The sequence below is a fragment of the Macaca mulatta genome, chromosome 1 (assembly GCF_049350105.2).
Source record: "Macaca mulatta isolate MMU2019108-1 chromosome 1, T2T-MMU8v2.0, whole genome shotgun sequence".
Lineage (NCBI taxonomy): Eukaryota > Metazoa > Chordata > Mammalia > Primates > Cercopithecidae > Macaca > Macaca mulatta.
Genome location: NC_133406.1, coordinates 146220292 through 146364470, shown reverse-complemented (window position 1 = coordinate 146364470; position 144179 = coordinate 146220292). Strand labels below are relative to the sequence as shown.

Genomic DNA, 144179 nt, shown 5'->3' with positions numbered 1-144179 from the left:
CCTAAATCCCTTGAAAATAATACAGCTGTCATGACCTGTTACCATCTTAAGGATTTGGAGGAACAGAACCATGATTTGGAATAGAACATGAACAAGTGCAAAGGAGTGGAAATTGCCACAGTTTGTTCTGAAGACTGGATAGAGCGGCACCTTTCTGGAGCAGTGGCACCCCTTAAAGGTGAAGGGAACGTGTGTGTGGCAACAGAGGACCATTATCAAGAAGACTTTTTTGGGTTTGGTCTGAGAGGCGCTGGGAAACCTCTTAAGCTTGAGTAAGGTAGAGTCTTGACTCAAAGTAATCCATTGGCAAAAAAACTCCATGCCCCTGTGTTTTAAATTGCTATTCATTTACTCAATAGATATTTCTCCAGTGTCTAATACTTAAGGTACTGAGCTAGGCACTGCAAATTCATAGTGAGCAAACACATTGTTCCTGTTCTTATGTAATTTACAGTCTAGTGGTAGAGGAAGATTTTAATCATATAATTACAATAAATGTAAAATTACACTGTGGTGGTTATTATGAAGAAGGAGTACAAATATAATAAATCAGCAAGTAGTATGTAAAATTGCAGTGAAGAATGACTCAATGCTAAGAGACCAGTGAGAAGACTCTGGTTAGTGAGAACATGACCCACACTGAATGCAGGCTGTGAATATGAATCAGGGCAGAGCCCAGGTGCCTTTGTTTTGCCCTAGTTAGTGGGAAGGAGGGAATCAGGTTACCATGATGGAATCACAAAGTGGGAAGATTTACTGAGACAAAGCAAAATAGTTTGTTTTCTCAATAGGGAGCCATGGGAGAATGTCCCAGTGGGAATATCAGGGTTGGGGTTGAGCAATAAAATTTGTTAAAATTCTCATATGTTCAAGTACAATAGAAATCATTCCATTGATAATATGAATCCCAAATATCCAATACTGTTATGTAAGATTGCCTGGATGGCTGCTGTATCTGCATCTGTTTGCCTGTGACATCATCATCATCATCTGCTAAGTAAAAATGATGTAATTCCTACTCCTTCTCATTTGCTGATGGAAGAGGTTTTTGGCAGTAACTAAAATTTGTATAGTGATGAAAAATACAAGTAGATATTTAAAGAATCAATTAATATTTGGGTCTAAATGTATGTATCACATTGAAAATTCTTTTTTTTTTGAGATGGAATCTCACTCTGTTGCTTGGGCTGGAGTGCAGTGGCTCAATCTTGGCTCACTGCAACCTCCACCTCCCGAGTTTGAGAGATTCTCTTGCCTCAGCCTCCCAAGTAGCTGGGACTATAGGCATGCACCACTATGCCTGGCTGATTTTTGTATCTTTAGTAGAGATGAGGTTTCACCATGTTGACCAGGCTGGTTTTGAACTCCTGACCTCAGGTGATCCGCCCGCCTTAGCCTCCCAAAATGCTGGGATTACAGTTCGTGAGCCACTGTGCCTGGCCCACACTGAAAATTCTATGATTGGCCAGGTGCGGTGGCTCACGCCTGTAATCCCAGCACTTTGGGAGGCCAAGACGGGCAGATCACAAGGTCAGGAGATCGAGACCATCCTGGCTAACACTGTGAAACCCCGTCTACTAAAAAATACGAAAAACTAGCCAGGCAAGGTGGCGGGTGCCTGTAGTCCCAGCTACTCGGGAGGCTGAGGCAGGAGAATGGCGTGAACCCAGGAGGCGGAGCTTGCAATGAGCCGGGATCACACCACTGTACTCCAGCCTGGGCGACAGAGTGAGACTCCATCTCAAAAAAAAAAAACAAAAAAACAAAAAAAAAAAAACTATGATTGACCATGTGATGAAGGGTGCTACTAGTACAGATATCATTCAGAAGTAATGTAACTTGGGGATGAGTGTCTTTTTTTTTTTTTTTTTTTAAGAAAATCACAACCAGGTGCAGTGACTCATACCTGTAAGTGAGCACTTTGGAAGGCTGAGGCAGGAGGATCACTTGAGCCCAGGAGTTGGAGACTAGCCTGGGCAACATAGTGAGACCTCCTCTCTACAAAAATTTTTTAAAAAGACAATCACGTTATTTCAACTAACTCACAAACAATAACACCACAATGGCAGGTTTAAGGAGGCCACACAAACATTTGCCCAGCCCGAGATTCTATACCATCTCAGTGAACTTGTATACAGTAAGAACACTCTTTTCCATTGCAATTCTGAAGCAAGGAAGCTATTAATGAAAGAGAAGTTTAACTGATGGTTTTACACTTTATACTTTATTGTCAACTATATTTTTCATGCTAAATTAACTTGGTCAGGTGAGCCGATTTTTCATTTCTTCAATCTGAATTTTTTGACTAGGCTAATTCATCTGCAAGTCTGCACTGTTTCAACACCTTACTGAAACCCTCCTCACAGAGCTTTATGTCACTCTGATTCTGGGCACACTCCAAAAACTGTTTATCTCATAGAAGCAAGGGCCAAACTGCTGCTGCTGTTGCTGCTGCTGTGCCAGCTGGGTTTCTGAGGGCCCTACTTAGAGACATTAGGCTTTGACGGCTCAGCATTACTTACTCTTCTGAAGCTCCCAGTGATGACCTGACCCAGTGTGTGCCTGACAGCCATGCCAGCTGCAGCAGTTGTCATTTGGATCATCAGACCTGGCGGTGGGGTACAGCAGCAGGTGAGCCAACTACAGATGGTGGGGCTGCTGCTAGTGCTGGCCTGGGTGCACTTCTTATCGGGGGTACCTGCTAGAGATGCCCAGCTGGCCCAGGCAACCATGAGGAAGGTGCTTTGGCTTCTGCAAGCATTGTAGGTGTGTGGTAACTTCGCCTCTAGAAGTGTGGACCTCTGTCTGACTGTCAGTTTTAAGATTTGAATAGTCATCCAATGTCAGTTTGAAATAGTTATTTCTTGGCCTGAATAGATAAATATTAGGATTGGAATTAGGCTCGTAGCAAAAGCATATGAAATAGTTTTCTTGAAGTGAGGATAAGAGGTATCTTAGGAAATGTTAGTAATTAAGATGGTAAGTGAAATTATGATAGAAGAAGAGAATAAATTTATTGCTTTTATTTGGAGTTACACTCATTTTTTTTAGCTCCTAACACCAATGCACTACTTCTATGCTTTAAAAATTGAAAAACAATATTATTCTACATGGAGGCATGAGTTAGTAATTTTTGCATACTTTCTGAGTAAATAAGGAGTTTTAGGCTTCTGTTATCTTAGTCACAATATAATGTTTTGTTTAACGATATTTACAATATATGGGTACTAGAATAATTTGGGGGTTGTGATAGGAGTGATAGGAGAAGAAATACATAAGTATTAGAATATTTTTCTCATGTGAATGATGGTTTAATGTTTTTTGTTTTGTTTTGTTTGTTTTTTTGAGGAGTCTCTCTGTGACGCCCAGGCTGGAGTGCAATGGTGCAATCTCGACTCACTGCAACCTCCGCCTCCTGGGCTCAAGCGATTCTCCTGCCTCAGCCTCCTGAATAGCTGGGGTTACAGGCGTTTGCCACCACACCTGGCTGATTTTTGTATTTTTAGTAGACACAGTGTTTCATCGTGTTGGCCAGGCTGGTCTGGAACTTCTGACCTCAGGTGATCCACTTGCCTTGGCCTCCCAAAGTGCTGGGATTACAGGCATGAGCCACCGTTCCTGGCTGGCTTAATGTTATTAATGTGGTGTGTATATTTTCCTCATCGTATTATGTTTAATATGTAGAGTGAATATAGGGCTGTAATTAGTATATTAAGTCCTATTAGGATAGTGGTAAAACTAGATCACAAAAATAATGCTATAACCACAAGTAATTTTCCAATTAGGTTCATAGTGGTGGTAGGGCTAGATAAGTTAGCTAGCCAGTACTCATGTTGTATTAAAGGAAGTATTACATGTAGTTTGAGAGCTAATAGTATAGTTCAACTGTGGATTCCTTCATAGATTGAGTTTTTGAGGCATAGCAACATTGATGACATGAGGCCATGGACAATTATTAGGGCTGTGGCTCCTGTAACACTTCATGGCATTAGAATAAAAATGACTAGTTTTACTAGTGCTACAAGACTTATGGATGAATAGGCAATGAGTGATTTTAAGTCTTGTTTGGTGTAAACAAATAGAGCTGTTACAATAGTTCCTCCTAGGGATAATATAAGAAATGAATAGGTTATGTATTCTGTTAGTGGATTTAAAATTGTAAAATTTCATTTTATACTACAGCCTCCTAGTTTTAGTAATTGGCTGCGATTGGGGCTTCTACATGCGCTTTTGGTAGTCAGAGGTGGAGGAGGTAAAGGGGTATTTTTGCTAGGAATGCTATTATGTATGCTAATCATGGGAGACATTAGATCAGGGTTTGGTCATGTTTGAATTCAATAGTGGTTCTTTAAGAATTTAGTGAGTCTGAGGAATTTTGGATATAGATTAATGCTATGAGTAGGGTTGAACAGCCAATCAGTGTGTAGGACAGGAAATAAAGTCTTGCACTGAATTGTTCTCTTCAGCTTCCTCATCAAGTGACAGTGATTACAGTTGGGATTAGAGCTGCTGCAAAGATAATATCGAATAGAATTAGTTCTGTAGCAGTAAATGTCATGATTAAGAATATTTGTAGAAAAATTAATATTGGCCAGGCGTGGCGGCTCAAGCCTGTAAACCCAGCACCTTGGGATGCCTGAAGCTGGAGAATCGCTTGAGGAGTTAGAGACCAACCTCGGCAACATGGCAAAACCCTGTATCTACAAAAAATGCAAAAAAGTAGCCAGCCGTGGTGGTGCACACCTGTGGTCTCAGCTGTTCAGGTGGTTGAGGTGGAAGGATTGCTCGGGTGGCGAAGGCTGCTGTGAGCTGTGATCACATCACTGCACTCTAACCTGGGTGACAGAGTGAGACCCTGTCTCAAAAAAAAAAAAAAAATTAATACTGAGAAATATAGCTTTTTCATGTATCTGATTTTTTTTAGGGAGATGGTGTTTATTTGTTATACTTATTAGGGAAAGTAGTTAAGTTGGACTTGGATGGAGTGGGATAAGGTAAATATTTAAAATTATGGCCAGATGCAGTGGCATGTATCTGTAAATTCCAGCTACACAGGGGGCTGAGCTGAGAGGATAGGTTTGAGTCCAGCCTGGGCAACATAGTGAGGCTCTGTCTGAAACAAAACAAAACAAAACAAAAAACAAACAAAATTTATAATGAAACAAAAAATAAAAAATTATAATTTTACAATAAATAATCATAACATTATGCCTTCTAAACATAATAATGAAAATACGTGTGATTGGTATACTGAGAGCTGTATTAAGTATGCAATATAAGCTAGAATAATGTTAATATAAATGAAGGTATGTTGGTAATTATGAAATATAATTTAATGGGTTGAAATTGTTTGTTTTAATTTAAACTAAAAACCATATTTAATTAATTCTAGTCCTTTTTGGATCCATTCATAAACTAGGCCTAAGGATAGGATAAGGATTAAAATTAGTGCCATAACGAGTATGAGTTTCGAGTTGTTTATTTGAGATACTCATGGTAATGGTAATTGGAAGGTGATTTCTAGATTGAATAATCAGAACACTGTAGCTACTAAGAAAAATTTTATGGCAAATCATAGCTGGGAAGATGCTGTTGGATCAAATCTGCATTTGTATACCCTTGATTTTTCTGTATGGATATTTAATTGTGGTAATCAGAATGCAATGATGATAAGCAGTAATGCTAGTAATGTATTAGTTAATAAGGTTAATGTAAGATTGATTATTCTTTTTCAGGTTGATACCAAAGCTAATTGATTGGAAGTCACTTGTGCTGATTAATACTAAAATAGGATCCTCATCAATAAATAGAGATGTATACAAATAGTCAGACTACATTTACAAAATGTCACTCTCAGGCAGCAGCATCACATCTGAAAGGGTGATTAGATGTGAAATGAAATTGCAATTAGCTGAGCAATATAGGGAGACCTCGTCCCTACAAAAAATACAAAAATTAGCTGGCCACAGTGGTCCACGGGGGGCTCATGTGGGAGGATCACTTGAGCCCCGGAGGTCAAGGCTGCAGTAAGCTGAGATCACGCCACTGCACTCCAACCTGGAAGACAGAGTGAGACTCTGTCTTAAAAAAAAGAAAAGGAATTGCCATTGACATAAGAAACAAAGGATAAAAATGGTGACACCAATAATTACATTGATACAATAAAGAGAATCATTTTGTATTATAGGCCTTTTTGAACAATTAATGTGTGGTGGCCTTGAAATGTGTTTTCTTTGACTGCATTTTGTTATCATTGATATACGTTTAATGTATCAGTTAGTACAACTAAGGATAGTAAAATAATTGAATTAAAGTGAAATCATATTACCAAATGCTATGAGCAGAACTGGGAAGTGATCAAGAGCTAGGGGCAATTGTACGGTAGATGTGGGTCTGGTGGGTGACTAAGCATTATCATCTAGGTAAAGCCTAACTAGAAGTGTGAAGATGTTAGCCTGAATTAGGGCAACCATAAATTCAGGAGTGATAAGTAATGAGAAATGTACTTAAGGCTGTTGCTGGGCAAATGGATATTAGGATTAAGGTGGCTCCACCGATTAAGCATATGGTAGATGACCACTGTAATGTTGACTGTTAATTGTACTGCTAGGGCCGTGGGTTGAATAAAAAGGCTAATATTATAGTTTCAATAATTACTAGCATGGGGATAAGTGGAACAGGTGTTCCTTGTGGTAGGAAGTGAGCCATTAATAATGCTCTGTTTTGTGGTGAAAGCAGGTAATTACTGCTCCTACTGATAGTGGGATAGTTATACCTAGATTTTCTGATAATTGGGTGGCTGGTGGGAGTGAGTGGGGTAATAATCCTAGTAAATTTGTTTAACTGATAAATAAGTGAAATTAATATTAGAGATCAAATGTGCTCTTTAATATTATGTATGGTTATTTGTTTTAGTATGAGTTGCACGAATCATTGTTGAACAGAGACTAATAGATTATTGATTAGGTGATTGGGGGCAGGAAACATGATGTTTAGAAATGAAATGATTAGGATAACAATAGATAGTCCCATTATTGTAGGGGTAATGAAAGAAGTGAATAAATTTTTGTTCACTTTTTTTCTCAAGGTATCTGGTGTTTTGATGCTTTGATGTTCTTTGGTGATGGATTTAAAGAATTAATATAGTTCAAAATTTGTAATCGAGATAGAATATATAGTACTAGAAATATTGAAACAATAGTGATAAATCGGCAGGGCACAGTAGCTCATGCCTGTAAACCTAGCACTTTGGGAGACTGAGGCAGGAGGACCACTTCAGCTTAGGAGTTTGAGATCAGCCTGGGCAACATAGTGAGATGCCCATCTCTACAAAATATTTAAAAACTAGCTAGGCATGGTGGCACACGCCTATAGTCCCAGCCACTCAGCTGACTGAAATGGGAGGATCTCTTGAGCCCAGGACATTGAGGCTGCAGTGAGTCCTGATTGTGCCACTGCTCTCCAGCCTGGGCAACAGAGAAAGACCCCGTCTAAAAAAGAAAAGAAAATAACTGATAAACCATGTTGATGTGTCTAGTCATAGCGTTTCATTTTGAAGACATTAATACTTTCAGTCTTGAACTTAAAAGATTAAGGTTATTTAGCCTCACACAGTGGCATTATAACAGATGATTAGTTTTCAAAGTGTTTTAGTGGAACTAATTCAAGTACAATAGGTATAAAGCTGTGATTTGATCCACAAATTTCTGAGCATTGTCCATAATACAGGTCTGGTTTTGTGGGTGTTAGGGTTGCTTGATTTAAACATCCTGAAATTGTATCTGTTTTTAGTCCTAATGATGGAACAGCTCATGAGTGTAGGATATTTTTAGAGAAGATTGGTATATGAGTTGATATTTCTATAGGCAGGACTACTCAATTATCAACATTGAGTAGTGGTACTTGTCCTGGTTTAGATTTGTTAGAGGGATTATGTAGGAATCAAAATTAGGTCTTTGTAATGTGTGTATTCATAACTTCAGTATCATTGATGGCCTATAGTTTTTATAGTTAGGAAGGAGTTACTAATTACATCCATTATGTATAGTAATACAATTCGTAAAGATGATAAAGCAATTAGGATTAAAATAATAGTGGGTAAAATAGGCCATGTCAGCTGAGCACAGTGGCTCATGCTTGTAATCCCAGCACTTTGGGAGGCTGAGGTGGGTAGATCACCTGAGGTCAGGAGTTCAAGACCAGCCTGGTCAACATGGCAAAACCCCATCTCTACTAAAAATACAAAAATTAGCAGGTGCCTGAAATCCCAGCTACTTGGTAGGCTGAGACAGGAGAATCACTTGAACCTGGAGGTGGAGGTTGCAGTGAGCTGAGATTGCACTCCAGCCTGGGCAACCAAGAGTGAAACTCTGTCTCAAAAAAAAAAAAAAAAAAAGAAAAGAAAAAAAAAGAAAGAATAGTTCATATCGTGTCTACTTCTTAAACATCCATAGTACTTGTGTGGGATAGTTTAATTGTTAATAAAATAATGTAAAGAACTGAAGGGATAACTAAAAATATAATTATTAAAGCATGATCATGGAAATGCAAAACTTCTTCTGTAATAGGTAATGCTGCATCTTGAAGCCTAACTGGAATGGGTATGCCATAAGGATATAAAGCATTTTAACCTATAAGTTAGCTTCAACTAAGTTATTTAATATTTTTACTAATATCTCACTTGTTGAGAAAGGCCTAGTGGTTATGGGACTGGCTTGAAATTGGAAGCTAACTTCAACTAAGTTATTTAATATTTTTACTAACATCTCACTTGTTGAGAAAGTCCTATTGGTTATGGGACTGGCTTGAAATTGTTTATGTGATTTTGATTCCTTCCTTTCTTAAGCTTTTACATAAGCAGGCTCTTCAAATGCATGATATGGGGGTGGGCAGCCATAAGGTCATTCAAAGTCTGTAATGAAAGCACCACTACTGAGGCTTCTCATTTTGAAGTAAAGTCTTCTCAAATTATGAGAATTATTAATATTTTGTTAGTGAAATAGAGGAGCCTATTGATAAGATGATTTTTCATGTTGTATGTGCATCAGGATAATTAGAGTATTGTTATGGTATGCCTGATAAACCAAGGAAATGTTGCAGAAAGTCAGGTTTATGCCCACAAATATAATTGTAAAATGAATTTTGTCTCAGATTAAGTTGAGTGTGTAACCTAAAAATTGTGAGAATCAGACAACAAACCCTCCTGTCATCATGAAAACTTCTCCTGTTGATAGAACATAGTAGAAATGTGCTACAACATAATATGTGCTGCAAAGAACGATGTCTAGTGATGAGTTAACTAGTACAATTCTTATTAGGCCCTCAACTGTAAATAGAGAAATACAGCCTAAGGCTCAAAATACAGCTGGGAATTATTTAATATTACCTCCATGTAGTGTTGCTAGTCAACTAGATACTTTAACTCCTGTGGAAATAGTGATATGGTTTGGATTTGTGTCCCTACCCAAATCTCATGTTGAATTGTAATCTCCAGTGTTAGAATGGGCCTAGTGGGAGGTGATTGGATTATGGGAGTGGATCCTTCGTGAATGGTTTAGCACCATCCCTTTGATGCTATTCTTGTGATAGAGTTCTTATGAGACCTGGTTGTTTAAAAGTGTGCAGCACCTCCTACTTACCCTCCCTTCCTCCTGCTCTGGCTGTGTGAGGACGTGCCTGCTTTCCCTTTGCCTTTCATCATGATTGTAAGTTTCCTGAGGCCTCCCCAGAAGCTGAGCATAAGCTGCTATGCTTCTCGTACAGCCTGAGGAACTACAAGAAAAAAGAATAAGAAAATATGAACAAAGTCTCCAAGAAGTCTGGGATTATGTTAAATGACCAAACCTAAGGATAATCAGCATTCCCGAGGAAGAAGAGAAATCTAAAAGTTTGGAAAACATATTTGGGGGAATAATCAAGGAAAACTTGCCTGTCCTTGCTAGAGACCTAGACATCCAAATAGAAGAAGCACAAAGAACACCTGGGAAATTCATCACAAAAAGATCATCACCTAGGCACGTTGTCATCAGGATAGCTAAAGTTAAGATGAAAGAAAGAATCTTAAGAACTGTGAGACGAAAGCACCGAGTAACCTATAAAGGAAAACCTATCAGATTAACAGCAGATTTCTCAGCAGAAACCCTACAATCTAGAAGAGATTGGGGCCCTATCTTCAGCCTTTTCAAACAAAACAATTATCAGCTAAGAATTTTGTATCCAGTGAAACTAAGCATCATCTATAAGGAAAGACATGGTCTTTTTCAGACAAACAAATACTGAGAGAATTCACCACTGCCAAGCCACCACTATGAGAACTGCTAAAAGGAACTCCAAATCTTGAAAGAAATCCTGGAAAAACATCAAAATGAACTTCTTTAAATCATAAATGTCACAGGACCTAAAAGAAAAATACAATTTGAAAAGCAACAACAAAAACAGAAAACCAAGGTATGCAGGCAACAGATAGCACAATGGATGGAATGGTACCTCACATCTCAGTACTAACATTCAATGTAAACAGCCTAAATGCTGCACTTAAAAGACACAGAACTGCAGAATGGATAAGAATTCAACGTACTATCTGGGGCCTTCAAGAGACTCACCTAACACGTAAGGACTCACATAAACTTAAAGGTAAGGGGTGGAAAAAGGCATTTCATGCAAATGGACACCAAAAGCAAGCAGGAGTAGCTATTCTTACATCAGACAAAGCAAACTTTAAAGCAACAGCAGTTAAAAAAGATAAAGAGGGACATTATATAATGGTAAAAGGCCTTGACCAACAGGAAAATATCACAGTCCTAAACATATATGCACCTAACACTGGAGTTCCCAAATTTATGAAACAATTACTAATAGATCTAAGAAATGAGATAGACAGCAACACAATAATAGTGGGGGACTTCAATGCTCCACTGACAGCACTAGACAGGTCATCAATTCAGAAAGTCAACAAAGAAACAATGGATTTAAACTATACCTTGGAACAAATGGACTTGAAGGATATATGTAGAGTATTCCATCCAACAACCGCAGAATACACAATCTATTCAACAGTGCATAGAACATTCTCCAGGATAGACTATATGATAGGTCACAAAACGAGCCTCAATCAATTTAAGAAAATTGAAATGATATCAAGCACTCTGTCAGACCGCAGTGGAATAAAACTGGAAATCAACTCCAAAAGGAACCATCAAAACCATGCAAATGCATGGAAATTAATAACCTGCTCCTGAATGATCACTGGGTCAAAAGCAAAATCAAGATAGAAATTAAAATGTTCTCTGAACTGAATGATGATGGTGACACAACCAATCATAACCTCTGGGATACAGCAAAGGCAGTTCTAAGAGCAAAGTTCATAGCCCTAAATGCGTACATCAAAAAGACTGAAAAAGCACAAACTGACATTCTAAGGTCACACTTCAAGGAACTAGAGAAACAAGAACAAACCAAACCCAAACCCAGCAGAAGAAAGGAAATAACCAAGATCAGAGCAGAACTAAATGAAATTGAAACCACAACAAAAAAATGCAAAAGATAAATGAAACAAAAAGCTGGTTCTTTGAAAAGAAAAATAAAATCGATAGACCATTAGCAAGATTAACCAAGAAAAAAGGAGAGAAAATACAAATAACCACAGTAAGAAATGAAACAGGAGATATTTCACCTAATACCACAGAAATACAAAAGATCATTCAATGCTACTACGAGCACCTTTAAGTGCATAAACTAGAAAACCTAGAAGAGATTGATAAATTCCTGGAAAAATACAGCCCTCCTAGCTTAAGTCAGGAAGATTTAGATACCCTGAACAGACCAATAACAAGCAGCGAGATTGAAATGGTAATTAAAAAAAAAAAAAAGTCCAAAGCTAGATGGATTCACAGCAGAATTCTACCAGACATTCAAAGAAGAATTGGTACCAATCCTATTGACAGTACTCCACAAGATAGAAAAAGAGGGAACCTTCCTTAATTCATTCTATGAAGCCAGCATTACCCTAACACCAAAACCAGGAAAGTACATACCAAAAAAGAAAGCTACAGACCAATATGAACATAGATGCTAAAATGAACATAGATGCTAAAATGAACATAGACGCTAAAATCTTTAACAAAATACTAGCTAACTGAATCCAACAACATATCAAAAAGATAATCCACCATGATCAAGTGGGTTTCATACCAGGGATGCAGGGATGGTTTAACATACACAAGTCAATAAATGTGAAACACCACATAAACAGAATTAAAAACAAAAAATCACATGATCATCTCAATAGATACAGAAAAAGCATCTGACAAAATCCAGCATCCCTTTATGATTAAAACTCTCAGCAAAATTGGCATACCAGGGACATACCTCATGAGAAACCAACAGCTAACATAATACTGAATGGGGAAAAATGAAAAAGCATTCCCTCTGAGAACTGGAACAAGATAAGGATGCCCACTGTCACCACTCCTCTTCAACATAGTAATGGAAGTCCTAGCCAGAGCAATCAGACAAGAACAAGAAATAAAGGGCATCCAGAATGGTAAAGAGAAAGTCAAAATATCACTGTTTCCTGACGATATGATCATTTACCTCAAAAACCATAAAGACTCCTCCAGAAAGCTCCTAGAACTGATAAAAGAATTCAGCAAAGTTTCTGGATACAAGATTAATGTACACAAATCAGTAGCTCTTCTATATACCGACAGTGACCAAGCAGAGAATCAAATCAAGAACTCAAACCTTTTTACAATAACTGCAAAAAATAAAATAAAATACTGACGAATATACCTAACCAAGGAGATAAAAGACTTCTACAAGGAAAACTACAAAACATTGCTGAAAAAAATTGTAGATGACACAAACAAATGGAAACACATCCCATGCTTGTAAATGAGTAGACTCAATATTGTAAAAATGATCATACTCCCAAAAGCAATCTACAAATTCAATGCAATCCCCATCAAAATACTACCATCATTCTTGACATAATTAGAAAAAACAATTCTAAAATTCATATGGAACCAAAAAAGAGCCTGCATAACCAAAGCAAGACTAAGCAAGAACAACAAATCTGGAGGGATCATACTACCTGATTTCAAACTATACTATAAGGCCATAGTCACCAAAACAGAATGGTACTGGTATAAAAAATAGGCACATAGACCAATGGAACAGAATAGAGAATCTGGAAATACACCCAAATAATTACAGCCAACTAATCTTTGACAAAGCAAACAAAAACATAAGGTGGGGAAAGGACTCTCTTTTCAACAAACGGTACTGGGATAATTGGCTAGTCACATGTAGGAGAATGAAACAGGATCCTTATCCCTCACCTTATACAAAAATCAACTCAAGATGGATTAAGGACTTAAATCTAAGACATGAAACGGTAAAAAAAATAGAAGATAACCTTGGAAAAACCCTTGTAGACCTTGGCTTAGGCAACGATTTCATGACCAAGAACCCAAAAGCAAATGCAATAAAAACAAAGATAAATAGCTGGGACTTAATTAAACTGAAGAGCTTTTGCATGGCAAAAGAAACAGTAGAATAAACAGACAACCCACAGAGTGGGAGAAAAATCTTTGCAATCTATGCATCTGACAAAGGACTAATATCCAAAATCTACAACAAACTCAAACAAATTGTCAAGAAAAAAAAACCCATCAAAAAGTGGGCTAATGACCCGAATAGAAAATTCTCAAAAGAAGATATGCAAATGGCCAACAAACATATGAAAAGATGCTCAACATCACCAGTGATCTGGGAAATGCAAATCAAAACTACAATGCGGTACTACCTTACTCCTGCAAGAATAGCCATAATCAAAAAATAAAAAAACAGCAGATGTTGGCATGGATGCAGTAATCAGGGGACACTTATACACTGTTGGTGGGAATGTAAACTTGTACAGCCACTATGGAAAACAGTGTGGAGATTCCCTAAAGAACTAAAAGTAGAACTAGCATTTGATCCAGCAATCCCACTACTGGGTATATACCCAAAGGAAAAGAAGTCATTATACAAAAAAGATGCACACACGTTTATAGCAGCACAGTTTACAATTGCAAAATCGTGGAACCAACTCAAATGCCCATCAATCAATAATGAGTGGATAAAGAAACTGTGATATATATAAACTGTGCTCTCTCTCTCTCTCTCTCTATATATATATATATATATATATATGTGATATATATATATACATATATATATATATGATGGAATACTACTCAGCCATAAAAAGGAATGAATTAATGGCATTCCCAGTGACCTGGATAAGATTGGAGATTATCATTCTAAATGAAGTAACTCAGGAATGGAAAACCAAACATCATATGTTCTCACTGATATGTAGGAGCTAAGCTATGAGATGCAAAGGCATAAGAATGATACAATCGACTTTGGGGACTTGGGAGTAAGAGTGGGAGGGGGGCAAGGGAAAAAAGACTACAAATAGGGTGCAGTGTATACTACTCAGATGATGGGTGCACCAAAATCTCACAAATCACCACTAAAGAACTTACTCATGTAACCTGCTGGATGTGGTGGCTCACACCTGTAATCTCAGCACTTTGGGAGGCCAAGGTGGATGAATCACCTGAGGTCAGGAGTTTGAGACCAACTTAGCCAACGTGATGAAACCCCAACTCTACTAAAAATACAAAAATTATCCAGGCGTGATAGCACATCCCTGTAATCCCAGCTACTTGGGAGGCTGAGGCAGGAGAATCACTTGAACCTGGGAGGCAGAAGTTGCAGTGAGCTGAGATCACGCCATTGCACTCCAGCCTGAGTGACGAGAGCAAAACTCCGTGTCAAAAATAAAATAAAATAAAATAAAATAAAATAAAGCTTACTGATGTAACCAAACACCACCTGTACCCTAATAACCTATGGAAAAATAATAAAAATAAATAAATAAAAAACATTATTACCAGCGCATAGGCAATGATGATGACATTACAAAATTTGTGAAGTGAAGGAACTGGTTTGGATGGTACTATTTCCCAATGGCTGGCTCACTTGTCAAAAAGAAGAACTTCCCTGAATAACTGGCAACTGAGAAAGCAAAGTTGTAAAAGGTTTATTATGATAACAGTTTTAATTCAGATATGACAGTGTTATAATAGAAATACAGGCCAGATAGAGTGGCTCACACCTGTAATCCCAGCACTTTGGGACGTCAAGGTGGGCAGATCCCTTGAGCCCAGGAGTTTGAAACCAACCTGGGCAACATAGCAAGACCCTGTCTCTACAAAGAATTAAAAAATTAGCCAGGCATGGTGGTGCATGCCTATAGTCCCAGCTATATGCACGTTATAGGCTGAAGTGGGAGGATCGCTTCAGCCCAGAAGGTCGAGGCTGCAGTGAGCTGTGATTGCGTCACTGCACTCTAGCCTGGGTAGTGGAGAAAGACCCTGTCTCAAAAAAAAAAAAAAAAAAAGAAAAAAAAAAAAAGAAACACAATGAGAAAATTGTCTGTATTAGAAGATATTAAGTTGAGATATTCATATTTGCCTATATTCAGATATTGCATTCTCAAATACAGTTTTTGTATAGTAAGAATTAAAGACTGGCAACTGTGTATGGCTAGGTGGATTATCTTGGTTTTGGGGCCTGGGGACCAGAAGTTTACTTTTTAAACAGTTTTTTTTTTTTTTTTTAATTTAGACACTTTGGCTGGGTGCGATGGCTCATGCCTGTAATTCCAGCACTTTGGGAGGCTGAGGTGGGTGAACCACCTGAGCTCAAGAGTTTAAGATCAGCCTGGCCAACATGGCAAAACTCCTACTCTATTAAAAATACAAAAATTAGCCAGGTGTGGTGGCGTGCACCTGTAAATACAGCTATTCGGGAGGCTGAGGCAGGAGGATCATTTGAACCCAGGAAGTCGAGGCTGCAGAGCTGAGATGGCACCACTGCACTCTAGCCTGGGTGACAGAGGGAGACCCCTTCAAAAGAAACCCCTTACCCATTAGTTGTCATTCACATTTTTCCCCAACTCCCTAGTCTTAAGCAAAAACAAACCTTTCTGTTTCTATAGATTGCATACGTTGGACATTTTATGTAAGTTAGAAATATACAATAATATAACACAAATATTTCCCCCTGTTTTCCTCTAGTATTTTAAAAATTGCTTTTAAAAATGTATTATGTTTAATTAACACATTGTAATTGTACATATTTAAGGGGCAAAATTTGATGTTTCCATAAATGTATATGTGGTATTGCAATCAAACCAGGGCATTTAACGTATCCATCACCTCAGGCATTTATCATTTCTTTGTGGTGAGAACATTCAAAAGCCTGTCTTCTGGCTATTTTGTAATATACAATACCTTACCATTCACCATAGGCACTCTACTGTGTAATAGAACACCAGAACTCATTTCTTCCATCTAATTGTCACTTTGTTTCTGTTGACCAACCTCTTTGGCTTCTCCCCCTTCACCTCCCTTCCCTAGGCTATGGTAACCACTGTTCTACTCTCTGCTTCTATGATAGCAACTCTTTCATTTTTCAGATTTCACCTGAGTGAGGTCATGAGGTATTTGTCTTTCTGTGTCTGGCTTGTTTCACTTAACATGATGCCCTCTAGGCTCATCCATGCTGTCCCAAATGGCAGGATTTCATTCTATTTTACAACTGAAAGTTCTTTGTTGTGTATATATACCACATTTTCTTCTTCTTCTTCTTTTTTTTTTTTTGAAACGGAGTCTTGCTCTGTCGCCCAGGCTGGAGTGCAGTGGCCGGATCTCAGCTCACTGCAAGCTCCGCCTCCCGGGTTTATGCCATTCTCCTGCCTCAGCCTCCCGAGTAGCTGGGATTACAGGCGCCCGCCGCCTCGCCCGGCTAGTTTTTTTGTATTTTTTAGTAGAGACGGGGTTTCACCGTGTTAGCCAGGATAGTCTCGATCTCCTGACCTCGTGATCCGCCCGTCTCGGCCTCCCAAAGTGCTGGGATTACAGGCTTGAGCCACTGCGCCCGGCCATATGCCACATTTTCTTAATCCATGCCTCTATTGTTGGACACTTGGGTTCATCTCATAACTTGGCTATTGTATATAGTGCTGCAATAAACATGGTAGTGCAGATATCTCTTTGATATACAGATTCCATTTCTTTTGGATACACACCCAGTAGCAGGAGTGCTGGATTGCATTGTAGTTCTATTTTTAATTTTCTTTTCTTTTTGAGACAAGGTCTCACTCTGTTGCCCAGGTTAGAATTCAGTGGTGTGATCACGGCTCACTGAAGAGAGACAGAGCGAAACTCCGTCTCAAAAATAAATAAATAAATAAATATAAAAAAAGAAATGTCTATTAAAGTTTTCTAATTTTTCATTGGTTTAATTTTTACACTAAATATTTATCCCATTTGGCATCTGTTTTGAAAAAGGACATGAGTAGGCATGTATAATTAATATACATGCTTAAATCTGTTTCTAGTCTTTCTGTTCTCTTCATTGATGTGTCCTCTATCCAGTAGCACTATAGTATAATTTGTTTTATTTCGTTTGATTTAGTCTCACAGTATAATTTCATTTATATAGATAAAACTATGCTAAGGCATTGAAGGACGTGCACACATATGTTAAAAGTGGAAATTAATGGAAGAAAATATTAATCACAAAATTCAGGACAGTAGTCACTTCTTTTTTTTTTTTTTTTTGAGACGGAGTCTGGCTTTGTCACCCAGGCTGGAGTGCAGTGGCATGATCTCCTATCACTGCAAGCTCCACCTCACGGGTTCACACCATTTTCCTGCCTCAGCCTCCCCAGTAGCTGGGACCACAGGCGCCTGCCACCACACCCGGCTAATTTTTTTTGTTTGTGTATTTTTAGTAGAGATAGGGTTTCACCGTGTTAGCCAGGATGGTCTCGATTTCCTGACCTTGTGATCTGCCCGCTTTGGCCTCCCAAAATGCTGGGATTACAGGCGTGAGCCACCGCACCCGGTGAACAGTACTCACTTCTTAGAGTGATAGTGAGGTTGTAAATTAGGAGGTGCCATGGTTTGCTACTAGGGTGCTACTAATGTTTTATTCCTTGACCTGGGGGAGTTTACTTAGAGGCTCACCTTAAAACAGCTTTTTACACTCCACATGTTTTTCTAAAAAAATTCTTAATATATAATATAATATTTGTCCATTTTTATGGGGTACATGTAGTATTTTGTTATATGTATAAAATGTGTAATGATCAAGTTAGGGTATTTAGGGTATCCATCATCCATAGAAATTTATCATTTCTATGTGTTGGGAGCATTTCAAGTCTTCCATTTCAGCTATTTTGAAATATCCGACACATGTTGTTAACTATAGTCACCCTACACTGCTATGAGATATTGGAACTTACTCCTTCTGTCTAACTGAGTGTTTGTACCCATTAACCAACCTCTCTTCATTCCACCCCCCCACCCCACACCATTCTCTGCCTCTGGTAACTTTCTTTTCTTTTCTTTTTTTTTTTTTTTGAGATGGAGTCTCACTCTGTTGCCCAGGCTGGAGTGCAGTGGCACCATTTCGGTTCACTGCAATCTCCGCCTCCCAGGTTCAGGCAATTCCTCTGCCTCAACCTCCTGAGTAACTGGGACGACAGGCACCTGCCACCACGCCAGCTAATTTGTGTGTGTGTGTGTGTGTGTGTGTGTGTGTGTGTGTGTGTGTGTGTGTGTGTTTAGTAGAGACGGGGTTTCACCATATTGGCCAGACTGGTCTTGAACTCCTGACCTTGTGATTTGCCCACCTTAGCCTCCCAAAGTGTTGGGATTACAGATGTGAGCCACTGCGCCTGGCCTCTGATAACTATTATTCAATACTCTGGTAACTATTATTCTACTCTCTACTTCCATGAGATCAACTCTTTTAGCTCCCACATGAGTGAGAACATGCAATATTTGTTTTTCTGTGTCTGGCTTATTTCACTTATCATAATGACCTTTAGTCCCATCCATGTTGTTACTGCCAATGACAAGATTTCATTCTTTTTTAACTTCTGCAATAAACATGGGGGTGCAGGTAACTCTTTGATATACTGATTTCCTTTCCTTTGGATAAATGCCCAGTAGTGGGATTGCTGAATTGTATTGTATGGTAGTTCTGTTTCTGGTTTTTTGAGAAATCTCCATACTGTTTTCCATAATGGCTGTACTAATTTACATTCCCACTAACACTGTACAGTAGTTCCTTTTCCCCACATTCTTGCCAGCATCTGTTATTTTTTGTTTTTAAAATAATAGCCATTCTAACTGGGGTGAGATAATATCTCAGTATGGTTTTGATTTGCATTTCCTTGATGATTAGTGGAATTGTGCATTTTCATATACTTCCTAGCCATTTCAAAGATTTCTGTTCATGTACTTTGCCTGCTTTTTAATGGTATTATTAGGGGTTTTTGTTGTTGTTGTTATTTTGCTGTTGAGTCATTTGTGTTCATTGTTTATTTTTGATATCAGTTCCTTATCAAATATTAGTACCAGTAGTGTGCAAATATTTTCTCCCATTTTCGGTGTCTTTACTCTGTTGATTGTTTCCTTTGCTGTAAGAAGCTTTTTACCTTACTATAGCCCCATTTATCTGTTTTTAGTTTTGTTGCATGCCTTTTGAGGACTTAGCCATAAAATCTTTGCCTAGACCCATGTTCTGTAGGGTTTCCCTTATGTTTTCTTACGGTAGTTTCATAATTTTGGGTCTTACATTTAGGTCTTTAATTCACTTTGAGTTGATTTTTGCATATGGTGAGAGGTAGAGGTCTAGTTTAATTCTTCTGCATATAAATGCTCCATTTTCCCAGCACAATTTATTGAAGAGGGTGTCCATTCCTTAATGTGTAGTCTTGGTGCTTTGTGAAAAATCCGTTGGCTATAAATATGTGGATTTACATCTGGTTCTCCATTCTGTTCCACTGGTCTATGTGTCTATTTTTATACCAATACCGTGCTTTGTGTTTACTATAGCATTGTAATATATTTTGAACTCAGGTAGTGTGATGCCTTCAACTTTGTTATTTTTGCTCAGGATTGCTTTGGCTATTCAGGCTCTTTTTTTGGTTCCATACAAATTTTGGAATTGTTTTTTTCTATTTCTGTGAAAAATTACTTTGGTATTTTGATAGAGATTGCATTAAATCTGTAGATTGCCTTGGGTAGTATGGTTATTTTAACCGTATTAACTCTTCTGATCCATGATCATGGGATATCTTTCCATTTGTCTATGTCATTGTCAATTTATTTCATCGGTGTTTTGTAGAGTTTTTTCACTTCTTTGGTTAAATGTATGCCTAGCTATTTTTTTTCATAGCTACTGTAAATGGGATTGTTTTCTTGTTTTCTTTTTCAGCTATTTCATTATTGGTGTATAGGAACAATACTGATTTTTGTCTGTTGATTTTGTATCTTTTCTATAACTTTACTGAATTTGTTTATCAGATCCAAGAGTTTTTTGGTGGAGTCCTTAGGGCTTTTTAGACATAAGATTATGTTATTTGTAAAGAGGGGCAGTTTGACTTCTTCTTTTCCGATTTGGATGCCACTTATTTCTTTCTCTTGCCCAGTTGCCCTGGCTAGCACTTCTAATACTATTTTAAATAGGAACAGTGAAAGTGGGCATCCTTGTCATGTTTCAGTTCTTAGAGGACGGTCTCTCAACTTTTCCTCATTTACTGTTATATTAGCTGTGAATTTCTCATTTATTATTGTATTAGTCCATTTTCACACTGCTATAAAGAATACCTGAGACTGGGTAATTTATAAAGAAAAGAGGTTTAATTGACTCAAAGTTCTGCATGGCCAGGGATGTCTCAGGAGACTTACAATCATGGTGAAAGGTGAAGGGAAAGCAAGGCACGTCTTACATGGTGGCAGAGGAGGGAGAGAGCAAGGGGTGAATTGCCAAACACTTTTAAACCAAAAGATAGTGATAACTCACTCACTATCATGAGAACTGCATGGGGGAAACTACACCCATGATCCAATCAGTTCTCACCAAGTCCCTCCCGTGATACACGGGGATTACAATTTGAGATGAGATTTGAGTGGGGGCACAAAGCCAAACCATATCATTCTGCTCCAGACCTCTCCCAAATATCATGTCCTTCTCACATTTCAAAACATAATCATGCCTTCCCAACAGTCTCCCAAAGTCTTAACTGATTCCAGCATTAACCCAAAAGTCCAAGTCCAAAGTCTCATCTGAGACAAGGCAATTCCCTTCTGCCTATGAGCCTGTAAAATAAAAAACAAGTTTTTCCTTCCAAGATACAATGGGGGTACAGGCATTGGGTAAATGTTCCTGTTCTAAATGAGAGAAATTGGCCAAAACAAAGGGGCCACATCCCATGCAAGTCCAAAACCGGACAGGGTGCTCATTAAATCTTAAAGCTATAATCTCCTTTCACTCCATGTCTTACACCCAGGGCACATTGATGCAATAGGTGGGTTCCTAAGGCCTTGGGCAACCCCACCCTTGTGGTTCTGCAGGGTACAGCTCCCATGGATACTTTCAGGGGCTGGTATTGTGTGCCTGAGGTTTTTCCAGGTACATGGGTGAGCTGTCAGGTCTACCATTCTGGGGTCTGGAGGATGGTGGCCCTCTCCTCACAGTTCCACTAGGCAGTACCCCAGTGGGGACTCTGTGTGGGGACTCCAACCACACATTTCTCCTGTGCATTGCCCTATTAGATGTTCTTCATGAGGGCTCTGCCCCAGCAGCAGACTTCTGCCTGGACATCCAGGCATTTCCATACATTCTTTGAAATCTAGGTGGAGGCTGGCATGCCTCAACTCTTGTCTTCTGTGCACCTGCAGGAACAACACCATGTGAAAGCCATCAAGACTTGGAGATTGTACCCTCAGAAGCCACGGCCTGAGTTGTACCTTGGCCCCTTTTAGCCATGGCTGGACCTGAAGTGGTTAGGACTCAGGGCACTAAGTCCCAAGTCTTCACAGAGCAGTTGGGCCCTGGGCCCAGACCACAAAACCATTTTTCCCTCCTAGGTCTCCAGGCCTATGGTGGGAAGGGCTGCCATGAAGATCTCTGACATTCTCTGGAGACATTTTCCCCGTTGTCTTAGCTATTAACATTCAGCTCCTCATTACTTATGCAAATTTCTTCAGCTACCTTGAATTCCTTCCTAGAAAATGGGTTTTTCTTTTCTACCTCATGGTCAGGTTGCAAATTTACCAAACTTTTATGCTTTGTGTCCCTTTTAAGTAAAAGTTCCAGTTTCAGATAATATCTTCATAAACACATATGACTGAACACTTTCAGAATCAGCCAGGTCACCTCTTGAATGCTTTGCTCCTTATAAATTTCTTCTGCCAGATACCCTAAATCATCTCTCTCAAGTTCAAAGTTCTATAGATCTCTAGGGCAGGGGCAAAATGCCACCAATCTCTTTGCTAAAGCATAGCAAGGTGACCTTTACTCCCATTCCCAATAAGTTTCCTCATCTTCATCTGAGACCACCTCAGCCTGGACTTCATTGTCCATATCACCATCAGCATTTTGGTCAAAACCATTCAACAAGTCCCTAGGAAGTCCCAAACTTTCCCACATCTTCCTGTCTTCTTCTGAGCCCTCCAAACTGCTCCAACCTCTACCCATTACCTAGTTCCAAAGTCATTTCCACATTTTCAGTTCTCTTTATTTCTGTACCCAACTATCAGTACCAATTTTCTGTATTAGTTTGTTTTCACACTGCTACAAAGAATAGCTGAGACTGGGTAATTTCTAAAGAAAAGAAGTTTAATTGGCTCACAGTTCTGCATGGCTGGGGAGGCCTCAGGAAACTTACAATCATGGGGGAAGGTGAAGGGGAAGCAAGGCACATCTTACATGGTGGCAGGAGAGAGAGAGAGAGAGCAAGGGGGGAAATACCAAACACTTTTAAACCATCAGATCTCATGATAACTCATTCATTATCCTGAGAACAGCATGGGGGAAATTGCCCCCATGATCCAATCACCTCCTACCGGGTACCTCCTTTGATACATGAGGATTACAATTTGAGATGAGATTTGAGTGGGGACACAAGGCCAAACCATATCATTAATGTTGAAGTATATTCCTTCTATGCCTAGTTTGTTGAGAGTTTTTATCATGAAGGGATGTTGGATTTTATCAAGTGCTCTCTTCTTTTTGCATCTGTTGAGACAGTCATACAGTTTTTTGTCCTTCATTCTGTTGATATGATGTGATTACATTTATTGATTTGCATGTATTGTACTATTCTTGCATCCCGGGGATAAATCCCACTTGACTATGGGGTATAATATCTGTTTGATGTACAATTTGCTAGTATGTTTTTGAAGAATTTTGATCAATGTTCATTAGGGATATTGGCCTATAGTTTTCTTTTTTTGTTGTGTTTTTGTCCGGTTTTGATATCAGGTTGATGCTGGCCATACTCTTTCTGGAAAGATGATATGTTTAATAATTTAAGAATGTTTTTAGAAGTTCTTACTGTCCTATGAGTACCCTTTAAGTATGTATATAGGGAAAATTTCTTAAAAAGACAAAGGTATGGATCCCTAAACTTGGAAAGGTTCAGTGCCATCAATATAAATGTTATGCTGTGCTGAACATTCACAGTTCACAGAAGCAGAAGGTCTATGAAGGTGTTTGTTCAAAATCTTGAAGCCATAGCTTGCAACTTCCCCTCCTCTGTTATACCAGATGGGCAAATATCAACATGAGGACACAGGAAACATGAAGAAAACAAGGAAACATGGCACCACTACAACACATTCAGTCTTTCAGGTCAGGCCCTCACAATGTCCCTTCCATACTTCCTTCCTGCTGTTTCTAATGCCCACATTCCAATTTAGGTAAGCACTGCCTTGTGCTTGAATCTTGCCATCCCTTCTGCCCGGCCCAAGAAGCTTTTTCTGACCTGTCTTGACCATGCTTACTACCAAATTTAAATGCTGTGAATACTGCAAATGTTTAGTAGTAGAGCTATCATCAAATGTTTCTAAAAACAGCTTCTGATCTAGCAAGTCACTTTTAAGGAGTCTCACTACCTGTTGGGTAAAGTCCGAATTCTTGGTAGCCCCGCACTCATGGCCCCAGCCCGCCTTTCTTCCTCACCTCCTCTGACTCCTGACTCATGCCCTACATTTAAGGCAATTGGACCTTGTGCCTTTGCCCCTTCTGTGCCACATTTTCCAGGCTCTATGACTTTGCTCTCCGATCTCAACATCCAAAGCAGCCCAAACTTCAAGGCCTGTCTAAAATGCTCTCTTCCTCATGAAGCCACCCTTGCCTCTGTTCTGCTCTGCCCCTCTCATGACCTGATTCTTTTCTGCCCTGGCTTATGATTAGTTGGCAGTCCTGTCTAGCAGTTTGTCTTGACTCCCACCCTTCCTATGCTCCATGTCTTTTCCTGCTCAGAATCCCTTCTGGGATTGCCCCCATGACCTCAGATAAAGTCCAACAGGGGGAAGGCCCTCAGACCCCTCCAGTCTGGTCTCAAGTCATCCCCATGTGTAAACTCTGTGCTCCATGCAAAGGCTTCTCTTCTTTGTGTTGTGAAAATCTCAGTGGTTTCCATGACCATGTCTTGAGTCCATTCTCTGTCTTCCTCTTTGCTGGCCTCTCCTTTATTTGCTTATAGAAACCTAGCTCTCCCTTTTACGCTAAATTTAGATGGCAGCACTCCTTCGTGAAATGTTTCTTTATTATCCTGGTTAAACATTATATATCCCACCTCTGTACTTTTGTGATGTTTAGCTTCTGTTGACATTTGTCACATATTTCTGTAAATTGTCATTATTTTTGTATTTTGCTTACCTAATCAATTAGTAATCTGCTCCTGGAGTTGATGTGCTATTTCTTAGACTTATATTTTTAACATCTGTTTTTGAGTGTTATGTTTCAGTGCCATGGATTACTTGGCGAAGATGTGTTGATTGAATTCAATTGTGAATAATCACAGGATACCCTGGCTTAGGCAGCTGTACATTTACCTTCTTCATATCTTACTTTTTTTGCTTGCAAAATTGTGCTAATTTTATTCTGTAAAAGAATGGCATGGAACTAAATTGGACAGATGCTCTATATTTTTTTCAGTGTTGTGTATTTTTATTGTTGCTTAAAATAAATTTGCTTCCTAGCTTAGATGCAATAAAGGAAGCCAGTTTCTCGGGTGTTGCTGCAATCCCCAGCTAACTTGTGGGAAAAGCTGATAGGGTTTGGATTCTACTTAGATAGACCCGAGAAAAAGAAAACAACAAACACACAGTTTCAGTACATTCTACTTAGCAAAGCCCTCAGAATAGAAGCCTAAAACAAGCTCTGTACGCAACAGGGGAATCAGGCTGAGGCTTTTCCTTGGGAAGTTAAAGCTATGACACAGACCCAGCCCTGTGCTGCCGGACATCTCCACCTGGAGCTCCCACTAGCACCTTGAACTCTTAACAGCTAAGAAGGGTTCCTTATTTTCCCTCCCAAACTGGTTTTTTGTTTTGTTTTGTTTTGGTTGGTGATACCACCTTCTGGCAGTTTCTGGGAGCCATGGGAGTGAGGGAAGGCTTTATCCCTCCTGCTCCCCATGCTGATTTTCCTTCTGAAAACCACCATTTTCAACCATTGCAGAAGACTCCTCATGCTGTGGATTTCTAGAGTGCCACCTTGGTGATCTCTTTAAACTGCAAATGAATATCCTTTGTCTCTGTTTGAAACCTGTTTCTGTTTTCTACGAACAAGATGCCCCACTTCCCCTGTCTTCTTGGTGACAAGCTCATCCTTGGAAACCCTACATAGATGTCTTTTCTTCTGGACTGTTTGATTCTCCCAGTGACTCAATCTCTCTCCCTCCTCCATTTGGTTGCATAGCTACCCTGAAGGTCCAGACTGCTGTCTCATATCATGTTTGCTCTAGTTAAGGGCTTCCCATCTGTCTTCTGTACTGGGTGGTGAATGCTGCGATAGTGGTGGTAGTGGGTTGGCGTTTGCTAACTCTGTCCAGCACACTGCCTAGCAGCTGATAGTAGAAACTGAGTTAATACCTGTTGACTTGAGTATGCAAACAAATCATTGCATCCTAGTAATCCAGAGGAAGATGGGATATGCTGTCTTCTAAGTAGGCATCTTAGAGCCCCCCAGACAGCCACAGATTGAGTATCCCTAATCTGAAAACCTGAAATCCCAAATGCTTTAAAATCTGAAATTTTTTGAGTGCTGACATGACTCTCAAAGGAAATGCTCATTGGAGCACTTAGAATTCTGCATTTTTGGATTAGGGATGCTCAACTGGTAAGCGTAATGCACACATTCCAAAATCTTAAAAAGTCTGAAATCTGGAACATTAATGATCCCAAGCATTTAGAAGAAGGGATACTCAACCTGTAATAGCCACTGCATGACTTTGTCCTGCCCTGTTTCTCTGTGTATTCAACAGGGTGACCCTCTTCCTCTCATGTCCCATCCACTTTCTATCATCCACCCCTTCCACATCAGTAAGTATATTTCTCATATCATCTGCATGTCATTGAATTTGGGGTAAGTAGACCTAGGAACTTATCCTGGCTCTATTAGCAATTAGTTGTGTGACCTTGGAGAAGTCATCTATTTTTTCTCAGCTTCAGGTTTTCCATCTATAAAAGGGAAAAGAGGTTATTAGACTAAAATTAGTAGTTTTAGATATGTTCTGGGGTTAGGAGACAACAATATTGGGGCCTAGTCCCTGCCTTCAACCAGAATAGTTTTGTCATGGTGTGTTTTATTTACATATCTTGGTAATATTTAGTTTGAACAAAACTTTCAAAAGGTGTTTGAAAATCCCTGACTTTGATGAATTATAAAATCCCTTTCCTCCTATTATCTCAGGAACCACAGTTCCTCATTCATTAATAAAGAACAGGCTTTGCTAGTCTTCTGAAAAGGATTATTGCTTGCTTGGAAAATTTCTCCCCCTTTAGTTTTCTTAAAATCGAAATTTAATCGTAGGTCCCACTGCTTCTCTGAACTGACTTGTCATGTAAAACCTGACTTGCTTGTTTGTTTGTTTTTGGAGACAGGGTCTTGCTCTGTCACCCAGGCTGGAGTGACATGGTGTGATACTAGCTCACCACAGCCTTGAACTCCTGGGCTCAAGAGGTACTCCCACCTCAGTCTCCCCAAGTACTGGCATTGCAGGTGTGAGCCACCATGCTTGGCCTCGTTTCTATTTTTATTGTCTTTCCAACCTTTGCTCTCAGTTTATGCTGTGATTTGATAGCTGATCATAAAACTCAGCTCTGTGGGGATGTCATCTTGGAGATAAGCTGCTACTCTAAGAGGCTGGAGGCAGGCCCAGGCTTGCCTTTTGTGAGGTGAGTGGGAAGAGAAGTGCTGGGCATTGGCAAGATTCATTTAAACATACACCATTTCAAAAGCATGTGTTAAAAAACTGGTGTGCAAACTAAAATGCAGTGCATTTGAGTATAAAAGGAAAAAGAATTTATTGGGTGCCTCCCACAAGCAATGTGCTGTGGTAAGGAGTAAAAAACAAAGACTACACTGTGTTTTCTCTTCCAGAGTCCTCAGACCAAACATCTTCTAAGAAGCCATTAAATTAACCTAACATTTGGAGGTTCATAAATGTTTGTTTCCTATTGAAAATAAAAAGAGAACTGTGAGCCATTTTGATCTTGCTGGTAGAACCTTAAAAGATGGATTTAGTTCAGACTTGTTCTCTGTGACCTGAATCTGCATTCTTTGCAGTTTGTATACTAATAGTTCAAGGATAGAAGGCACATTAAAAACTTTGTAATAACTGTTATTAGTGACTGAATTGCTGTTTGTTTTTTTTAACGAAGCAAACTTATCAAAGAAAGCATGGACTCTTGCCTTCATGGTTTTGCAAGTGCTGTTCTTTCAACCTGGAACATTCTTCTTCCTGTCCTTGCATCCCCTTCGGATGGTTAACTGATTTCTAAAGTCCCTGTTTAGAGTGCGAATCCTTTGGGAAGCCCTCCCAAGTCTGAGTTATGCACCCCTCTTGTGGTCTCCTAAAACATCTTGTACTTACCCTTGTACATAGAACTTACTGAGTACTAACCATAGATGTACTTTACCTATTTGGATTCATTTAATCCTCTCATCACGATAAGGTGGCCCTGTTATTATCACCATTAGACAGAGTGGAAACGAAGATACACAGAAGTTAAGCGACTTGCCTAGGATCGCTTAGCTAGCCAGTGTTAGAGCAGGAGAGTCTAGCTCCAGAACGCATACTCATCAATGTTCACATACTCTTGGCATCCTGGCATTTCCAGTACCAGAACAGCCTTGCTGGCAGTGTTTTCCAGGCCTAACAATTTGCTTGGCACTTAGAAGGCATTAATGTATACTTGTTGGAAGAGTAGATGAAGCATGACCCTCACCTCCAGGAATGAAATTGTGGCTTGGTCACAGAAAGTTATGATACGAGGTCAAAGGCAGAGATTTCAGGAGGTCTGAGCACCTGGGAGGAGGGAGAGACCCATGCTGCCTGGGAGTTGGGGGCTGACTCCAGTGTGCTTAACTTTCCCCAACAAGGAGCTGGTGTCTCAGCTGGACAGTGGCCAGCCTCTCTGGTTGTGTCAGGACAACCTGGAATGTCTCTTGAACTAGTCACCAAGATAACCTCAATTTTAAGAGAAATATTAAATATTTGATTTGTAGAAGCCTATTAGAAACAAAAACAACCTTTTTTTGTCAGTGCCAGAGAGAGAAGAAGTTAAACTTGCCATCTGAGCAATGGAATTCCCAAAGCACAAATAAAGAGCAACTTCTTTTTAAAAAGGATTTTGAGTCTAAAGAACTTGTCTAGAGGAAGCCATCATGAGCCACCCACGTTTGCAATGCCCCTGGTCTGGAAGGAAATAGAATGTCAGCAGAGGTTGGCTGAGATAGTCACAGGGAGGACACCATGCCTCCCTGAGGATGGCAGCTTGAGTGCTGGTCATGAGGCATTGATGAGAGCTGCTACAATTCACAGGTGTCTTTAACAGCACTCATTCATACATGTTCAGATAGGCTTTAGTTTAGAAAATAGATACATTACAGCAGGGATGTCAGCACATTTTGCTCTAACCAAGTCTGTGCTTGGTCTTTTGCTGTTTCCTGAACATGCCAGACTCCTTAACTGCACATGGGTTTCTTGCCTCTTCCCCTTCCCCTTTCCCTGGGTCCCTCCAAATCCTTCTCCCTCTCCCATTGAGCCTTCCCAAGTAACTCCACTGCTCACTAATCTCCCAATTTTTGGAAATGCCACAGTCTTCCTAACTTGTACTAAAATGGTAAAGGCGGTGTTATCTGATATCAGGTTGTGGAGTTTAAGATCTGCTTCTGACAATTTCTTGGGCAATGCCACTTAACCTCTCTGAGCTACCCGTTTCCCATAGGTAAAGGGGACATGAATAACAGTTTCTGCGGCATGGGGTTGTTGTAAGGATTAACTGAAGAAATGCAGGTAAAGTGGTATGCACAGTGCCAAGCATACACCAAGCCCTGTGGGCCTGTCCCACAGAACAGGGCCCCACCTCCCTTTGCTCTGGGTCCTGATGGTGTCTCAGCAGTGGCTTTGGAGTTGGAGGTGGGCTTGCCACCCACCACATGCAGCAGACCCAAACAAAGTGATGTTGGACTGGGGCTGAGGTTAGTAATCTAGTATTTATGTGCCTGGGTAATGGGGAGGAACCTCTCTGGGCTACAGAATAGAATGTGCTTAATCACTGGCTTATTTGTTAACCCGGTCAGGAAAACTTTGGCTAAGGACCCTAGCTTACATTTGGGGTGGTAGTCTTTACTCGCCCTATTGCCCGCCTCATCTGAATCCTTTAGTTTTGTAAAATGCCAGAAACCGAAGCCAACCCAAACAGAACAGTAGGGTTTATTGGCCCCAAACTGGCGGGGGGACCCGGGACTCCCCTCCAACAGGTGACATCTATTATCACGCATCCTGAAGGTGCTCCCAGATTCCTGGTACTCACTCCTCCCACTGCTGGCTGCAGAGAGTTTTCTTTCTTTCCTTTTTTTTTTTTTTTTTTTAACAAGATTAAAAAGTAACCCTTCTCACTGTGAATAAGCAAAAACACTGAGGCAGAGGTATTGCAGGCTCAAAGTGAGTAACTTGAATTTCAGCTGCCGGATTTCAGAGCTTACTGCCAGGGCAGAAAGAAACAGCAGATCTGAGCTGTGGGGACGCTTGGGCTTTGTGTTTGCCACTGCGGTCTGAGACAGGCCAGTCTTTGCTTGTGGATTTTCATTTGTACACTTCTGAGCTCTCAGTTGTTTAATCCAAAGTAGCTGGAACTATGGGGTAGTAGGTGGGGTGACACGAAAAGACATGAATTCTGTGTGTGGGATTAGGATTTGATCTTGATATAAGCTCAATTACAATGGTTCATGGGGAAATTAAAAATAAAAAACATAAGCCCTATTGTTCTGGGCCCAGAATTTCCCGGCTGTAGACAGTTTGCTAAGCTCTTACTGTGCACTAGGCAGGTGCCATGCTGCATGTATGACAGGCATTGCTTCATTTAGTCCTCATAGCAACCCTTCAAGGCAGCTGTTAGTCATAGCTCCACTCTGTAGATTCAAAACTGAGATGCAGAGAGGTTGGTGACTGGCCCAAAGTCAAATAATTAGAAAGTGGCAGAGCTGGGACTTGAACCCAGGTCTGACTGATGCCAAAGCCTATGCATTTAATAGAATAGAGGAAAAATATCAACAAACTCTCACCTTTCCCACTACCTCAGTTAGCTCAGTGGGAATAGATTGCTCCCATCTTCCTTATAACATAGTTGGCAGCCTCTCAACTCCAGCATCTTAGGAAAAGGGCATGGGTTTGCCTCCAAGTTCAAGTGCTGGGGAGGGAGGCTGAGGCTGGTGACACAGCACAGCACCACGGGGCTGGTTATTGCCTGGTCTTGGCAAAAATAAGGTCCAGACAAGATCTGTACTGTGGGAAATGAGGTGGGGAGGCATGTCTCTTTCCTGTCAAAGAAAAGTAGCTAGCTGTCCAACATAGATTTGCTTGTTTGTAAAAAGCACCAACCACAAGGGGCTTCGGGGGATTTTTGCCCTGTGACTCACAATATGAATGTACGATGCGAGGCGAGTTTGTTTTAGTTGGGAGGATTTAGGTTGGGCTGTCTCCAGAGCTGAGGTCAAGGTTGGGTGTAGCCCAGCCTTTGTGCTTTTCAGATTGGCCAGCTTCTCTCTTACCTTCCTACTCCCAGGATCATAGCCAGCACCAAACCCAGACCTTTACAGGCTCTGGGGACCTGAGAGGTAGCGAGATTTGCCCAGTCACAGTGGTTTGGGATGGAGTCAGAGCTAGAACTCCCATTTCTGGTGCATCATCCTCTCCTCTGCCAGGCCTTAGGGCTCCTGTTTGCTCCTGGTGAATCAACACATTGAGAACTCTGGGTGAGGGCTCTGTGGCCTCAGTGACCTCCGTTGGCATTTTACTCTCTTTGTGTGTTGAGGTTTCTCTTCCAGGAAGAGATATTTGGGCAAGTGCAGCTATTTGTTGGAGTTTTGCCACCATCTGTCCCCTAGAACTATGTGGAGCTTACAGGTGAGCAAGTGAGAGCCCAGCCCAGAATGCTCTGTGCCTGACATGAGAGTGTCTGAAAGGATAGGCCAGACCAGCAGCTTTCTCATTCAGCAAATGTTTATTGAACCTTTTGCCCAGAACCAGAGGTAACTGTGACAAATGCTACTGCCCATGCTGGCAAAAATGCGCACAGTCTGGTAGGTGCTATAGACACATAATGGGTCAACATTCCACAAAGTGGTAATGTTTCCTCAGATGATCCTGGGTGGTCCAGGAGCAGAGCTGATGGTGTCTAACCCACAGGTGTTCAGGGAGGACACTTACACCAGGCACACGCTATTCCCCAAACTGTCACCTCTCTAATCTGGATCCCCTCCCACCACATCAGCCCCTTGGCTCATTCTTCTGTTCCCAGTTGTATTATTGTCCTCTGCAAAGAATCACAGAGGGTGGGACATGAGGCTGGAGAGGAAAGCAGGGCCAGGTCACATAGGTCTCAGTGGAGACATGGGACATTTTCATGGGAGCAGTAGGGTGTGAGACTTCAGTTCCATCTCTCTCCTGTAACCTAAGCATTTATGAGAGAGAAACCCTTTTTATTCCATGGTGTTGGCCCACAAAAGAAGGTGTTTCTCTAAGAGCTCTGGAGGCAGAACAAGTTCAGGGGCTCTATGCCAGAAGTAATCGGTAACCCTGGCACTCCACGCTGGCCACCCAGCCAGCTTTTGACCTTGGTCATGATTCTGTTCTGGAAACTGGGCCCAGGGAAGCTCCTTTGCCTCCTGCGGCTCTGCGCTTTATTCCCTGTCACAGGTATTGGCATGCACTAGATGATGTCATTGTGGACTCATATTGTCACAAGCAACACTGAGGAGAAGGGCTCAATCCTTGAAAGCCAATGCTGTATCCTGTGTATTTTTTTCTAAGTGGGACTATCTTATTGTAAGTTGTTTTTACTAAAGTTTTATATACATATGTATTCCTTATAAAAAAGAAACATTCCAGAATTGCATACAATAGAAAGGGAATTTCCTGCCTCCCCTTATAATCCTATCCCTCCCAACCATTATCCTTCCAAACTTTAAAAGAAATGCATACATATGTATGTCCAGACATTTCCTGTTGCAGTATCCTTCACCCAAGCAAAAACAAGCCCTCAGGACCCTCAAAATGTCCCCCAGTTCTTTCCAGAAGTCCCCCAAAGGGTGCCTTACATGTGTCCATAAGCCCATCTGGTGCTTGTAGTCCATATGACAACCTCTCTGTTTCTCTTCTCCCACGTTTGCTCCCACCCTTTTGTGTCTGCTGCTCACAGAACCTTGGAGAAGTTCATGGGAGCCAGACACCAAAGTCCGTGTCATAGCTGCTGTCTCCAGGTGCCTCCTGAGTCTCCAGTCCTTGGTTGGCATAGATGGGATGATGGCATCCAGGCAGAGTTGGGAGAGGACCATCTGCTCAATGTGTGTCAGTGCCCTTTGTCATCTGGGTCCCCAGTCTGCTCTGCTCAGATCCTGCATCTCATGAGTTCTCGACTGAGTAGTCCCCACCAGCTTCTGCTGCTAATGCCTCTTGTAGGTGGCCTCAAAATCAGCCTGGGGATCGAGTGCAAGGGAAGAGGCTCTCATTGTTCTTTTCCCCTTTCTTTGCCTCTGTCCACTCTTTCAAATAAAATTCTCTTCTCTCCTGTCCTTCATCTTCAAAGACTTTAATCTGTAGAAGCCTTTTATGTATTATGATGATTAACCTTCTGTTTATCTATATTGAAGACACTTGTATCCGTTTGTCTTTGACATTGTTAGTGGCAACTTTTGTTCTTAAACATTTTCAAAATTTTAGTCAAATAGGCCTAAATTTCCCTTTATAACCTTTGTGTTTTGTATTCTGTTTAGAATGGCCTCTTCTATTCCAGATTACAATAATATTATCTTCTAGTAATATGGGAGCTTCACATTTACATTAATGTCTTTCATCCATTTGGAATTTGTTCTTGTGGATGTTGTGTGATAAGTGGAATTTCTTTAAAATTCCCTATGGTGTTAGATGGAAAAGCTCAAAGCCACAGATGGACTGAGCTGGCTTTTAGCTGTGGATACCCTGGCAGTAGGTAGGGGAAGGAGGGCTCATTTGCTGAAAACACAGATGACTGCACTCTTGGCCAGCTCTGCTTCCTGCTGAAAATAACTCTTGTACCTTGTGTTGTCAGGGCCGGTCTTTCCCTTGCAATTTAGTTCAGGCTTCAGAAGTTCAGAGGTATGTGTTCGGGGTTACATTATTGCTGCATGCAGGGAGAGGCTGAAGGATGCCTGTGAACCATGAAGACTGAGTTTCAAAGAGGGCCAGGACTCTCCTGTCTGCAAGGCCCTGTCCGGCACTGGTGGGGTAGGTAAGGAACCCTGGAGTTCTGAGCTGCACTAAGCTCCATGGCATCAGGTGGCATCCTCCATGCCTCCTGGCTACCTTCCTTACTGATGGTACCTCAGTGCCTGGCATCAAAAATACATATTTGATGCCTGCATGGGCATCAAAAATACTTATTTGTTGAGTTGCCAGGAAACCATTAGGAAAGAAGTAGGGTGTCCAGAAGATGATGATCAGAATGAGAACTTTAATGGCAGTCTGTAGGGGAGGTGACATCCATCCATTCATCCAGCAAATATTAGTTGAGTGCCTACTGTGTACTAGGCACTTTTCTAGGAGGATCTGTTGTTTTTCCAGCAACAACTAATTTGATTCTCTGACACCAACCAGGTGTCCTGGAATTCTACTCGATTTTGACACTACCTGGAGTTAGTGCAGACCACACAGGTTAAGGCTCAGTCCTACAAGAATGCATTCCCACCCCCCACTTTAGATGCCAGCTGCAAATGGTGCCTACAGGCTACCCACACTTCTGCCTGGAAGTCTACAAATCTAGAGTTCCCACAACCTCCCCAGCACCAGGTTCAATAATTGGTTAGAACAACTTACAGGACTCAGGAACATAGGATCCTAGTTTACTATAAAGGATATAATATAAATGAACAACCAGATGAAGAGGTACATAGACTGAGGTCTGGAAGGGTCTGGAGTGCAGGGGCCTCTGTCCTGGTGAAACTGGGGTGCATTCTCATCATATGAAAGTGTTAAATCTGGAAGCTCCCTAAGCCCCATTGTTTAGGGTTTTTATATGGCGTTTCATTACATAAGCGTTATTAATTAAATCACTGGCTATTGGTGATTGAACTCAATTTCCAGCTCTTCTTCTGTCTCAGAGGTTGGGAGAAGGGCTGAAAGTTCCAGCCCTCTAATAACATGGTTGGCTTCTTTGGCAACCAGCCCCCATCCTCAAGCTATTTGGGGGTCCACCATGAGTCACCTCATTAACAAAAAGTCAGGTTTGTTCAAAAGAGGTTTACTAGGAATAACAAAAAGACACTTCCATCACTCAGAAAATTCCAAGGATTTTAGCAACTCTGTGCCAGGATGCAGGGAGAAATACCAAATATGTATTTTTTATTATACCACAATAAGATATCTGTCCTTGTGGAGCCTACAGTCTGGTGGGAGAAAGCTCCCAATAAAAAATAGACATGAGTTCTTTGACATATTGGAAGGTGATAAGTGCTATGGGGAAAAAGTGGAGCAGAGTAAAGGGGCTGTGGGATAGGTGGGCAGGAATGGCAAATGTGTAGCAATTGTAAATGTGTTTCAGGTGAGAGCTAATTTAGTTTCAGGCAAAACCTCAAGTATAGTTGTGTGCCACATAACTACGTTTCCATCAACAGCCTTAGGCAGGTCCTTCAGGAGGAATTCCAGGAGAAGGCATTGCTGTGATAAGAAATGACAGCTCCATGAGTGTGATTGCCTCTGGAGACTTTCCAGTAGGACAAGATGTGGAGGTGGAAGAAGGTGACATTGATGACCCTGACCCTGTGTTTGCCTAGGTTAATATGTGTGTTTGTGTCTTAGTTTTTAACCAAAAAATTTAAAGAGAGAAAAAATAAAGAATTCAAAAAGTAGTAAAAAGCTTGTAGAATAAGGATATAAAGAAAGAGAATAATTTTGTTATTGCTGTACAATTTGTTTGTGTTTGAAGCTAAGTGTTATTACAAGAGAGCCAAAAAGTTTAAAAAATGTTGAAGTTTATAAAGTTAAAAAGTTAATTTGTTATTAAAGAAAGAAAAATAGTTTCTGAAGAAATTTAGTGTCACCTAAGTGTACAGTGCTTATAAAGTCTATAGTATTATTCAGTAATGTCCTAGGCCTTCACATTCACTCACCACTCACTCACTAACTTACCCAGAGCAACTTCCAGTCCTGCAAGCTCCATTCATGGTAAGTGCCCTATACAAACATATCATTTTAAAATGTATTTTTGCTGTTTAGATATGTAAGTCTTTACCACTGTGTTACAATTTTCTACACAGTATTCAGTACAGTAACGTGCTAAACAGGTTTGTAGCCTAGGAGTAATAGGCTATACCAAACAACCTAGGAGTGTAGTAGGCTATTCCATTTAGGTTTGGGTAAGTGCACTCTATGATGTTCTCATGACAACAAAATCGCCTAACAATGCGTTTTGCAGAATATATCCCCATCGTTAAGTAATGCATGATTGTACTGTGCTTGGTGCAGAATAGAATCATTAATATGAAATATACAAAGGATATGAGAAGAAATTAAGTGTATGGTTGAAACAAATTGCTTTGATTCATTATTCCTATTCTAATAATGAGTGGGCTCTATTTTGGTTGATTGCCATCAAGAAAATACCAGCAGTACCTCTGAATCAGGTTCAGAGTTATCTTGAGGCAGGATAAAAATAAAGAACTGACCACGAATCCAGAATAGCCATATGATGTTGTGGTCATTTCATGTGCTAGGTGAGCTGAGGACAAACAGAACTTTAGATAGGTGTTTGGGCTACTATAACAGAATTCCATAGACTGAGTGACTTATATACAACATACATTTATTACTCACAGTTCTAGAGGCTGGGAAGTTCAAGATCAAGGTGCTAACAGATTTGATGTCTGGTGAGGGCTCGCTTTCTGGTTCATGAACAGCCATCCTACCACTGAGTCCTTACATGGTAAAAGGAGTGAGGGAACTCTCCAGGGTCTTTTTTATAAGGGCACTAGTCCCAGATTAGCCCTAATAACCTAATCACCCACCAAAGGTCCTACCTCTTAATAGTATCATACTGGGGATGGAATTTCAACATGTGAATTTGGGAGTTGGGGGAGGGGACACAAACATTCAGTCTACACAGTAATAGGCATAGAAGAAATCCCATTAGAAATGGGATCAGTGAGGCTAGCCCTGAAGACATTTAGTTTTTCTTCCTCCTTTCATAGAGCTGGATGTTTACCTTTTTGAGACACTGCACTCATTTATTTCTGAGAAAAAAGCTTCAAACAGATCCTTGAGCTCATCAAAACATGTACATTCTTCAGATAGCTGTGCTAAAGTCATCTTGAAGTGAATAGTACAATAGCATCTAGAAGGCCTTAGAACTGAGGGTGACTTTAGAAGACATTTGATCATTTACTTCAACTCCTACTTTTACAGATGAAGGAATTGCTCAAGGTCAGTGCAGAGGATTCACGAGAATCAGATCTTCTGACTTCTTACATGGCGTTTTACCCACTATGCTATGCTGCTCATACTATAATCTTATACTTAGAATTTGGAATTACCATATATTTTTGTGAATGGATATTTAGGGGTGACTGATTATTTTCTCCTTGCTGAGAACCGTACTTCTCAGATAGGTCCTGGCACCCTACTCCCACTATAACTGATTGGTTTAATTGGACCCATCGGATTCTCATTCTGAGATTTTGGACTGAGTCCAGGAACTGGGAATGGAGTCGTGTAAGCTTTCAAAGCTGTAGAAGAAAGGTCTTCAAATTTCTTTACTGAGGTCTTACAAGTTGTCTTGTCCTGTTTCTTGGATTTCATTCTTCCAATAAAACCCTTGTTTTATTGATGCTAACTCAGACTGGTTTCTGTTATTTGCATTCAAGAAAGTCTTAAACAGAAACCAAAGAAGCCAATGATAAGGCACACATCAGTTGCTTCCAGATCTGAGTTTTTAAAAATAATGCATTTTAAAAATTGTGGTAAAACACACACGACACTTACATATAAACCTTTTTTTTTTTTTTTTTTTTTTTTTTTAAACTGTCTCACTCTGTCTCCCAGGCTGCAGTGCAGTGGCATGATCTTGGCTCACTGTAACTTCTGTCTCCCGGGTTCAAGCGATTCTCCTGCCTCAGTCTCCTAAATAGCTGGGATTACAGGTGCACACCACGCCCATTTTTATATTTTTAGTAGAGATGAGGTTTCACCATGTTGGTCAGGTTGGTCTTGAATTCCTGACCTCAGATGATCCGCCCGCCTTGGCCTCCCAAAGTGCTGGGATTACAGGTGTGAACCACTGCGCCCGGACTCCATGTCTTCTTTTAGTTCTTTGAGCATGTTTAAGATGGTTGTTTTAAGGTCTTTGTCTAACAAGTCTATGATTTGGTCTTTCTCAGGGATAGCTTTTGTTGGTTTATTTTTTCCTTTGAAGAAGTCATACTTTCCTGTTTCTTTGTATGCCTTGTGATTTTTCTGTTGTTGTTATTGAAACTGAACATTTGAATCTAATATCGCAGTAACGCTGGAAATCAGATTCTAACTCTTCCCCAAGGTTTACTGACTTTCATTTTTGGTTTTTGATTGTTGTGGGCTGTCTCTATGCCAAGGATCAGCCTGAAGTGCAAACCTAAGAAGGTCTTTTCAGGTCTTTCTTAAGCCCGCGCCTTGCCCTGGGAATGCACAATCATTTTCTTTATTTCTTTTTGTTTGTTTGTTTGTTTTTGTTTTTTGTTTTTTATTTTTGTTTTTTTATTTTTTGAGACGGAGTCTCGCTCTGTCACCCAGGCTGGAGTGCAGTGGCGTGATCTCTGCCCACTGCAAGCTCTTCCTCCCGGATTCCCGCCATTCTCCTGCCTCAGCCTCCTGAGTAGCTGGGACTACAGGCACCCGCCACCATGCCCGGCTAGTTTTTTGTATTTTTAGTAGAGACGGGGTTTCACTGTGTTAGCCAGGATGGTCTCGATCTCCTGACTTCATGATCCACCTGCCTCGGCCTCCCAAAGTGCTGGGATTACAGGCGTGAGCCACCGCGCCCGGCCCACAATCATTTTCTAAACCCCCTGCGTGTGTGGTTGCTCTTGAACGCACCAGACTTTACATGTTTGGCTCCCAAAAGGGGAAAAAGAGAAAAATGAAGGGGTAGAGCAGGGAGAAAAAGGACACAGCCCTTTAAATCCCCTAGAAGTTGCTTCCACTTGAGGAGGAAGGACTTGCGATAATAGGGTAAAGGGAGCAATAATGGCTGCCTGCCTGTGCCTGCATCTTCAAGATCAGAAGCAACAATCAATAATCAGAACACAGATCCCCAATTTTTGGAGCACAGAGTCCTTATTGTCTATCCTGCCTCCCACTAGTTGCCAGCAAGCTGCTCCAGGAACACATGCACAGCTGCCTGCCCTGGGAACGGGTGATGGATAGCTGCTATGAGCTGAAGTTGACTAAAATTAACCACATTTTACCATGCAAGCCTTCCCCTGGAAATTGGAAGCCTTTTAATAGACTCGAGTTCCAAAATAGTCACATCAGACAGATCCTGCCACTGTAATTGTTGTGTAGGTGGGGAGATAGATTCCTGGTGCTTCCTACTCTGCTATCTTCCGAGAATCCTCTCTTCAGACCTGAGTTTTATTTCAGATCTTGATTTGGAGGTCTTGGTTCGTTTGGGGTGGCTCATTACATCACTACGTAGGTAAAGGTTGTACCATTAAAACATGAGGGCTATACATAGTTCCCTGGAACTGTGAAACGATTGAGTGCTTATTGTGAGAGGTTTGTTCTCAAGAGTTTATACTGTGTTGTATTCTGTTAGGAGTCTTGATTTGTGTTTTAATAATGGTTTTGTAAGACTGTGAAAAGTGCTTAAGTTGAGTGTCCCAGAGGGCAAACCCTTTTCATAAGCAGCCTCGGTTTCTTTGCCTGTAAAGGAGGGGTAATAATACTGTCATCATAATATTAAGAATAGTAAATTAAATTAAATTAAATGAGATAATATATTGATGTTAAGAGAGACAAATCTAGCTGGGCATGGTGGTGCACACTTGCAGTCTTAGCTACTCAGGAGTCTGAGACAGGAGGATTGCTTGAGATGAGGAGTTCAAGGCTGCAGTGAGCTATGCTCATACCACTGCACTCCAGCCTGGGCAACATAGTGAGACACTGTCTCTTAAAAAGAGAGAGAGAGAGAGAGAAAGAGACAAACCTGGATTCAAATCCCAGCTCTACCTCTCATTACCTGGATGAGTTTGGCAGATCACTCAACCTCCCAAAGCTTGAGTGGCCTCAGCTAAAAAGTGAGGGTAAGAATAACTACTTCATGGGATTATTTTGAAAGCTTCTGGTTCATAATAGAAACCTGAAAAATATTAGTGTTCCTCCCATTGCTGTTATGTCTTTTAAGCCTTCTCTGTTTTGCCATGAGTAGGTTACACAGCCACAGCTTTGCAACCTAATTGTTACAGCTTGGGGCAGTCATAATTTATAAATTGAGATGACAAATTGAGAATAGGAAGGACTCAACTGACCCACCTGAAATATAATATCTGAAAGGAACCAACCAAATACATAGAAAATACTGGGTGTGCCTAAGATGAAGAGCAACCCAGCTGTCTGTGTGCCTTTGTGTGTGTGAAAATATTGATCTCCTGAAACTCACTGTAGCAGTCCATTCTTGAATTGCTATAAAGAAATACTTCGGACTGGGTAATTTATAAAGAAAAGAGGTTTAATTGACTCACAGTTTTGCAGCCTGAGCAGGAAGCATGGTGGCATCAGCTTCTGGGGAGGCCTTAGGAAGCTTCCAATCACGGGAAAAGGCAGAGGGGGAGCACACACGTCACATGGCCAGAGCAGGAGAAAGCCAGGGGGAGGGGAGGTGCCACACACCTTTACATGACCAGATCTTGGCTAGGCGCGGTGGCTTATGCCTGTAATCCTAGCACTTTGGGATGCTGAAGTGGGTGGATCACTTGAGGTCAGGAGTTTGACACCAGCCTGGCCAACATGGTGAAACCCCATCTCTATTAAAAATATAAAAATTAGCCAGGGATGGTGGCGCATGCCTGTAGTCCCAGCTACTTGGGAGGCTAAGGCAGGAGAATCGCTTGAACCCGGGAGATGGAGGTTGCAGTGAGCTGATATCATGCCACTGCACTCCAGCCTGGGTGACAGAGCGAGACTCCATCTCAAAAAACAAAAACAAAACAAAAACAACCAAACAAAAAAAACGTATCTTGCAAAAACGAAATCACTACCATGAGGAAAATACCAAGAGGGATGGTGCTAAAGCATTCAGGAGAAACTGCCCCCATGAACCAATCATCTCCCACCAGACCTCACTTCCAACACTGGGGATTACGATTCAACATGGGATTTGCACAGGAATGCAGATCCAAACCATATCACTCACTTTGCCATTTGGTGTCTGAAAATTTATTCTGTGTTTCTGAGTTGGGTCCCCAAGCTGAGAATACTTGGGAAGGGTGAAGGCATGGCAGTGGGGGCCCCCTGATCTTTGATTTTGGCCTTGATGGTATTGGGGGCACTCCTACGCTGGCAGGCCAGACATGACCAATAATTTGAGTTTTTTGTTGTAATCTTTGTTTACCCCAGATGGAAATTCTTGACTGTAAGACTGAGAAGCAGCCATGTCTCTTGAACAAGACAGTAAACCCAGGTGTCATAGATATGGTGTGCTGGAAAGAAAGTGTAGTAGAAACAAGATGGGGGTGGGGACAGACCATTCTGGGTGAATTCCAACTCTACCACTTACCAGTTACATGATCTTGAATCTCTCTGAGCCTCAGTTTAATCCTCATAGTTAATGCTGAGGTAATAATGTCTAGAATTAATTGACATGAATGAGTTTCCTGTATGTAGACATGTCTGACTTACATGTCCCACTTTTGACAAAATAGCTATAAAATGTATAAATATATCATTTTGGAGACTACTTGAAGGCTTATTCTTATTTAAACTAATTCCTAGATCTTAAAGTTATCTTGGGACTTCAGGTATCTTTATTCCAGATCCGAATGGATGGTGACTGCACCCCGTAGTTGGGCCACTTTTAAATCCCTGTCTCTAGGTGTCATGGGTGTCATGAGCAACACTCATTTAGGATGATCATCACTGAATTGTCCTGACCCACCTGCCTCTTGGTCTCTGCACCAAGATGCTCAGGTGCTTTGGTTGGGTCTTACTAAACCCAGCCACTCAATTCCTCATGTTAACAAGTTGTAATGATTTTATTGCTTTAGTTCTTTAGAGTAGAATAGTATCCTTGATAGCCATCTCAAGCTTTGATCTTGGTTTGTTTTTGTTTTGAGACAAAGTCTCAGCTCTATCACCAGGCTGGAGTGCAGTGGCTCAATCTCCACCTCGGCTCACTGCAACCTCCACCTCCCAGATTCAAGTGACTCTCCTGCTTCAGCCTCCTGAGTAGTGGGATTACAAGCACGTGCCACCACACCCGGCTAATTTTTGTATTTTTAGTAGAGATGGGTTTTCGCCATGTTGGCCAGGCTGGTCTCCAACTCCTGACCTCAAATGATCCATCTGGCTTGGCCTCCCAAAGTGATAGGATTACATGTATGAGCCACTGCACCTGGCCTGATCATGGTGTTGAAAGTAGATTCCAAACGATCAACTCTCTAGAAGCTCCTTATTAATTATAAATACGTTTGATACCTGGGTGAAACTTATCCTTCAATTAGTGACATAAGGTTGATGTTTCTTAAATATTTTAGGTATCAACTACACACAAATATCATTAGACCACACACGCACAAATATGACGTTTAAATGTCTATGGCCTATAAATTGACAGGCAGTTTGACATGGAAAAGCCAAAATGTTTAATTTAGGTCCCTGTCTCTACCTAAAATTGAGCCATCTCCTTATGGCTGTTTAAAGCACCTGAATATGATGATTTTTTCTGTTTTCTTCTACAGATATTTAGTGCTGTTCCACCAGATAGTCAATGGGGGCACAATACCAGCAAGTTCCAGTCAGGATTCAGCTGGTGAAAGGGCAATTATGTTAAGCGTAGGCCACAAAGTGATCTGGGAAGTGTTTAATCAACAAGTGGTCCCAGTATAATAACTGGTGACTGGGTGGCCTTGGAACTGAGTTTTTAGCACATTGGCTGGGGGACTGAAAGTGAGTCCCAGTTCACCCCACCCATACAGAGATCTCTTGCTCATTTCAGACCTGCTCATTGGAGTAGCTGCTTGCTACCAAGAGCCAGAAAAAAGAAGCCCAAGACTTGTTTCTTGCCCTCTTGATCTCTGACATCATGCTCTAAAATTATGAAGCAAAATGATACTTTCTGTAGCATTGTCTAACTTTGGGAGAGATGAGACTCTTGCTATGGAGGAAGCATGGGAAGATGAGAAAGATGGTGGATGCTGATAGGGCCTGGAATTTGGTGTGGGCAGGTTTTGAGTAACAAGAAGGGATAACATCACCTAGCCTTCTGTGCTGTCAGCCAGCCTGGGTTTCTGACCATTCCCAGTATCCCCAGGTTATAAGAAGGCAGTCGCTACAAAAACCCATGTAAAAATATTTATCAATGTATTTATCAGTATTGGCTGCAGGAAACTAGACTACATTAATCAGGGTGAATTCAGCTCTAGGAGATGCTTTCATTGACATTTCAGGGATAAATAGCTGACATGGCCGGAACCCAAATTCCCCTGGGGCCTTTGTTAACCAAATGAGCACAGGTTCTGTCCTGTCAGGAGCTTCTGCAGCCTTGGCTAGACCAGACAGGGATCCATTCCAGGCTCTAGCCCCTAGCTGTGTCCTCCAGAATCCATAGCCTGTCAGTGGACCTGGGGCCCCAGCACTTTCATGCTTTCACAACCAGCACCCCTCTTTGCCTTGGGTTTTGGGCTACAAAACAGCCAAAACTAAACAGTCCAGGACCACTCAGACATGGCCTTCCCAGTGGCCTCTCTTCTCAGGAAACTGTCACTCTCAGAGCCCACTCTGAGCTTTGCAGCCCCTGGGCAACAGAAGGTTACAGGAGGATTATCAAAGGATTAGGGGGCTCTGCTGAGTGAGCATGTATAGGGTGTTTCTGCCAGAGTGATTTTTCTGAAACAGTCCTGATCATGCCACCCCTCTATAACTCCGTGTCTCCTACAGCTGTGTTTGAAAAGTGTCACCCAACCATCCCCTGCATCAAACTCACCCTGGGAAGGGAGGGATTATTAACATGCAGACTCCTGGGTCCACTCTCTGGCCATTGAATCTGAATTTCTGCACGTAGGGTTCAGGAGCCTACAGTTAAAACAAGCTCTCCTTGTGATTTTATGTTCATGAAAGTGTAAGAGCCAAGGTACACCACAGGATAAAGTCCAAATGGCTTAACATGGTGTACAAGGTGCACCAGCACATAGCTTAACCTGTTTCTATCTTCCCTGGAAGCACCTACCAAACCCACATCTCCCCACTTCTAGCCATACTGATACATCTTGGAGAACTTGCCAGGATCTCTCTATCACTCCCATGCTACCCCCATTCTTAGTGTACTCTCTCTACCATTTCCCCCTACCCTTACTCTTCCCCCTTGTTATTCTTTTAGTCTTCTTAACAATGAGTTTAGTGATCATCTCCTTTGGATCAGGCATGCCTCTACTTCCTCCCTCTTAGTGAAACTCACCCTGAATCATAACACTGGGTATCTGCCTTTCTCCCTATTGGACATTGAGCCCTGCAAGACTGGGAACTGTGTCTTGTCCTTGGTTTCTCCGTGCTTACTATGCTTCTTGACCCATAGTAGGGGCTCAGAAACAGTTGAGAGCTAACAAAGGTCTTCAGTTAGAGATACCAGAGCTTTGAGTCTATTTGGGTTGAGCACGTCTTCTTAACAAAACCTGAATATTGATGGTTTTTAAATTCTGGTCTCTAAAGGACAATAAGATTAATAAAGAAGAAATAAACCCAAGATATGAGATTAACTGTGTACATTTAACTAAAGATTAAGTTAGGTATAACATACGGAACAAATTACAAATAGAGGTACCACCACAGTGTGGCCCTGTTCTAACTCTGCAGAGCCACCCACCTGAGGCTGGGGTTGGACTGGTGAGAGTGGCAGATGGGTGGGCTACCACTGGGAGTGGGGGAACCCAGGACCTGAAACTAAAACATGTACCTCACCCCAGGACTTTCAAGGAGAAAGGAGAGAGGTCTGAGTGGGCATTTGTCGGTGTACTAAGGGTCAGTGCTCCTAAGATCAAGTAACAACCATACTAAGTCTTAAAGGTAGGAATTAGAGTAGAGGCCACAAACAACACCATCAGTGAGGGTCAGGGGTCAGACAAAAACTGGGCCAAGCATGGGGAAGAGTTTGGGAAAGGTATAGCTGGTATGCTCCCATCAGCTCTTGGGAGGCTTGGCAGGCTCTGCCATGAGGCTTTATAATGAAGGCCTTGTTTTGGGCTGTCAACCAGAGGGAAGTTGTGGGTGCTGGTGAGTGTTCATGGCAATAGGTACCTGTGGAAGGGTGGCACGTGGGCATGGTAGGCAGGAAGTCCTTGATAAGATTCTTCCCAGCCTCCTCTCTCTGCTATTAAACAAGGCTTTTGTGGCTTAACAACAGGCCAGCACCCCTCCCTCTGCTCGGTCAACCATATGTAGCCCCCTTTTCATCTGTTGCTCTCCCAAAATGAACTCAGATCATGAAATGGTGCACCCATGAGTTCGCACGTTTGAAACTTTATTAACACCCCTGAAGTTCTTTCTTTTTGCAGAGGCCTCTGACAGAAGATGCAATTTCCCTAAACAGCCAGCTCCTGTTACTTTGGCAGACCTTCCAACCTTAGCCTGACAAGAAGCTTGTGTCCGCCTCCCTGCATTAACTGAGTCTTTTTCCAGAATCCCAGGGTGTGTCAGCAGCAGTGTGTGTATTCCAAATGGCTCACTGTGCATGTTTCTTTAGCTTTCTTACATCCTTTTGTTTTATTATTTCCAGCTTGGCCCGTATTTGCCATATTTTTCCACTTAATCAAAAGGTCGAATGAAAGAATGTCTATTCATCAGATTTCCATGGAACCATGCCAATAGGGAGTATCATGAAGGCGAGTTGTCCTGGCTCCCCACCTCCATCCTGGCCCTGCTGCTCTCTGCTTCGCTGTGTATGCACAACCCCACAGGTGCCTGTCTCCAGGTAGGAATGGCCACTCTCCGGCTCTCCGCATATGGCTTCAGCATTGTTTCAACCCCCTTCTCCATCCTACCTTGCTGTTACAGTTCCAAGATTTGTTTCTCACTAGTGTTTTAGGCCCTGCAACCACACTGTGTTTTTGAGAGAGAGTCTGACATGTATATGCAGTACATGCCATTTGGCCTTTGCTTGATACATGTCTGCTTCTCTGCTGTTCTTTTTAATTAAAAGGGAGAGAGGTATGTATACGAGCTGGAGCAGGACTGGGGCCGTTAAGACTTGAGCCTGGTCCTGGCTCTGGCATTGAGTTTCCCGCTGACCTCAGGCAAGTTCCCTAAACCTTGGCTTTTTTACTGGCTTTAATGAGTAGCCCGGCTGTTTCTTGGAAAACATGTTAAATATGTTGAAAATGCTAAATATTGAAAATACTTTCTCAGCTGCATCCTTTGGCAAATTCCAGATTCCTTTCTATCCCTCTTTGGTTTTGCAAGGTCCAAGGTCAGATATCCTAGTTTCCCTCTGCCTAAGCCTCTTCAGTTAGCTGGCTCAGTTTTCATGGAAATAGGAATATGAGGCATAGACATTCATTAACTGTAGCTGTTAAAATTCCCAAGCAAATCCAAGTAGAATGTGGTTATGAAAGCCAAGGCCTGTTGCCAAAGATGTATGTGTGTGTATGTGTGCGTGTGTGTGTGTGCACGTGTGCGCGTGCGTGCATTGTGGGATATGTGCTTGTTATATAACTTCTGATCCTTGATCCCTGGATGTTATCCAGTGAGTAGCTGGTTGGATTTGGGGCTTAACATGGCTTGGGAGCTGTTTGGAGCCTTGGTGGGAACTAGATGACTCTGTGTTGTCTCAATCCTGCTGTGTAAATAGTCTCTTCTCCTGATTCATCTGCCACAGCCCAGCTGCTTTTCGGCTCCAGTGATCCTGCTTACTGAGTCTCCCAGAGACAGAGATCTGAATGGTCGGTGAGGAGCCCGTCCCAGGCTGGCAGGAAGGATTCTGGGCACTCTGGGGACATCTTTCATGTCCTGTACCGTAAGATATTTTCCGTGTGGGACTTCCAAGCTTGCTCTGTCAAGGAAATTTAACATCCTCTGCAGCTGCTTGAGTTTCTCTGGAGAGAGCTGTGTGTCCCACCTGAGCTGAGTTCACTTCCCTATCTAAGCTAAGCTCCTTCCTCAGAGCTGGCCCAGGGCCCATTGCTGCCACCAGCGACAGGGGCCTGCAGGCCTGTTACAGCATTGACTTAGTCTGGAAGGTCATATATCTGGCTGTTGGATGAATAAAAAATAATATTTTCATCCTATCGCTTAAGTTACCCAAGCTCAGCTGCTGTAGCCAGAGACCCTCACTAACTTGGGCCACCTAGTGGTCTGAGGGGAGTGTGCTGCAGTCCTGCTCCACACAAACGCTCAGGGACCCAGAGTCCTTCCATCTTGTGGCTCTGCCATCCTGAGTCCTTGAGGCTGTTTTCGTGGTTGAAACTGGGTTACCATAAATCCACATTTCAGATGGCAGAGTTGGGGAAGAGAGCGTGGAGGGGCACTCCTTCTTGGACTTTGCACACATCCTTTCTACTTTGTTCTGCCGGAGAAAACTTAGTGACAAGGCCACACCTTACTATGAGCTTGAGAAATGTAGCTCTTACCTGGGCGACACCACCCACAGAGTTATTACTCTGTTACTGTGGAAGAAGAAAATAATGAATTTGGATGCATAGCTAGCAGCCTCCCTACATTCCATCCTTTTAAATCATTCAGATACTCTGTGAATTGTGAATTCAAAGCCTGTTGTCAGCCAGCTTCGTGGGTGTGTGGCCTGTTTAGTTGCACAGGATTCTACACTCATAGGGCTCTGCATTTGATTTAATGCTCTGTTACTGCCTTCTTGAAAGTCTAATTTTTTTAACAAGGTGACCACATTTTCATTTTGCACTGGGCCCCACGAATTATGTAGCCTGTTCTGTCTGCTTTTTCCCAAATTAACATTTTTATTCTACCCAATTCAGCATTTAATGAAAATACATTTTGTAGCAAGATACCATGAAAGATCATGTGAGGGATGCAAAGATGAGTAAAATTCAGTATCAGAGATTTTGCAGTGCATTAGGGAGATGGGAGAAGTGAAGTAAGTTGTCATTTAGAAGAGTTGTGCACATATGGTTGTGAATATTCATGGAAACGAAGGCAGCTTCTGCTTGATGGTGATGTTGGCAGGGGTGGTGGCTGGTGGTGTAAGATATTTGCTCTGGGTAGAATATTTTAATTTTTATTTATATTTATTTAATATATTGTAAAATATTTGTAGAGATGGTATCTTGCCATGTTGCCCAGGCTGGTCTCAAACTTCTGGGCTCAGGTGATTCTCTCAAAGTGCTGGGATTACAGGCATGAGCCACAATGCCCAGCAGGGATATAATATTTTTAAAGGAACCATTTCAGGCATATAAAAATATAGAGAACAATCTTAAAAATACCTGTGTGCCCACTACTTTTTTTGTCAATTCTTAAGGTATTGCTATGTTTGTGTCATGTATTTTTAAGAAATTTAAATATTACAGATACAGTTGAGCCTCCTTTGTAACTCTCTCTGATCTCATCCCCTTCTTTCCCCACCTAGGAATAGACCATCACTTCCTGAATTTGGTGTTTATAATCCTCATGCATGTCACAATATTTTTTTGTTTACTATATACACATGTATCTATAATATTTAGTATTTTACATGTTTTAAATTTTATAAAAATTGCACCATACTTCACTTACTAATTCAGAAAATAGCTTATTTTTAAAATAATTTCAACCTCTATTTTACATTTAAAAAGTTTATATGCAGGTTTATTACATGGGTGTATTGTGTGATGCTGAGGCTTAGGGTATGATTGATCACATCACCCACGTGGTGAGCATAGTATCCAATAGTTAGTTTTTCAACCCTTTCTCCCTTCCCTCCCTGCCCCCTGTAGTAGTCCTCAGTGTCTATTATTATTATTGTCATCTTTATGTCCGTGAGTACCCAATGTTTAGCTCCCACTTATAAGTGAGAACATGTGGTATTTGGTTTTCTGTTCCTTTTTAATTTTCTTAGGATATTGGCCTTCAGCTGCATTCATGTTGCTGCAGAGGACATGATTTTGTTCTTTTTTACGGCTTCATAGTATTCCATGGTGTATGTGTGTGTGTGTGTGTGTGTGTGTGTGTATATATATATATCTCACATTTTCTTTATCCAGTCTACTGTTGATGGGCATCTAGGTTGATTCCATGTCTTTGCTATTATAAATAGTGCTGCAGTGAACATATGTGTGCATGTGTCTTTTTGGTACAATGACTCATTTTCTTTTGAGAAATAAATCATTCTGGATGATTTATTGGGATTGCTGGGTCAAATGGTAGTTCCAAGTTCTTTGAGAAATCCACAGTTGCTGAACTAACTTACACTCCCACCAATGGTGTACAAGCATTCCCTTTTTTCCTGTCTCGACAGCATTTATTGTTTTTTGACTTTGTAATGATAGCCTTTCTGACTGGTGCAAGATGGCATCTACTTGTGATTTTGATTTGCATTTCTCTGATGATTAGGGATATTGAACATTCTTCACGTGTTTGTTGGCTGCTTGTATGTCTTGAGAAATCTGTTCATGTCTTTTGCTCACTTTTTAATGGAATTGTTTTTTGCTTGCTGAATTAAGTTCCTTATAAGTTCTGTGTATTAGACTTTTGTCAGATGCATAGTTTGTGAATTTTTTCTCCCATTCTGTAGGTTGTCTGTTTACTCTGTTGACAGTTTCTTTTGCTGTATAGATGTTCTTTAATTTAATTAGACCTCACTTGCCAATTTTTGTTTTTGTTGCAATTGCTTTTGAGGACTTAGTTATAAGTTATTTCCCAAGGCCAAAGTCCAGAATGGTGTTTCCCAGGTAGGAAGTACTTTATTGAGTAATTGCTATGGCCAAATACTGTTTTAGACATTGGAGATACAGCCATAAAAAAATAAATGAAAATTTCTCCTCTGTATTCCAGAGGGGCAGAGAGACAATAAGCAAGATAAATAAGTAAAAACATGTGGTATGTGACAAAATGACAACTACTAACAATGTAAGAAAAAGCAGAGAAGGGAATGTAACATGAGGATGGCAGTAGAGGAAATCAAAATTTTCCTCAGAGTGACCATGGAAGATCTTGCTGCCATTATATATTTTTAGTAACATTATGTTTTGAGACTTACCCATCTGTAGTTCATTTTCGTTACTACATAGCATCCATTGCATGAACAGGTCATACTTTATTTACTCATTTTCTCTTGATTAGCATTCAGATTGTTTTTAATATTTTGCTTTTATAAACAAGGCTGCAAGAAACACACCTGAGCATATCCTCCTGTGCACATGTCCAGTTTCTCTAAGACAGAGTAGACCTAGGAGAAAGGTTTAGGTTGGTGGACATGTACATCTTTAACTTTACTAGATGTTGTCAAATCCTGTCCAAACTGGTCCTATCCATGGACACTCTGCAGTAAATAGTTGTCATAGCAGACCCAAAGCTGCTGTTTTCAGAAGGGCCTGCTTGCAAGGCTAACCCTTAGCTGGCATCTGGGAACTTGGGTTTCTGGAGTGTTCTTATTGTTCTTTAATGGATAAGCATGGCTTACTGTGCCTAGACTGTGGAAACAATGTGGTTCATGCTGAGCCCTTCCTTTCCTTCTGGGAGTCTGGAATTTTGAAACATGCTAGTTAAAGTGTGCTTATGTGACACAATAAAAACCTTGGGTGCCAAGTCTCTAATGGACTTCCCTGGGCAGAAGCATCACACACCCGTTGCCGCATTTTCACCACTGGGAAATGAATGTACTCTATGTGATCCCTCATGGGAGGGGAAAGCATACAGGAGCCTGTGCATGGATCCCACCAGATCTTTTCCATGTTTTCTTCCCTTATGATCTGGCTGTGTATTCTTACTCCATTGCTGTAATACATCTTAGCCATGAGTACACTTATATGCTGAATCTTCTAAGTCCCTCTAGCATATCTCTGAACATGTCTTGTGAGTCCCTCTACTATATGCATCTCTGAACATAAGGGTGGTCATGGGGACCCTCTTCACACATGCCCACTAGTAGTGAGAGTTCCCAATTCTCCATGATGATGACAGATTTGGTAGCATTCATCTTTCTGATTTTTGCCAACCTAATAGGTGTGAAATAGTATCCCATTGTTATTTGGATTTTTATTTCCTTGATTACTAGTGAGGCTGTGCATCTTTTCACATGCTTAGTGACTATTTGAGTTTCCCCTTCTGTGAAGTGTCTATTTGTATTCTTTGCTAATTTGTCTTTTGGGTTATTTGTCTTTTTTACATCTATCAGAATACTAATTATTTGTTCATTATGTACACTGAAAATAATTTCTTCCTGTCTGCAGTCTGTCTTTATTTTTTAGAGTGTGGTTTGTTCTGTGGAGGTTTTTCATTTTAATGTACTCAAATTAATGAATCTTTTCCCCTACAGGGTGTGTGTGTGTGTGTATGTGTGTGCGCACACGCGCATGTTTTATTATGTGTCTTTGGAGAGGCTGTATGGAGTAGTGAGTAAGAATATAAGCTCTGGAGCCAGACCATGTGGGTTTAAATCCCAGCCCCATGGCTTACTGTGCAGTTTCGGTCAAGTTTACCTCTTTGGGTTTCCATTCATTCATCTGTTAAATGGAGATAATCATAGTTCCTGCCTATTAGGTAGCTATAAGGATTATGTAATTAAATATATAAAGTGCTTAAAACAGTCCCTGGCACATAGTTGACTCACGAGTGCCATGAGTCCCTGGCACTCATTAGGTGTTAGCAACCAACATTATTAAGAAAACTTTTCTTATCTCAACATGATGAAAACAGTATCTTATATTTTCTTCTAATGATTTTCCACTTTGGTTTTCAAAAGTGGTCTTGGGTACTCTTCCTTTCCCTCTTCTGTTTCCTTTCTTTCTGAGTAAATCATTCTTAAGGCTTTTAGGTGTTAGGGAGCTGGGTAGGTACCCAGGTAGGGCTCAGGGGAGCCTCAGGGGCTATGAGCAGGTGTAAGAGCCCAGGCGAGGCAAGGAGGGCATCCATGTAGGAAGGTGGAAACCAGACCCCAGGCAGGGTGAGGAGGGTATCTGTGTGCTGGAGTGGCCCAGGGTGGGGAGTCAGAGCCTGAGCAGGGGGAGGAAAGTGTGGGTGTCAGAACCCTGGTAGTGTCAGGTGAGATTCTTGTTGGGGAAGGTAGGCAGGATCACAGTGGTGGAGATGGGAGATGTGTTATATCCAGAGGGATCGATCATATAAGTAATGTGTGTATAAATATATTAAAGATATTGGGACCCAATTTTTCAGGGAAGGGAGCTGCAAATGTGGAAGGAAAAAATGAAAGTAAATGCTGTGATGTTGTATTGGAATCGGAGGTATCATCATAACCTCATGATTGTTGATGTATACATTAATATATAGAGAAATAAATATAGATATGACTGCATGTATATCTATATCTATGCATATGTACATACATACATACATATTCTCTAATTGTCCTCTAAGAGAGCCTAGATGTTGGTTTCTGAATAGTATGTTCCCTAAAAAGAACCAGGGCCCTTGGGGAAATGGGTGAGATAAACCTGGAATATCTTGTTGTGCCAGAAAGCAGGTAAGTGCTCAAAGAATGATGTGAAACACATCAAAAGGACACAAGAGCCATCTGATGGATTTCTACTAGCTAAATAAGGGACAAATTGGACATTAAGCTAAATAGTAAAGAATTAAACCCACTGAATATAATAGGAAGCCATGAATTCATAAATAGATACATGTAAATAAAATACTTGTAAATTACAAAGGGAAAGAGAATCATCTTGTGGACGAGAAGCCTGCAGACACCTCCATAATCAAGTGATTAAAGTGAACATCATTAGTAATGGGTCAAGTTGAAATTGCACACCATCTAATAGGATGCAATGGAAAGAACACAGTATTGCTTCTGAGATATTCCTGCCAAAGATACACAACATAAATCTCATTATGAGGAAACATCAGACAGGCCCACATTGAGGAACACTACAAAATAACTGACCTGTCATCGTTAAAAGACTGAGAAGCTGTTCCAAACTAAAGGAGATCAAAAAGACATGCCAACTCAATGCAATGTGTGATTCTGAACTGGATCCTTTTGCTATAAAGGAGGACATTATTGGGATGATTGTTGAGACTTGAATGGGGTCTGAGGATTAGATGGTAGGGATGTTAATTTACTGCTGTTGGTGGCTGTATTGTGATCATGTAGGAGAATGTACTTGTTTGTAGGAAATATACAAACTATACAAACTATGAGGCTTCAGGTTGGCAGTTTTTTGTCAAACGATTGAAAAATTATATTATACTTGCAACTTTCTTGTAAATTTGTGATTGTTCCACAATTTAAAAATTATTACATAAAATGACTTCTTATTTTTTAAAAAGAATACTTTAATCCACTTGGAGCTTATCTTTGTGTATGTTGTGAGATAGAACTAACTTAATTTTTTAAATACTTTCATGTAAATAACTAGTTGTTAACACTGAATACAAATTTGAAAAGTGATATTCTAGAGAGAGGAGAGAGAATAGTTAAAGACAGGGACAGGAAAATGAGGGTTGAATTTAGGGGTTTTGTTTGGCTAGACTATAACTCATATGTGGACTGGTAAGGGGTCAAATTGGAAGGGTAAGTTGGGGCCAAATCATAAAAGGCCTTTAATGTCAAAGTGAGGATTTTGCACTTAACTCTGCAGTTTATGGGAACCATTGAGAACTTCAGTGAACGATCCTTTTGGGAGGTCTTCCCTACTCCCTCCCACTTCCTGCTAGTTGAGTGTGCTTCTTTTGGGCTCCTATAATGCATTCTTTTGTATTTTCTCAATCTCTGTCTCCTCCTCTTTCCTTCTCCTTCTCCCATCCCCTCTCCCTCCCTTTCCCTACTGCATTGACCTCATCTATTTCTGAGACAGCTTCCCAACCAGAGTGGTGTTAGGGACTCTTATTGTATGTGGCAGTTAGCACAGTGCCTGGCTAATAGTAAGTATTCAATCGTGGTTACCAAACAGACCTCAGGAGATGAATTTTAAGAAGCAGACTGGTATCAGTGGATGTGGGAGAGGCCAGGCCAGGCTTGGAGCTGGAACATCACCCAGACAGGAAGTAGTAATAAAGGCCTCTATCAGAGAAAGGACAGTGGTAAAAGTAAGGCAAAAGGGGTATTTGGGAATGACCTTGTGGTGTTGGAAGCTGTATTTTGGCAAGTGGTAGAATACAGGGGGTGAAGAATGTGGTAGAGAAGGAGTCTGAGGTTTTTTTAAGCCTCTCAGGACAGGAGACGAGTCATGCCTACAACTGAAACAGGAAAATTAATCAGTTCAGGATCTCAGAAAGTGAGGACACTTAAAATAACAAAAAGTATAACATTACCTTATAATTGCTTACCATCCTGTAGTTTTCAAAGTTCATCATCTACACCTTTATAGCGATAAATACCATTGAACACTCCAAAATAGGGAATCCTCTCCAAAGCGGGGACTACAAATAAATTGGGACTTCCTGGCTCTTCCCTGACATTTTTGCCCAAGAGCCCTCATTTTAAAAGTGATCAACCTACTGACCTTGCTGTTTTGTTTCTATAGAGCTCCGTAGACATTTAGCTGAGGGAACGACCATGAATGTTTGGAGCTGAGCCCTCAGGCTCCTGTTGGGTTAGGTGGGACTTGATGCTGTACCTATAAGACATCTTGTTACATGAAGTGCGGCTGATGGGAGAAGCAGGTAAAAATCCAGGCTCGTTACACCTTCCTGCAGGCTGGCTGCTGTCAGCTGTTGATTTAGTTCAATGAAGATCTAAAATTATAATTTCTGAGCTTAAAATTGTCCCCATTCTCTGACCTTCAACTTATCTTTCAACATCTGCTGTCCCAGCTAAACTAGAGTTACTTGCAGTTCCTACTATAAAACAGAAAATGTAACAAGTGGTAATTGGGGGGGGGGGCTCCCTAAAAGGCACCTGAAGCTGTCTCTGATGTCCCTTTACATTAATCTGTTTACTTCCTAGAACAGGGGTGGGCACAGTATGGCTTATGAGCCAAACCCAGCCTTGCCCATTCCTTACATGTTGTCTGTAGCTGCTTCCGTGAACCACAGCCAAGCTGAGTAGTTGCAACCAGAGGCTGTATGACTTGCAAAGTCTGAAATAGTCACCATCCAGCCCTTTACAGAAAAAAAAAATGTGCTGACTGCTGCATTAGAATGTTAACACCGTGAAAGCAGAGCCTGGGTCTTGTTCTCTGCTTTGTCCCCAGAATATGGAGTAGTGGATGCTTTTTCACCTTCTTCTGCACTGTTTCCTCTCTCCCCTCCTTTCCCCCTTACTCCTTTGCTTCTTTGGCAGCTGTAAGAGGATGAACATGGCAATCAGTATTGTTCAAGACTAAAGAGGCTGCCTAGCTCTGGTGGAAAACAAGAATTGCACCAGGGCTAGGCTGTGTGCCTGGAATGCTGTCTGACCAGGTGCTATGCAGTGTCTTATGAATGAAATGTGCCCCCTGAAACTCACCATGACTCAAAACTGTGGGATCTGGCTACAATAATCTGTGGTCTCTTATGAAATGTACTAAAGTATAAAACCAAGAAGAAGGCTTGGGTCTGGGCAAAGCATGTCTCATGAGATGTGCACATCTGAGCCTGGACATCAGGCAGCTGCTCAGGAAGCTGAGTGTGTGTCATGGTAAGCTGCAGGAAGGGCCCTGAGTAGAGTGCCTTGGGGGTCCTCATGCCATTTGTGTCTCATGCTTAAAGTTACAAATGAAGCTAACAAACTGCTAAATAACCACCTTCATAATGCCCTGGGTTCAAATGTCATCTTCTTGGCCTCCTTGGAGTTCCACACTGGCCTGTGGTGGTGCACAGCCCACTCTCCCATGGCTCATTCCCCTTTTCTTCCTTCCCCTGTTTTCCCAAGTGGCCTCGTGTGCCATGGGTGGACACTAGCCAGCACAATCCGGGACCAGCCTTGACTCAGCTCACACAGGCCCTAGAAGTGGGCTTTAGCTCATTTGGACAGGGAATTGCAGAGTTCTGGGTCCAGTGGGCATGTCCCCTGGGACCTGTGGATGCTTAGCCCTGGGAGAATGAAGCCACTTAAGGAGGACGGCAGTGGAGTGGGGCTGCAGGGAAGGCTGGATGGCCTACCAAGCCATTGAATTTTTCTGGAATGTGCTTTTCCTTTTCTATTAAAACAGTGGAAACAAAACAATCCCACAAAGGCTTAATTTGTGAATATTGAGGTATTTTCCAACTCTACAAGCCTATGGCTTTATGAATCTGAAAATTCCAGTACTTATGCTTTCCCCAACTTGACAATCACCTTGGACAAAATGTGGAGCAATCCTCCCCTGTTATCATCAGGAGTCATGAACTGTTAAGCTCAGGGCACCTGCTCAGGCATTGAAATGCTGCATTGAGGAAACCAAGCCCCAGGTCGCTGGGGCCCACGGGCTGAGTCCTTCTGGTGCCTGAAACAGCTACCCCACAAGGGTGAGGCTGCTTTATTTCTAGAGGAAAAGCTCCTCCCTTGCCCCATAATCCCCGCAGGCCTGCTGGTGCAGAACTTCCTCCTCACTGGCCACAGTGAAGGTGCCCAGGCTGCCACAGAGACCCTGTGCTCCAAGCCCAGAGCTTTGCTGATGGGTTCTCTGCCCCATTTTTCTCTTGCCATCTCTTCAGGAGAGCTAGAGTGGGCTTTTCACTCAGGTTGAAAGAGATTTCTCTTTTTATCCCAGCTATTCCAAAATCTTGAGCTTCCCAAAGAAACTTAGAAATTCTGGCAGCACATCATACGCCTGGAGCATCTCTTGACTGGCCATGTTTTCTGAACTGACTCTTCCATTTCCTCCTCCTTTTCCTCATAAATTTCCCTTATTAACAGACTGGGGCATCTTTCAGTAGAGTCACACATTCTCAGGAGATCTGGGCCTAGCTTCCAGCTTTAACCCTTTTCAAACCTAAGCAAGCTGTGGCTTTGCTGCCTCCTCCTTGCTTTGTGGCTTTTTGTTGTTATCGTTGTTGTTTTTGTTTTTGTTTTTGTTTCTGAATGGAGTCTCACTCTGTTGCCAGGCTGGAGTGCAGTGGCATGATCTCAGCTCATTACAACCTCTGCCTCCTGGGTTCAAGCAATTTTCCTGCTTCAGCCTCCTGAGTAGCTGAGATTATAGGCACCCACCACCACACCTGGTTAATTTTTTTTTTTTTTTGTATTTTAGTAGAGACAGGGTTTCACCATGTTGACCAGCTGGTCTCAAACTCCTGAGCTCAGGCAATTCACCTACCTCAGCCTCCCAAAGTGCTAGGATTAGACGTGAGCCACTGTGTCCAGCCTGTGGGTATTTTTAAAGCACGGCATCCTCCTGCTCCACTTGCCCTTTGCTGCTTTTTGGAGGCATCATTTTCTTGGACCCACTTATTTTCTGTCTATTTTTCTTGCTGGGTTTTCATAGTTTGCTAGGTTTTCAGTTTGGTGGGTATTAGTTGAACATATTCTGTGTGCCAGGAGCTGGAAAAAGCAGGATGAAAAGACACAGACCTCAGGTGTAGTGGAGATAAACGGTACACTGAGATTTTTCCTTAAGGGGATGTGCAGATTTTACCTGCATCCAACTATATCCACTTCATGATGCCTTTCCGAAACTCTCACAGCCAAACAGAATGGCTGCTAAACCACCTCCCCTACCCTACGTAGTCTTTTTTTTTTCTTTTCTTTTCCTAAGCAGCCCCAAAGAGTGTAGTCTTCTTTCCTGTGATATTGTAGTTGCTAATTTAAATTCTGAGACCAGCCAGGGTGCAGCAGTGTGATGCAAGCAGTGTGACGCAAGCAGTGTGCTGGGCTTTCCCAACCTCTATCTTAGCCCTAGCTAAAATGGTCTTACAGTTTTGGTCATTGGTAAGTTAAAAGAAAAAGTCAAAACCAGATGAAGCTGTGGGGCTACCAAATTAGTTGTATAGTCTCTATGGGCAGTTATTTGCCTAGCATCTAGTAGGTGCAAAGTGGCAAGTCAGGAGGTGTGCAGGACTTAAAGTTGTGTAGCCCTTGCTCTCTGTCTGCCTCTAAACGAGCACAGGACCCTTCTTGCTGAAATAAAAATTTTAGCACCTTGTGCTCACTTTCTTCCTCATCCTCTTCTCAGCCACAGTTCCTGGGCCTCAGCATCTCTCCCCTTTCCCTCTTCCTTCACCCCGACTCTGGAGTCTATCCTCAGTATAATGAAAGCATATTTACGAAGAAGCCCATCTCTAGGTCATGGAGGGAGACTGCCCTGGCAAGGAAACCCACTTGTTCTCCTCATCCACAAGTCTTTGGAAACGTTTGGTTAAAAATAATTATTTTCTGAATCTTGGTGAGCATTTATGTGAACTAGATGTCCATCCTCATTCCTTTCTTTTGTTTTTTTCCAGAAGGAGTCTGGCTCTGTCACCCAAGCTAGAGTGCAGTGGCGCGATCTCGGCTCACTGCAACCTCCGCCTCCTGGTTCAAGCGATTCTCCTGCCTCAGCCTCCTGAGTAGCTGGGACTACAGGCATGTGCCACCACGCTCGGCTAATTTTTGTATTTTTAGAGACAAGGGGTCTCACTGTGTTAGTCAGGATGGTCTCGATCTTCTGACCTCGTGATCTGCCCGCCTCAGCCTCCCTGTGTGCCGGGATTACAGGTGTGAGCCACCACGCCCGGCCTTCATTCCCTTCTAACACCACTGCAGAAGATGCACATGGTAGCATTGCGGAAATGGCACAGCAGCACGTGAATGAGGTCCTGAACGCTTCAAATGGTTACAAAGTCCTGTCGGATCTCAGGTCCAACCAAGGATCAACTCTCGCCTGTCCATGCCTCTTTGTCTCCTGTCCTAATTACATCTGTGAGGTAAACACTCAAATAAGTTGGGCAAACAGGCATGAAACTTAAAGTCGGTAATACTCAGCTGACAATGGATAATGTTTATAGGCATTACTAGTTGGGTGTTTTCTTCAAACTCTACAAAGACTTGACATGGAACATTAAGACTAGTCCATTCACTTCCAACCTAGTGTTGCAGAATCTTGCCAGAATGAGCAGTCCTGAGGCAATAACACTCACAGAAGTGCATGGGACTGACAAAGAGCTATGCACCCACCTAAAAAATGTCTAAAACTATACTAGGTGGTGCACACCAGGGAGACTGTGGATTAGGACAATTTGTGATGAGTGCATTTGCATTTTATTTTTCCATGAAAATCACACACATGCAGACACACAGACAAACACAGAGAAAAGCAGATCCGCTTGAAATGAGAGCAATATGGAGGCCAAAGCTGCTAGTGGGATGGCCCGGGGTTTCTAACTCTGTGGTCTGGAGAAGAAGGATTTTGTATTTGTTTGGTTTCACCATCAAGTGTTCCGGGTGAGCAAGTCAGTTTCAGTTTCCTTCTGAAAGAGCCTCTTTCTGAATTCGCTGCACGCTCCTCGTGTGTTTGTTTTCTGCTGCAGTGGGGTCATTTATGCTGGCCAGTCCATTTGGATGACCATATGGGCACAGGCTCCTGCACCTCCAGCTGCCCAGAGTTCCTCTCTGGCTGCAGGAACGAGCAGTGTGAAAGATCAGTCCTGTGGAATGAGATCACATGGACTCGCGTCATCTTGGTTTTCTGAGATGGTGTGACTACTTTTAGATTTCAAAAGCTAAACAGTTGTCAATCAGTCTCTGAAGGGCACTCAGCTGAGGGCACTGTGATTCCGTCAGATCACCTGGGTTATGGGCCATCTTTCTCTCTTTCTCTATGAAATCTATGAATCAGGTCACCCTGGTTCTAAGATCCAGGCATTTATTACAAAGACTCACACATATGAGATGTGTGCATACATGCTTACATCCTGGAGGGAAGCTACATCCATGGTGCTGTTTCCAAGGGCTCTTATGGGGTCTTTGGGGGCTTTTTTTAGCTTAAGAAAGTTACCATTATCTTAAAAGCCAAGAAATCCTGATTTAGGTCAGCCCTGAGGTACAGAATTCCCTTGACCACTTCCTGTAGGGGTGGCTCTGGGAAGCAGGAAAATGTGACTGGGGGAGGGGAGAGATGAGAGCTGGAAGGCAGGATATTAGGCTCCAGATCAAAGCTTGCGCTTTGATTAACAAAAGTGTCCATGTTCCTTGAGAAGTGGACACCAAGGTGACCTTTTTAACTGGAGACACACTGTCTCCAGCTACAAAGTGTGGGTTGAATTCCTGAACCAATGCCTGCTGTGGGGTTGGGGTAGTGTGGGTGAGGAGGGGATTGGACAAAGGCCTGATCAGTCTAGATGAAATGTGGTTTATCCCGTTATCTGATTTAAAATCACCTATCCCCTTAAGAGGATGACTAATACAGTACTTAGGGCTGAGAACAGGATTTGAGGTGGTGCGAGGATCCCCATCAAGGCTGAGGGTACTTCAGAAACTTCTGAAACTAATAGAAAGATACAAATTATATGGGGGAACTGGAACAGTGTAACAATAAGGATTAGAAATTGATCTGAGTTGTTCCTAATTTGGGAATGCACATGCGATGGTCACACAATTTAACCTATTTAGGATGTTTCTAAGTTGTCTGATCATCTGTCACCTATTTAATTTATTAAAACCTTGACCCTCACCAGTTTTAACAACAGAGTGTAAGATTGCGTAAGACCTTATCCCAAAACATGTTTTCCAAGACGGAGTCCTTTGTAGAGTAAAAATGTTCTTGATAATCTAACATGCTGATTTCTAGATAAATATCCGTGTGGTCCTGGCTCACAATTTGGAGTTGTCAAGCCAACAGCCGGATTAACTTCCTGAAGTTCTCGCATTTGCTTAGGAGCAAGTAGTAAATTCTCTCTAGAACTTCTTGAGAGAAATTACCTTTTTCTTGTTTGAAGGGTACTTTAAAGGAAATTATTTTGAGGTGGTATAATGTAAACAATAATATAATTACTATTTATTTCATGACAGACATATACAATGCTATATGAAAGAATTTTCGCAAACCTTTGTAAAGATAGTATGTTGTAAAGTCAGAATTAGGTTTTGGATGAAAATTATCATAAAAATATGCCAATAAGTGTGTTGCAGGTTTTCTAATCTTTGTGAACAAAAATGTAAAAAACACAATAGAAAAATGATCTCACCCAATAAGGGGTAAAAGTTTGGAATTAACTGTTGTAGATCATAGAACATTAGCACCCCTGATGTTCTGCCTGGCCCAGAGGTGATGTGGGATTAGTCCTTTAAGAGGGAACATGCAGGAAGGGGTGGGGAGACCACTGGGTAATTCTGGGAAACAATTTTGCTACCCAATTTTATATTCTGAGTTATAGAGTTATAAAAAGGATTCATGACTGCAAGTGGTTTTCAAAAATAATTTTCAACTGATGTCAACATCAATCACCAGATCTATAAATGGGAATCAGTGGCTGGAAGATCTCAGTAAAAGCAACCTTTCCCTATCTAAAGGAGCCTTTACTTAGGCATTTCTGGGCCCTCTGGAGGGTAAAGGGTGGGAAGACAAAGTCAATTTTGCCAAGTAGCCATTAGGTCTCTGCTGGTCAAGAGGAAGCGAAAAAATTCATCACAAGCACTGCTTTGGACAGCAGTGTTTCAATAATTAGCTGTATTTGGTTTTTCTTGCAATCAAGAAACTGGGCAGAATAAAAACTTTATGGGGAAATAAGGCTTTTGCATATCCTTGCTTATTGATTTGATTTGATTTACTCTCCAGGTAAGTCAGAAGAGAGTGGCTAATTCATCCCTCTAGAGTCCCAGGCTTAAGCCAAGGCATTGGGATGCTGGTACCTCCTCTAGTACTTACTCTAGCTCTCTCCTTCTTTGGTGGTGTGCTCTTTACATGGGCACTGTGTCAGGGCAGGAACCTGCAAGCACCTATTCCAAGAGTTGTCACAAGCCAGGAGACATACCTCTTATTGCTTCTTTCTCCATCTTCTTGATTTTTTGTAAAGAGCTAAGAGGCTCTTTCCTACAACAGGTGCTATTCCTTGATCTAACCAAATGTGTCTGCCACTGAAATGATATGCCAATTAAGCCTCTTCCTTTGAAACTCAAACACATGTCCAGACATAGATGTTAAGCAGCCAAAACATTCTAATATTCTCTATTACCTTCTCTGCTCCTTATTCCCCAAATCCAAGCTTTTCTGCTGTAAGCAAAAACATGGGAAAGTTCTTTTCAAAAATGCTCTCCCATACTATCCAAATGGTTTCCTGATTACAACAAGAACCCCTACAGCTACTGAATGAAAAGTTCTTCAGCACAGAACAGGGGGACAGTGGCAGGGACTTAGGAAGGATGTGATGAGGATGTGGTGTGGACTTGGTAGGGACCATGGTATGGGTGGGACTCTCTGTAGGAGGCATATCTGAGGCCTTGAAGCAACTCAAGCCCAATGAACCAGCTGGGCTCTGAGCCGAGGAGCTGCCTCAAGCTGTGGACTGCGTAAGCAGCAGGGGTACCTGGGCTTGTCGGCTGGCTCCAGCAGCTCGAGGGTGCAAAGGGAGGTCATGAATTTCATTCTGCTGTTTAGCAAAATTTACAAATACCTGGAGGTAAGAGAAGAGCAAGATTAGGTAGATATTTCCAGGAAAACAGCACCCTACACCCATCTACCCAGTTTGCTCTCTATTTTCCACAGTTCACATACAGCCCAGCTGGTATGGCTTGTGTCCTTCCCGGGGGAGGCTGGCCCACCCACGGAAGCCTGGCCACCAGTGCCCTGGTCAGAGCTATCTTCTTAGACTAGACTCCCGAGTGATGCCACAGGAGTTCCTGCTGGAGGACTCAAGGGACTTGGGCACCAGACATTGGGGTAATCAAGGCAAGGCAGATTCTCAGCTAGCAGCATCCTAATCCTCTAACTAAAAAAAGAAAAAAAAAAAAAAGTCATTGATCCCTGTTTGGCTCCTCGTTGAGTGTGCATGTGGCCCAGACTCCTGCTCGTGCCTTCCCCTGCTTAATGCTGATGAGAAGGTGTGGGTGAGCCAGCTCCTCAGGGGTTAAATGGAGACTTCCCTGTTTCCATTTTCCTTGCTTTACTTAACTTTCTTTAAAGATGTTTATTTTAAAACAAACATATATAAAAACACAAAACCCAGAAACAACCCAAATGTCCATCAATGAATGAACAGATGGATGAACAAAATGTAGCACATATACATACAAAGGAATATTATTCAGCCTGGAAAAGGAAGGAAATTCTGGCATATGATATAACACGGATGAACCTTGAGGATATTATGCTAAGTCCTCACATAATAAGCCAGACACAGAAGGACAAATACTGTATGATTCCACTTATATGAGGTATCTATAGTAGTCAGAGCCTTAGAGACAGAAAGTAGCACAGTAGTTGCCAAGGGCGAGGGGGGCAGGAAGTGGCGAGTTAGTGTTTAACGGGCACAGATTTTCACTGAAGCAAGATGAAAGAGTTCTATCAGGGATGGTGGTAATGGTTGCACAACAATGTAAATGTACTTAATACCACTGCACTGTGCACTTAAACATGGTTGACATGGTCAATTTTATGTTATATTTTACCGCAATAAAAAATGTGATTACGTCTTAAAAAACCACACACGGAATGCACATTTATCAAAACTCACTAAACTGTACGTTTAAAATTGGTGTTTTTGTTTTGTTTTGCTTTTTTGAGACAGGGGCTTGCTCTGTCACTCAGACTAGAGTGCAGTGGTATGAACACAGTTCATGTCAGCCTTGACCTCCTGGGCTCCAGCAATATTTCTGCCTCAACCTCCCAAGTAGCTGGGACCACAGGCATGCAACACCATGCCTGGCTAATTTTCTGATTTTTTTTGTAGAGACGAGGTCTCACTTTGTTGCATGGGCCCGTCTTAAACTCCTGGGCTCAAGTGATCCTCCTGCCTTGGCCTCCCAAGAGCCTGTGTTTCATCGTATGTTAATTACATATCAATAAAGCTGAGTTAAAAGAAAAACCACCACCACAAACCAGCAAGAATGAAATAACACACCATAGGATCACAGGGAAGGATAATGTGAAAAAAAAAAAAAATCAATGAAGTTTCCTGATGACTAAAAAATATTGTTAGAAAACAATTTCTGATATACCACCTTTTACCCCAATAAACAGAGGGCAAGAGTTTGTTAAAAATCGGGAATATTATGCCTCCCTCTTATGGCAATTCCAACCCACATTGGATGTTCTGGGCCAGTCTTTGCTCAGCTCTTGGTACTCCGGGGCCAACTTGCCTGGTCCAGGGTGGTCTGTGTGACTGAGTACTCCTCGATGAGCAGGCTGTCCTTGTGGGAGAGGAGGAGCTGGAAGATCCTCGCCAGGGAGGAGGAGGAGACCTGGAACTGGAGCATGTTGTAGTGCCTCTCCCTCTGCACGCTGCCTGGGAAGTTCCCCTGGAAGAACTGCTCCACAGGGTTCAGGTCAGGAAGCAGGTCGTCCTTCGGGGATTTGATCTTCATTGTGACGATATAGCCATCTCCAAATCTAGGGGATGCACACAGTGCAGGACAGGCCTCTGTTAGTGGTTGGGCCTAAGGTAATCCCAAAATAAGGAGTAGACTCATCAAAAATTTTGGGGATTAAGCCCGGCTTGGTGGCTCACACCTGTAATCCCAGCAATTTGGGAGGTAGAGGCGGGAGGATCACTTGAGCTCAGGAGTGTAAGATAAGCCTGGGCAACAAGACCATGTCTCTACAAAAATTAGCAGGCCGTGGTGGCACATGCCTGTGGTCCCAGCTACTTGGGAGGCTGAGGTGTGAGGATCACCTGAGCACAGGAGGTCAAGGCTACAGTGAGCCACAATCATGACACTGCACTCCAGCCTGGGTGACAGAGTGAGACGCTGTCTCAAAAAAACCTGAAAAACGAGAAACAAACCGCAAACAAGAACAACAAAAAAAGAAATACTGGAGATTAAAGGCCCATACCATAGACCTGGGTACATAGGAAAACTAGGAGAGAAAAACCATGGTAGTCCCTGGAGAAATCATTTGATACCAGTTTTTAGAGGTCAAATGTCTGCATGGTAATGTGGGACAATCGTACTTGCTGAAGTCAAAGGTAGTTTTATTTTATTTTTTTAATTAATTAATTTATTTATTTATTTGAGACAGAGTCTCACTGTTGCCCAGGTTGGAGTACAGTGGCGTGATCTTGGCTCACTACAACCTCCGCCTCCTGGGTTCAAGCGATTGTCCTGCCTCAGCTTCCTGAGTAGCTGGGATTACAGGCGCCCGCCACGACACTCAGTTTTTGTTTGTTTGTTTGTTTGTTTTGTATTTTTAGTAGAGACAGAGTTTCACCATGTTGGCCAGGCTGGTCTTAAACTCCTAACCTCAAGTGATCCGCCTGCCTTGGCTTCCCAAAGTGCTGGGATTACAGGCATGAGCCACCACACCCAGCCTATTTTATTTTTTGAGACAGAGTCTTGCCCTGTCGCCCAGGCTGGAGTGCAGTGGTGTGATCTCGATTCACTGCAACCTCCAACTCCTGGGTTCAAGCAATTCTTGTGCCTCAGTTTCTCGAGTAGGTGGGATTACAGGTGCACACCACCATGCCCAGCTAATTTTTGTCTTTTTAGTAGACAGGGTTTCAGCATGTTGGCCAGGTTGGTCTCGAACTCCTGACCTCAAGTGATCCGCTGGCCTCAGCTTCCCAAAGTGATGGGATTACAGGTGTGAGCCACTGCACCCAGCCATCAAAGGTAGTTTTAGCCCAGTATGGGGATCCCAAGACCGCCCATAAAGACACATGAACCAGTGCATACTGAGTGGTGGTAAGGGCTGATGGGCCAGGTGGGAGCAAAGGCTCGGGAAGGCAGCACTTCCCTGAGGAAGCTTCCCGAAGCAAATGGAGCTGCTAGGGCCCGGGCCATTGGTACTTTCTTCCTCCCTCAGCAGGATGGCTGGTTACCCTCACTTGGATGAGGGATGGTCCACCAGAGAGTGTGTGCACAGCTAGCGGGTGTCAGTACCCTATGCCTTGGTATCCTGTGTCAGTCATAACTGACTCCAAAGCTCCCTCCATGGTCTAGGGCTGTTCTCCTCTGCAGTAAGATGCTGTTCACCTTTCAGCTCCAGAAAACTCGCCATCCCTCCACACAGGCAACACTCCTCTCTCACCTCCTCTATCATGCAGATATTGAGGAGTTAGAGGGAAAGGAATAGGAGAACTTCCCTTTCTCCAGCAGCTGGACACAGGAAGTTGCTGACACAGGTCTGGTGACCTGACATGCTGCTATTTCTATAGATATCTATGCAGTGTCCAAGCTGTAGTTGCTCAATAAATCATGGGTCAAATGTCCACTTGCCACAAGCAGCTAATCTATTAGACCTTTCTCTCAGTCATTTATCTGCTCTGACACATATGAAAGGATGACATTTTCTGTGCAACACCCTCCCGTGGGTGCATCGGGATTACGCACCTCAGCATAGATAAGGTGGGTTATGTGCTGTTCCTCCACCAACCAGCTTAGTGACTTATATGCTGAGCTCTTAATAAGTGTTTGTTAAATAATTGTAACTCTGCTCTTTTCTAGGTTATAAAGCTTATCAGAATGTGAATGAGCATGGCAATATGCTGATAATCTTAAACTGTTAGCTTTGGCATGCAAACTCTTAATAATAAGGAATTATCTACAATAGTTTACAATGTGTGGGTACGGAGTAAGGATAATCCTACTGAAGATTACTGGCGTTGTTGGTTTGTCGTATAACATATGGTCTTTTTTCAAACTCAAAAGCATACAACATTCTAAAAACAAAAACAAAAACAGGTCCTCAAGCCAGTTGGTCTCCTAACCATTCCTACATTGGAGTGGACTCTTAGTAAATAAGCCACAGGTCCTGGATCTGTTGGGATAAGTGGTGGAATACTGAGGCAGTGGTAGTAGCCCTCCCTCGTCCCAGCCAGGCTCTGCATGTGTCCTGATCAGACACCCCATCCAGAGAATTGGGTGAGTCTTCACCACAGGAAATTAGGCCAATATAGAGGAGTTTCTTATCAGCATAATGGACTTCTCCATCTGCTGCTGGAGAATGAGGCCCAGCCACCACCTGCCTCTGCCCCAGGGGATGACAGGGCAGCAGGACTCTTCCAAGTGTCAATGGAGAACACAGGATCCGGTTGGATCCACAGAGGCAACAAGGCGCACGCCCCACCATCTGCTTACTTGGACTTGAGATGCTGAATGGTGCCCATACATCGAAAGGCGCCCTTTACCATGATGGCCAGCCGGGTACACAGCGCCTCACATTCTTCCATGCTGTGGAGCAGGAGAGAGGAGGTGAGCAGGAGAGGACTCCCACCCACCTTCCCCAGCCCTGGGAATCTCTTGCCTGTGGGATGTGAGGACCACAGCCCTCCCTTCTCTGATGATGCTCACGATGACATTCCACAGCATGCGGCGTGCCTGGGGGTCCATCCCTGTGGTGGGCTCGTCCTGGGGGGTGGAGAGAAGGTTAGGGAGCACAGGCTGGGAGCTGGCCCTTCCGATTACTGCTTCCCCCTGGCCTGGCTCCCCTGAGGAGGATGAGCTGACAGACGGCGCACACAGTCACTCCCCTCACTTGAGCAAGACAGGGGTACCCTCGTGTAGGGTACAGAAGGCAGGAGGTGGATCAAAGAATAAAGAAGCATGGTGTCCACCCTGGGCCCATTTCAGCCCACGAGGGGATTAAAGTGGATTAAGGCAATGACAGAATTCTCCTCAAAAAAAGAAAATCCTGCAAATACATTTGTTGGGAGGCAGGGAGATCACTCAGGTCACTTTCCTGGTTCCTGCTATGTCCTGTGCCCTGTGCCCTCATGATCCTTGGACTGCGTGGGCATGGCCTCAGGCCTGGCCCGGCTCAAGAGCCTTTGACCCAGCTCAGTGTCTCTGTTTGGGGACCAGACACCGACACGCCACCGAACCGGCTAAACTTCCCGGCTGTGAGCCCATGGCCCACAGGAGACATCCCGGGAACGCAGGATGTGCACAGTCCCAAGTCAAGGCTGTGCCATGACTTGTTTTTCTCCAGAGCTGTGTGAACCAAACACTGGGCTAAGTGCTCAAAATGAGCAACACAGGAAACAGTCCAGACTAAAGCCCAATTGCTGCAGTTTCTAAATCTGCCGACCCAGAACCTATTTCCCCAACCCGAGAGACGCAGCACTTGGTTTAAGCCCTTGGGGCGGCCCAAGCCCGCAGTTACCAGCAGCACCAGGGGCGGGCAGCCAATGAGCGCGATGGCTGTGGAGAGTTTCCGCTTGTTGCCCCCACTGTATGTGCCAGCCAAGCAGTCGGCGTAGACAGTCAGACCCAGGCTCTTAATACTCCAGTTTGCAACCTAGGGAAGAGAAAGAAATGCCATTTGGAGAATACAAGCAAACACCCCAAACCTCCCCCAGTTCAAAGCCTTGGGCTCCCAGATCTCATGCCTCCAGAATGAAAGCCCTAGCTAGGCTGAAACAGGCTCCTGCTGGCTCCTGTCCTCTGGCATGTGCTTCAGGCACCAGACAGGGTCTCCTTCACTCTGTGTCTTGGATCCCAGGGTGGCCCGGTCAGCTCAGCACCTGTTGGGTGTAGCCCCCTGAGAAATGGCCTTCAGCCTTACAAACAGCAAGACAGTGGGTCTCGCCCAGTGTCCTGGACCACGGCTAGGAGTGGAGGAGGAAGGGTCTGTTTGAGAAGATGGTGAGTCCCAGACCTGTTGATCCCACCCCTCAAGAGGGTCACACCCAAAGCCTTGTGCATCCGACACATACCTATGGAGCACTGACCATACACCGGGTACTGAACCAGGCACTGGAGAACAATGTGAACACAGCCATTGCCGCTGTCCTCAGACTGCGGGGAGGTGACAGTCAAAATAAACAGAATACTGGCAGATCGTGACTGCGAGGGAACGATGACAGACACCAGGTGTGTGTGCACATGCGCAGGAAAGGATCTAGGGAAGCCACTGGAGACAAGCTCACCATGCTTCTGCCTTCTGTATTAGTCCCCTGTGCCTGGAATGTTCCTCCCTAGGTGTGCACGTGGCTCCCTCTCTCACCTCTAGTTCCTCACTCAGGTCCTCTCCTCTGCAGGCTCTCTCGGGGCCACCCTACCTCAAAGTGCAAACCCTGCCCCAACACTCCCTGCATTACTGTTCTCTGAGGACTTTTCACTCTCTAATGCACTGGATATTTTACCTATTTATCTATAGATTGTCTATCCCTCCCACTAGACTGTAAGCTCCATTTTTAACTTTTTATTTGGAAATAGTTTCAAACTCACACGAACATGTAAGAATAAAAATAGTTCATAGAATTATTAACTAATAAACCCTTCTCTCTCACACACACACAATCTTTTGTGACCCATTTGAGGGAAAGTTACTCATCACAGCCCTTCATTCCTAAATACTTCAGGGCATATTTCCTAAGAATAGGGATCTTCCTTTACATAACCACAGTACATTATCAATGTCAGTAAACTTAATGTTATGATACATTTACCTAATCTACTGTTCAGAGTTCAGTTTTGTCAGTTGGTCCAATAACATCCTTCTATCATTTTTTTTTCTCTTCTGCACAAGATGTAGTCTATTGTCTGTTATTCAGTCATTGTGTCTAGTTAGCCTCCTGCAATCAGAGATATTTCCATAGCTCTTTCCTTGTCTTTTAGGACTCTCATATTTTTGAAGAATACAGTCTCCTTTTTTATTTTTAAAGAAAAGGAATATTCCTTCTTTGGAGCTTGTCAGATGTTTCCTTATGATAAGATTCAGGTTACATGTCTCCAATCTGGATTCTACATAAGTGAAACTATGTCCTTCACAGGATATCACATCTCTGGGCATGAGATGTCCATCTGCCCCTTATGGTTAATTTTGATCACCCAGTTAAGGTGCTGTCTAATTTCTCCATTGTAGAAGTTAATTTTTCATCACCCAGTTAAGGTGCTGTCTAATTTCTCCATTGTAGAGGTTAATTTTGATCACCCAGTTAAAGTGCTATCTAATTTCTCCATTGTAAAATTACTATGTTTCTCCCTTGTAACCAATAAGCAATCTGTACAGAGATACGTTTATTTCTTTAAAATTACATTATCATTATTTTTTTAAGAGACAGAGTCTTGCTCTGTTTGCCAGGCTGGAGAGCAGCAGCTTGATCACAGCTCACTGCAACCTCAACCTCCTGGACTCAAGCATTCCTCCCACCTCAGCCACCTGAGTAGCTGGGACTATAGGTGTACACCAACAGGCCCAGCTAATTTGTTTGTTAGTTTTTTGCAGAGACAGGGTCTCCCTATATTGCACAGGCTAATCTGGAACTCCTGGGCTCAAGCGATCTTCCCACCTTAGCCTCCCAAAGTGCTGTGATTGCAGGTGTGAGCTACCATGCCCAACCTGTTATTTATTTTGTTAAAGCACTTCCTTACTTTCTGGCATAAGATATTCCAGGTTCATTTTATACCTATGCCATTCCAGCCCTGGAATGTGTCATTTATTGAAGGAATCAGGTTTACTTTTAGTGGGGAATGTTATTAAGACAAAAGTCTGAGCACTCAGTGTGCTCATGGCTGCTGGGTGTTTTTGCTTCTTGACCCTTTCAGAAGACAGATATACACAGGCAAATATACGTGTATATATACACACCTGTGTGCATGAAACATGAACACACCTGCATGCACCCACAAACACAAGCATATAAATATTCCGGAATTCCCAGTGCTATTTCCAGTTCTAATCCATGACCTCACAGTTCTTTCTTGCTTTTCCCTTTTCCATATTTGTAAGTCCCTTCTTCCACAGTGAGAATTCTGGGTTCCAATAACATCAAAACATTTATTAATTTACTTAATCCTGTAACACATCTAACATTTTCAGAATCACTTTGCCTATACCACTATAAAATACAAACTAAAAAGAACTCAGAAATTATTTGTAGTTCTTCTCCCCGACTCCACCCTGCCCAAGAATGAGGATATAGAGTCAAACACTGTGTTCATCAGTTGTTTGTATTAGCTCTATCTCCCTTTTGCAGGATTATGATATTTATTTGAAATAAAATTGGGTTACTTTATTTAGTTTGCTGTCAGTGTTAGGTTTTCTTTTTGTTTTCATTTTTGCCTCCTTCGCATCCTTACTAATTTTTAAAAAAATATGTGGAACATTGACATGCTTCCAAAAGTTAAAACTATACAAAAATATATCCCCAGAAGTACTATTCTTTCCCATTTTTCTTTCTTCCCATTTTCTTCTTGTTGATCACCAAATTCATTGTTTTCTGGTTTATCCTTTCTATGTTCTATTTGCAAAGGTAAGCAGACATACGTCTACTTTCTTGTTTTTCCTTCTTTCTTACATAAAAAGTAGCATTGTTTTCCACTTTGCTTTTTTTCATTTAACAGTATTTACTGGAAATATCTCCATATCAGTTCACTGAGATTTTTCTTTTTCTTTTTTATAGTTGCATAAGACTTTATTGTGTGCCTGTACCATAAATTATTCAGCCAATCTACAATGACTAAACATTTAGGTAACTTCCAGCATTTTGCAATTACAAATGCAACGGATCACCTTGTATATATTCATTTTGTACTGTGGGAGATGTAACTTCAGGATAAACTCTTAGAATTGTGATTGCTGAGTCAAAGGATAAATGCATACATCATTTTGTTAGATATGAGAGTGGGGATTTTTTTTGTCTGTCTTGTTCACTGCTATACCCCTGGTTTCTAGAATAGTACTTGGCACACAGTAGACACATAGTAAACATTTGTTGGAATGAATGAATGAATAGCATGCTTCAGTTTCTTATCTCCAAGAGAATGCACTCTCATGAAACAGGCTTGTAATTAACCAGACTCCTATGTGGCCACAACAAACCATTTTTTACCTTTTCGATTTCCTCTGCTGGTACACCTCGAAGCCGGGCATAAAGGTAAAGATGTTCTCGTCCTGTGAGCAGCTCATCAATTGCATCAAACTGAGGACAGTAGCCCATATTTTGATGGACTTCAGAAATATTGGTTAAAATACTGCAAGAAAAAAAGCAATTAGTGAGTATCCTTCAAGGAGGTGGAGGGATGATCATAGAGCTATGGCTGGAGAAGCTTCTGCCAATGGGAAAAGGAAGCTGCTGCTTCTCTTCTATTTGGTTTCAGAAATGCATGCAATATTTGGGAATCAAAACAGGGGCCCTTCGGTTAGAAACTGAATCCTGTCAGATTCTTCCGTGTTTCCATGTCTAGGATTAATTGAATCCCGGTTATTATGCCATAAGTCAGCTTTCATTTTGGATCAGATCACCTCACATGTGAGTTTAAAAACAGAAGGAAGATCAGGTTTAAGAAAATGATTCATGATTTTTCAATACTTTTCAGACATTTGGGAAGTAATTAGAAAAGATGGATCTGTCCCGTTGGAAGTAAACTTCTCTATCTGTATTTATTGGCAAAGATAGCAATGAAAGAGGAGCCAGTCAGATAACTACCCTCAGCCAGGGGCCTGCAGGGAGAAGGGGTAGAGTGAGTTGGGTTCCACCAACTCCCTTTGGCTAAAATATTCACCCTCACTAAAAAATATATTGCCATGATGGAAAATAACCTATACATAGACATTTAGTCTAATCTCATCCTTTTCTTCTTAAAGCTTAGGGTCTATGAATAAACGATGGATGATACATGATGGTACAGAGAGAGACTACTGCAGTTCCCCACAATGACAAAAGCCTCCAAAGGCATGGGCTGGGCCAATTAAAACTACTTAGGGAAACAAGTAGGGTACGTCTCCAAATTAGCAGGCACTACCCTACCAGATAATCCCAATTCTGTGTCTTAAACCTATCGTTTCTTTCTAGCGTCCAGCTCAGTTTTACCTTCTGGAAGTCAGATTGTGCCTTACTTGGACACAGTTGTAACTTTATGTCTCATAAATGTGCTCATGGAAAATTCTATGATATCTTTCCCCTCCTCCACCCTGCCATGACTCCTTTTGTCACCATCAGGAAGTCACCTGCATGGTCACTTGCAGGTGAAGCTGGATCTGTTGAGATAGACTCAGCCATGACCTGGCTTCACCCCTGCCTGTCCCTTTTCTATAAACCCAGTAGGGCTGGCTGTAGAGGCCAAAGAACCAGATTCATCCTATCTGAGCCAGTGACACATACTCAGGACTCCTCCTGCCCACTGGGCATTGGGCCATGCTGAGGATGGCTTTCAGGGAAGAGAAAGAGGCCCCAGTCAAGCAGATGCTGGACAGATGTCAGCAGCACCTAACTCCACTTATAAACCAGGGCAGAGGCTTCCTCTGGGCACCTCTACCGTGTGTGCTGAAGTTTTACTGTTCAAGCTTTTCCTGCAACCAGGAAAGAGGCAAACAAGAGAGAGCTCATCCTCTCTGTCCTGCCCATAGAGGACCAGTCTCTTTAAACACATTTTATTACAGAGAGCAGCAGTCACCCTCCAGAATCCAAGGACACATGCCAGTTTTCCCTGTGTGCTCCTTGGTCTGGCAAAGCCAAGTATCAGCCTACAAATAGCCAATGCAGGTTAAGCTACCGCAAGGGCGCATGAATGAGCCCCTATCTAGAAACTCAACCCAGAAGAAGGATGCTTCATCACAGGGGTTCTTAACCTGGGATCCAAGAGCTCCTGCAGGATCATAAATGTGACCCAGGGCTGAGTAAATTCCCTGAAACTTTTTCAAAAATGTGTGGAGGGAGGTAATGGGAAGCAATGGTGTGTTTTTATAGGAATAGGCTACAAATGTTCATTGGATGCTTAAAAGGTTCCATGACCTCTAAGCGATTAAGAACCACACACTTAGTGCTTCCTTGGTCTTTCCAAGAATCCATCCCAACAGAGGAATCTCTTAACCATCACAATTCAGTTCAATTTTTCAGTGGGTCTATTTGTTGGGCTTTTTGGGCCACGCTCTCTGGGAGGCCTCCTTCTCTGTACACATCTTTCAGGGCCTCAGAGCCACCCTAGTATAGGGTCTGATGATCACCCTTCCTATTCTGTGAGAGGGACAATGCCCAGGACCTGTGAGAGACTCCCTGAGACAGGAGGAGCAGGACACTCACCTTTTACCTGCTACAGTGGCATCCCCTGAGGTCACTGTGGTGTCCCCAGTAAGCATCTTGAATGTGGTTGTTTTACCAGCACCATTCACTCCCAGGAGGCCAAAGCACTAGGAAAAAACACAGAGCTAGCCTGGCCCTAGAGACCAAGAAGGTCTAAAATGTCAGACCCTAGGGTAAGTGTGTGAGCTGGGGGAGGCATTTTAGACCTGGGCTGCATCAGAGGCCACGAGCCACGTGTGGCTACTGAGCACTTGAAACACATCTAAGTCCCAATTGACATGGGCCCTGAGTGTGAAGATTCAAAGACTTAAAAACAACAAAAACTTGTCAAATATCTCATTAATAAGGTTTTCTATTACATGTCGAAATGATAATATTTTGGATATATTGAGTAAAATAAAAAATACTGGTAAAATTAATTTTACCTATTTTCTTTTTACTTTTCTCATGTGGCTAGTGGAAGATTTAAAATTATATATGTGACTTGCATTATGGCATTATGTTCCTACTGAATATCTCTGCCTTACGGGGAGGAGAGGCAGGCACAAGAGCTGATGTTCAGAAGCCTTTCACCCGTGGTCTGCAGAGTACCCACCTCTCCAGGGCGAACTCCGACACACAGCCTGTCCACTGCCGGGCTGGAGGTGCCTGGATAAATCTGCAAGATATGAAGAAACCAGACTTAGAACTGAGACAGGGTTAGAGCAAGGAGGGGAAGAGGGAACAAAGAGCAAAGATGGTTTAGGAGAAAACTGCCAGCACTAAGAGGTTACATATTGACATGGGCAGGCACAGAGGTGCAGTGAGTACTGAGACATCTCGAAGCTGACCCATGCTCTGTAGAAACGGAACACAGAAAAGCGAACAATGCTCAGCTGGAGTGATTCTCACTGAGGCCCTGTGTCAGTGCCTGAGATGAATAGCAGGGAACACACATTGGAATTAGATGTTCTTCGAAGACAAGCTATAACACAGAGATGATGACCCCACATAAAATTAGGAAACCAAATTGCTTGCATAAGCATATCAATTGATCTATAGAAGGAAAACAGCAACATCATGCCAACTGTGGATCTAACCAGCACCTCCAAACTCATACCCATTCCCTTACCTTGGTTAGTTCATGTAGCCTTAAGATGTCAGTTTTATTTCCACCAGTAATAATTCTTTGTCTTTCTTCAGCCACATCATCATCTTCATCAACAATGGGCCCCTTAGTGGGCTCAGCAATCCTAGATGAGGAAAAGGAGTCAGGATTGGGCTGGCTGTACAGTATCCTTGGCACTGTCCTTTCCATTGGACCTCTCTTTCATTTCCTTGCTTTTGCTTCCTTCTGGGCTTCCATCCTTTAAGACTTAAATTCTAAAAAGGGCTCCCAGCAGGAGAGACATTAGGCATTAGGTAGAGAGGTCAAGTGCTCATGTCCAGAGTCAGCCGTGGGTTCCAGTCCTGGCCCCCTCATGTGTGATCTTGGGCATTGGACCTCTGAACCTTGCCTCCTTCAACCATGTGATGAGGAGGGGGGTGACAATACCTGTCTCACAGGATTGTGCTGAAGATAAACTCAGCACAGTGCCTGGCACAGAGTAAAGACTCAGGGTCTGGGAGCACCGTCAGGACTAAAACCCTTCCTCTACAGCAAGCACTCAGTAAGGGGTAGTTACTAACCTCCGAGCCTTCCACTTCCTCCAGTCTGCCCTGCCAACTCCACCTCTCCAAAACAGAGTTGTCATCAGGCTACCTCATGCCTCAAAACCTGTGGTTCTCCATCAGCTGGAGGTTGAAGCCCTCCCTCTGCAGCTGTAGTTACAGCCCTGCAATCCAGCCCCACCTACCCTTCTCACTTACCTCTTGCACTAACTCGTCTGTCTGCAATTGGCATCTCCCCCTTGTTCCCAGTCCTATTGGTCATTCCCGTCTCCCAGCCTCCGCATGTGTTTCCAGTCCCTCAATGTCCTCCTCCTCCTGCCCCACCAAATGGAATCTTCCCCATCCTTAAAGACACAGCCTCTTCTTTGAAACTCTCCCTGACCTTCTGGAAGCCAGGGACTATGATGTACTTCTCTGGTCCTCTTTAGGTCCTAAAGCAGGCAGGACTCATTCAAATGTGTTGACATCAGAGTTTGAAGCTAATGAGTCAATTTGGGTAGTCAACCTCCTGACCCGCTCTCTCCCACACAAAGGCCTCTAAAAGGTGTGGCCAAGGCTGCAGAGAGGGTCTGCAAGGGCTGAGGGTGCCAAGGACAACAATTCCTGACACTGTCTCCCATAACTAGAACTGCTTGTGTATCCTGTTTCATCAGAATGTGTTGACACCTGTGATCTCATTCACCTCTCACAGTCCTGTGAGTAGGGAGGCAGATTCATTTCCAATAAATCAATTCCCTGTGGATCAAAACATAAAACCAAGTCCTTGGAATCTATTTACAGGTGACCACACTCAGCCCGAGAGGAGGAAAAGTTAAGAAACAAAACACTATCGGGGAAAGCTTGCTAGGAAGGGCTGCTGCTTGGCAATTCAGGTCCCTGGGTAAGGACAATAAAGGTAGGCCGGGATTGCAGAGGGGAGTGAGGCAGGGGCCCACCCAGCTTCAGGAAGAGCCTGCGGAAGAATGGCAATTGCCAGCTAACCTGGCATTTGAGAAGCCCTGGTCAAGAGTCAGGGTTGGCGGCTACCCACCTTCCTCCAGGGGTGGGAGGGCATGATCACTGCCTGCACCCCTCCACATGGCTCCCATGTTACTCCCATGCTCCCAAATCTCTAATTAGCAAAGGGGCCTGCTATGTCCGTTCTCTCATAAATACATTAGTCTATTTCCTAGTACTTTGGATATCCCATAACCATTGTTATTTGCAATACTATCATCTAATCAAAATACACATTTGGTAATTAAATGAGAAGGATTAAATATCAGCAATTGAAATTAATAGCACTGCATTTTAAATATTTTAAAGAGGATGCTCTTCACGTATTTGAATGTGCCATTTTAACCCGATTCCCTACTTGTATTATTAGAGAAAAGCCAGGCTTTGAGAATGTAAAAAAAACATCGTGGAGTGGGGCTCCTGAGGAAAGAGATAACTGTGTGGGTGTAAGGTCCAGTCCTGGGTGGCCTGAGCTGCCCACTGACCCCAGGGTGTGGCATGGACGTACCACTGGGAGAGGAAGAAGTGGCGCTGGACCAGGAGAGTCAGGAGGAAGTACACCACCCCTTCCACCACCATGGCAAACAGGTTCTTCCCAATCAGGTCCCAGTGGAACGGATTTGCAGAGTGCTCCTCACCTGGGCATCAACAAGAATTGAGTCCACTTCAGCTGCCCCGGCTCACCCCACAGACCTGGCCACTGCACACAGCCCACTAGACCAGGCCTTGTGTGGGAACTGAGCAAGAGCCAAACACCTGCCTCATCTGGGCTGCCCTCCATCCCTCCTGTGGCTCCCTAGCCATGGAAACAGAGGCACCCTAATCCCCTCTAGCTGGCAGGACTCTTCCAGCCCAACAAGGTCCCCTCCCAGCACCAGCCCCTGCCGCAGTCTGATGCAGAAGCCCCCCCGGGTAGCCCACCCAGCTTTGGACCCAGGGCCCATCCTCCACAGGCCTTGGCTACCACCCACCAAACCGGGCATAGACATCTGTCACAGCCTGGCTCAGTGCAAGGTCAATGAGGCCCCGGCCCAGGCAGAAGTGGGGGAAGATAATGAGCAGCTTCCTCAGCACGGCGTTGAACCTGAGCAGCGTCTGAAACAGAGAATTAGGACTGTTGGAAATGGGGCAAAGCCCACCCACCCCTCTCTTCAGCAGGGTGGGGCCCAGATACTCTCACAGGACAGCACAGGGGAAGGCCTGCAGACGGACAGTCCTTGCAGCCAGACTGGCCACTGGAGGGATTTGTCCAGCAGAGCATAATGGGTTTGCTGTGGACGTCATGAAGTACATATAAGCAGTGCCTCAGGCCAGGCCAAGGAACTAATCAATTAAATGGCCAATCAAGGACTGAGGCTCCCTGCAAGTGTCTAGTGGGCAGGAGCTGCCCCTTCATCTAGCCAGGCAGCATCTTCTAAACATTTACTATGCTCAGTACCATGTGGGCACCGAAGCTAACTGTGAGGACCTGCATTACTGTCCTTACCCCTCCCCTAGGTGACTGGGGGGGTGACAGCAGGAATGTGCAGAGAAGCTGCAGCTCTCCTGCTGTCCACTTAGGGAGCTCTCCCTGCAGACTCACTTTGAAACAACAGGAGCCCTCCAAGGCGTTTGTTAACAACAGCTGCAGGGGGACAGCAGGCCCTGAGCCATCTCCAGTTCAGCTTTTCAGCCCCTCATGGGGCAATTACCATTGTCTAGGGAGAGGAGGGCTGGAGACTCTCTCTGGGGTCTGTGTTAAGCCAGGGACTTGTTTTCAAGTGGTCAGACTTGGCATGTTGGGCAGAGCCTCCCCTGAGAAAATAGAAGGGACACTGAGGGGTACAAGGACAGCATAGCTCCTGGCTGGGCCACTGCTGTCCATTCCATCTGGCTCATCCCTGTCCCACAACCTCCTCTCTCTCCAGCTTCCACACCTGTGCCCACATTACCTCATCCTTCCCCGCCTACCCCCTGTCTGCCCACTCTTTCTGGAATCACTGCTCTTTGGCCTCTAGGCTAGGGCATGTGCAGGCTGTTACCTATTGCTCCAAGCAGGAAAGAATGCTCTTTTTTCTTCTGCTTTCTGAAAGATTCCTGTTCTTCTTTAGATAGCTGGCTCAGAGAGTGCCTTCTCCTATAAGCCTTCCCAGATTCCCATGAGAAAGTATCCATTCCTCTCTCCCAGCACTTATCACATTCCCATGATTAATTTTTTAAAAATCTGCCTACTTTCTCTGCTAGTCAGGGGGCCCCTGGAGGGTGGGCATTGAGTCCTAATTATTTTTGTGTTCTTCCTAAATACCTGCAGAATGATTAGCTCTGAGTAGGCACTTCATTATTTATTAAATGGGCTAACAGAAATCTACAGGCTGGCCGGGCGCGGTGGCTCAAGCCTGTAATCCCAGCACTTTGGGAGGCCGAGACGGGTGGATCACGAGGTCAGGAGATCGAGACCATCCTGGTTAACACGGTGAAACACCGTCTCTACTAAAAAAAAATACAAAAAAACTAGCCGGGCGAGGTGGCGGGCGCCTGTAGTCCCAGCTACTTAGGAGGCTGAGGCAGGAGAATGGCGTGAACCCGGGAGGCGGAGCTTGCAGTGAGCTGAGATCTGGCCACTGCACTCCAGCCTGGGCGACAGAGCGAGACTCCGTCTCAAAAAATAAAATAAAATAAAATAAAATAAAGAAATCTACAGGCTGAAATTGGACTTCCTCCACCACGGCTCCCCCAGCCCCTGCAGCCTGGCTCTTCCCACTGCCTCTGGCCTGCAGCGTGTTATCCGCCTCGCTCCTCTGATGCTCTGTCACACACTGTATTATGGAGGATCATACACTGTGGCTTATATCAGTTGCAAACTTGGTGGGCAGGTCCTTTCCGGACTGGAACGGGAGCCTCTGGAGGGCAGGATGAGTGGTCCATGCTTGTTTATATCAGCACACCCAGCACATGGTGTTCAGCTGGTAAAGACCTCCTGACTGTGCAGGGGCGGCAGCTGCTGGGAGCTGGGGAGCCTCCTGTGGGATACTGGGGGTTTCCGCAGCAGCTGTGTATCTGATAATTTACATGAAAATACCAGCTTTTTGGAGGCGGGTGCTTAGCAAATGTTGGCTAAATGGGTGCAGCCGCAGAGGGGAAAATGTTCTAAGTTGCTTTAAGCTGCTATTTAATTATTCTGAAGGAACACTCTCTTAAGACTTAGTGGGCTGTGACAAACACAGCTCCGCAAAGCAGCGTTTTCAATCACCTGGGGGCTCTGGCCATCTGCTGGGGTTGTGTTCTTATCCCCCGGCTTTCCGGAGTCTGACTCCGACATGCTGAATTTCATAGGACAGATGAGGCTTCATTACTTGCCTAGCGGCCACAGAAACTCTAACAAGATCTGGAAAGAGTCAGTCTCAGGGGCCACAGGTCTGGGCGGTTTACGGTGGAGACTCTGCACAGATTTGTCCTGTGTTCCCCAGCGGGGCCCAGAGGCGGGTGGAGGTGGGCGCCGCAGGGCAGCAGTGCAGATGTGCTGGCTGGTCCCACCCTCTGAACTGGGAAGAGCTTATGAGGAGAAGAAAGGTTGAGGCGCCTGGGGACACAGACACGTGGGGAGGCAAATGTTCCAAGGACAGCCACAGCCAGGACTCAGACACAGTGGTGGGGACTGGGAGTGTGGAGTGTAAAGACAGCCCTGCAGCGACTGCCTTCTTTTTTCCTGCCTCTTTTTATGATTCCGTTTGGCCATCTGTCTCTGGACAGGGGGAGGTCAGATGGAAGGGACAACTGGGCTTGGCAGCTCATAAAAGTGAGGCATTCAGCATGGAGAATCCCCAATCTCTTCCTCAAGATAACTTGCCCAAGGAATAGTATATGTCAGAGTGTTACAATTTCCATAAGAAAGTGGGAGAAAGGACGTATGGGGATTTGCTGATGTGTCTCCAGAGCACACAGGAAGCTCAAATAAGAGTTTGCCTCTGGAGAAGGGAACTGGGTGAGTGGGAAACAGGGGTAGGAAGGAGACTTTTTTATTGTATGCCTCTTTATTCTTTTTAGATTTTGAAATCACCCAAATGTATTGTGTGTGTGTGTAAAACCCAACACCCAAAGTCCCTAAGGAAACCTTTCTGAAAGAGTAAGCAAAGCTTAAAGTTTATTGCAAGAATAAAGTTTTGCTTGCAGAATAAACACAGAAAACAATTTCACTCAGAGCACAGAAATGAAAAAGGAGTTTATAGGAGGAAAGAAGGCAGAAGGAAGGAAGGAGGGAGGGAGGGATGGAGGGAGGAAGAAAGGAAAATAGGAGAGAGGGCAGAAGGAAAGAGAAAGGGAAGGAGGGAAGAAGGAAGGAAGGAAGAACTGAAGAGTGAAGGAAGGAATGGGGAAGGAGGGAGGAGGGAGGAGAAGAAGGAAAGAGGAAGGAAGGATGGGAGGGAGGGAGGAAGGAAGGAGGGAAGGAAGGAAGGAAGGAAGGAAGGAAGGAAGGAAGGCAGGGGGGTCAAGGGTGGGGAGGAAGAAAGTGGCACTCATCTGCATTCAGCTGCTACATGTATGACACTTGCCCCTGGCTCTGCTTGACCAACACATATTCTGCTATCCTACTGATCAAACACAAAAGCCAAGAAAGTGATGCTCACCCGGTTATTCTCAAATAATTCCAAGATGAAGGTAATAGCACTGCTGTTGATGCCGATGAACAGATTAGCACAAGATAAAGCCACATAGGCTGTGCTGGGGACATCAAACAGGAAGGATGCTGGGTACATCATGGGAATGACCGCCCATCTGTGTGAAATGAGACAACTCAGAGCAATGGAGTTCTACTTTCCATTCCATCTGCAATACATCTAAATATAATGCACTACCCTTACACCTGAGGTGATATGTGTGAACTGGCCAGAGTCCCAGGGGACCAGAGAGATACTCTATTTGTTGGTCTCTGTGCCTCAACTTTAAATGGAGATAATGATGCCTGCCCTGACCACTTCACGGGGTTTTGTGAGGAGCAAATGGGCTGCTAGCTGTGTATGTACTCTGTAAACTACAAAGCCCTGTACAACTCACAGGTGGGTTCTCCACCCTGCAACACCTCCCACTCTAGCCTGGGTCAGCAAAGCCCAGCCAAGGGTCCCAGCGAGCTCATCTTCACAGCTTACAGTCAGGTTGGTTCCCAAATTCTCTATTTCCAAGAGAGATATGTGGAGACCAGTGCTCTGGCAAGGCTCTACTGGCCCACAGAGGAAGGACCAGGATCACTATTTTCATTTTACAGATGAGGAAACTGAGGCCCAGATGGATGTATTACTCATTCAAAGTTACACATGTGGGAAAGAAAGTTGCATGCTGGGCCCTGTAACTCTGCTGATGTAACCCCTGTGTCATCCTCTGTCCCTGACCCAGGAGGAGCTTTTTGGTCAGAGTCTTCTACTGTGTGCGGTAACTCTTGGCCAGTTCACATGGGGACGCTGAGGTGGACAGATTGGCCACAGATGAGTGAGAGTCAGAGCTGGGTGAGGAGCTGGGGAATGGCTGACCCCCAGGTTTTGGTCAAGGCCTCAGTTTGAGTAGAAGATTCAGACCATGTGGGACTTCTCTCATTGTTGCTGACCGGACCAGGCCTCAGAGATACCTCTGTCGGTGGAGTCAGAAACAGAAGCTAGACAGATCCCTGGTTATCAGCCTCAGACCCTACCTGGGGCTGGAAGCTAAACTTGCGGGTGCCACCACCACAGGACAGCCCAGGTTTTCTGTCAGGAGATGATCCCCCACCCCCACCACTGGGTTTCTCTTCAGAGGCATTAGCTAATGGCCCAAACGGCTTACCCATACAACAGGAGCAGTGCCACAAGGGCAGGAAGGTTTTCTGGAGAAGTGTAGGCTTTCTTCTGAAACCCGATGAAGATGCCCACCACCAGCCCAGCACTCACGGAATAATTCATCTCAGAAAGAGAAGAGGAGAGAAAATCACTTAACCTCTCAGACCTGCTTCCAGCTCTGCAAAATGAGGGGTGGGGCCAGGCTTCTCCAGTTCGTAGGGTCTGGGATTCTGATTCGACTTGCTTGTTAAACAGTTCTTGGTTGGCAAACATATGTTAAGCTGTCACTAGTCCTCCTACCGCAGCCCGCGCCCTACCTCCCTGCCAAGGGAACCTTCAGTTTGTATCTTTTGAAAGGTTCAGTTACAAAATTCTGCCTGGTCTCTCACTCTCTAACTGGTCATAAAGTTTTGTTGATTCTTCTAAGCATGTCTTCAGAATTCAGAAAAACTTAAAGCCTAGTTCCTAGCTTCACAAAACTCAAATAAATAATGATACCCTTTTAAAACAATTTAGTCCTACAGCCATTACACTGGGCACAGAAAGGGGACAGCAACAGTGGGGTTAGGGGAGGAGCCACAGTTGTCAGGAGCAGGACAAGAACCAGAGAAGGGCTTCCTCAGAAGGCAACCTGGTGTGGGGTGTGGGGGCCTCAATGGGATGAGAAAGATATCCTTATAGGAGGCTGATCTGGTGCAGGGTATCAGAGCCAGAGCAGAACGAGGAGGACCTACACGCAGCAGAGGCAGCTGGAGGAGGGGCATCCACATGGGGAAGGGATGGTGGCAGAGTTGAGCACTGTTGATGTTCAGGTGTATAGCTCCGGTAGATAAATGAGTTGGGAGTAAGAGAAGCCAGCGTCTCACTATTGAAGGGAGTTACAGATGTGGAAAGATAAAAAACTAGAACGAGCCCTGTAGAGTTGGTTTTGGTGAGCTCATAGCGTTCAATGTGTAGGTAGATAGAGAACTACAGATAGAGGTGTGTGCATACCTGTGTGTGTACATCCATATCTTCCCTAGTTCTATCACTGAGAAGGCCTGGGACCAATAGTGCTCCAGAGGCAATGAACATATCTAGCACACAGATCTTGGTTTCTGAGGGCCACTTCCCACTGGCAGGAACCAGGGCTTCTTGGGGAGAGGGTAGGCCTGGGGATAATGGAAGGATGAGCCTGGAATATCTTGCTGTGCCATTGAGCACGGAGGAGCTCTAGGGCAATGAGGACCTGAGTCAAGACGATACAGAAGCCAGCTTCAAGGGGCCCCCACTGACCACACTGAGGATAATGTGAATATCAAAATAAATAATGATAGTCTCGGATCATAGTCCATTGATTAACACAGGAACCATGACTGCATACAGAGATAAATAAATGGATGAATAAATGGAAAGTTGTATAATTAATAGGATATTTATATATCTTTGAAGTGCCTCTACCAGAAATTTGTATTTATTATAGAGGGGAAAAGAGTAGTTTTACAGTAAAGAAGCTCAGCAGACACCTTTTTAAGTGAGCAAATTGCACATCATCAGTAACAGAACAGATGGAAATCAGAAGCTACCTGATAGGATGCAGTGAGAACATAGCATCTGCTCGGTGATACTGCTGCCAAGAAGCACACCCTCAACCCGGGCAAGAGGAAACCTCAGACAAGCTCAGACCAAGGGACATTCTGCAAAATAACCAGCCCGCAATCCTCAACAGTGTCAAGACCATGAGTGTTAATGAAAGACTGTGGAACTCTTCCAGGCTGAACAAGACTAAAGAAACAGCACAATCAAATGCTACGCATGATTCTGAGCTAGATCCTTTTCTCTGAAAGACATCACTGGGGCAATGGGCGAAAAAGGAGTGGGGTGTGAGGATTAGGTGGTGGTGACACATCAGAGCTGGTTTCCTCATGTTGACAGTTTGTGTTGCGGTTGTATGGGGTGTGTCCTCATTTCTAGGAAGTACATATCGGAGGTGCTGAGGGGTGAGAGAGAGAGACAGGAAGAGAGAAACAAATGAGAAGGGGCATCTTCTTGAGAAGTTACTTTCAAATGACTCAGGAAAAAAAGGTTTGAACTGTACTTGCGACTTTTCCATAAGTCTGTAACTGTTTCAAAATTTTAAAGTAAAGAAAAATAGATGACACATATAAGAATTTAAAACATCATATATGTGCTAAGTGAATGACATAAGCAATAATTTTTTTTCTTCATTCAACTTTTTTTGCCACTGGCTAAAGGCAGTACTAAGTTCCAAAATGATAGGTCACAGAGGTCAGATTCCAGGCCAGCTTTAAAATTCTGGAGCATCCGAAAATCTGCTAACATGGTGCCTGCCATCTTCTACCCCTTCATTGCCCTGCCAGCTAGTATCACCTCCCACCTCAGATGTCCACTCTATCCTAGCTACATCTCTCTCCGAAGGCTCAGAGATCCCTGTAACCGCACGTGCACGCACACACACATAAACATGGGCCAGCCCCAAGTGTAAATTCTATTTCTCATCTTTAAAAAAAAAGTAAAATTAAAAGCCCCAGCACTTTTCTAAGTACCTTTTCAGTGCTGGTTGGCCTAGCTCCTTTTATATTAGAATCACAGGGCCAATGTGGCACCTGCAATTGATGCTCTTATCCAAAGAGAGGCTTTCAGGCTCTGACCTCCTCCCCATGGATTTATGAGTGTTTCCTCGTGTAGACAGAAGAGAGAGGAAATAATTTAGTTGCTACTGATAATTTCTGGTTTTGTATTGTTAAATGATAGCTGCTTACTAAGCTGAGTAAGACAGAAATCATATCTTCAGGAATTCTAATATTCACCATCATTTTTAAAAGCCATGGAAGAGAAGGTCATTGGTGTTGGTCTCCATCAGTAGGTATATCTTATCATCACATGAAGTGGAGGCTCATGTTGGTCTTAAAATGTTAAGATTTCACTACTCAAGACATCTAGAATAGACTGGGGTTGATGTCATAATCATCCCTGCTACATTATAACTAGGTCTTTACTACCAATTCCTTTGACCCTGCAGCCTGTAATAAGGTACCCTATCCTGACCCCTCCCTACCCCCACCAACCTTGGTTGTATGGAAGGCGATAGTGTGCTATTGATTTGATAAATATTTTTTCTTCATTTTTCACTGTAGTGGTGGTTAATATGATATAGTGAAGGTCTGATTACTTTGGCCACTGGCTGGGGTTGCCAGATTTGGCAAATTAAAATCTAGGATGCCTAGTGAAATTTGAGTTTCAGATAAACAACCATTTTTTTTTGTTTCGTTTTGTTTTGTTTTTAGTGTAAATATGTCCTGTGCAATATTTGAAGTAGGGTATGGGTATGCTTATACTACAAATTATTCATCGTCTGAAAATAAATTTTACTGGGTGTCCTGTATTTATCTGGTGACCCTACCACAGGGGAAGTTTTACCCTTACCCTTTTGAAGGTGGGGCAGGATTTGAGAAGGGGATTTGGGGTGAAAGACCCCTTTGTATTACCTTCTCAGAGCCAGACTGATTCCAGGAAGGCCAGGCTCATGCCTGCAGTGCGGCGATTATTTGACAGGTCAGAGGCCCCTTGGTGCAGGACACAGAGAGCCCCCATCCACCAGTTGTTAAGCTGCACCCCACAGCCTTTCCTAGCTTTGGGCTCCTAGTTCTGTGCCTTTCTAAGAAGATGTCAAGGGACAACAGATACACAAGGCCCTTGGCCCAGTGCCTTTCAGCAGCCCTGGCACGGTGAGAACCCCTCCCCACTCGGTCTGGTCCTTCAGAGCACACACAAGCTCCACCTCGGGCCCACGGAGGGGAGGGAGGCGCTATAAACTGACACTTACAATGTCCCAGAGGAAGTTGGTCACCCAGTAGGTGGTGGGGCTCACTCCACTGATAAACTGGAGGTGCTTGGATTTGTTCACCCGCTCCTGGATCAAATAAAGGACAAAGCTGGCTGGGACGAAGGACATGGAGAAAATCACGCAGATGGCAACCACAGCATCCACTGAAGTGGTCAGCCTGCAGCAGGTCCAGAGACACAGGGAGAAGGCGATGAAGAGGAAGGAGCAGAAGGAGGAGAAGTTACAAAGTCAGGCTTTGGGAAGGCCTTATGCCTACCCAGGGGTGGCCTCCAGGTTCCCCTTCTCTACCCTGAAGCTGTCACTTCTCTAAACTGTCTTAATCCATATGGACCAAGGTTAAATGGGTATTTGTGGGTTGCCTTTCTGTTTCATGTGAATATTTCTAGACAACATTTCTTTTTATTATATTCTCTAATTATTTTTATGGTGTATAGAAATATATGTATATATTAATCTTATGTACTGCAATGCTCTTATTAGCTCTAATAATCTGTCTATAGAGTCTCTTGAATTTTCCATGCTGACAGACATATGGTCTGTGAGATTTATCTTTTGTTAATCATCATCTTGTTAAATCACATTTTCAAGAAGTACGTCATAACACAAGGAAATGTTCATAATGTAAATTTAAGTGAAAAGAGGGCAGGTAAGTTGTACAGGGGCTTGGTTCTATTTATCCTTTCCTCAACCAAATATAAGGCATCTGGCTAAGGGATAAGTTGGGGCTAAAGTCAGCCTGAACTTTATGTACAAGCCATAACCCCTGGCATGGGACAGTGTCCACCTACAGAAAAGAGCACTTTTACTAATTTCCACAAAGGTATCCTATGTGGTAGCCACTGCCCTGATAAAACTACAGATCGTATCATCCATACACGTAGTAAGCTTAGAACAAATGACTGGAAGGAGACACACGAAAGTGTGGCTGAGTGAGAATTAACAGAGGACAGTCTAGGGCCCTAGGGTGTTCAGAGGAAGACACCAAGGAGCCAAGGCCCAAGTTTTAGTGGATGACCCTCGCATGTTCACTGGCACTCAGCATGTGCTAGGACAGTAAAATCAGAACCCCACAACCTTGCAGAAGTTTGCACTAACAAAGGCACTCCTATCAACCCCTCCCCCATGTAGGCCTCAAATAGAGTGAACATAGTACAAAACGCACAAGACCACTGTCTCCACTGGCTGAAACTGTGCAAGAAGAGCCTCAGCGTGAGGGTAGCAAAGCTCTGTCGACATCTCCAAAGTATGCTCTTCTGAGGAAATTCCTGGAATCTAAGATAATTACTCTGAAGGAGCTGAAAGGTTTACTGAACTTTGCCAGTTCCTGGCAGCTGCTTTGCACATAACAAAGATAATAATTGTATAAGCTCCAGCAGAAACTTGCTATCAAGAGCCAAAAGGGAATGGAACCAAATGTAAACTTACTTTCCACATAAATGTGGGGGAGAAAGAATGACCAAGAGGTCTGGCACGTGAGGCGTGAGGCACTTATTTGAAAGTCATATGTTCATATGTGCCTGACTAAACAGCATTACCATCCAAACCAGCACTTCACAGTGGTGAGAATTCTCTTGGGATGTTGAAAGAGTGGAGAAGGTAACAAGAAAGTGGTGAGGCTGGGGCCGTGGTGGCTTACACTGTAATCTCTGAGAGCTGCTCCTTGGTCAGGTTCAGGGGTTGGCTAATGACGGTGATTCCGTACTCCTCGGGGCTCCTGTCCTTGGGCAGGCTGGCCCGTAAGATGGCGTTGTGGGCCACGTTGAGAAAGCTGACCAGGGCATGCCAGCCTTTGTTATTAAACCACACCTAGAGGGTGGAGAGGACATCTGAGACGTTGCACTAACAGCTAGTTAAAGAAGAATCAGTGAAGGAAAGGAAATTTGAGAAGCTGGAAGGGTTTGGTAGCTGGAAGACATTCCTTGCTAGATTTCAGCAGGAGGAGGGAGGGAATTCAATGAAGGTGGGAAAGTACAAATAAAATAACCAGCTCAGGTGAATTTTCAGCTCCAGAGCAGATTACACACAGGTCAAGTACCTTAATGTTGTCTTCAGTTTCTAAATGTTGAAGGAAATCAGGTATTTCTTTAGAGGCCTCTCTAGTGATAGGGCCCTAAAAACCATGTAAACAAACAAACAAGAGGGTTTTTGTTTTTTTTCCTGTTATCGCTCATGAGAGTTTGTAATTCATGGTAATTAAGCAAGTCAAAAATCCTACTCAAATCTCCAGTCTGTTTACATACCCCGCTCACATTCATGATCCGGCCAAGGTCGCTTAAAAACCCAACGAGCGCTTCCCCCGTGACGGGGATGACTGGGAGCTTTCCTCCGATGGAAATTCCTCCATACCTGGCGAGGGAATGAGAAATCCTCAGACCAGCGCCACGAACTTCATGCCTACTAGTAGTAGCTCTCTCGGGTTTTGTAGGGAAATGTGGACTTCCAGGGGAATTGCCTGAACCAGCAAGCAACATGGCTCCATTTTACAAACCAACTTTTAACTCTTTTCCCACTGCTGCTGCCTCTAGGAAGGAGTCCAGACCCTCATCCTGGCCTCTGAGGCCATTCTGCATCTTGTCTGTGCCCCTTTCCAACTTCATCCTTCCTCAGCCCTTCCCTGGAGTGGCCTATTCTGGACGTATCGAGTCACTCCAGAGTTCCTCGTGGCCCGTACTGCCTGTGTGTCTCTGTCTTTGCAGGGCTGCTAGCTCCCCTTGGCACCTTTCTCTTTGGGAGCATTCAGACAACTCCAGGTCCTCTTTCACATGTCATCTCCTCCCACCCCAGCCAAGGACTCCTTTTCTGTGCCACCCCTGTGCTTTGAAGCTACTTCTAGCAGCACAGGACCCATCTTCATCCTGTCATCCCTGTCTCTTGGGGCTTCTGTGCCGCACCCCTGTTCAGGGAAGCCCTTAGCCTCTCCTGCCTGGACTTGTGCTCTGCTTCTTCACTGGCCCTGGGCTCCATCTCCCGTACTGGCCTGCAAGTCTGAAGTGACTGTGCAGAAACACCAATCTGAGTGCATCACTCCCTGGCCTGAAACCCTTCAAAGGCAGAGCAAAAGCTAAACTCAACAGAACAGAATGAATTAGCTGGTCACACAAAGCAGAGGAGGAGCTCTTTCTCAGGGCCTTGAATCACTGCCTCACTCCTACTTTCTGTCTCAGCTGAGGCCCCACAGGTCCCTCTGGAGAGCAATCCTGAAAGCCAGATTTCATGTGTATGGTCTAGAATCTGCCCAGGAAAGCACATCCACGCCAGCCCCACACCTGTTCTGGAGGTGCAGTTCCTGAGGGAGGCTGGGAGGCAGCAGGCTCCTAGAGTCCCCCTTGATGAGGCTCCAAACCTCTGGAATCATTTCAACCTCCAGGATGCCTCAGGAATGGGGTGGGTCTGGGGCTGGCCCACACTCCCTGAAGCTTAAAAGGAATGGGCCAAGGAGTGTCCTGGGTTTAGGCTACAAGGCTCTCTTGTTGGAGTATTATAAACTGTTATATACTCAGAGGTTTTAGAAGCTTTTTTGGGGTGAGAATGCTCTGAAACGCCTCATCAGGGAATGCCACCCCCACTTATATCCTCCAAGAAGAGACACCACTTAGTGTCTTCTGAGTCTGGGATGTCCCTAGACACATATTCTTCAGGATGTGTCTTGTGACTTCCTGAGCACATACTGAACAGCCCTTCAAAATGGCTGTGAGATGTGCCTTTTAAAAGTGTGCGATTATTTCAACAATGAATCAAGCTGAGATTTTAATTCTGATAAAAATAGTTTCTTACCTCTGTTCATTGACCCAGAATTTGCTCTTTAAGCTGAAAGCCAAAACAAAATAATGCAATGAATACCACAAGTACAGCAGTGCTGTTAACTTTTCCTTCCCAAACATTCATTTTGAAGACTGAAGTCTCAGTCTTCAGGGGCATTTTTGCATTTTCTGATACCCAAGCAATGTGGAAGCCGTCCAGCCCTGGGACATTGCCTGAATACACATGCAGAGAAAGGACCTATGATTTCCACCACTGGCTCTCCAAATTATATCACGCATGCTGGACTTTCTGAGTGGTCCTGTTGTCAGGTCATACGTCAGGTCAATATGCCCGATCTGGATCCAGAACACATGGCAACGACCATGTCAGTGTGGAATGAAGGCTGCAGCCTCCTGTCTTCCACTCTGCACAAATGAGACTCTAACAACCACCTGCACACCTGGGGGGAGTTCTGACTCACTCCACAGCCCAAAGTTAAGGCACTGACATTCAGTCAATCAAGGGTAAAGTGACAAAATGGGAAATGAACAGATGCCAACTCTGGACCCCAGAGCTCAATCCCATGAACTGTCATTGTCATCAACCTTTCAGTACACATGCACAAAACCCAAAATTTCATACTGCAGATTTGCTGCTGAGAACTAAGTTTGGGATGGTTACTGTTTGTTGCATTCTCTTTACTCTGCTTTTATTTTGGGGCTTGGATGGCGTTCTTTATTTTGCTAAGTGCTTTCACCATCTGCAGTGTGTTCTAGTTAATTAAGTCAATTTATCCCTTGTTCAGGGCTCTAGCAGGTGAAGCCACAGAAAGTTCTACTAAAGTTAGACAGGAGGTTTTATCTTAAAGTTCCAGAGTCTGTGCGGACTGGACCACACTTCCTTAGGATCCTCTCTCCTGGCATGGCGTGCCCCTGTCAAGCTGCTTGTTCTGATACGGGCTCTCAAAGCTGTTCCATTCTGGGTGGGGCCGATAAGAACAGCTGGAGAGCCGAGAGAGCTAGATACTTGTTGACAAGTTCATTGGCATCTCAAAGGGCAGTGATAACAGATAATTCACAGTTAGAATATGACAGCTGCAGCTGACCTGGCTCGCCCTGGCCTGTGCTGGATTCAGATACTATCCTGCTGCCTATTTTCCACCCTATCTTTTTCCTTTCTCTTTTTTGCCTCTAACTTTTTTTCTTTTTTTCTTTTTTTCCTCTACCTTTTCCCCTATACTCCTCCACTTCCCTCCAAATTTTTACTCTCTCTTTTAACTAGTTAAAATATGTGGCTACATTTTTGAATAACTTCTATGGTCTTCTGATACAACTTTTAATAATACGTGGGTTAAAATTTAAGACTGCTTGCCCTAAATGTAAAAACAAACAAACAAACAAAAAGAATTAATCTTAAGTTACATTTTACTTGTATGTGCCTCAATTGCTTTTTTATGTTGAATGAGGTGCTTGAATTAGATAAAAAAGAAAAAAATCCACTGCCCTGATCATAGATAAATTGTGAGAGAAAATTTTCTTCTGTCCCTAGTCAATATCTTCTACAGGGAGCCAGGATAAAAAGCATAAAAGGATTTCCTCTTACCTGCTTCTTATAAGAGCAGGATACGTTTTTACCAAGAAGTCGGAGATGTTCCTGTCCGTCAGGTCTTGTAGAATTTCCGTGCTGCGCTGTGTTCTCTGAGGTAATGAGACACCCACATTAATTACCTTGGAACCTGAGGACTTACAAGCAGTTTGTGAAACTGCTTGTTCTCCTCCAAAAATTGTTTATGGATTCAGCTGCTGTGAAAATACTAAATAAGTACTGGCATCTCCCTAGTTCTCACTTCAACGATGTGTAACTCATCTTTGATGCCTCTTTTTTTCTCCAATCCAAGACAGGATGGCATCACTCCAAAATAAATCTCCAATCCATCTGCGTTTCTCCAGCTCCAATACTGCCACCCTACCCAAGCCACCACCTAGACCACTAGAGAAACTTCCACACTGGTCTGCCTGATTCTGTCCTTTGTCTGCCAACTTCCGTTTTCCACCCAGCAGCCAGCTTGAGCTATAAAAATATAAACCCGAGCACCTCAGTCACCTTGCTTACTTATCCACTCCCATAAACCCTAGGATCAAATCTCGACTCACTACCAAGTCCCATGTGGCCGACGTGTGTGGCCCTGCCCCTCTCTGAGCTCACCTGCCGCACTCCCCTCGCTGTCTCTCAGCGAGCACCTCTCTCTCCCGGCACAGCTTTGTGCTTGGCTGTTCACTCTGCCTGGGAACTCTACCTGACCCTCTCATGGCTTACTCAGTCCAAATTCTATTCCTCGGAGAAATGTTCCTGTTTCCAGTCACTCTATATTGTCACAGACTGTTGTGTTATCTTGATAGCTCTCATCTCCATCTGAGAATTTCCTCCTGGTGGATCTGTTTATGTATGGTATCTGTCATCCCCCGCACGATATCATTTTGGTGAGAGCAGGGACTTTGCCTGATTTGTGAGCTGTTGTGTCCCCAGCACCCAGAATAGTCGTGGCATACAGTTGACACAGTCGATTTGTGACATTAATGAAAGAATTTGAATAGTGCCTTACAAATTACAAATCACTTTCAAAATACATCTAGGACTGGAAGCTAGTACATTGAAAGATTTTGGAAAATTCAAAGGTGCATGGGTTTGTCCGCCAGGTGGCAATATTACTGCAAATCTGGGAACACATTGCACTTAGTTTCTCTTATTAGCCAACTTCACAGGTCAGTCATGACCCTGGGTAAAAGCATTCACTCTGTCAAGGGTGCTGCCCAGAAGTAGTTGAGGGGATTTTGGTGGCATTACACGGCCATTATTACGCACTATTCTTTCCTTTTTATACACTTTCTGTCTCCTCCCCTGTTTTCCCATTTGACTTGCCTCTTCTTTAATTCACTCTTTTCACCTTGTTTCTTTCTCTCCTGCCAGGAGGAGAGTTGGCATACCTAACGCTCCCTGTGTGTCGGGCACTATGTTAAATGCCCTGTATACATGATCTCACTTCATCCTGACACCCTTTGAGAGAAGAATTTTTAACTTAATTTACAGACAGAGAAACAGAGGTTCAGAACAGTTAGCCGACTTGCACTGACTGGGCTGCAAACTTGCAGGTGGGTGGCCCAGGGCCTAGGAGCTAAGTCTGCCTCTGTCTCCTCCCTGCTCTTTTCACTCAGTCACCTGCTTCTCAAGCTGAAAATGGCACTTAGAAGACCTGCCAAGCTCCCCTGGTGGAATCCAGGTTGGAACAATTGCTACTGGCTGGGATAGCTTACGATAAATTGTTTTATAAAAATTCTGCCTAATAAAATATTTGTGTAACCCTATTTCCACATATTCTAGAAGTTAGGGACAGAGTGCTTCACCTCAGCACCCACCACATTCAAAGAATGTTAGAGCAGGGAGGGTCCCTGGAGACCATATTGCCCCACTTCCCAGATGAGAACAACTGATTGCCTCTGAATCAGGCCCACACCCTCTGGACTTATTCCAGGCTGAATAAGGACTGTGTTTGAGTGGCTAGGGTGACAGATGTGAATAAGAGTGTGGGTTTGTGAGTGTGTGTGTGAGAAAGAGAGAGAGAGAAAGATTGAGAGAGAATGAGAGATAGAGAGAGAGATTGAGAGAGAAAGAGTAAGAGAGAGAGAGTGAGAGAGACAGAGAAGGAAAGAGAGAAAGAGTGACAGAGAGAGAAAGAGAGAGAGAGAGCGCGCGTGTTGCTCCTGTGCATATTCGTGGCATTCAGTTTTGTTCCAAGAGAAGGCATGTATAATAGTGAGGGAATGCAGAAGTGAAAGAAAATTGCAGCAGGAACTTTGGCTTGCCTTTTTCCAGAACTTTGGCTGTAACATTTTGTCCAGGGACCAAGGACCAACACTACTGAAAATAAGTTTCTAAGCTGCACGGACAGCGTGGAAGTAAGGATTCATTTAGGAAATGAAACACCGTGTAGGTAGGCTTGGCCTCCCCTCCCTCGCCCTGGCCAAGAGCTCAGGGTACAATATGACAGCCTTGATGTCCTGAGGCTGGAGGGTTTTGAGTGGAGGCAGCCACAGGGGCCCAGAGCACTGACAACAAAGCAAACAAGCAAAGCTTCCTCTTGGGGCACAGAGGACTGAGACAAGCTCCTCGGGTCCTTCGTTTGGAATCCCTATGATGCAGCAAATGAGCTGTGATTCAAAGAGAGAATATATTGCTTAAGAAATATAAAGATACATGCTTTAGAATATAAAAAGAGCAGGGATTGGGTGTTCTTGGTATAACACCATTTATAAGCCAGATTGTGATAGGTGCGGTGGCAAAATCTAGTTGCTCCCATTATTTGCTCCTCCCTGCTGCCTTAGCCACAGGCTTTTTTCTTGGGTCTGTAAGTGGAAGTGCTATGTGGGAGCTTCAGAAAACCTTCCCTAAACATAGCACATGTGCACACTCTGCCCTCTGTTTTGCTTCATCCTTCTTCCATTCCGCTGCCTAGAAGACAGCTCCTGCCACATTGGCTGATGGGGCTGAGGCCATTTAGTGTGGAGGAGAAACAGAATAGAACATCATGCACCATCCATGTAGACTTTTAGATGAGTGAGGAACAAGTTGTGTCTTGTTTTATCCACTGTTAGTTTAGGGTTGTCATCACTTAAGTTGAATCTAATTCTAAATAATTCCTTGCCCATATGATTTCATTAAATCCTCATAATAATATTATGAAATAAGCAGTTATTCCCAATTCACAGGTGATAAAATTAAGGTTCAGAGAGGTCAAGTAGCCCACCCAGGGCTCTCCGTGTCCCATACCTGTGCTGTCCCACCACACTCACAGCCTCTTTGGGAACTGTTTATTCATTGACAAATCACTGGACAGGGCTGTCTAAGGCCCAGCCCTGGCAAGTCAACTGGGAAGCCCATTATCAACCAGGGACACAGCCTTCTTCAATGTCTCTAAATCCCCCAGGAGATGCTCACTGTAATCTGTTCTGGACTTTAGAACTCCCAGGACAGGGTGCTGCTCAGAGCCAAGATCACTAATGTCCCTGCAAAAGACGGACGCTGGTTGCACATGTATTTGTGTACATACCTGCAGATGTTAGAGACACAGCATATGGAGAGCTTCTTAATTAAGACTGTTAATAAGTGTGTAAATACATTTGCATTTGAATGTACGTCATAGCATTGCTTATAATGGTGAAAACTAAAAAACCTAAGTGGCCAATAATGGGAGATCAGTTTAGGCCAGGTGCGGTGGCTCACGCTTGTAATCCTAGCACTCTGGGAGGCAGAGGCGGGCAGATCACTTGAAGCCAGGAGTTCAAGACCAGCCTGGCCAACATGGTAAAACCCTGTCTCTACTAAAACTACCAAAAAAATTAGCCAGGCATGATGGTGCATGCTTGTAATCCCAGCTACTCGGGGGGCTGAGGCATGAGAATTGAACCTGGGAGGCAGAGGTTGCAGTGAGCCGAGATTGTACCACTGCACTCCAACCTGGGTGACAGAGTGAGACTCTGTTTCCAAAAAAAAAAGGAAATTCGAACAACGGGATGATATACAGATATTAAAAATGATGCAGATTCTATTTATTGACATGGATGCATGTTCATAGTAAGTTATGCAGTAAATCAGATTTCAAGACAATATTTTGAATATAATTTGTTTGGGTGGCTGCAAACCAAACATTATTGGTGATTATATCCAAGTGATGATTTTTTTCCTTCCAACTTATCTGTGTTTTCTAATTTTTATATAATGAGCAGATATGACTTGTATAATTTTTGTAGTGCTTAAACACATTTTTCTCCTAGATGGAATAGGAAGTATCTGGTGGAAAATGAAGCTTTTGGTGAGTGGCTTCCTCCAGTTGGCAGCCACAGTGCCCTGCGGGGAACCCCTCCCAGAGGGCGCAGGGAGTTTGGTTTAGTCCCCTACTCAACTGCCAGTTTGAAATGTTAGTTTGCGAGAGACTCAGGAGATACCAGGGACTCCTCCTAGTCCCCATGTGGCAGGCAGACCTGGGGCCCTGTTGTTTGGGGGTCAGGTACCTGGGGGGGTGGGAGGCCCCCGGCGCCCTCGGGGCACTCTGGCAGCATGGTGAGCTTCTCCCTGGTGCTGCACCTGCAGGACGGCGAAGGGTTGGCCTCTGTCCATTTCTGCTTCTGGAACAGCTGGGTGATGTTTGGGGACACAGAAGGAGTCTTCCAGGGTGTTGAATTGCCACAAGGGTACTCCCTCATGGAAGACAAGAAAATATTCCACAATCAGCCCCAAAGTTGATGACGAATCCCTAGGCATAAGAAATAGTGCCCAACCCTTTCCTCCTCCTCTTTAGACCCAGGTCCTTTCTTATTCTCTTGGAGGCTGGTTTCTGCTCAAGCAATATCAAAACTAGGGTTTTGTTGACTGACTAGGTGTGGGGCTGGGGAATAAACATCTCTAGCTTGTGGACCATTCATCTCCCTTTTTTCTCCTAACAGCTCTAGCTGTTGAGAGACACAGCAACCAAAAGAGGAATTTGAAATTAGTCTATTTTCGTCCTTATTGACAGTTTTGAAAAAGACTGAGTGAGAAAAGTTAAAACTATATTGAACTTTTAGGATTCCTGGTGGATGTCAACGGCCCTCGCTAACTCCCTTCTCCAGACTCATAACAATCACGGGGTACTGGCCACTATGTCACTCATGCCATTCAAGGCCCAATTACACAATAGCATAACCCCATTTCCCTCCCTCCCCTCTCAGAAGCCTTTCAAATAAGTTATGGGGAATCATCTGTCAACTCAACATAGAACTTCTACGCTGAGAAATATAGAGCTGTCCAGTGATGCGGGGGCCTCCTAGGAGGCAGTGGATGCCCCGCACACAAGTATGGAAGGAGAGGTGGGGGGGTTGCTGGTCAGAGATATGGAAGTGACCAGAGGAGCAGGATTGAGTGGGGTCTCCCCAGTGCCTGCCATCCTGAACCCCACCGTCGGGTCCTCCCAGGGGAGCTAGTCTTGTTAGGACAGGGGCGCGTAGGGACTTACGGAAGCCACCCTTCCTTCAGGCAGCGGTTGCCAAAGCCTGGCTTATTCAGGAGGACGTCTGCAAGTACCGTGAGCTGCTCACTGCCCGGCTCATCCATGCTAGATAGAGTGAGACATGTGACTGGGACAGAGCAGACACGTGCCAACAACATGCAACTCAGAGCCTTTACTGGATAGCTGCTGTGTGCCAGGTATGTATTGGAGGCACTGAATGCTGCCTTGGGATGGCGCTAGCTCTCCTGGGAGTGCCGTACGCTGCCCAAACACTCGCAGTGGTCTGATGGCACGTCACCTATGCCTCAAAAAGATGGCGCTTCAACCCACTCACCCAAGCTTTGCATTCCTTTCCCCGCTCGTCCTTCCCAAGCAGTCCTGCCTGCCTGTCCACTGGGATCACCTTTCCAAGCAGTGGCAGATACATTAAGTTCCTTTCTGCAGGGAGCCCCAAGACCCCTCCCTCATTGGTGAAGGTCCCAGTGAAGTGGGAAGGTCAGGGCCCTTTCAAGCAGTGTGTGACCCAGGCGCCCCAAACCCACGGAGGAGAATGGTGACTCCGAGTCTGCGCACCTGAAGAAGGTGTACTGCTGCCCGTACATCCAGGGGTGAAGGGTCAAGGCAGGGTATTCGCCAAAAGGAGGGATAATGATAGAAAGCATCAGAGCCAAAAACACAAAAGTGGCTGGGAGCACGATCTGTGGGAGAATAGACGTGGAATAAACATGACTGTGGCATGGAGACGTCAGGCGCTTGTGCACACACATCTTCATTCTTTTAAACATTTATCTTGCAGCCTCCTAATCAGCCCCTGGTGGAGAGGGTTGGGCTTCTGGGAGAACATAATAGGCAGGGTGCGCAAAGCTAAGATGTGCAGAAGAAAATAGAATGTTCTGGTGGCCACTGAAGAATCTGAATGAGCCCAGTGTTCCGCCAGACGTCGAAGGGCAGTTCAAAGAGTGAGTCATATGACTCGCTGTTCTTTGAACCAGAGCTTCTTTTTCTAAATTAAAAAAACATTAAAAGAAAAAAGAAGACAATGACTTTGATATGTAGGGTCACTGCAACAATGAATGAAAACATGACTTTACCCCTCACTGTAAAAATAAAAACAATATTAACATTTTCACTATTACTCTATTTTCTTTGCTAAGGGAGGTCCAACTTACAAAGAAGATTCATGTTACCAAGAATCAAAATAAGGGTTTGGAAAGCGGGAAACAAAGCCGGCAGAATCTAAAGAGGGTGCTCCTCGCTGAATTAGAACCCATGTGTGCAGGAACACTCAGGAGAGGAGGGGAAGGCTGGGAGGGGAGCCACTGAGCTCAGCTAAACACCGACCGACAACAGTACCTGTGCCAGGAAGTCCTTGTGACTGCGGATGGTGTGTTGGAATCGCTTGACCAGCAGCGCCTGCACGTGCTGGAGGACCAGCTGTGCCCCTGTGTTGAGCTGTGGGCCTGGGCACTCTGGCTCTGGGTGAGCAGCTGGAGCCCCAGGGGAGCAGACATTGGAGTCCTGGGGTGTCTGTCCGGCCTTCTCTCTGGGACCCAAGCAGGGGTGTTGGGGGTTGATGTTTTCTCTTTTCTGCTGAGCGCCGCCTGTTTTGGGAGATTGAATTAATAATTTGGAAGATGCCTGTGAGGTCTGGATCTCTAATGCCATTTTTTTTTTCCTTACAGCATTGGTTTTTCTCTTCATTTAAGTCAGCAATGAAATACCAGGCTGGTAGCTTAATCATCTTTATAAAAGTCTACTTTCCAGTGTAAATTACTTATACAGAGAAATTATATAGATTCACCTGAAATTGCCTTAAAATTCTCTATGAACATTAAAGAGAACGAAATAGCTCTAAAAGCATTGACATGGAGAGGTTTAAAATATGTAACTTAGTTAATTAAAAAAAAACTGGCTGGGCACGGTGGCTCATACCTGTAATCCCAGCACTTCGGGACCTGAGGCGGGTGCATCATTTGAGGTCAGGAGTTCGAGACCAGCTTGACCTACATAGTGAAACCCCCTCTCTACAAAAATACAAAAATTAGCCAGGCATGGTGGCAGGCACCTGTAATCCCAGCTACTCAGGAGGCTGAGGCAGGAGAATCACTTGAACCCAGGAGGCAGAGGTTACACAAGCCGAGACTGCACCACTGCACTCCAGCCTGGGTAACAGAGCAAGACTCCCTCTCAAACAGCACAGCACAAAACAAAACAAACACACAAAAAAACTAAGGTGCAGGTCAATATGTGTAATACATTCACATTTATGTTTAAAATTCATGTATCGTACACAAACAAAAACTGACATCTTATGTACACACACACACATAACTGTAAAACTCTAAAAGAATGCCCGCCGACTGTCAGCAGAAGCTGGGGAGGAGAATTGGATAGAAAGGGGGAAGGAAGTGAGAAGTGAGACTTTAGCCTTTTGTGTATTATATGAAGTTTTAAACAACAAAATACATTCAACTATTACCTGTGCACTTAAACAAATGAAAAATCAGAGTCAATGTGGTTCTTTCTGAATTCTTAGAGAATACTGAGAAGTGGTAGAAAAATTAATGAACTAAGAGTTCGGGGACTGAGGTTTGAATACGAATTCTTACAAGATACATAAATTTGGGGAAGTGACTCAATCTGCCTAAATCTTAGTTTTCTCAGACTCCTCATCTGTAAAATGAAAGTGAGGTTAGGCATGGTGGCTCATGCCTGTAATCCCAGCATTTTGGGAGGCCAAGCTGGGAGGATTGCTTGAGCCCAGGAGTTTCAGATCAGCCTGTACAACATAGGGAGACCCCGTCTCCACAAACAATTAAAATAGGAATTAGCCAGGCACGGTGGTGTGGGCCTGTAGTCCCAGCTACTTGGGAGGTGGAGGTGGGAGGACCCCTTGGCCCAGGAGGTCAAGGCTGCAGTGAGCTATGATCGGGCCACTGTACTCCAGCCTGGGTGACAGAGCGAAACAATATCTCAAAAAAAAAAAAAAAAAAAAAAAAAAAAGGACCATTTCACAGGATTGTTTTGAAAATTAAATGAGATAACACATGGGAGCATGCTCTAGAAACCATTGCAAATTGTCGGTTATGTTGAAGCTATAGTTTATAGTCACTGATTAATGCTCATTTGCCAAACAACTATTGCTGGACACAGAGAGCCTAGAGGACACTTCGTTGGTCCCTAGCTGCTTCCTTAACCCTCCTCAAGCCCCCCAGGACAAGGACAGTTGTAAAGGGAATTGGGTCAGCTCAGTCATCCTTTCAACTACATTTACCTATGATGTGCCAGGCCTGGGAATGCGAAGGCCGGGTGGCAGCCCCAGCCCTGGTACCTGCAGTCAGAGGGGCGAAGTTCTGCCGGTTCTCGGTGCCAGAGCCCCAGTTCTGCTGGCTCCTTCTCCTGATCTGGGCTCAGATTTGATGTCTGCTATGGCTGGCCCTCCCTCTGGGAGGATCCCTGCTGCCCCTCCTTTTTGCTGGCTGATATCATCTCAAACCTCTGAGCTTTGATCTCTCCCTGAAGGCTCCATCCTGACTGGAGCCCACTGACATGGCCAGAGCTAAGGGTTCCAGGCCTATTCAGAATCGCCAGTTTGCCCCTGGTTATCTGCTGCTTTCTAGTTACTGACTGTGAGCCACCCCTTCAGAGGAGGCATTGACCCTTGTTGGAGGCTGCACAAATGTTTCTGATGATTAGGCATAATTGAAACCTGTCAGTAACAATAGGAACCTGTGATCAATTAAGCAGCTGACCAATCGTTACCTCCTGCGCCTTGCTCTTGTTACCCAGTAAATAACGACGGGCTGCAGAAGCTTAGGGGGTTGCCTTTACTCACTAGAAGCAGGAAGACCTTTTCTTCTTCTCTTCTTCCCGATGCTAGCCTTTCCTTAAAAGAGTTACTTTGGTTTTTTGTTATCATTTCTATGTTCATTCCTTCGTTCAGTCTTGTATGATGTTCTCAGGCAGTAACAGTAGTAACTGCTGTAATGACGGTCTCAAGTAGTAACCGTGGCAGTCAGCCACAGACCCTGTCCATGCCACGCAATGTGTGACCCCAATGCACAGCTACAGGTTCCTTTAAACTCTGGAGACAAGGTCAGAAAGTGACATCCTCTAAGACTGAGTTAATTCAAAATAAATGTACTTAGCCCTCTGAAGAGTGGCTGAGAGTGTGGCATTGAGCATCCCAGATTTGAGAGCCAAGACCAGAGAGTGAGACCCAGCGGCCTGGGTGACTTTAGGCAAACCCTCCAACCTGTGAGCTCAGTTCCCCCAGAGGCAGCAGACCCCTGCCCTACCCGCTTCATGAGATTACAGTGATAATCAGATAAGACAGTGGATGTTAAGTGCTTTGAGGTAAAAGATGGTTTGTAAACCTTGAGTCTAGAGTTGCTAATTTTTAATCAGCGATCGTATACTGTTTTATAACTTGGCAAGCATCAACTCATTTAATCCTCTCAACAATGCTACAAGTAGATGCTATTATTATCTCCATTTTGCAGATGGGGAAACAGGTACAAAGAGGCTAAGTACTTACCCAAAGCCAGTAAGTTTGCAAATTATGAAGTTCAGGTTTGATGTTTGGTCGGCCTCACTCCAGAAGCTACACTCTTACCCACTCCCCTTGACTGTATCTTTGGAATATCCTGTTCTACGCTTATGCTGACTAAACAGTCCTCTGATGTGTAATTTATTCTGAGAGGGCCTATTTATCAAGATGGAATATTCGGCACAGGTACAAGGCCCTAACTCTTGAATCCAGCAAAGCTTCTGATATAAATTAGCATATTTTCATTCTGGTCTTGGTTAATATAAGTCTTTGACTTTGGGTGAGCTGAGATTATTCAACTTCTGTGTCAGCAGAGCTTGAAAGAAACTTGGGCTATGTGGTGAACTGCTCCTGCCTCCTGGAGAGAACTGCTTCCTGCTCCACCCCCACTCTGCCAGGATGACTACATCTTTTGGCCACCACATGACGTACTGGGATGGGCTGAAGCCTATCTGGGCTGGTATATGTGTCTATTGGTAGTTCTAGGCATAGTAGATAGATATTTGGGATCACTTATGAAGAAAGATGAAAACCAAGTTATCTTAAGAGCTGATTCCAGAATCCCCATAAAGAGGAAACACTCCAACAGGAAAACATTGAAATATGCCACACTGAGAAGGAGGTAACTCGCGGTTTAGGAGGTGTTAGGAACCCAGGGGCAGCAAAGGAAAATCGCTGCAAAGCTTTGCCTGCACCAGGGGAGGATTTTACAGTGTGGATGGACGCCTCGTGTTCTATCAGGAGTAGTTTCTGTTTGTGTGGCAGGTAACCCTGTCACATGTCTATCTCCCCACCCTCCACCCTCTACCGTAAACTCTGCTACACTCACAGATGCTTTGTGTGGCTGTGGGTTTGTTAAAAGTTTATGGAAGGAGCTAGTTGGTGCCCAGGCTGACACATGTAGAAGGGAGACTTCTAGAATCCACAGGAATTTTGGTCCCCATGTTTTCAAAGCCCATAGACCACTAAATAAGGGTTCAAAATGATTTTATGTTGATCTCAAAGGGGCCAGGAGACTGGCATCTGAGTTGTGTTTAATAAACGCTAAGGACTCTGCCAGCTGTCACTCATGCAGACAGGGATGGATCAGAGGCCTGCTGGAGATGACAGGAGGAGATGAGGACGATGATGTGGCAGGAACAAGGGACTGGGGACCCAGCATGAGAAGCTGAGGGACGGAGCTACCAAGCTGACCACCATAAGAATCCTCATTCATCCAAAGTGTCCCCACCCAGACCTAACTCAGTCTGTTATTCCTTTGTCACTCAAAGCCATCTAGGATGCAAAGTGCCTACTACTGGGGAGTCAGATACTATGGAGGAATATTTGCCTTCTTTGTTGTTTCATAACTTTTTCCTTAGACTTTTTTTTTTTTTTTTTTTTTTTTGAGACGGATTTTGCTCTTGTCACCCAGGCTGCAGTGTAGTGGCACAATCTCTGCTCACTGCAACCTCTGCCTCCCAGGTTCAAGCGATTCTCCTGTCTCAGCCTACTGAGTAGCTGGGATTACAGGTGCGCGCCACCATGCCCAGCTAACTTTTGTATTTTTAGTAGAAACGGGGTTTCACCACGTGGCCAGGCTGGTCTCGAACTCAGGTGATCCATCTGCATCAGCCTCTCAAATTGCTGGGATTACAGGCATGAGCCACCGCACCCAGCCCCTTAGACTTTCAAGATAGAACTTGGGAGGGGGGAGAGGAAGGGGACAAGCCACAGTCTCCAGCACCATACCCGTAAACAGAGGTCCTGAATCAGAATCCTCCGTGACCTTCAGAAAAATCTGTCAAGAAAAAAAGAGAGAATTTTATTTAGTCATTCCTACTCTCAGAAAAATCTAACCCAAGCTCCGTTTTGTTTGGTATTGCTTCATAATGGGAAGAAAACCCATTATGACTCTTTATCTAAGAACATCGTCTTCTATAAATGCAAAAACGTAAGCACACAGTAACCACAACTACATAAAATATGTATGCATACAGAGAAGCAGGAAGTATGCCAAAAATAAAGATAGTTGCTATGCTTGGGTGAGGAATGATGGCTTTTTGCTTTTACACAACTTTGCTCTAACGTTAGACTTTTTCAAGGAACCACCACTTCTGGCACTTGACAGAAACCAGCTGGAATCTCTACTTTACCTCTTCCAGGGGAGTGTCAGAAATTCCAAAACTGCTGAGACCAAGGTCAGCCAGCGTTTCCTCCAGCTCTCTGAAAAGGCTAGCATATGCTCTGTGCTTGAAATTCTTATTTGGAAGAAGGAAGATAAGTTCTTGACCAATGCACTCCACCAGCTTTGCCTCTGGAACATGGTGGAGAACTACATCCATCAGCTCATTTACATCCCCTAGGACAAGAAAAAAGACTGATGCCAGCTCTGTTTTCCAGAACCTGGAAGATGGTGAGGTTACCCAGGTTTCCTACTCCTCTCCACCTCCCCTTTGAGGAAGAGGCATTTTGTATCTCGGCAGTGACTCTTTCAGAGGACTGATGCTCCATCAAGTCTGTTTTTAGCTTAGTTGGCCCTGAGATCACCATTGAGAGGCAGAGGGAAATGGAAGCAGAGTCCTCCCCACTAGCCAGCTGTGCAACCTGGGGGCGAGGCGGGGGGTGCAGTCATGTAACTTTCCTGTGCCAGTTCCTCCTCTGTTCAACCAAACGTTCTGTCCCCTCAAGCTATGTTACATTGGGTGGGTCACACTCAAGTTTCCTCATCTGTGAAAAAGGGAAAATAATGGTATCCACTTCATTGTTGTTTTTGAGGACCGGATGAGTTAAACTGCACAAAGCAGTTAGAGAAACACCTGGCACCTAGGTGAGTGCTGGCTGCTATTGTTGTCATTTACATCATCTCGGTAAGAAATCTCTTAGTTATGGTTGTCTTTCATTCTCATTCACTGAAAACTTGAGGGCTAAGTCAAAGTCGTTTTCATTTTTCTGGTCTGTCCTCAGCTATGGGGGACTTGCCCAAGACACAAACCTGGAACCGGTGACCAAGCTGAGTGAGAAGCGCCTTCCCTAAATCACACACCCGTGCCTGCTCTAACTTCTCAGAAGACTGCACAGTTTCTCTTGGGATTGCACCTGCCTCCACAAACAAAACTGAATCCTCAGCTCACAGGAAATGCAGAGGGGGGTTGAGAAGCCATGGGGAGAAGCTGGGGGAGGGGGTAGGATATGGGGTGCATATCATGGACTGTGAACAAGTGTCAGGTATCAACTGTTTATCTGACACATGTATGCATTCAGAATTGAATTTTGTGTACAAGTGTGTATTACCTTAAAATTAAAAATCTAACTGTAAAAACCTCACTTGCATACACTCGAAGAGAGAGTTCTCTCACACATTGTCTTGAGAGGCAGGTCAAAGGGAGAGGGATTCCAGGACTCAAAACACAACTCTCAGAAAGCAGCTCTCAGACTTGAGGACACCCAGTAGGTTCTTTTCTTTTATTGTTGTTTAAAAAATGATCCATATGAAGGGATTTCATGGCTTTCAACCAAAATCCTTCTGCCTAGCTGGATTGGAAGTCTTGCTTTATGTCAAATCTGCAAGTTGGACTTGATTGTCTTTAGCTCTGGGGTGACTTCATACGGAGGCTGGAGAGTCCTTTACGTTACGGAAGCAGCTCTGCCCTAATCGCTCTCCAGGGGTCATGTTCATTGTTCTCTTAGGAAGGAAATTGAACCCAAAGCTGCTGGATTCCCAGGAATTGTGTCTTAGGCATGTGTCAGCCTTTCCAGAAGTAGCTCTGTAGGTCAGCAGGGCTTTGGGCATCTGGGAGGGAGGTCCGTGAGTGTGTGTGTGGTGTGTGGGTGTGTTTGAGTGAAAAGACTTTCAAGGAGCTAACTGAGGATTAAATGATTTTCCCTGTCTTATTTGAGACCTAACTATGGACTGCATTTCCCACCATTCACGGCATCCCGATTCTATACAAAGAAAATCTTCATTTAGAAATAAAGTAATTGAAAAAAAAAAAAGAATCATTCAGCCACTCAGGCCTTGTTTCCAAGCCAGTTTTGGCAAATCACAGTAACTTAACATATTAGTATTAATTTAAAACAAATATAAACTTCTTGACCAAGATTCAGAGAGTGGGGCGATAGATAACCACAGGAAGGCAGGCTAGGAGGAAGACCCGGAAGTGTCATCCTAAAAAGATGTTTTCTGTTCCTCACAGGGTCTCTCAGTGTAAAGAGAAGGCAGGTGCATGAACCGTGACGACGGCTCTCCGGGCATGTTCCCTCCAGTTGTAATGATCGGACGACACAAATATTGTCCGGTTCTCTTGCTTCACCAGACTTCAGTCAGTAAATTCTTAACATTTAGAAAAAGTTTGTGCTAAATAGAAAAATTTGCTTTTTCTTTGATAAGCAGATACTTTCCCCATTCATTAACTTGTATCAGTACATAAGTTTAGTTTTGCTCCTGTGTGGGAATCTGCTTCTCACATGTTCTCTCACATAGAGAGGGGATAGCCTCTCTACTGCAGCTCCCTGGAGATGGGGGCACCCCTGAGAGCTTCAGTGCATCCTAATTAAAGGGAGACTCACTGGGAAGTTGGGAAGCTGAGGGGAGAATCAGGAGTGTAATAGGAGTGTATGCTATTTCCAGACTTGCCATCCACACGTGCAATCTGACTCCACAAGTTCACTGGAAGAGCCGTGCATCACCATGCTTCCACTAGAGGGCGCCATGTCACACATGTAAAAGAAGCTCTCCCCAGACTAAGGAATGTGGCCTGGAGCCAGGGCAGGGAGACCCCAGGAATGAAGGCTTACTAAGGGTAAGAGCAGAGTGTATTCCTAATTAAAGGGAGAGGGCCCTTAGGGGCATGACTTTTAAAATCCCTTTGGGAATGAAGGAAGGTAGACGAGGAGAAAGAAGCTCAAAGCGAAAGAACAACTGCGTGACCTTGAGAAGTACACAGTGTTCTCTTTGCTCCCATTAAAATGCATCACAACAGGACACACCCAGCAATAGTGGGAGATGGATGCCAGACAGGAACCCAAGTATGGCCCGTCCAGTCCTTACCATCCAGGACTTGTTCTGGAGTTAGGTCATCGACGTGGGCTGGACAAGTGGTGGAGAAACTCTTAGATGCGCAGCTGCAGGTCCCCTGCAACAGACAGATGGACGGGATGACTGACAAGATACACATCCCTTCAGTGACAGCCTCTCCCTGATGCTGGCTGCTGTCACTGCCTGCTTTATTTATTTCTCACTGCCAAGTGTAGTCAACACATTTTTTTCTTCACTGTTTAATCTGTTAATTCATCTGAGTATTCTGAGGGTGTAGTCGCTTGATTTTATCCTAGAGTGTGTGAGTCACGCACAGAGAGCAGCAGAACCTCCAAGGGTCCCTTTGGCTTGTCTTCAATTATGTGGCAGCTGTAGGTTCTGCCTGTGGGAGACATTCTGCGCTTCCCTCGCTGTGGATGGAAACAGGAAACCCCAGCAGCAGCCAGACACTTAAACCAGAGGCATAAATAATGTTGCCATGTCATATTCGTGACCATTTGAATGTGAGCGATGCCTGTTCTTAAGAAGCCCAGAGCACATTTATAATACTTTATCTCATTTATCTTCACATCCCTAAGAAGCAGAAGCAGAGGTCATCAGCTTCATTTAACATGTGAAGAAGAAAAAAAAAAAAAAAATAATAAGGAGGGCCTTTCAGCCAAAACCGCCATCTTCCAGTAATTCGCCAAAATGATGAACACAAAGGGAAAGAGGAGAGGCAGCCGATATGTGTTCTCTAGGCCTTTTAGAAAACATGGAGTTGTTCCTTTGGCCACGTATATGTGAATCTATAAGAAAGGTGTAGACATCAAGGGAATGGGTACTGTTCAAAAAGGAATGCCCCACAAGTGTTACCATGGCAAAACTGGAAGAGTCTACAATGTTACCCAGCATGCTGTTGGCATTGTTGTAAACAAACATGTTAAGGGCAAGATTCTTGCCAAGAGAATTAATGTGCGTATTGAGCACATTAAGCACTCTAAGAGCCGAGATGGCTTCCTGAAACGCATGAAGGAAAATGATCAGAAAAAGAAAGAAGCCAAAGAGAAAGGTACCTGGGTTCCACTGAAGCGCCAGCCTGCTCCACCCAGAGAAGCACACTTTGTGAGAACCAATGGGAAGGAGCCTGAGCTGCTGGAACCTATTCCCTGTGAATTCATGGCATACTAGGTGTTAAAAAAAAAAAAAAAGACCTCTGGACTGGAAAAAAAATAAGGAGGAATTAAATAATTTGCCTAGGATGACACAGTTTGTCCACTTGGCAGCACAGACATAAAACTGGGTCTCCTGATATGCTGAAGTGGTCTCCGTTGGTTGGTATATTTTGGCTTCATCATTTTTATGTTATAGCACCCAAGGAGGCCTCCTCTTAGCCTTCACTTACCACTGAAATTCAGGTTTAATTAGGGAATATGAATGTTGAAATGAAAAAAGAACGAAGTTTAACCAATTGCTCTTAAAACAGCCTAACCTTACAAAATAAGACACTCACTTCTACGTTGCACCAAACCACATCTGAAGCTTGGGATCCTGGTGTGTAATCTGGCATGTAATAATTGCAGACCATTTAAAGCTAGTTGTTTCATTTTGGCTAAAGCATCTCTGTAGGAGAAGGCTTCAGAATATGTTCATTGAAATCTTCTGCAAATGGTCCCAGAACAAAGACACCGATTCTGATGACGAGAGCCTGTGTGAGTAGCCCTGTCTGGAGTGGTAGCCCCGTGCTGTGTGCTCCTTCTCACCCAGGCCAGGGTCCTTCCCTGGGCAGACACCTACCTCACTGCCTTTCCTTTGGCTCTGGATGTTTTTCATCTTGCGCACCAAGGTTAAGTACAAGCCCGTGCCAAAGCAGTTCTTCAGGAAAAGCGGGGTGCCTGAGCAGTAGAGCCTTCCCTGGGCAATGATGGCAATGCGATCCCCAAGGAGGTCGGCCTCGTCCATATGGTGAGTTGACATGATGATGGTTCTGCCTGCAAGGTAGGGGCCAGGGCAATCACCAGCCCTGCCCTGGGTTAGGTGTGGTTGGTAAAGGGTGTACAGCAATTTCCTAGCTACATAGTTGCAAAAATCAGGAGTTAACTAAAAAAAATCCAAGGGAACTAATTCAGCAGCAAATTCCAGGATATTAGAACAATAATAACTAACATTTCATAGCATCCTACACACTGTAAGGCATTGCCACACACAGTGTCTCTGCATCCAGCATAGGACCTGATTCAAATAAATCTCCATATTAGGGGCTTATGTATTATGGTCAGCATCTAGTGAGTTTCATACGTACATTTTCTGGATCATTAAGCTTTGGATTTATAATCTTCATAAAGAACACAGACGTGCATACTCTCCCTAACTGGAGATGTCATTAAAAGGAAACAGCAGGCCAGATGCGGTGGCTCACGCCTGTAATCCCAGCACTTTGGGAAGCCGAGGTGGGCAGATCATCTGAGGTCAGGAGATCAAGACCATCCTGGCTAACACGGTGAAACCCCATCTCTACCAAAAATACAAAAACCATTAGCCGGGCGTGGTGGCAGGCGCCTGTAGTCCCAGCTACTCGGGAGGCTGAGGCAGGAGAATGGTGTGAACCTGGGAGGCGGAGCTTGCAGTGAGTGGAGATCATACCACTGCACTCCAGCCTGGGCGACAGAGCGAGACTCTGTCTCACAAAAAAAAAAAAAAAAAAAAAAAAAAAAAAAAAAAAAAAAAAAATTTGAAGAAGAAAACAGCAATGAAGATTCCAGGATGACAAACCCTCAGAGAAAGGCACAGGGCAATGCTGTGTGAGTAGAGTGAGGGGAAAGCTCTGGCTCGATCATGGGGTTGAACCATGCTATTAACCTCTATGGGCACTCAGCTCTGCCTGCTATGTCTTCCAATCTGAGCCCCTTGTCTGAGAGGTGCCATGACAGAGGAGCCACTTCCATCTGCGGCCATCCTCTGGAGCACCGAATGCCACCAGGTCACCTTCACACTGGTCCTAAGTGGTCATCTGACAGCTATGGAGCTTCTAGGTATGTTTGCAGGTGACCTGGGTCCCCATGGTCAGAGAGGACTTTCACCTAGAGTAGCATCCATCATTCCAGACAGAAGGGCTGCAGGTCGAGAGAATTTTCTGAAATATTTTTGGAAGTAGGTTGCCTCATCAATGATTCCCTGTTTATGTTTTTAAAAACCTCAGGGGGCTTTAGTTGGAACTTAGATTCACCAAGTCACTGACAAACCCCCTTCTAAGTGTAGCCATGGTGGTTCCTGTACTCAGCTATGCCAGGTGAGAGAGTGGGTACCACAGGTAGAGCCACAGTGAGAGCCCAGGAGACTGAGCAGTGGCTGTTACCTGAGCGATACTTCAGGAGCAGGTCCCAGATCGAGCGTCTTGAGTAAGGGTCCACCCCAGAGGTGGGTTCGTCCAGAATCACCACCTTGGCATCTCCCACAAAGGCAATGGCGACTGACAGCTTTCTCTGCATGCCACCTGGAGGCACAAGAAGGATGGGAGAGTTAAGGGACTGTGGAGGGTGGGGATGAGAAAGGCCCAGGGCCAGTGGCATTGTGGGGGCACCCTAATCCAGCAGCGGTTTGATGCTGCCTCTTAGATGTTCATAGCGTTCAAAGCCCTAATACTGTTGAGGCTTTGTAAATGCAGAAAGGGCAACCATCGCCTCCTTGGATCAGACCCTTTGAAGACTGTTCAAACACATCAACTTCAGGACAAATAAAACCCAGGCTGCTGTGAGACACTGCTCTGCAGGGATAATGCTCTGGGGGCTGCTTTTAGATTTTTTGGGGTAACTTCACAGAGGTGTTCCCACCCTTAGAAGCTCTCCTGCTCCAAGCCTCCCCTGCCTCCTGGGTGCACTGGGAAGTCATGGATTTGCCATCTGTGGCCCTGTCTCCATCCAACTCCCAGCACCTGATAGATCCTGAGCCTCTTCATTCCGCTTGTGGTGGAGACCTGTGTCCTCCAACATGGCCTCCATCTCCAGCTGGGCCTCCTCCCAGGACTTTCCTTTCAGCTGGGCATAGAACAGTATGTGCTCAGCCACCGTGAGGCTAGGAGGACGGGACAACAAGAAAAGCAATGGCTCAGCACTTCCACTTCTAGCAGCCGATCTTACAGAAATAATTGAGGACAAGTATTCTTGATTTAGCAATCAAGATGCTCACTGCAGTGGTGTTTATGATACAAAACAAAAATAGCAGACCCTGCTTAAATAGCTAATAAGAGGATGGCTTACATGGTTCATTCATACAATGGAATAGTCTGTAAATATTAAATATTATTTTATAGAAGAATATGTAATGACATGAAAGATGTTCATGATATCTTATGTTTAAAAAAGCAATCCTTTTTTGAAAAAAATGTCAGGTTATAAAATTGTATGCATAGTTTTACTATTCTTTATGATTTTAAAGTATATGTGTTTATCTATCTATACATGTATAGGAGAAAGTTCTAAAAAATTATATACCAATATGTTAACAGTGGTTATCTCTGAGTAGTGAAATTACAGGTGACTTTTATTTTCGATTTTTTGTTTACCTATATTTCCTTCCTCCCTCCTTCCCTTTCCTTCCTCCTTCCCCTTCCCTTTTCTTCCCTTCCCTCCCCTCCCTTCATCCCCTCCCTCTCTCCCTTTCTTTTTTCCTTCACTCCTTCCTTCCTTCCTTCTTCCTCCTTCCTTCCTTTCTTACTTCCTTCCTTTTCTTCCTCCCTCCCTCCCTTCCTTCCTCCCTTCCTTTTTTTTCTTTCACAATGACTACGCATAGCTTCTTAAGATAAGAAATAAAAGATACCTTATTGGGGGAAAAAAGTAACTGAAAAGCCCCCTGAAAAGTTTGCCTTTCATGCCGTGGCTTACACAGGAAAAAGGAACAGTGGTCCTCCTGTCTTTGGTCCCTTGAAAGGAAGTACTTCAGGGCTGCAGAAGGGGCTAGGGGATCAATCAGCTGCTCTGTCAGAGTGAAGGCAGCCTCACCCTTCTGAGGGGGGAGCCCTCAGCTCTGAGCAGCAGAGCCAGAGTCCCATATTCTGAGGGACAATTCTCACTACAAGTAGGACAAAGGACCTTAAACACAGGGGAAACCAAATAAGAGTCTGTATCTCTGCCTGTGCCCAGGCCCAGCACCCCTGAGCTGGGCTCTAGAAAAGTGTGCTGGGGGCAGAGGTGAGGAGACGGGATGGGGAGGTCTCAGTTCCTGCGTTGCTTACTGGTGGAACAGGATGTTGTGCTGTGGACACATGCCAAGGCTCTGCCGGATTGCATCCAGGCTGGTTTCAATGTCCCTTCCCCCAACGAGCACAGTCCCAGAGGTTGGTGGCAACAGACCCGTCAGGATGGACCTGCGGAACACAGGAGTCAGTGGCAGAAGAGATGGCCTTTAGCAACATGCCTTAGGAGGGCCGCCCCACACCGTGTTCAGTGAGAACTCTCACTGGATTCCTGCCTGAGCTGTCAATCAAACCCAAACTGCTATTAGCTGTGGGGCCCCCTTAGCACCAGCGTGTGCATCCAGGCCCTAATGCAGAGGGCCATCTCGGCCATCCTTCTCTGCTACTTATTTCCTGGGGCTCCCAGGCCAACGCTGAGGGCCTCTGGGATTCCCAGCCTCAGAATGTTCATGTGCAGTCACAGGTATCCCCAGCTCAGCCATCACGGAGCCTGGTGTTGGAGAGGATCAATAAAAGGTGTTTGGTGCATGACTCAAGGCTTTGCCTCTTGGGTGAGCAGTCATGGCTATTGAAAAGCCAGGTGTCATCATCATAAAGCTGGGTAAGGTCTTGATGAAGGCGATAACTAAGCAGTCCTAGGCATTTGTTGATTAACTGATGGAAGCCAGGCATGGGAATTACCACCATCAGTATTAGCTTTGGATCCAAAACATAAAAAGCCCAAGAGCAACGGTGGGCATTTTTTTTTTTTTTTTTAATGGGAACTATGACTCCCATGTCCCTAGGTTGTTGTAAGGCTTAAATTAGTTAATACACTTACAACATTAGAACAGAGCCAGCATAAAGTAAAACTCAAAAATATGATTACTGTTAGTATTAAACACTGTTTTAACCCCCAGGGGAAGTTGCATGTCAGCAGCTGATGAAGTAATGTGTTTGCCTTTGCGGAGCCCTGGGGTGCTGGACTTTGCTTCCAGCTCTCTGACCGTATCAGTTAGCACGGAGAGACATCAGATGGATGCAGGACCACCACACCCAGCTCTGTCCCTGAGTTCTGATACCATCTCAGGCTATCTGAACTTGTCCTGATGGAGAAGCTGAAATCTCCGCGGATCAACCACTAGAGGGAAACAGAACCAAATAGAATGGCACCGGCCGCACATTCCATTCACACTGAACCGCCCTAGAGAACATTCCATCACAGGGTGTACACACTGCTGTTCCTTCCTGGGGTTCTCCAAAGGACGTGAAGACTGTGTCACGTGGGTTCACTGCCCCCTGCGAGGTCCATGTCTGCTGCTTCTTGGGAAACCATGGCGGGCCCTGTTCTCCTCTCAGCAGATGGCGCTCGGGTCCCTTGGAGGACAGTGGGACGCCTGCGGAGCTGACAGGTCCACGCAGAGCCCTTCGCCTTCCGTGCCCTGACCTTCTGTTGCCAGGCGGTTACTCCACAGGCCCCTCTAGAGACTGATTTTTTTTTTTTTTTTTTTACTTTCTCCAGAACTACCACTAACCCTCATCAGCTGATGTTGAAGCCTGCCTAATGATTGGCAGGAAAAGGAATTTTCCTTGAAAATAGCAGGACTCTGCCTGGTGTGGTGGCTCATGCCTGTAATCCCAGCACTTTGGGAAGCTGAAGTGGGCAGTTCACCTGAGGTCAGGAGTTTGAGACCAGCCTGGCCAACATGGTGAAACCCTGTCTCTACTAAAAAAAAAAAAAAAAAAAAAAAAAAAAAAAGATACAAAAATTAGCTGGGTGTGGTGGTATGCACCTGTAGTCCCACCAACTTGGGAGGCTGAGGTGGGAGAATCGCTTGATCCTGGGAGGTGGAGGTTGCAGTGAGCCAAGATCGCACCACTGCACTCACCACTGCACTCCAGCATGGATAATGGAGTGAGACACTGTCTCAAAAAAAAAAAAAAAAAAAAAAAAAAAAAGAAAGCAAAGAAAAGAGAAAGGAAATAGGGAAATAGCAGGATTCTATAGCTTCCGTGCACGTGGTGACAGTGGCCATGACTTGATCACCACCATGGACTGTTGGGATGGGGGAAAGACTCAAGGTGTGAGAAACAAGAGGCAACCGCAGTGCCTGGCTTTTGCCCCCACTGAGCCATGACAACTCGGTGGCCTCAGGAAAGTCACTTCAACTCTCTGAATGAATGTCCACTTCCCCAGCACACAAAAGGGGCAATAAACTTATTCTACCTCCCCCTCAAGAGAATACATATGAGTGAGCTTTGAATACTGCAGCAAGCTTTTACACATTCTTGGGCCACAAATATTTGTCACTAAACTTTGTGGGAAAGAGGAGACAGCCGCTGACAGGGAAAGACTAAGCCAGGAAATGACAGGCTAGCACGGCAGCCAGCTTCTCTGCTGGAAGACTCACAAGGTGGTGGTTTTCCCTGCTCCATTGTGGCCGAGGAATGCGGTGATCTGGTTCTCGTAGAAGGTGATGTTCAGACGGTCCACAGCTGGCCGGCCATAGGGCTCAAAAATCTTCACCAGATTCTTCACACATACCCCAGGAACCCACCCTGGATGCTCACGTTCAAAGAAGGAGTCTTGGAGGAAAATAATGAACATGATGTAAACATAATGCCTAATTACACGGCCCCAGGACTTTTTCTCCAGACCTTGTCTTCTGCCTGTAACATCACCTGCCCCTGTAGACTGCAGAATAATAATAGTAATAATAGCATCAAACATTTATATAGCACCTCCTATATGCTAGGCACTGCTTCAACTGCTTTACACAAATTACCTCAATGTACTTTCATAACAGTCCTAAGGTGTAAACATTTATTAGGCACATTTCCATAGCCGAGGAAACCTCAGACACAGAGACATCAACTCTCCTATTAAGGACACATAGGCATGAGTGGCAGAGTCGGCATTTGAACCCAGAGCCCACGCTCATCAGAGTGCACTCACTGTCTATAGGGAGAGTTGGCCCCAAGCTCAACCTTGGTCCTAGGCCCTCATTGCCAACAGTCCATGGGGCATTTCCTCATGAATTTCTGGAAGCGGCTTAGGCTCTTCATCTTCCCAAAACAACATCTGCTTTCAGACTCTCCCATGACCTTTTCTGGACCGCCATTCTCCTAGTCACCTTGGCTTGAATCTTTGAGTTGACTTTGACTAAGGCTTCTTGCTCCTCAGAACTCCCAGAGTTTTCCAATTAGGTGGGTAGGGCAGTCCACGCTTCCCCATCACCATCCCTCAAATCCCACTCCCCTCCTTCCTCCTCCCATGCGCCCTCCACTGCAGACCCTCACCTAGTGCTCTCACTTCTCCCTGACCTCCCGTCTCTCACTGCTTCATTTCACCCTATATGGCACAGCTTAATTTGTCATCTTACTACTGTAGCTCTAAGCATTTGTTTCCCTAGGGGGAGAAATTCCACTGTTTCTTCTGTCTGTGCCACCTGGCCTTGCCTGCAACTGAGGTGGAATCAGTCCCCAGCCTCCTGATTTCAGCCTCGACTTTCCACTGTGGGAGGAGGATCTGCCCAGAGGCATGGTGTACTACAGTGGGCAGTGGTGGGCTGGAGGGATAAAAGCCAGACCCTCTCCTGCCCTGTCAGGCAGAGCCCGGGGGCTGTGCTGCCTGTCTAAACCCAGAGCATTTTGGCCACAGAGAAATGCATATGCTTAGGGAATGAAAAGCCTTGGGAAAAATACAGAACTAGTTTAAGAGAGAAGATGAGGGCAGCAAAAGCCAGGAAAAACACAACTTGTAAACCTGGGTCATCAGTTTAGGGATTATTAGGTAACTTCCACTGTCAGGAAAGGCTTCTGATGGTTTCAATGAATGGCCTTCTAGATTTGTAAGCCGTAAGTGAAGTGTAGTCAGCTCCCCTGCAGTCTCTTTCCCCCTGGACACAGAAGCATTTATTTTTGTCTTTCCTTATAGCTCATATCCGCTTTAAGTCCCAGTGACTAAAGTTATTGTTCTTGCTAAATCCTCGGAAGTCAGCACATTTGTGCAACCCACTTGGGATTTGCCTAACAAGGGCACAGGCACACTACATAGTTGGTATTTGCTTTCTCCAGGAAATATGCGCTAATGTCTGGGCTGAACCATTCATTCCACACACATGCAGATGGACCTCTGAGAAGCGATCTGGTTTAACACTTGTTAACAGAGAGAGTCAGTTTCCTGGGCTTCTTTCCACCCTTGCCATGAGATGTTTTGCTCTGGCCCTCTGCAGTGCTTAGAGCCTTTTCCTCGCCTCTGCTGTGCATTCTTTATTGGGGTTTTACCGTGTATTCCTTCTGGGTGTTCCGGATCCTCCGTTTCCTCTGTTAGGGGCTCGGTCTTTTCCAGGGCTCTTTCTTCTCTGGTTGAACACCCTGCACCAATCAGAAGCCACTGTTACTCTACCTCCGGGAGCTGAGAACCAGCAAAGGCAGGAAAGGAGGGGAGAGGTACGGGGAGAGGTACGGGGAGCAAATGAGTTTCCTAGCCAGCCTCTGACCTGCTTTAGGGCTGTGAGGTACTCAAGCATGATCGCACAATCTTTGCCAGTCCCAGAGGAAGATTTGTAACAGGAGCTTCAGACTTGGAGAGCTTCACCTCCTCCTCTCAAGGTGCCAGGAGGAGCCCACAGTTTCAGAAATTGTGATTTTTAAAAAATTAAGAAAACCAGTTTTGAATTTGAAATGAGTTAATTTTCTTTAGCCCATCACTGGTCCATTTTACTCCAATCCAAAACATGTGAAAGTCATGGCGAACCTTGAGTAAAAGTCTATTCAGGGGCCAGATGTGGTGGCTCACCCCTGTAATCCCAGCACTTTGGGAGGCCAAGGCCGGCAGATCACAAGGTCAGGAGTTTGAGACCAGTCTGACCAACATGGTGAAATCCCGTATCTACTAAAAATAAAAAAATTAGCCGGGTGTGGTGGTGCTCACCTGTGATCCCAGCTACTCAGGAGGCTGAGGCAGGAGAATCACTTGAACCCGGGAGGCGGAGGTTGCAGTGAGCCAAGATAGCGCCACTGCACTCCAGCCTGGGCAACAGAGTGAGACTCTGTCTCAAAAAACAAAAACATAAACAAAGTCTATTCAAAGTGCTATGACGGCCAGCCAGCTTAAACTACAGCTTGAGAAATGGTTTACCTGAGAAATTCACCTAGATGGGCATTTAAGTATCTTGGAATTAACACCAGGGTTGAGCCTGGTGATGGTATTAATACAAGCCTGGACAAATTGTGAAGTGTGGTATAAACACACACATTGCACACACACACACAGACACACACACACACAGACACTTTTTGGCAAACTTGGCATTTGGTTTAAAAAGACATCAGTACATCCTGGAAGGGGAAGAGAAGCAGAAGGACCAGTCGGTCTGCCAGACAGGAAGGCAGGGACAGGAGGAAACCACTGTCACCAAGCATCCAAGGGCTCTCGGCCTCAAGTGCACACACAAGAGCAGGGCGAGATTTCTCAATGCAACAGCCACCCAGGGCCCTCTGTCCCCTGCCCTCTGAAAACGTGCAGGAAGTGTGCTGGAGCGGCAGGTAGTGGGCCTGGTGGTCAGGGACCTGCCGCCTCTAGTACTGTTCTTCTACTTCTGCTTCCTGAAGGACTTTTTTTTTTTTTTTTGAGGCGGAGTCTGGCTCTCTTGCCTGAAGGACTTTTGAATCTATGCCCCACGGTTCCCTTGATCACTTTACTAGCTATCAAACTGCACAAATAGGTAATGAAATAGCAAGAGGAAACATCCTCTTAAAGAGTTTAATCACTAGAATGAGTTTCCTGCCAGGCAATATATGTGCAAGTTCCAGATTTTGTCCCAAGTGACCAATGGGGGAAGATACTGGCTGTCTCCTGGGCTCCATTTTTTATTTTTTAATCTGTGAAAGGAGGGAGGTTGGGTAGAGACCCTCAGCTCTTTTCTGGTTTTGGAGAGTTTTCGAAATCCATTTCAGTCCAGCCTATGAGACAGGTGAAAAATATTTGCCTCCCGTTGGCAAACATATTTGTGATTCACTTTTGAAGGAGCATATTTTTCTTATGACTTCTTTTTTTCTTAAGAGGCAGAGTATCTGTTGGGATTGTAGAGAAAAAAAAAATGCCCACAAGCCCTGATATTCATTGACATTAAAAACATTCTAGGAATACACCCCTGTGTTGAAATTTTTCATTTATTATATGATAATTTTATTATAGTAAACAATTAACAAGTTTACAGGTAGACAAGATGAATAAGCCAATACAATGAAAAAATCCTGAGCTGTTAAAGTGCTGTTGGTTTGACCCTGTGAAAACAAAAGCAAAAAAACAAAAGAAAAAAAAAAAAAAAACAAAAAAACCTGGCCAAGCCTTTTAAAGGCCCTAGACTAATCCCCTAGAGAAAACAAACATCAATCTCAGTGCTTACAGGATAAGTCCTGGCCCAGGCCCAATAATACAAAGTAAAGAACAGGTAGGTGAGCAACAAACAGATGGGAGAGTACTTCCTTCGCTTGCAGAGCCTCCCAGCTCTAGGGGAGCCCCCCGCTCACACTCTGGAATTTCTTTGCTTTCTCAAACCTCACAAAAGAGTCTGTTTTTCCCTGCTTCTAGAACTTTCTCTAGTTAGGCCTCCTGTTTGGTTCAGTAGTAAAGGCGCCTTTTACCTAAGATGTGTTGTGGGCAAATGCCCTTTCAGCCTTCTTCCCCACCCCTAAGAAAGATCAACACCAGGAGAATCTGAGGCATTACGGTGAAGATCAACAGCTCTGCCTCAGCCCTAGGAGGCATCTGCATCTTGGGAGAATAAACTTACTTATATTTGGAAAAGGCAGAGAAGAATGAAAAGGCACGAGGAAGGCAGTGGGACACGAATGCAAAGGTTCCTTCATGATTCCCTGGATTTCTGCTTTATACTGAAAAGCTGCAAAAGTTCTTTGAACCCTGAAGTGGCTTGGCCTTTTTTAAATAGGGCAATTTAGTCTACTGGACAAAGTGTCCAGGACACAGGGCTTTATCCATGATCAGCCATTCATGATCACACAGGGCCCAGCGACTCGTGAAAGGTGGGCTCCCAGACGCTGCAATGCCTATCAAGGGGCAGAGTCCCAGAAGGCAGCTGACTCATCAGGAATCACACCGTTTACATAGAGGGCCACCTCTGTGACCCATGTGCATCCTGCACAGAGCCCAAGGAGCTGATTTCAAACATTCAGATTTGTGTTTTAAAGGACTCACCTTCACCGCCAAGCCAATACGACTCTTGCAGAAGAAAGTACCAAGGAAGCGGGGTTCCATAGTCTCCTAAAAATAAAAACAAATAAACAGAGAAGGTCGAAGGAGTCTCCCTATCCTACCTTACCGCAGTTCTATAAGATCCAGAGTTTATCTACCTCAAATTGTAACTACAGATATTTGTAGTTATCATTACACGGCTATTCTCAGGCTCCTAGAAAGACTTCTCCTTCCAACATATTTTTATCCACACGGTCATGTTTTTGGGGTGTTATAAGCAACAGCAAGACCAATAATCTTGGTTGACATTAGTTTTCCAAAAAAATGTTTCATGAGATTATTAAATCAAGTCCTTTTCCAGGAGTCAGATAATAATAATGGTGATCATCACTAACATGTACTGGATATTCTTTCTGTGGCAGGCATTGCTGTGAGTGCTTTCCATGTGTTAAATAATTTAAACCTCAAAACAATCCCAGGAGGTAGGTAGTAATATTATTCTTGTGAGAAAGGAAACTGAGGCACACGGAGCTTGAGCCATCAACCCCTGGTCACAGATAGTTGCCCCTGGTCACAGAGAGTTAAACAGAAATGTAGGAATTCCAACACAGGTAATCTAGTTCTAATGTCACTGTTTTTAACTCTACACCTCCACCCCTCATTCTGCTGGATCCACCAGGGTTCCAAGAAAAAGACCCCCAAATTTCTAGTCCAGTTCTCTTTGAAAGTTCTGCTCCCTACAAAATGTTGACTTTGTAGAATCATGGTCTCAGCTTTTTTTAAGAGTTGCCATATGTTTCATGGCCTTTGCTGCCATTGAACTGTCTATTCCTCGGGGCAGGTCTGGATCTTTATCTCCACTGCTCTATTCCCGGAACTTGGCCCTGCTGAGCCTCACACACATGTGCTGCTCAGTAAATAGCTGGTGAATAAATGAAAGGTTTAGCTTGGCTAAAATAAAACTTTTGAATTATGCACAAATTTCAATTTTAATCAACTAATTTTCATCTATTATATTTCTTTCCAACAGTCTAGTAGGATAGAAAAAACAGACTAAGTTCAAGTGTCTTGTTCAAAGTCACCGTCATGGGTTGAATTTGGTCTCCCTCCAAAAAGATATGTTGGGGTCTGTGACATAATACAAAATATACTTGGTCTTTGTTCCCAGCTCCTGTGCAGGGCACAGATCTCCTAAAACCCTTGGAATTTCCTGGCAGAAAGGAGTGTCTTTTTTTATTCATAATGAGCCCCTTCCTCTACCACATCTGAGTTTATGCTAATGATGTGACTCAGGGTAGAGCCCCAAGATAGCTGCAGTTTCTTGGGACTGGTCGCCAGAAAGACCACCCATGTGAAGAATGGAACTTTCAGTCCCAACCCTCGACCTCCAGACATGTGAAGAATGGAACTTTCAGTCCCAACCCTCGACCTCCAGACATGTGAAGAATGGAACTTTCAGTCCCAACCCCCAACCTCCAGTAGGGGAGTAGGGAGCTGGAGACAGGGTTATGAAAACTCTTGAACAACAAGATTTGGAGGGCTTCTGGGTTGCTGAACACTTTGAGGTGCTGGGAGGGTGGTGTGTCTAGAGAAAGCATAGAAGCTCTGCCCCCAATCCCATACCATGCTTCTCTTCCATGTGGCGGTTCCTAAGCTATATCCTTCATTTTAAAGCTGTGATTGTAAGTACAGGACTTTGGCAAAAGTGTGGGTAGCCTGGGCACCACATTTCCAGCTGGCATCTGAAGAGGGGCAGTCTTATGGGACTGAACCCGTGGGGTCTGTGTGAATTCTGGATAGTGTCAGAATTCAATTGAATTCTTGGACAACCCATTAATATAGGAGAATTGGTTGGTGCCAAAACAACAACAACAACAACAACAAAAACCAAAACACACATTTGGTGTCAGAAGTGGTGTCAAGAAAAAAGACACCAGAACGCTAACCCCAGGTACCTCATAATGTGGCCTTGTTTAGGAACAGGGTCATTGCAGACGTGATTAGTTGAGATGAGGTCACATGGGAGCAAGATAGGCCCCTAATCCAGTCCAGCTGATGTCCTTATAAGATGGCCATGTAAGACAGGGAGAATGCCATGTGCAAATGAAGGATCAGAAGGGTGCATCTACAAGTCAAGGAGTGGCCAAGCACCTATAGGTTTCAGAGGGAGCATGGCCCTGCTAACACCTTGATTTTGGACTTCTAGCCTTCAGAGCTGTGAGATATAAATGGCTGTTGTCTAAGCCGTCCAGTTAGTGGTATTTTGTTATGGCAGCTCTAGTAAACGAATGCACCCATGCCACTAGGATGCAAACCCAGGCCTCCTGACCCAGTCTAGAGGCCTTCCTCCTATTGAGGGTGGCTGCCTACCTATTTCTGCCAACAAAGGCTACCCTGAGATGATCTGAGAGCTGTGGGTTTGTCCCTCCTCATGGACTGGACCAGCCTCACCGTCCCTTGCCTGCTCTTGGCTACAGCATCAAGAGCCAGGCATGGCTGCTATAGCACAAGAAGGCTGTCGGCTGACTTGGAGACCACTCAGATGAAGGTGAGGCAGCTCTAGTGAGCAGAAAATGCTAATTTGAAGGAAAATTTGATTTTCTACCAAGTAAATACACGACTGTGCAAACAGCCAATTTACAAAAGATGATTTTCCATGCTACAGATTAATTAGATATTTATTCAGTGCCACCAAAAGTCAGGCACTATTCTGGGCACTGGGACTATCACAGTTAACAAAATAGACCACGTGCCTGCCCTCTGGGCTCATTTCTACTAAGGGCAGAGAGTCAGTAAATACATGCATAATAAGATACATCATCGTAACAGATGGTGAAGAATGTTCCTCAAAATAAAGTAGGGTAAGGGGATGGGAACCCTGAAGGAATGTTGTTTATAGAGCCATAGATATGTAGATCTCTTCAGTCTGGAAAGATCCCTGTGATAATGTGACATTTGAACAAAGACCTTAACAAAGTAAGGAAGCAAGCCTGCAGATCCGAGGGACGGGTTGGGGGCTCGGGGGAGAGAAACGTGCTTCTGGCATGAGAACAGCAGGTGGAAAGGCCCTGAAGAGGAAATGCACTTGGTGTATTAAACAGTCAGTAAGGAGGCCGACGTGGCTGGAGCAGAGGAACATGGAGGAGAAGGGAAAATCATGAGATGAGGAAGAAAGTTGGAGGCTAGATAATGAAGCATCTTGGAGGCCAGGGTTGAGACACCAGGTTTTACTCTGAACAAGAGGAAAAGCCAGTGGAGGCATTTGACAGAGAGGGCTGACACCATATGACCTTGATTCTGAAAGGATCTCCCTGAATACAGTGTGGAAAATGGACTGATGTGAGGTGGTAGTGGAAGGAAGAGGCTGGGATTGGGAAGGTTGGGTGGTGACAGGAGATCAGATTCTGGATTTGTTTCTCAAGTAAAGCCAGTAGGATTTGCTGGTGGATTTTTTACTTCTAGATTTAAACTTCAAATGCTGGTTCTGACAAAGAGCTTGGAAGCAATGAAATTTAAACTAGATGAATGGAGAGAGCTGGGGATCTGAAGAACTCAATTACCTTTACCCTATAGAGGGGGATGCTTACCTGGAAACACCTGGTCAAGGTACCAAGCGAGTAAGCCGTAGACAGCAGCATCAAGGAGCATCATCTGCATGGACATCAGGAAGCTGAATTCGTCCCCTTCCGTGGGACTGTTCCCGATGTTGCTCCACTGCAGCCCCAGGCCTTGCTCTTCAAAGCGAACCAGGTACTCAGTGCCAAATCCAAATGCCACCGGAGACAGCAGGCTCTGCAGTGAGGCAGAGAGGGCACAGAAAATGAGCAGTGCCTTTTATCCAATGCAACAGCACCCAGATGCCCTCAAGGTAGAGGGGAGGGCCAAAAGAGGGTCCCCATTGCCTCCCAGTGTAAGGTCACCTCAGGAGGGGTGAAGGCAGTCTTTCTCTAGACAGCTAGGGGGAGTTCAGAGTGTCTGTCTGCAAACAAGAGAGTCTCTAGCTATACAGTCACAAAAAACATGAAACAATTCTCAGCCCAGCCCTAACCCACAGTTGCGAGACCTATAGCTTCCTAGTGATCTATGTACCCAAGAAGGTGGCCTCAAAGTTCCATCTGCCTACTCAAGGATTACCAAAATAGCCCAGCTCTGCCCACAGATGAGTCATAAAGATTTCTTGCCACTAATCCATTGTGATCATTTTAGAAAATTGGGTGCTATAAATGGCAGCGATTGATTTCTTATTTAACCTAAGAAATGAAAGGCAGATGCCCTGACACCTCTGGAGCCTAATAAGTGTGAGTCGTGAGAACAAGTCAGACTTTCTGTCTTTTCCCAGCGAGGGCAGGTGGTCATCCCTTCTTGACTCTACAGCACAGAGACAGGGAGACTCCGGAGGACGAGGGGAACTGCACCCTCCAGGGCCAGAGGCTGATTAGAGGGTGGAAATGGCCCATTTGAAAACAATTAGAGAAAAGACAGTGCTCTTTGTCTGGGTCTGGGAATTGTGAACTAGGAAGTTTCTCAGGCCATCAGAAGTCAGTTTCTGGAGTCCTCTCCTGGCCGGCAAGCCTGACTCTGTGGACAGTCTCATTTCTGCACTTCTTTCTGCAAGCACTCGTAGAGCATGTTAAAGATACTTGTGGAAATACTCCAAGTTTGTTCTGAAGCAAAACAAAAACTTTTAATTAATGGAAACATCTCTTTAGACAGAGAGTAAAGTGGCGAGCTCCTTCCCTTCTGATTCTTCTCAAAGAGTGGGAAAGGAAAACCAGTGAAATGCGCTGCTAGCTCTCTCTTGTGAGTAAACCAAGGGACCCATGAGTTGAACTGGTTTTTTAATGACTTTCCAGGGCAGATGAATCAAGCAGGTGTGGTGAGCTCACTGTTGCATCGCTCAGGGTGAGGACTGCTCCCACTTTTGCCCCTGTACCTTTTAGCCTCACATGAACCTTTTAACCTTAGGTCAAAGGCAAAGTGGACGCCCTTAAAGGGCAGGCTGGGTCTTCAGGACTGCTACAGACCCTTCCAAGGAAACGTGTCATAGGACAGGGGCCAGCCCAAGGGCCTCACCACAGCCTTCTTCAGCTCAGCGGTCATGCGGTCCTGCCAGGCGAAGCACAGGATGTGTGGCAGGTAGAGGGTGAAATAGATGACGCCACTACAGGCTGCTGCCACACTGGCCTTGGAGAAGAAGGTGCTGAGCAGGAAGCATAGCATGATGGTGGCAGTGGAGAAAGCCAACAAGAACAGGAAGAGGATGAATGGGTCGCTGTAATGTAGGATTCTTCCATGCTGAAACCAAGAGGCCACGCGTCAGTAATGCCTGCCCTTGTCCGGATGCCTTCTCACTCTGCCCTAAAGCGCTCTCTCCCACGAGCCTGTTGTTACTGTCTAAATTTCTACAATGCACACTCCATGCGCTGAGTTCCTTTAATCCTAGGAATGCCATTTTCCCTGGGAAGAGTAACACATTAGACTCCTATCAGTCATCAGTAATGTTAAAAAAAATTAATTGGGAGACCATTAGGCTGAAACGGCCCCAGCATTCTGTGTTCCTACATCAGCAAACCAAAACCCAACTCAGAGAAAGTTAACTAGTCACAAACTGCCCACTACTTCTAATCAGGCACTTTCCATGTGAACCAATCAAATACTTGCTTTGTTTTTCTTTGTCTTGCTTCCCTACCCCTCAGAGGTGCCCTGAACCACTTGTGATCTGGAGCCTCCTGTGAATCACTGTTTGCTGGAATCAACTCTTTAACATTTTAATGTGCCTCAGTTTCTCTTTTAATAGTATTTATTAAGTGTTAAGTAAATAAATCCTCGGTGAGAAGAGTGGTAATGTGGAGAAATATGGCTGGGACAAGGGAGGAAGACCTAGGTAGGGCGTCTTGGAGCATCTCCAGGGCCCTGGATAAACCAGGTATATGGGAAACAAAAGAGGGAGATGGGAGGGGACTCCAGAGGAGCTTCGACGTTTTGCCTGGGGCCTGGCCTGCCCGATACCATCATCTGTACTTGATTTTCTGAGATTTGCTACCCACACAGGTGAAAACATCAGTAATTAATCCAAATCACTTGGAAGTGGATTGATCCTTCCCATCCATGAATATCACACAAATACATTTCCTAGCACCTGCTGGCAGTATTCAGTAACTTTCACATTAACCAATTAATCAACCACTTTGGCTATGTAGAAAATAGGACCAAACTAGCAACTTTCACTAGGGGAACTGCTATCCAATTGCACTATAGGATAAACTGAGATTGTCAAATGTATTAGACCTTCTTGGTTATCCTTTGCTGGAGGCATCCTATGAGGCAGTTTACTCTCTGAACACACAAGTGAGTACATAGAACTCATCCTGTGCTCTTCCCAGGAACATAAAGGAACAAATAGGTCCACGTCCTAAATGAGTTCTGATCAACTGGCAATAGTTCGCTGGAGTTTTGGGTTCCTCTCATAGAAAGGAGAGACCGATGGCAGTATCTGTGACGGGCATGCCAGAGCTGAGTGGAAAGAACGTGCGTTTTGTCTGCTGCGCCTGCCATTTCTCCTTTCTGCTCTCCTGCCTGTGGGTACTGACAGAACAGACTGAAAACAGACAAAACAAATGGCAAGGGGGGGGCGGGGCACAGAAGAGACCCATGCTTAACCAGAACCCAAATCAGAGGAAATCTAAATAAAAGTCTAGATTAGGACTCAGAGCTCCTGATTTTGTGCGTCACTCACATGCAGCTCCATAAAAATAAGTCCATGGCGAACATGTGGCTTTTGGATGGAATCACTTTAAGGTAGTTGTTGCAGTTCTCAGAAGAATGAAATCAATTTCTTTTTTATGTTTTTTTTTTAGACAGAGCTTTGCTCTGTTGCCCAGGCTAGAGTACAGTGATACAATATTGGTTCACTGCGACCTCCACCTCCTGGGTTCAAGAGATTCTCCTGCCTCAGCCTGCTGAGCAGCTGGGACTACAGGCATGTGCCACCACACCTGGCTAATTTTTGTATTTTTAGGAGAGGCGTGGTTTCACCATGTTGGCCAGACTGGTTTGGAACTCCTGACCTGAAGTGATCTGCCCGCCTCCATCTCCCAAAGTGTTGGGATTACAGGCGTGAGCCACTGCACCCGGCCTGAAATCAATTTCTTTCTTTCTTTTTTTTTTTTGAGGCAGAGTTGCACTCCTGTTGCCCAGGCTGGAGTGCAATGCCACGATCTCGGCTCACGGCAACCTTCACCTCCCAGGTTCAAGCAATTCTCCTGCCTCAGCCTCCCTAGTAGCTGGGATTATAGGCACGTGCCACCAGGCCCAGCTAATTTTGTATTTTTAGTAGAGACGGTGTTTCTCCATGTTGGTCAGGCTGGTCTCGAACTCCCGACCTCAGGTGATCCACCCGCCTTGGCCTCCCAAAGTGCTGAGATTACAGGCATGAGCCACTGTGCCCGGCCTTGAAATCAATTTCTTATCCTTGCTCAAAACAAAGTCCCATAAACTTCTAGGACTTCTAGGACCACAAACTTCTAGGACTTTTCACTGACTTAAGCCAGAGGTGTAACTCACTCTGTGACCCTACAGTTTCACCAGCTGTGGCTTCCTCTGATGGCCACTTTTCTTTTTGTTTCTAATAGCTTGAATAACAAAGGGACCTTCCCATTGTCCCTGCTTCCAGCTTCTTTCCTGTGTTGCTGAGGTGGGGAGGAAGAGACAAGGGAAAGGTGGGAGAGTCATTCAAAGGAAAACCCTGTTTTGGTGTGGAAAGCTCTGTTTCCGTCATCACTGGAACAATGTTCTAGTTCCCACAAAGAGAAACCCTTTTGTGCATGAAACTCCTGGTGAGCGTTTTTTACCTCACATCATGAAAGCTTTGAAGACCTAATGGCCCATTCTTACGAGGGCAGATCTCAATGCTGCTTATCAACAAGGCAGGCAAAGTCTCATGGCTGTTGCTAGTCAGATGTTTACACATTTTTACTCCTTTAATTCTGAGAACACAAACATGTTGGTACTGGGAAAAGGAGCAGACTGAGGGATGGGAAAGAACAAGGGAACCCTAGATGAGGACAAGGGGCTCAGCTCCTCCCCTCATCTCTTAGAACTTTGGTACCCTTTGCAAATGTAAAGCCACATCCAGGTGGGGTCAGGTTGTTTGAGCAGAATGACCTCTACCTTAGCATTTGTTGTGCTAGGACTCTAGCACAGGGCATAACCAAGGCCACAGATCACTGGATCACAGATCCACACTAAAAAGACAAAACCTTCAGATTTAGTACATTTTACTGTAAGGAGAAAGGGCAAGATTTGGCTTCACTGGAGATGTTTTGTTTGAACAGGATCTGATGGAATGTTTGTGGATCAGGTAGGTACCTGATATGGGCCGGCATGGGATGGGAGACACTCAGCCAGTCTGTGGTCACTACACACACTGCCTAGTGTGGTGCAGCACTTCCTATCATGATGGGGAAGAAGCAGAACAAGCTCAATCCATCCATCTCCAGAGCCTGCAAAGCCTGAAGTCTAAAAATTATACCAAATTCCATCCAATAAAATATAAAAAATGACCTAAATTTATATCCTTATCATTTAATAAGTACAAACAATCATCTACGGTGGAGGAGCTAAAAACGAAGGATAGCAACATATTGCAAAATAATGTTTCATTTCCAAGTCTAGCTCTCAGAGGAGTTGCGAGTTTGCAGAGGACAGACCAATGGAAGCTGCCTGTGGCTATAAAAACTCCTTATCACTGAGAAAGGATGGACTCCAAATTCCATCCTTTAAAGAGAGAGAGGTCTTGGAGATTTTTCAGGCAGCAGAATGTTTTTTGGTGAAGCCATGTAGGAGGTGACCATGATGGTGATTAGTAAATAATCCAAATCTCCTCCCCTCCTGCTACTGGAAAGGCAAAAGCCTTTCCCCATTTCAACTCTAGCCAGTAGTTACAATTGTAAGCCTAGGAAAACACTCCCTGAACTGATTTCTTCTGTGTTTGGAAAGAGAAGACTACTTTAATTACACTATTACCCTGTGCAGGGCTCTGCTAATAGCAGCTTCTCCAGATGGTCGTGGAATGGGACTGGAAAGTCTGTGTGGACCATGGACTCCTGGGCAGGAAGTGGGAGATGGGAGGATGCTGTGATACAGTGGCTCCTTCGGGAGATTTCGTCTCTCTGAGTGTCTCCCACCTTGGCTAAAAGGAAGGACTGGGAAGCTAGATGTCACGCTCTCTTTGGTGGCCAGATGTCTAATACAGGCACATGAACAGGATGAAAGGGGAGAGGAACCAAAGTATTCAAGATTTTCTGGGCCTTCTCCATTTGGCTTACCATGATAAATATCGTCAGGAGGAAGATGCTCATTGACATGATGGAGAAGCTGTCCAGGAACCAGGTACACCAAATCACTGCATTGGAGACACCCTGATTTTTCAAGGTCTCCTTCAGTCTCAATTCCTTCTCCAAGACGATGCTCTTCACATTCATAGAGACAGAATAGATCCATGCCAGCACCATGAAGATAGGGAAACAGCGGTTCAGGATGATCATGAAACTAAAGCAAGAAGAGAGAAGCAGAATAGTAGAGTGTTCTGTACCTGGTAGATGCAGAATAAATGTTTGTTGAATTAATGTGTTGAGAACAAAGCCCAGATGGAGGGAAATGAAAACAGGAAAACCTCCCCTGGACATTCAATGGGCTGGAATCTTTTAATACATTCCATGTTAGCCCTGAAGCATTATTTTTTGTTTATAGCAGAGTGCTGGCTTTCTGGTTAGCCCAGGTGAATGCTCTGCAAGTAAAATGTGTCAATAAAATTATATCCTCTATGTGAAAGATCTCCCCTGTTTAAGGCCTTGCAAGGACAAGACTGCAGAGTTGATGATGTGGATGGGATCTGAGTAGATAGCTACATGCTGACACCGAAACCCAAGAGTGTGGAGCACTGACAAGGGCAAGTGGTGGTGGTAAGATCAATAACTTGGCTCCCCAAGGGGTCAGCCACCCCAGCACAGTCTGCCCTGGTAGGTCAAACTCTAGTTACACAAAAAGATACACAAAATAACTAATCAGTTTGGCACTTTCAGAAGGAAAATGGTCCATCAATAAATCAGTTATCCAACAGACACTGGCTCCACCACCAGCCATGCACAGGTGGACTAGACCCTGGTATATCCACCCGGCAAACAGGGTAGATTTGATATACTGGAATGACTTTGTTGTGAACTTTACACATGTTTTCCCTGTGTTTCATGTGCTAGTAAAGCCCTTGGGATTATTATCTATTGAAAACTGTTGTGTGTTGTCACTGGAAGGGCCCAATTCCAGCATGGGAGGGTTTCAGGAAGGGAAGCATACATTCGTAAAGCCTGCATTTCTGGGACTGGCCACCAGAGGACTCTCCCACACCAAATGACCTAGCTCCCTATTGCCTCCCCACATCCACCTCACTTCCCCACGAGCCACTCCCATTCTGATCCTACAGTGGACCTGGGCTTTTGCCCCTGGATCCATTTCCTAGCTCTGCCTATTGTCCAAACCCAAACTAACTGCAGATTGGCCACTGTCATCTCAAGTTTTCTGTAGAGCTGAGGCTAGAAAACCCATTGGACAGTTATTAAAAGAGGGTTTCCCGGCCGGGCGCGGTGGCTCAAGCCTGTAATCCCAGCACTTTGGGAGGCCGAGACGGGCGGATCACGAGGTCAGGAGATCGAGACCATCCTGGCTAACACAGTGAAACCCCGTCTCTACTAAAAATACAAAAACTTAGCCGGGCGAGGTGGCGGGCGCCTGTAGTCCCAGCTACTCGGGAGGCTGAGGCAGGAGAATGGCGTAAACCCGGGAGGCGGAGCTTGCAGTGAGCTGAGATCCGGCCACTGCACTCCAGCCTGGGTGACAGAGCGAGACTCCGTCTCAAAAAAAAAAAAAAAAAAAAAAAAAAGAGGGTTTCCTGTGTCCACACTGAGTTTTAGGTGAACTCAATTGTAGGTCTCTACGGCTGTTTTGGTAGTGTGTCTGACCCCATCTGTAATGACAAATGAGCCCTCCCAACCCTGCACCCCGGCCCTTTCTCTACCACCCCCCAAATCCATGTTCAGCGAAACAGTAGGCTGCTTGCTTGGCTTGCTGCTGGTCAACAGATATACAGGCCTGGGATGGGGGTGTCCAGGGAGGCAGGGCTTGAGCTCATCCAACACATTCCTCTGCCTCGTCATTGAGCATACATCATGGAAATGTTAGTTAGGGAAGGGGCTGCATTATTCCAGGGCTCCCAGGAACCAGACCTACTGGCCATGCAGAGTCCAAAATGAATGCTGATGTGGCAATCATTGGGCAAACATTCTGACCAGAACCCTTCCACATGCCAAACATACTATACAGTGGGGAATTTGTCCCCTCCCCAAGCCTCACTTCCCTTGCTTTAATTTTCCCCTTCCCTTTTCCAGCTACAACACCATCTCTTTTCCCTTTCCCACCACTGCACTGACTCATCTGTGCCTGCCTGGAGCTTGGGAGAAGCAGGTTCCTCAGTCAGAGCTCCATGCTCTCCAGTTTGGCTCTGCTCCCTGGGGCTCTCTCCAAAGCCACTGAATGCTTGAGAGCACCCCAGCCCACCCCAGCACCCCCATTAGCATGTCATGGAGGAGAGTCGCAAACTTCAGACTCACGAATCGTCCACGAAGCAGGGGTAGGGCATCTGCTGGAGGTAGATTCCAACTGGAGCCTCCGCCTGCACCTGGCTCCTTGTGATCCCCTGTTCAACCATGTCCTGCAGATAGGCAAACCCACCCCAGATGTACCGGAAATCTTCCACAGGATCAGCTCTGGGACCAGAATCCCAGTACCTGAGAAGACACAGAGGGACAAAGGATGGGAATGGGCTCGGACAGCTCACTCACACCTCCTGACCACAGGGTGACTTGGAACGCATTCTCTTAAAACCTTTATCTTAAATGTTTCCAAAGGATCTAATTCTACTTCCTAGTCCTCAGTTTAAATCTCAGTTTTGAATATTAGCCACAACGTAACTCTGTAATTGCTTTCATTCAAGGACTCTTTGTGGAGCTTTATAAAATATCTTTTTTAAAAATTTAACTTAATTTTATTGATTTATAGGCCAAGTCCAGTCTCAATCCCTTTCTCTCTACCAAATGTAATTTCCCACTGACTTTGGAGAAACACAGCGAGCCCTTCCTGAAACATCACCTGTCTTTAATCTTATTGGTTTTCTCCACCACGTCTATGTCCATTCGGATCTTATACTTCACGTGGGGTGGTAGAGAGCTGGTCCAGGGATACATGTCAGGGAACACCACTCCGGCCCAGAACCTGTTTTCCTCCAGTAGAGACAGGGCACGTTGGGTGAGCTGAGTTTCATCATTGTAGCTTTCAAACTTATCCAGGACCAAGCACTGCAGAGAGTCACAAAGTTGAGAGAGTTTGAGGAGGACCAACTGCAAAGACTCAACTGCACACACAGAAAGGCAGAGGATAAGAGCTGCTGCCCCAGGAAATGGTCAAATGCAAGGAGGCCTATAAACTTAATGTTTGCTTAACTCCAGAGTCTGGTGTTAAGTTTTCAATGTGTCCAGATGTAGGGGTGCAAGAGAGCTTGGAAATGCTGACGTGCTCTTATGCCTGCAGAGCTAGTGAGGACCACACTTTCCAGATGTCCAAGGCTGTCCAAATATGCAAGTCCTCAAAATGACAAAAATACTCCAGGCTTTTACTCTCCAGCATGGGGAGGCGAGGGAGTGGGGTCACACTGGCTACAGCCTGCTTTGAAGATCAGAAAGACTGACGATTAAAGAGCTTTAAAGAGAGAGAGAAACATTCCTAGCATTGAACCTTTCTGGCTCTCTCCAAACACACAGGATAGCTAGCTGAGGGAAGAGCAAGGAGGAAGAGAGAAAATAACAGACAGCCAAAATGACTTAGTCAGGGAAATCACTTCCAATTACAATTGTGTGACAAGTAATGCCGGGGGAGGAGGAATTTCTATAATATGCCTCTTTTCTTCTCCTGGAAGAGGAAAAAAAAAACCGTTACCCACAAAAGAGCAGAACTAAGAATGTTTAAAAATTTGAATATGAAGGTTGTCCTCTTGTATAGATTTGTTAAAGCACTTATATTGTTACTTGCGTCTATTTCCTTTTCTCTAACCTCTTGTTCCTATCATTGCGAGGGCTATTGGTGTTGACATTTCTTTCTTAGCGTGTAACTCACAAGAGGTCAGATGGTGTTGTCTTGATTAAGTTGTTCCCTGAATGCATACTGAGAGTCTGCAACGTGCCAGAGCCTGGTCAACTCTAGAAATACAAGAAGGAAAGATAAACATCTCTTCCTAAAAGAAAGTTGAGAGCTAATGATGGAGAGGATTGGAGTAAACCAACAACCATAATGTGAAGGATCAGGTTCTAATGAAAGCAAGCCCAGTGTACTGGGGAAGCCCAGCGGAGGGACGCAGCTAAGTCTTCCTGGAGGTATCAGGGAAGGCTGCCTGGAGGAAGAGCCTCCTGAGTAGGAGGATAAGCAGGAATTAGCTGAAGAGAGGAAAGTGGGGGAAAGGTCAGCTGAGGCTCAGGGAACAGCACATGAGGTATCTGGGGACCTACAGGAATAGAGCAGTGGTTCCCATCTGTGGCTGTGCTTTAGAACCACTGGGGAGCTTTAAAAGATACCTATGCCAGGCCCTACCCCAAACAATTAAATCAGAATCTCTAGTGGCAGGGCCAGGGCATCCATATCTTGTAAAAAGCTCCCCAGGTAATTGCAAGGCACAGAAGGGAGTGTAGGGTCAAGGGAGGTGAGTGTGACAGCAGCACTAGAAAGGAGGGTGGGACCAGACGATTTGCCCTGCGGGACTCAGTAGTGTGAACGCAGGGCTTCCCCAGACACCTGCTTTCAGTGCTAAGACCAGGGGAGTTCTGGGCAAGCCTTAAAGAGCCATAGGAGCTAATGCAGGGTTTTAAGCAGGGATATCACCTATGGGATCGGACTGTGATCACCGGTAGTGGAGAAGGGGGAAAGCAAGCAGGAAGACTGGGCTATTGACGTACTGCAGGCTTTAAGCAACAGATTTATCGCCACAAACTATCTGTCAGTTACCTGGAATCCTCATTTTACTGAAGAGGAAATTGAGCTTTATAAAATATCTTATTTATTTGAGAAGACCTCCCTGAGGTCACACAGAGAGACAGTGGCAGAGCTGGGACTCCCTCCCCAATTTCACCTGCAGGCCCAGAGTTCTTACTGCCACACCAGGAACCGTGGGAAAGGCTGGATCCACAGCCTGGCACTCGGCACCCTCGCTACTGTCTTGTCAAGTAGGCGGATCAGCAATTACTACTTATCCTCACTTGGCAGCCCAGGAACTTAGGTTCAAGGAGGCTGAGTGAGTCCCCCAGGGTGGTAGAGTAGGTATCAAACCCCAGTTCATTTGATTCCACAGCTATTACCCAAGAAAGAAAGAAATGAAAAAGGCGGATAGGACATAAGGACCTGACCACAGAACCAAGCTCCCCTGCATTGGGAAGAAGCAGGCAAATCCAACTCATTCACCAAAACCCCTGACTCCCGAGTCCCACCTGCGCCTCAGAGCGTGCACCGGAAGCCTCCGGCAATTCAGAGGCTGTGTTTGAACAAGGGGCTGCGCACCCACACTTCTTGGGCCTCCTGAACTGTCCCACCTCAGCCTCCATGCCCTGGGGATGGGTCCCATGTAATGTTCTTAGTCTTCTAGATAAAAAGGAAGAAAACAAAGAAAACTATTAGTGTTCCAGCTGATATGGGCAGAGGAACACAGGTACATGAAAAATTCTAAAGGGCCCAGGCTTAAGTGACACCACGCTGATGAGATATTAATAATTACCTTAAAAGGAAATGGAACTGGTATTTCTTTGGGCCCAGGCTTAAGTGACACCATGCTAATGAGATATTAATAATTATGTTAAAAGGAAATGGAATTGGTGTTTAAGAAATACCAGTATGTGTAGTCACCCACCATAGAGCTAAGGGAAATGGCTAATTTTCTTTAGGCAGTGATTCTCTCACCAACAGGCATTGCCCAGCCTAACACTGACCAGTCCTTAAATGAGATGTAGGACTTAAGCAGGTCACACCCCAAAAGTTCTCAAGAAGTGTTTGTTTCTTCTGGACAGAAATAATGTAAGATTTGCTATTTGATTAATAGCTTGGGTCTGTTGAGGGCGAGGGTAGGTGGGATCTAATATGTAGACCGTTAGCACAGTCCCCGACTATGGGCCTGGCATACAGTGTTTGTCAGTACCTAACCCACCCGATCACACTGCTCGACGACAAAGGATTGACAGTGTGATGCTTGGGCCAGGGGCTTCTGAACTGAACTGCTAGAATACATTTTAAAAATATGTATTTAAATTAGCTTTAGGGAGACCTCAATGTTCTACAAAGATAAGTAGTAAAATAATCTCATTTTATTGGTTTGTCAAGTTTAGAACTGCATATAGAGAAGTTTAGTATTGGCAATTAGAGTGAATCTGCAATTTAATTCCTAAAATGAAAAACAGAATTATTTGGGGAGATGAAAGTCTTTGCTCTTCATGTTGTGACACACACATAGAATGTTCTACCCGTTCACTCAGTCATGGGGCATTTGGACAGAGCCCTAGAGGGCTTGTGGTCTGATGTTCTTACTTGGCTGGTGAAGAATTGGGATCAGAGGAGCAAAAGGCCTTGCCCAAGGTCAATCTAGGTCAGAAGCAGAGCCTGCATCCATGTCTTCAGTGCTGAGCCTGCAGAGTGCCACTGTTCCCTATTGTTACTCTGAGGAAAAGCCACACTCTAGCCACAAGCTGGGGTGTAACATCCCTGAACAAGAAGATCTTCTGCCCAGAGCAGCACTGTTCAGTAGAACTTTCTGCAGTGATGGAATTGTTCTATATCAGCCCTGTCCAATATGGCAGGCCGGAGCCACAAATATCTACTGAACACTTAAAATGTGGTTAATGCATCTGAGGCATTGTGTTTTTACTTTTAATTAATTTAAATTGAAATAGCCCTGCATGGCTGCTGGTTACTGTATTGGCCAGCACAGTTCCAGAGACAGTAAATTCCTTGAGGCTGGGGCCATGGCTTGTTCACCATGGTCTTTGGAATGGCATTTTGTCATGACAGGACCTCGATATATGTTTACTGAGTTGAGTTGGTTTGTGTGTTTTGAATATAACTCTGCATCCTACCTTAGAATCACATGATAAACCAGGAGAAATTAATAAAACGTGAATTTTTGCTACGGTGCTAATGACAGTATAACTCTTAAAACAAAAAAGCTAGTAAAAATAAATACATTTTAGTAAGATGACTCTCAGAGCTATCTGGCCCATTCTCTTTGAACTCCCCTTTCATGTCTTAAGGGGGAAATCTATACAGGAATAAGCAGCTGATGTTTTCAGTGGCATTGCTGACTCCTGTGATGACGTGGGCTCCATCCTGGCTGGTTTATCAGGCAGCTGATTCATAGTCATGTTTCCTGATGCATCCCCCTAGATTGATACCTTGATAATCTCTAGAGGGAAAAAAACTTAAAAGATTCTCAAATGTTCATTTACCCTAAAACATCTGACCCATTTTCAAAGGTGCTTTGTCTTCCTTGTTTTGCAAATTGGTGTAGCATACTGTTTAAGAGTCTAACAGACCTGTTGCCATTTCCTAATTGTGTGACTTCTGTTTCCCTACCTACAAAATTGAGCTATGCCCCATCTCATAGGTTTGTTCTAAGGATCACATGAGATGGTGTTTGTGAAGGCTTACACGTGCCTCCCTGTAGGAATAAAAGCAGATGCTTACTGAAGGCTTACTACCTGGCCAAAACTGGCCCAAGGACTTTACTCATATTCACCCATTTCATTCTCACAACCACCTTATGAGGTCCAAGTTCACTTAGGAGGCACGACTAAGCAAAGTAAACCTCTGGAGAGATTCTGTGTTTTTAACCACTGTAGTATACCAAACCGTCTCACCAATAGTGAGGACCTGATAAATACCATTTTTATGACTGTTTTTGCAAAGTATCTTGAAAGTCAACAGACTTTTAAGCCCCAGCCAGGTTACCTTTTAGCCATGACAGCTGTTTATCAGGGGAGGAAGGGAGCTATTTTCTTTAAATAATGTGTCTGGGAACATATCCCATCCTGAGCTGATCCATAACACCTCATCTGGTTAGAACAATGCTATGGACAGATGCCAAAGCCCATGTCCCAGCTGGGCAGTAGGGGAGGTGAGAGGGGGTGGATCCTCACCCACTGATGCTCGCTAGCTGCTTGTCGGTCATTAGGTGAAAGTCAGACAACTCTGCCCACAGGAAGGCCTTATAAAGCTCATCCTGAATGTCATCCTCCCCACGTCTTCCCAAGGTCAAGGTAGAGCAATTGTAGAAGCTGCTTTGGACATGAATCAGATGTTCCTGGGTCACCCTCTGAAGTATGAGTCATGAGGTAGCCTGGTATTCTCATGGGGAAGCCACCTGCCTTGCAGCAAGTGACCTCATTCCCTATCGGTAGTTGCTTTGATCCCTGAAGTCAAAATCTTGGCTAATGGACATGTATATGAGTGCACATGTGTACATAAGTATGTTTGGGAGACAGAGACGAATGAATAAACTCTCAGCAGAGGTTTTTGATTTTGATATATTTGATCTGATTAGCTCGTAAGTTAGAACATAGTAGGTTCTAGGCGGCTAAGGCCGTGGAGTCTATGTGTAAAAGCTGTCTGCTTCTACACTAAGAGTAACTATGCAATCATGAATGTTAGGGAAGAATGTAGGTAGACAAGAACTGGCCAGTGTAAGGTGCTCAAACCTAGCACCACTAGTGGGAAAAGAAATCAAAGAGCATCTTTGTTGAATAAAAACACAGTGTCTTGAGGCCTCAGAGGCAGTTTCTGGGCAAATGTTATAGCCAGAGCTCAGAATCTCAAAGAGAACCTCTTTGATAATGCCCTATGACAGCCAATGGCAATAAAGCAAGAAAAGGGCTTTCCTCCCGCCCCTTAGTTTCCTAACTGCTGTGGCTGAGCCCAAGTGGCAGGACCACTACCATTTGAAGTCCACTCAAGTCCTACAGCTCTTTGTCGGTTGTTTTGCTGGCACTCACCAGGAAGCAGAGTTCACCCTGGTGGAAGAGGTTTGAGCGCTCTCCAGCGCAGGCAGCTGTGCTCAGGACCTCTGGAGAATGCAGTCATTTGTTTACACAGCTAAATCAAACACCTCCTTGGGAGGACAAGCTGCAGTAGCAGCAGGCTTCCTTCTTTCACTGTGACCTCTCTGTCTCTAATTCAAACACATTTGGTCATAGACACATTAAATTATCTGTCAGGTGGGAAACGACGTCCAGTGGAGGCCCAGAAAGAAAGAAAATCTTTCTTTTTGTTTAAGCTTGATGATCAAAGTGGGGAGCAACCCTGCGCTGGCGTGGCATAAGAGGACATGTTTTGACTAATACACCCAGGACGTGCTAGGAGTGAGGTCTTCGAGGGTAAGGGAGCCACGTCCCCCTTAGAGATGTTGGCTGTATAATCCCGCCTCTCACATCTGTAACTCCTAAACTCAGGCTGAGAACAAAGTGGACGATGAATGCCCATGGAGGGCTCGAGTGGCCCTGCTGGTGTCAAGGTAGACACCTGGGGTTCCTTTTGAGAAATGCCAGTGGATGTGGGCAAACATCCCAGAATGAGTTTCCTGGCAAATTTAAACAGTAACATTCAAGATTTATTTCCCAGGACATGGAAAAAGCCACTGGATAAAATAGCCTTGGGCTGTGTTGGTTGGAATGGCGAGTTAGACGCTGAAGGGACTGCAATAAATTTTATCTTGCACGCTGGGCACCGCAAACAGACATCTGAAACATTCACCCACAGAGAGTAAGGAAACACATGACGACTGGAAAACAAAGGGACAGGAAATGCACAGCTGTTAAAAAATGTCTGTCTCTAAAACAAACAAATTAAATACAATAATGAAACAAATAAAAAGATCGAGTTGGAGCACAAAGATTCACACTGGGGCAAAGCCACTAGGCAACGCCTGTGTCTAACTGGGTCCAAAGGAAGAGAATCACCTGGCTGACAACTGCAGGGCACTTGAGCTCTCAAAGTTTCTTGTTGAATCATCCCAACAACTTAGGCACATGGGCGCTACTATATTCAAAACATTTGATAATCAACAGAGCTGGGCACTGACCAATCAGACCACATTCTGGCCACAAACACCCATTTTAGCCGCACCAGTGAATGCCACTTGAACTGCAGTTCGGGTTATCATCCTCAGTTTTCAGGCAGTGAAACAGCAATGTTGCCTCCAATCACAGAGCCCGCTGGTACAAGAGATGGTGTCCTTTCACCCATAGGATGAAGCTTTTGCAAGCCATACCGGCTGACTCCAGGCACTACTGCTTCTCCCCTGATGCTGCAGCCACACCTCTGCCCAGCCTGTCCACTTCTCTTGAGCTTCACACCTCTGCGCTTTGCTTATGCTCTTCCTCCTGCCTGAAACTGTCTTTCTTCCTTGCTTAGCTGGAAAATTTAACCTTTACAGCCCAGAGCATCAGTTATGAGTGTCTACTCTATGTGACTACAGCTCCACCAAGGTAAGTTGGGAAGTCAAAAAGAAAAGTAAGGCAGTTTCGGCCCTTGAGGGGTTCAGGGCCATGAAGGTGCAGAAGCGTATAAACAAATCATGATCAAGGGCTACAGGGAAAGGAATGGTGTATAGAAGAAGGCCCGAAACATAGGACCGGAGTCCCGAAGCATGGGTGTGGGTGTTGACCAGTCAGTCCAATGGGGGAAGGATGGAAAGGTTCAGTGGTACCAGGTGGGAAGCCTGGGGCAGTCCCATAGAACATGGAAGAAGCATGAAGGGCTAGACTGGGAAGGCCTTTACTTTATTTATTTATTTATTTATTTACTTATTTATTTATTTATTTTTTGGAGACGGAGTCTCGCTCTGCCGCCCAGGCTGGAGTGCAGTGGCCGGATCTCAGCTCACTGCAAACTCCGCCTCCCGGGTTTACGCCATTCTCCTGCCTCAGCCTCCCGAGTAGCTGGGACTACAGGCGCCCGCCACATCACCCAGCTAGTTTTTTGTATTTTTTAGTAGAGACGGGGTTTCACCGTGTTAGCCAGGATAGTCTCGATCTCCTGACCTCGTGATCCTCGTGATCCGCCCGTCTCGGCCTCCCAAAGTGCTGGGATTACAGGCTTGAGCCACTGCGCCCGGCCAAAGGCTTTACTTTAACAGCAATGAGGAGTCACTGTGGAGCTGCGGGTGCTAAGTCATAGCAAGCCTGGGGTTTTAGAAAGATCTTGCTGGAAGCAGTTGGGAGCTGAACAGCAAGAGACTGAAGGCCTGGCAACCAGCTACAAGAGACAGTACAGGCTTCTGTAAACAGAGGCCATAAATGGGGAAGGAGGAGGAATTTCAGAGATAATTTGGAGGAAGAATTGACAGTGCTTAGAGGATTTATAATGTTTTGAATTGGATTTGTACAATCTGTTTCTACTCTATCAGATTGAATTACGTTCTGCCAGTCCTCTGAGATACCGCTATTATGGCATTATTTAACGACACACTTATCTCTCCCATGTGAGCTTCCAAGGAATCAAGGATTAACAGCATTTATTCAAGTGTGGGTAGTTCAATCCATGCAAATGCATGAATGACTGAATGAATTCACATCTTTTTGGTTTCCTACTCTAATCTAGCTACTTTCAAGCAGAAAAATCTAATCATAATAGTGCCTATTATGCTGCATATTACAAAATAATGTCTGCCTTCATTGGATTCATTATATAATTTATCCAGACAATACTTACTGAGCCCCTATTAACACGGGCTGCATATGATAGCAGAAAGAGCTTTCTCATCAGAGTCAGGCAGCTCTGGGTTAGAATTCCAGATCCCCCATTCAGCTGTTGTATTATGTTAGACTGTCAACCTCTTTGAGTCTCTGTTTTTAATTCTATAAAATGACAACCATGCTTACTAGGCAGGTAATTGGGAGTATGGCATGAGATGAAATGTAAAAGTGGCCAGCAGGTGGCTGGCTCATAGCAGGTTCAATATCAGTCCACCCTATGAGCTCCATTGATTACTATTTGGACCTCCACCTATGACCCCAGCCTACCCCTTGCCCACGTTTTCCTTCTTCAGGCCAGTTAAATGTTTCTTAGAGGCATGAAATGAGGTCATTGCCTATGAGTTACTTAGGATCTAGTTCATGGCCCTTGAAATATGATTGTTTGTGTGATGTAGACTTCTGTGCTCTTTCTCACAATCCCCTGATTTCTCCCTAGCCTTCCAATGCACATCTAGAATCAATAAATTAATAGAAGAAAGCATAGGACAGATAATTTGCAAATATTTATACATCTGACTCTAAAGCACATTACATGATCAGCAGTTTTATCTTCTTAATCCTATTTTTTCTTAGGTTATCCTGAAAAATACATTCCCTGAGTCCATTCTGTTTGGGTGGTGGTGGCATGTGGCCAGGAACATGCAAGGTGCAGAGAAAAAATAGTCCAAAACTCTGGCCTTTGAGAATTCATCAGCAAGATAATCACCACGTAGATAATAAGGAGTTATGCACGTGTATTGACTGTGCTGACAGCAGAGGAAAAAGCAGTTAATGAACACGTTTTTTCACAGCTTAGAGAAATACAGTGGTTACTGATTAAAGTATAATTTTATGCCTTGATCAGAGGTATTTTTGTATTAAAATCTGGCTGAATTCAGCTTCCTGATGTGAAATTCAAGACCTGAAAATCAAATATATTATGAAATGAAAATACACTGTGAACTCTGAATAGTATTTCATCTGTGCCAGGCCTAATCTTTTGCTAAACAAAAAATACAAAGGGGAGGGATGTGTATGTTTGTTTTAACTGAAGGGTAATAAGAAGAATAATGTATTAATTTTTCTAATTGTGCTTTTCTCCAGAAGCAAAATATATCTGAATACATTAGAACTATAAATGAATACACATACCAGTTTAAGATATTTGCCTGTATGAGGACCCATTTGTCCTGTGTCCTCAGATTTGGAGAAGAGGGTGATTGGAAGGCCCATGGGAATGAATGTCTCCCCATGCGTGACGTGAGGCTCCCCAAACCACCATCATCTATTTTCCTACTCCACCGCCTCCCTTCTAACCAGGCCGTCTGACTTCCATTTATTTCCTCCTGCTAAGGGGAGGGGATCAGAGGAAAGACAGAATGTATGTATAGGGTGAATGAGATTGCAGTCGTCATTGTGGAGAGGGTCTGAGACATCAGACCATGGTCCACAGAAATGCCAGCATGGTGCTTGGGCCGCCCTCCTGGGAGGGGCCTATACTCTCTACTCAGAGCCCCCAGGCAGGCCTTCAGCAGCCCAGTGAAGCAACATCCTTGCTTTCCTGCCCTGGAGAGACCTTCAGAGCCATCAGCAGAGAGTTTTCATGGCCTGTCTGCTACTAAGCCATCCTCAGGGTGGGGAGGTGAATGATTTCCAAGTCTCCTCCAGACTTCCCAAAACACAAGAACAGAAGCAGAAAATTCCAGGACAAGTCACAGTGACGTGTTTCTTCCTCACACATTTCCTCCCTGCTGTCTTTTCCTTTCTGTTCATTGCTCCCTTGTTTTCCTCCTCCCCCACCCAAGGGTAGGAAGACCAGAAACAGCCTTATCACAGCTGCTGGGCTTCTGCCCCCATCATACCCCTCTGCTCAGAGGCCCTCATGAAGCCCTGGTGGCCAGGGAGGATGTGATTTGCAGCTCTGTGATTCCTAGAGGAGCACCAGCTTGGAGGCCTATTTACAGGAGGCACTAACATCATTTTCTCTCCTGAGCAATGTTTTTTGGCTTGTATTTTGTTAAAAAGCTAATATTTATTAAGTGCTTACTATATGTCAGTGCTTTGCATGAATTAGCTCATTTAATTCTCATTAACAAGCCTATTAGGTAAGTACTGTTAATATCCCTATTTTATAGATTTGGAAACTGGGCACAGATAATAGGAATTTGAACCCGGGCAGTGTGGGTCCAGAGACTGAATTCTTAACCATTTAAGCAACTAATGTATTTTAAGTATCTATTGGGTGCCTGGGGCTGCATTAGGTACAAGCTGCATGGAAAAAATAATCCTTCTGAAAAACAAGCCATTTACGTCATGATACAAATGTCAAGTAGACAAGGTGTATTCTTCATAGTACTTCACAAAAACATTGTGAGAACCACTGAACTCCATGCTGCACAAATAAAGCAATAGAGTCTCTCTCCTCCATCCACACTCCCGGCACAGGTCCTGCTTATGTTATAATAGCAGTGGGTGGATGGTGGTGGGCCTGGGAATAAGGGCTTAGCAGGTAGAGGCACCATGAGAGGAGGGAGATGTTAATTGAGTAACTGTACAAGGGAACTCCAAGGTCCCACAAATCTAATAGGTCTGTAAACATGCAGATAACCAGGCCTCTTCCCTGGAAATTCCAAGCCAGTCGATTTGGTTGATGCTTAAGAGTCTGTTTTGTAAACAGACCAATAGACCAGTGGAACAGAACAGAGGCCTCAGAAATAACTCCACACATCTACAACCACCTGATCTTTGACAAACATGACACACACAAGCAATGGGGAAAGGATTCACTATTTAATAAATGGTGTCAGGAAAACTGGCTAGCCATATGCAGAAAACTGAAACTGGATCCCTTCCTTACACCTTATACAAAAATTAACTCAAGATGGATTAAAGATTTAAATGTAAAATCCAAAATCATGAAACTAGAAGAAAACCTAGGCAATACCACTCAGGACATAGGCATGGGCAAAGACTTCATGACTAAAACACCAAAAGCAATTGCAACAAAAGCCAAAATTGACAAGTGGGATCTAATTAAACTAAAGAGCTTCTGCACAGCAAAAGAAACTATCATTAACGTGAAGAGGCAACCTGCAGAATGAGAGAGAAAATTTTTGTAATCTACCCATCTGACAAAGGTCTAATATTCAGAATCTATAAGGAATTTAAACAAATTTACAAGAAAAAAACAAACAACCCTATCAAAAAGTGGGTGAAGGATATGAACAGAGACTTCTCAAAAGAAGACATTTATGTGGCCAACAAACATATGAAAAAAGCTCATCATCACTGATCATTAGAGAAATGCAAATCAAAACCACATTGAGATATCATCTCATGCCAGTCAGAATAGTGATTATTAAAAAGTCAAGAAACAATAGATGCTGGTGAAGCTGTGGAGAAATAAGAATGCTTTTACACTGTTGGTGGGAATGTAAATTAGTTCAACTATTGTGGAAGATAGTGTGGTGATTCCTCAAGGATCTAGAACCAGAAATACCATTTGACCCGGCAATCCCATAACTGGATATATAACCAAAGGAATATAAATCATTCTACTATAAAAATACATGCACATGTATGTTTACAATAGCAAAGACATGGAACCAACCCAAATGCCCATCAATGATAGGCTGCATAAGGAAAATGTGGTACATATACACCATAGAATACTATGCAGCCATAAAAAGGAATGAGATTGTGTCCTTTGCAGCGACATGGATGAAGGTGGAAGCCATCATTCTCAGCAAACTAACACAGGAGCAGAAAACCAAACACCGCATGTTCTTGTTTGTAAGTGGGAACTGAACAATGAGAACACATGGACACAGGGAGGGGAATATCACATACCAGGGCCTGTTGGGGTGGGGTGGGGGGCTAGGGGAGGGAGAGCATTAGGACAAATAGCTAATGCATGTGGGTCTTAAAACCTAGATGATGGGTTGACAGGTGCAGCAAACCACTATGGCACACATATACCTATTTAACAAACCTACACATTCTGCACTTGTATCCCAGAACTTAAGGTAAAATAAAGAAAGAAAATTTAAAAATTAAAAAAAAAATCCTGTTTTATAAAAAGCATTCAAGGTCATTCTTGTCTTCAGACAAGTTGGTGATCACTTAGTAGTTGCTTGCAGTTTGGTGCTGCTGCCATGACTGGCACCTTCTGAAAGGCCACTGGGGAGCCTGTGCTGCCACTTCCAGAGTTTGGAGAGAGAGGGTCATACACTCTGGAAAATTGTGGTGGCACCAGGGCAACAGCAAGTCCTCAAGAACACCAGGTGACAGATAGAGCAAGGCTTTTCCTCACTAGTTTGTTATCCTCAGGACTCACAAGTCTGA

At 44.1% G+C, this 144179-nt stretch overlaps 1 protein-coding gene, 1 long non-coding RNA gene and 1 pseudogene across 3 annotated transcripts; 2 read left to right on the top strand and 1 right to left on the bottom strand.

Annotated features, from left to right (window-relative positions):
• The first annotated feature begins 46588 nt into the window (after positions 1-46588).
• Positions 46589-60978, top strand: LOC106999763 (uncharacterized). Its single transcript, XR_001446659.3, has 3 exons — positions 46589-46871; positions 54511-54649; positions 58328-60978. It is a non-coding gene; the product is annotated as an uncharacterized LOC106999763 (long non-coding RNA).
• ABCA4 (ATP binding cassette subfamily A member 4) lies at positions 59101-116129 on the bottom strand. 2 transcript variants are annotated; one of them, XM_015145360.3, is made up of 33 exons: positions 116040-116129; positions 114164-114338; positions 111813-111944; positions 110514-110653; positions 109938-110075; positions 108380-108573; positions 106616-106700; positions 103722-103927; positions 103318-103366; positions 98391-98638; positions 97611-97735; positions 97044-97142; positions 96064-96250; positions 91601-91695; positions 90032-90064; positions 88498-88603; positions 88293-88367; positions 87894-88063; positions 86237-86414; positions 82418-82533; positions 81232-81379; positions 77599-77722; positions 77136-77265; positions 75093-75213; positions 74577-74639; positions 73982-74088; positions 71792-71933; positions 68119-68253; positions 67261-67364; positions 67095-67187; positions 64158-64407; positions 62387-62473; positions 59101-59509 (listed from the first exon to the last, which is right to left on the bottom strand). In XM_015145360.3, the coding sequence occupies exons 3-33, from the start codon at positions 111842-111844 to the stop codon at positions 59504-59506; spliced, it is 3786 nt and encodes a 1261-aa protein (XP_015000846.3). In that variant the 5' UTR covers positions 111845-111944; positions 114164-114338; positions 116040-116129; the 3' UTR covers positions 59101-59503. The 2 variants fall into 2 exon arrangements, with proteins under 2 accessions (XP_015000846.3, XP_077808966.1); XM_077952840.1 differs by lacking the exons at positions 62387-62473; positions 108380-108573; positions 109938-110075; ... (2 more) ...; positions 114164-114338; positions 116040-116129 and having other exon boundaries at positions 106616-106906.
• On the top strand, positions 107277-107798 carry LOC708800 (large ribosomal subunit protein eL21 pseudogene; annotated as a pseudogene).
• Positions 116130-144179: the final 28050 nt, after the last annotated feature.

Excerpts from the sequence above, each read along its gene's own strand:
- ABCA4 (XM_015145360.3), bottom strand. The coding sequence starts at position 111,844 with ATGTGTCCACAGCACAACATCCTGTTCCACCA. Across the intron at positions 77,723-81,231 it reads AATTATTTGAGAATAACCGG|ACGCTGCTCAGGTTCAACGC; the intron begins GTGAGCATCACT and ends TCTCTGTTTCAG. Across the intron at positions 67,188-67,260 it reads GTGGTCCTCACATCCCACAG|CATGGAAGAATGTGAGGCGC; the intron begins GCAAGAGATTCC and ends CCTGCTCCACAG.